The sequence below is a fragment of the Mytilus galloprovincialis genome, chromosome 2 (genome assembly GCF_965363235.1).
Source record: "Mytilus galloprovincialis chromosome 2, xbMytGall1.hap1.1, whole genome shotgun sequence".
Classification (NCBI taxonomy): Eukaryota; Metazoa; Mollusca; class Bivalvia; order Mytilida; family Mytilidae; genus Mytilus; species Mytilus galloprovincialis.
Genome location: NC_134839.1, coordinates 21,657,574 through 21,800,868, shown reverse-complemented (window position 1 = coordinate 21,800,868; position 143,295 = coordinate 21,657,574). Strand labels below are relative to the sequence as shown.

Below are 143,295 nucleotides of genomic sequence, written 5' to 3'. Positions count from 1 at the left end.
TATCTCACAATTAATACGATATTCCCGTGCTTGCATTTCCAATCATGACTATGATTCTCTTGATAGAGTGTTGCTGCTCACAAGGAAGCTTTTAAACCAAGAGTTCCAAATGGTGAAGTTGAAATCATCCCTTCGTAAATTTTACGGACGCCATCACGAGTTGGTTGACCGTTATGGAATAACCGTTTCACAAATGATATCGGATATGTTCCTTACGTCGTAACTACAATCCCCTTCCCTTTCATGAATGTGACCTACCGAATTAGACTATTTACCGGATTTGTTATCACATAAGCAACACGACTGGTGCCACATGTGGAGCAGGATCTGCTTACCCTTCCGGAGCACCTGAGGTCACCCCTAGTTTTTTTGGTGGGGTTCGTGTTGTTTATTCTTTAGTTTTCTATGTTGTGAAGTGTGCTGTTGTTTGTTTGTCTTTTTCATTTTTAGCCATGGCGTTGTCAGTTTGTTTTAGATTTATGAGTTTGACTGTCCCTTTGGTATCTTTCGTCCCTCTTTTACATTACTATTTTGTATGAAGTAGGGATCCGAGGCGTTTTAATACATTCTTAAAGGATCAGCACGATCAACGCTTTTACAACCTTTAAAATTATAAAAAGTAAAATCACAAAAATACTGAACTCCAAGGAAATTTCAAAACGGAAATTCCGTAATTAAAGAAGCAGTTAATTCTTATGATTACATTTCGATTCAGTTGTCATACTGATATTGTGCGCACGTTTAGCATTTTGACAACATATAAAATCACTAAAAGAAGGCAACTCTTATGTTAAATGTGTACAGTGGCGGATTCAGGGGGGGGGGGGGGCGTAGAGGGCGTACGCCCCCCCTTTGCTCGGACTTTTTTTTTTTTTTTTTTTGTAAAATTATTTTATCAGACTAGACTTCGTGAACTTTGCCATTTCCCGAGTATTTAATTTTTATACGACAATTCTTTACTTAATATAAAGATATTTTTCGGTGGTATTTACTGATTGTCAAAGTCATGTGATTTGCTATGGTGGAGTTGACCAGTGCGTTGAAAAAACGGCACACGACGGTCATTTTGAAATTAAAATTACAGTAATAAACATTGCTTAGGCTGAGGATGTCATGACAATCAGGAAACCTTCAAAGCAACACAGGATTGAGCAAGAACGTATTGACTTCTATTTCACTATTCCACCAAACAGAAAGTAATAGTAAATACTCTATAGACTATTGCATCCTCAAGAAAAAGAAATTCCACAATATTATTTACCTACGAAAACATGTTTAACCCCAAATGCACCAGCTTATTTTATAAATAACAAATTGAATAAAGAACCCCTGTCACCCCGCCTCATTTTTGCGCTTGTTCCAAGTCAGGAGCCTCTAGACTTTGTAAGTCTTGTATTATTTTATTTTTAGTTTTTTGTGTACAATTTGGAAATTAGTATGGCGTTCATTATCACTGAACTATATTTGTTAACGGAGCTACCATTTAATTTTTATGGGGGGGCTAGGATGAAAAATTTTGTCCTGCATTTTTTTTTTAGTTGTAATCTCTGTCCTGCCTTTTTATTTTTCACTATATTCGGTCCTGCCTTTTTTTTTATTAGTTTATCCTGACTTTTTTTACCTAAATTGTCATCCTGCCTTTTTTTTTTTGCAAAGTGTCTCATCCTGCCTTTTTTTTTACTCAAAACTCCTGTCCTGCCTATTTTTGTCAAATTTCATCCTAGCCCCCCATAAAAATCAAATGGTAGCTCCCTAAGGGACCAGCTGAAGGACGCCTCCAGGTGCGGAAATTTCTCGCTACATTGAACACCTGTTCGTGACCTTCTGCTGTTGTTTTTTTGTGGTCGGGTTGTTGTCTCTTTGACACATTCCCCATTTCCATTCTCAATTTTAGTATAAGCTCTATAAGAATTTCAAGTCTCAGGTACGAACCATTTGATTTGAGGAGACAGTCTTAGATATTTGAGAGAGAAAAATTGACTCTGATTCTTGCCTTAAACAAAAATTCTGAACCGTATCTGGATTAAAAACAATAGTCTTGTCCAGTTTTTTGCTATTAAAAACGAAAATTTCCAACAAAATTATTTAGCATGAAATGAACATGATGAAGAAAACGGGCGTAGTTTTTTTGGGGCCGGGGTTTGCGTGTCTGACTTGAATGTCTGTTTCGCCGGACTTATATATATTGAATACTTTGTAACCTGCCTACTGGGTGTGACCTTTATGTCTCCATTTGTCGACCATCAGTCTAAATTCGTTGTCATTTCAGACACTTTCGTAATCTTTGGGGGATTTGGAACCCCTCACTTCCGTTCTCTAAGTTATGTTGGGTGAAACATATATCAATCAAACATTTTGATAAAAACTGCTTGTTTGTCTTTTTTAACTCGTGTTGGTCGTATTGTAAATTTCATCGAATGTCCATGTCCATAAAAAAATGTCCAACCCTTACACTTTTAATACAGCAACTATAAAATATACATGCCCCAAGCCAGGAACCGTTTAAATTGTGCATATTACACTTATTTTATGTTTTTAGCCGAAAAAAGGTCCCAAAAATTTTTCGCCTCGCTTCGCTCGGCGACATTTATAATCTTCGCCCCCCCTTTACAAAATCCTGGATCCGCCCCTGGTGTATGCCACAACCATGAAACTATAAGAGTTATACCAACGACTCTTGTTTGTTTATATATTATTTTTTATATATAATTTTATTTGGATGTGAAAACGTTGATCCTCTAAACACTTTTCGATTTCCTCGCTTCATACTAACAATGGACGCACAATTAACGTACGAGTTATACCACGGTCATATAAAATCATAAAAAAGAAGCATGCGTGTGGAATACTTTAAGATAGTAGATCTTAGTATTAAATTGTATGCTACTGTCATGCAATTAATTAAGAGTAAATAATGAAGTTTTTTTTTTGTTTTCTATGCGTCCGTTTACAGAACTTATTATTTTATACCATTGTTCGTCCGTCCGTCCGTCCGTCCGTCCGTCTGTTCCGCGGCGTCGTCAACATTTCGGACATTAACTAAAAAACGCTGTAACCAATTTGAATGAAACTTTTGTGAATTGTTATACTTATTGACGTGAGCTCCCTTTGGTTTTTGTAGATTTTAGATTTTACGTTTCTGAGTTTTGGGATTTTATTTATTACAAAAAGGGGGATTTTCTAGTTTTCAGACATGAACGCAAAAATGCTTTCACCAATATGCAAGAAACTTTGGTCAATTGTTTATTTATATTGACATGACCTCCTTTTCAATTTTTAGAAATTTTAGATTCTACGTTTTCGAGTTATGGGTTTTATTCATTACAAATAGGGGGGTTTTCCAGTTTTCGGACAATAACTCAAAAATGCTTTGAGCAGTTCTCTAGAAACTTTGGTGAATTGTTTATATTTAAAGTTGCAAGCTCCCTTTCAATTTTTATCAATTTTAAATTTTAAGTTTCCAAGTTTTGGGGTTTTATGCATTAAAGAAGGGGGATTTTCCAGGTTAAAGTTTCGGACAATAACTCAATAATTCTTTGAGCAGTTTTCGTGAAATGTTAATGACTGATTTATATCTTTAAAGATAACTTTTCATTTTTGTTATATAAATTTCTAATGTAACATTGATAAGTTATTTAACTTTATTCTTTGATAACACGACGGGCGTATCATGCGCTTATGGCGCAACTGTATATTTCTATGCATTTATATATGCAGGGATAGCACATGCAGCCAAAGCTGTTGTATTTTATACGGAAGTGAAATGTGATATTACAGTGCATCGCAATTGTGTTCAGCCAATCAAAGTTACGGATTCAAATGAAACATACCAGGGGCGTAGCTAAGTATTCAGTCAACTGTAGGCACCAATCTGTAGAGGGTCTGGGGGCCGCTTAAGGCCCCTATCAGGTCTAGGGCAGAGCCCTGGTAGGGGGTTCAGGGAGGGGCGAAGCCCCCTGACGGAAAACGGTTTTCAGCGTTTTAGCTGCAAAATTTATGTACAAAAATATTAAAATTACTGGTTATTTAATCATGATAATTATAATATACATGATGAAAAGTTCGAAGAATTAAGAATAATGTACCAAAAACATCTGACTGGTGAATTAAATAACGCAGTACAATCCGTAATATAAAAGGGGAAAAAAATACAATATGCATTGCCCATCGTAGACCAGCGTATCCCTTTAATTAACCAGTACACCCTGTTTGGTATTATCATATCTATTCCGTTCTGATTGATATATACGTTTAACTTTATTAATAGTACATATTGACGATCCGTCATTAAAAAAAATAGGTACTACTATATAATATAACTATCCTTTTGGCTAGACATCAACCATCAATCTTTTGAATCTTAAACCTTCACCCTAGCCACACAAACACATACAGACATAGTCGATGCCTATCAAAATTCAAGAAATTCGTATTTCTTTCTATCCTCTCCTGTAAAATACCTACCTGCTTAGGCATTTTGAATAATGGTGGCCATTACACGCAGTTTTGAGAGTACTCAAAATTACTGGAAGCCAGTTGATTGATTTATTTTTTTACATCCAGTGTCAAATATTCATGGAAGTTCAGGACCGTTGATTTTTTTTTTACAATAAATACAACTTAGAGCTCGGTCCTGTAATAGGTGTCGTCCAGGACGAAGGTCTGGAAATTTAAAACTGCCATGCATTGGACAATGAGGGATAGGAGCAGAAATTTTGCCTTTCAGTAGACCAACTACGAACTCCTCAAAGAGTTGCATTCTCTCTACAACTAGGCATCGGATTTAATGTCCCCATTCTGACAAGACTTGACTGCGTATTTATACATCCTGCACAGCCAAACGGAAGACCAACATTGGCAAGTCGGTTGAAGACAAAGTGGAAAGCTAGCTGAAAACTAACAACAACTAATTAAAAAACTCATGTGTCTAAGTGAGTTTCATTCAAGTTTTTGTTCATGGAAGTGAAATGATCTGAACTAAACTTCTAGTTTATAGTTTCTATACGGTAAAATCGTAAAAACATTCAATTCTATCCAATATTCCACTCACTAAGAACCACTAAGGTCGAGAGACTAGTGTACACATGACATTCGTCTACAAATAACGTTGTTTATTTTTTTTTTCAAAAAAAAAATATTTGTGAAAAAATTATGTGTAGGCACGTGCCTAAAGTGCCTAACGGCAGCTACGCCCCTGCATACATGTAATATAGGTAATTTTATGTACTGCATTTTGAAGCAAAATCAACAAAACACAATTAAAATTATAAATTAACTTTGGGGTAATCGCCGGGTATTTCTGATTGTTTTTGTATTTCACGAATAGAGTAGCTAGAAATCTTGAAGCAAAACATTGAATTTTGTCCCCCAAAAAAATGAATCCCATTTTTGTTCCTTACAAAATATAAGGATAAACTCACCCTTTTCTCAGCTAAAAATACGAATTCCGTTATATGTATAGGTTCTCTCTAAAATAATTTAAACGCGTTTATTTGTAATTATTATTTTTTCTCATATCAAATAAAATAAAATAAAATATAATAGTATATAATAATAACTCTCTGTGTACAAGTAATTCGTCACCCCCTGTTACTGTCATAATAAACCGACATATGGATACTATAGTACCCTTACGTCAAGTTCTTTTCACATAACACAAACAGGAAACCAAACACGACACCATTTACATAATATTTTTAACTGGATTTTTCTGCTGTCAAATTATTGAAAAGTTTGCCTTTGAATAATCTATGGATGACGTGACGATTTCAGTTCTATATAAACAAGCTGTTGTGTAATATACATTGTTATGTGTCATTTTGGTGAACGTACATTTCAGAAGGTTCGATCTTAAATGATGAAGTTCTTTTGCGTTATTCTATTCCTACAAACCTTGTCATTTATAGGGGGTTACGGTTTTAATCGTATGCCCAATTTCTTTGATTACCCAAGGACAATCAGATTGAATGTTTCATATTGTCAAAATATTGCGAACAGCGTAGTTACCAGCAATGATTGTGGAGCCACAATTGATTGTAGGGGGACTGCACGCTTTGTTTCTTGTCTACACCGGTATAGTGGTTCAAAACTGAATGGTTCGACGTGTTCTAAAACTACCAGCTCAGAAGAATGTTCCAGAAAGTTACAAGGTAAGTTAAAATAACAAAAAACATGAATCATTGGAAAGTTTTTTGAAAGAGAAAAGATGGTACAGGTAGAGAACTTGAATATGCGATAGAGATAATCAAAGAATGTCAGGAAAGAGGCATCCTTGTTATCAACGTGGTTCTTATCCGAGTTATAATATCAAGAATGATCTACAAAATGTTCCCTTGATATCAAGTTTAATCATCAATGAATATATATAACATGTATAAATGATATTTTTTAATCGTAAAGCAGTGAATGAGTTTTTTTGCATCAAACAAACCTCTGATAATATAAAGGAAGACATAATACCGTTTAAAGTTATTACATGTAGTATGCTTTTTGATTTGATCATTGACGGATATTCAATGTTTGATAAATACGATTTTCAGTGGTAGAATGTCTGCATTCAACAATTGAGTACCCTTATATTAAAATAATTACACTAATGGCACAGGAATATGTTTCAGGTATTTCACATCCAATTTTTTATGGTAATATTCTTTATAAAGCACAAAGGTGTCAGTATTCACCTCAGAAACTTACAAAACCTTTGAATAGACTTATTAAGAAGGGATATAATTACGATACTGTTGTCAAGTCATTAAAGATTGCATATTTTGGCGTTAATATTGAGTCACAGCTGATAAGGTCTTTGCATCGGAACTAAACACATTTATTCTAAAAACAGTTGTTGGCATGACACGGGTTATGTTCTTCTCATATATGTTATGATGGTATGATACTAAACCCCTAACGGGAAGGATTGTGCCTGATGTTCATATGATGAAATCATAATCTTTCAGTCAGTTTAGTTGAAGTCTGGAGCTGGCATGTCAGTTAACTGCTAGTAGTCTGTTGTTATTTATGTATTATTGTCATTTTGTTTATTTTCTTTGGTTACATCTTCTGACATCAGACTCGGATTTCTCTTGAACTGAATTTTAATGTGCGTATTGTTATGCGTTTACTTTACTACATTGGTTAGAGGTATAGGGGGAGGGTTGAGATCTCACAAACATGTTTAACCCCGCCGCATTTTTGCGCCTGTCCCAAGTCAGGAGCCTCTGGCCTTTGTTAGTCTTGTATTATTTTAATTTTAGTTTCTTGTGTACAATTTGGAAATTAGTATGGCGTTCATTATCACTGGACTAGTATATATTTGTTTAGGGGCCAGCTGAAGGACGCCTCCGGGTGCGGGAATTTCTCGCTACATTGAAGACCTGTTGGTGACCCTCTGCTGTTGTTTTTTTATTTGGGCGGGTTGTTGTCTCTTTGACACATTCCCCATTTCCATTCTCAATTTTATCTTGATTTTAAACTATAATATTGTCATCTTCTAGAAAGACAACAGGCATGTTCCACGAAGAAATCGGGTTTACTTCCGGATTCTAAATTTTGTCATCTGTATTACGATTGTTCTAACCCTGCTAAATCGAAGATTTGTCAGTATCCGAAACTATTCTCAACAAAGACGAACACATGTCGAGACTTCAAGAAAGTAAAGTGTGGATCTAGGATAGAGTTTAAATCTTACTGTAAGTATGTCAAACATAGAGCTATACTCCATTTTCTTTTTCTAAAGATTTTATTTCAAGAGATATGACAAACGTACTGTATTATACAAATATTTTAAGAATTATTTCTTTCTGGTTGTTGTTTCACTTCAAGACAAGCAAACGCATGTTTAGTATTACAATTTACATAAAATATCATAAAATATCATAAAATATACAGGCATAATATGATGATAATAAGTTTGGTTTGCGAAAATCAACAATAATCTTATAGGTTGTGTATAACATACTGCAGTAATTTTGAAGACGATTTAAACACCAATACAAAGTAAACCATTTGAATTTCTACACATATTTTAAAGTACCTAGTTGAATGTCATATGCTGTCTAATGTAAAAGAGAATAAATGTTTGGACTCTCCAAATATGTCAAATAAAAGTTAAACTTTCCTTATTAATCCTATTAAAAAGGTAAATAAACAAAGTAATTTACCAAAATAATATTCGGAACTATGCTTGATTGATATTATTAGTTACATGGTGTGTTAGTGACCTAATACGAGATAATTGGGGTCAGTACATTTCATATGGGGTGAGAGCGAAGGTCTTGTTATTGCAAAACGCACTGTACGCTAAAACCTCTCTGTTCCGTATGCAAAGTAAAACATTGACCAGTAATGTATGTGCAAGCAATTATGACAAGTAGTACTAAAGATGCTAAGTTTAATATAAAGAATGGTGCGGATCTAAAATATAAAAAGCGCCGGCTTTTGAAAGGGTCGCAAACACATGTTTTACATGATGAAACCCCGGGACATTCTCTTTTTGAACCTGTTAGTGGGACATTGAGAAGGCTGACTAAATTTGTGTTAATTGTATAATGTGATTTCGTTGACTTTTTGTTTAAATTAAACGACATATTTTGTGAAAATACTATAATGATCACTTATGATTAAATTATTATTTTGCTATACTAGGTCAATACTATCCACCCCAACATGGATTTCGAGGCCCACCCTGTGAGTTATATCATCCAAATTGCGAAGGGCATCCAGACGGAGCCAATGCCCATACGGAGAAAACTGGAGCAGGATCGCCTTGGTACATGCTTTGCAAGGGCGAAAGATTTATAAAAGAAGGAATCTGCCCAAACGCCAGATATGGTTTCAACAAAAAGACATGTCAGGTTGTTGAATGTAGCCGGAAGATAAATAAGTATTACCCTACTCTAGGGTGCCGGGGATACGTCTGGTGCTACTACGGTAGACAATTTAGATACAACTGTGCTGTCGGTACTGTGTTTGATTACAGACGTCAGAGTTGCCAGCATGTTTACGATGTCTGTAAACCTTGTGGAACCAAGTCATGGTAAGCTTAGCATAACATATAGACCAAAACACATTCAGAATAGATTAATAAAAAAACAGCACCTTTTACCGCTTTTCAAGGAGAACATACCTATAACGCATGCACACAACGATGAGTAGCTCTATGATACACCAATGTTTGGAATATACGGTGAATTTTACGTACTAGATCACCACTGTATTTTGGTATGGTTCGTGTTTTCAGTCTTTAGTTTTTCTTCGGTGTGATTTGTATATTATTGTTTGTCTTTCTGTTCTTTTTCCTTTTTGCCATGACGGTGTCAGTTTATTTTCGACTAATACGTTTGAATGTTCATTTGGTATCTTTGCCTCTCCGCATTTTAATAATGAAAATGATATTCAATATGCATGTTAGTCGTATTCTCTATTATTTGGTTATTTGTTTTATCAGACAATATATAACCGTCTAGAAAAAATGAAAACAACACTTTATGAATTTCATATGTTCGGAACACTTGTCTGGATTTAACTACATTAGGAACACTTGTCTGGATTTAACTACATTAGGAACACTTGTCTGGATTTAACTACATTAGGAACACTTGTCTGGATTTAACTACATTAGGAACACTCATAGCTGTATATTCAAGAGCCAAAGATGTATAAAAACTGAAACAGTAGAATCGTTATAGGACAGAAATCGGACCTATCTAAAACATCTAAGGCAACATTGCACGAATAAGTTGAAACTTAAGTTTCTTAATAGTTCATAAATTCATAAACGGACAATTTAAGAAAGCTAACAATTAAACCAGATTCAGCCCACAATTGTTTCTTTTTTTGCCCTGTTAAAAGTGAGGAATATGGCAGTTGTTATCAAATAGTTCATTCTATGTATGTTGGCGTTTGTTTGTGATGCACTTCAGTGTTCCTGTTGTTCCTTTTGTTCCCCATCTTATAGTTGATGTGTTTCCCTCGGAATTAGTTTGTAACCCGGATTAGTTTTCTCTCAATTGATTTATGACTTTTGAACACCTGTATACTTCAGTTACCTTTATTTGATAAATCAAATCAGAACCAAAGAACTGACTACTGAGTTGATGATATCCCGGGGACTGATAATCCACCCGAATGCTGTACAAATGAAAATAAAACTAACTTATAAATTTCATGCGCTTGAGGTATTTTTTTCTTTCGGATTTACCTTTATCAGGAACGTTCAAAGCTAAATATTTGAACGCCAATGTTGTTTTAAAAATAAAACAGCTGAAGAGCTGTATAAACTAAAAGGACACAAAGAAATAACCAAATCCATCTACGGTCAACTCTGCATGAGGAAGTTGAAACCCTTTTTTTATTCTGATAATTTCTAAATTTCTAAATTTATTAGGAAAGGTTTGTTATAAATCATATCAGCACCAAAGTACTGACCACGGTCACCAGTAGTGATTTCTACCCAATGCAATAAAAATGAAAACAACACTGTATGTATTGTGTGTGTCCAAATCGCTTTTCCAGCGTTACCTTCATCAGAAAAATTATCCTTTTTATCTATTTCAATTTTTTTCTGAGTCCGTATCTGAACATAATATATGTTAAATTTACCTGCATGGTTAACATATCACACTTAAATATTTAATGAATGTTGTACTAAGCCGCTCGACATTTTCTTTTAAATTTTACAATATGAATAAATCCTTTAGAATAAGCGTCGAAGTGAATAGCAAAAGTAACATACATTTAAAAAATCTTCAAGGATACAAGGCTTATTATTTTGTACTCAATATGCTCATTCCATCTACATCAGACTCATAAGTGGCGCTCGAATCAAAGCAGTTGGAAGACAAAATTGGAAGCGAAGTTAAAACATTCCTGACAACTAGGTTTGGTGATAACCTCGAGGACGAAACCCGACACTTGTTTATCTATTGGTTTTATAAAATGAAAGCAACAATATCAGATATAATCAGATGAACAGTAAATTGTAATAACCGATACATAAAACAAAGAATGTGAGTGAATATAATTATTTTCAAACCTTTGTCTTTTGATCCGCATTGAAATTTGGCTCAATGTTTTAATATAATGAGTAACCCATGTAAACTTAATCTATTTTAAAGTCGACTTTTTCTTTCAGTTGATAGCCAGAAAGATGCAGGACGATATTTCTTAATCTAACTCTGCCGAGGAAAACGTTTTTGTGACAATCCTTTCATCTCTACTGCAAGGTTTTAGGAAATACGACAAAACTATTATCTTTAATTATACACTTATATCTTTATTGGCAAACACCTTCATAATTATACATGTGCTAAACAGAGGAATTTATGTAAAATATTTACAGTAAAAATGTTTATTCAGTATATTTTATACATTTTTAGTAATTAGCACACACACTTTTGTTGACACTCTTTATACATTAAATGGTAAGTATACTATATTTTTTTCTCTTTTCCACATTTTCCACAATATAAAATGAATCTAGTTTATCTGCCCAATTCCATCGAATATCTTCTGGCACCCCATAACTGTTGATGTTTTCAGACTCAATATTAACTAACACATTTTTTGCTGCCCATTCAGTTTTTTTTTATCAATCAGTTGCATCTACAAGAAAAACAATATAAAAATGAGATCAAGGAAAGAAAGAAAACCCCAAATGACGGAAGCCGAAATAAAACTATGCTAAAAAATTAAATAAATATATGATGAAAAAGAAATGGTTTGTTTCTTAATACATAAAGCATTCTATGATTTATTATAATAGATATAAGTTTTAAGTAACTCCTTTATATCACAAGGTTATTACTGATATCTATAGTTTAAAATGTGTGATATATATAAGAAGGTTATTATTGTTTTTGTTATTGTAATATAACTTGAATAAACACGTATACTCTATCTCTACTTTTAAACTTGTTGTCGATATAAATTAGTGGGAGATATTATGGACATAATTGTGCAAATCGTGATACAAGCATGAAATTTGGTATAAAGGTTGACTAAAAATCCGCTGCTGGTCAGAAAAAAAAACATTTTTTCAAGATGGCCACAACACATTTCGGAAATGGCGTCATTACAAATTGACAATAATTCGTTAATCCTTTAAAATGTGTGTTATATGTAAAATTCAATGTTAGATTTGATAAAAAGTAAAAGACAGTTCCTAAATTACGACTAGACAATACATAAATGAAACTAAAGGTGACTTCCGGTTTCAAAATGCCGGGAAAAAAGTCAAAAATTTCAATTCTTATACTTTCAAGCAACTTCACAAGGGATGTAAATCCTTGAAAGATGTGTTATAGATATAATCCAATGTAAAAACGTTAAAAAAAGTTCCTAAGTACGACAAAACAACACAAAAATGAAGAAAAAAAGTGACTTCCGGTTCCAAAATGGCAAATATATAGAAAATATTTTTATAATTTCCATCAACTTAACAAGTGTTTAGTTAAGTTTAAATGCCTAGTCTGGTCAGAAGGACAGGTTGCTTATTTTATAATTATCTAATAGTTGCCTTTACAACAACCCGTACAAGGAAGGCCAGAACGGTATCATCTACAGTTACAAACACAGCTGGATTATCGCCTCCGCATTTCAACATTTTCTGACACAGGATGCAACGGCAGTCAAAGAAGTCCATTTTGGTTTCCAACTGTCATTGTTTCTTTCTTTCATCCAACCCAAGTGTTCATGACTTGGAACACGTACCTGTCGAATACATGAATCAGGCTAAGCCCAAACAACTCCTCCTTGATATACATGTACTTCTCTTTTGATGTGCTCTGGAAAAGAACCTCTTGTAGGCGGAAGTGCATTACAATGCCGCTGCTTCCTGGCAAATAATTCACATCGTGAATGTCCTTTACATCTGGAAAACCTTCCATTGTTAGCCAAGCTGACCTTTTGCCTTTCTCTTGACAATTCGACAAAGTGCCATATCCACTAAATGAATGGACGAAAGAAAGAGCAGCTACACAAGTACCAAACGCATTTGATATGTCACGTGCAGGAAGCCATCAAAAGTCGTTATTCCTTCCATAACCTATCCACAATTTGTTCTACCTAATTTTGCGATTGCTGCAATTCTTGATTCTAAATTACATCTGTGTCAGTACTACCTAAAATTACATTTTACAACACTTTTCATAATCATGCCGAACATGGACAAACATTCGTGTCTCTGCTTCTTCATGATTACAAGGGGATAGATAGGAAGTATCTTTATTGAAATTGCAAAGAATATTTTCACCATGAGTAACATACACATTTTTATTAGTCTCTTAAGAAGCAATTTTGTCAGCAAAAACTTGAACAATTTCGTTTTGTTGTCATCTTCACAGAGAAAACTACTCCATACCCTTGGTGTTCTACCAGAACCAACACCATCTGGCACAAGAACCTTGCCTTTGTCTTGTCATAGCCTTTAAATTATTCATTTAGTAAACATCAAATACAATGTCTTCTTTTGAAAAAACTTATCGATGCAAGATTTTATATAAGGCAGTATTACATCATTAGCATAATCATCAAATACTTTTGCCCAACTTTGTGACCTGGAATTAACCATTGCTGCCCCACCAACGATAAATACGTCCAAATTTGGATCAGCAAATCGCAGAATGTTTCAAGTAAACCCAATTGCAGCGATTTAATACCACTATTTCAAGTGACATCCTGAGATAAAGACGGAGGAGCAGTTTGGTTTCTATGGATAAAAAAATATTCCAAGTAAAACTGTCTACTGTGACAAGAACTGAAAAGTCTAGAAAAGATATCGCAATCACTTTTAAGGTTCTCTTGCTTTGTTTTTAACAAAGACGTTTCCAGTTTCATTTTGCAGCCAAAATAGGGAGTTGTTCTTTTTTATTTTGTTATAAAAAGCAGGTTCTGCTTCGTTTTGCATTTGCTTCAACAGATCTTCGTATTGTTTGGACCAATATCTTGGAGTTTATTTACATATCTTACTTGTTTCCGAATCAACAATTTATTAAATGGAGTATTTTAATGACAAATCTGACGACTCTTCTAGAAATGAATTTCCAAACTCCTTCATCACTTTGCAAAGTCTTTAAAGCTGTTTAAAGAAATCTTTTTTTGTGTTTTCGTAGGGTCTTCATTATGTCGTTCGTCTGTTTTAGAAGGTCCCAAACCACTAGAAATTTTTATGCGTTTACATAGTGCATCTGCTGAACATAAATATAAGCAACAAAGGAACAAAGTTAATAATTTAAAAAAGCAAGCTAAAAGCATTTTTACGCGACTATAAACGAGAATTTGGATGAACTTAAAGTTGCAAACTGTAAACAGTATTGGAAGACCATCAACATGCTAATTAAAAGAAAAGTCTGAGATTTTAAATAAATATTTTTGTTCTATTTCTAATATAGATGATGCTAATAAAGATTTACCGGAATTTGATGATCGCTGTCATGATTTTCTTTCGCAGATAATTGTTAGTGAACAAGATGTACTTGATATTATTTCCACGCTTGATCCAAATAAAGCGGTAGGACCAGATATTGTTAGCAACAGAATGTTACTTGCTGTTAGAAATGAAATTTCAAAACCATTATGTTTACTTTTTAATAAATCACTTCATGAGAGAGTATTTCCCGATCAATGGAAAATTGCATATGTTATTCCATTATTCAAAAGTGGTGACAAATCACTACCTTCTAACTACAGGCCTGTCTCCTTATTGTCATGTGTGAGTAAATTATTAGAAAAAAATGTTTTCAAAAATATTTTTAACCATTTACATGAAAATAAACTGTTGTATAAGTATCAATCTGGATTTATTCCAGGATATTCCACTACGCACCAATTAATTGAACTTTACAACAAAATTTTATTGGCGCTAAATGATAAGCTAGTTACTAGCATTACATTTGCTGATATAAGTAAAGCTTTTGATACGGTTTGGATTAAGGCTTTACTATACAAACTTGAAAAATATGGTATAAAAGGAGACTTGCTGTGTTGGTTAAAAAGCTACTTATGTAGCCGATCTCAGAAAGTTGTCTTAAAAGATTCACTTTCAAAATTTGGAAAATTAAACGCCGGTGTGCCTCAGGGTTCGGTATTAGGACCGTTATTGTTTTTGATATATATTAATGATATAGCTGATGGTTTTTTCTGGATTTGGGAGGCTTTTTGCAGATGACACTTCAATAGGTCATACTGCTCCTAATGAATCCATTTTAAAAAATTTAATCAGCACAGATCTTGTTTATTTAAATGCGTGGTCAAACAGATGGCTAGTGAAGTTTAACCCAAATAAAACAGATATTATGATATTCAGTATGAAAACGATACAAAGTAATTTTTCTTTTGATTTTGATGGCACTATATTAGAGCCAGTTCATACGCATAAACATCTTGGTGTCTTTAAAAACGACCAACCAGCAAATTTACTATGTACCGCATCGTCTAGAATAGGCGATACTATGCAGATAAGGAAAAAATTATATCAGTCTAAAGATTTGCACAACGGTACTGATAAAAGACGTTATAATACGAAAATGTTGTTATTAAATCGTGTTGACAAATATTTCGGCTCAATAAATGGTCTTCTTCAAGTGTCACAAGTTTTAACAATACTGATACATAATGTATAAGGTGTAAAAATAGACCAGTAATGCAGGTAAGTTTTGGTCGATTGATTTTAATCCAAAATCCTGAATATCATAATATAAACAAAACACTATAATTCAATATACGTGACTGTGTATATTAACAATAAAAATAAGTGAAAAACAAAACCGTTAGTATTTCTTATTGATGCCGTTTGGATGATGTACATTAAGTTCCTTTATCCAAAAGCTTTCCCGAACCTGTCGCTGGGAATCACTCCAGTGAATGTTCTGTTCAATCACTAGAATTTTCATGCGGTTAAAGTCATCAGGTTTGTGACCCGACTGTCTGAAGTGCTGAGAAACTGGGAGAAGTGGCTTCTTAGAGATATCACTCCTATGGCCATTGAGGCGTTTGTGAAAAGGCTGCTTTGACTCACCAACATATTGGAGGCCACAAACCGAACATTCTAGTATGTAAATAACATTCATACTTTTGCAGGTAACATTGCAAAATATCTTATAGTTGTTTTCGGTTGCCTTACTGTGAAATGTTGATGAATGCTGCATCTGTAGGCAGCATTTGCAGCGTTTTCTTTACACGAACGACATTCTCCAGAAGTACTTCTATTATCAGACACTTCAGCCCGCACCAGCAGGTTCCGCAGACTACTAGGTTGCCTGAAAGCTATCATTGGAGGCTCAGGAAAAATCTTGGATAGTTTGGAATTTTTTTCAAGAGTTTTGTCATCGATGAAACCATCGTCATGCATTTCTACCAAACTATCAGTATTTTCTCTGCTAAAAGATGTTGTAGGATCAGAGTCTAGTTTTTGGTAGAACCTTGCATCGCCAAGTTGTCGTTCAGCCTCCTGAATATAGGCAGATTTATCCATGACAACCACTGCACTGCCTTTATCTGCAGGTTTAATAACGATATTGTTGTTAGATCGTAAGTTTTTTAGTGCAGTCCGTTCTTCATTGGTAAGATTGTCAAAAGGTTTATTGTTATTTTTAATATTTCTAATAATGTCCGACTTAAAGTTATCAATAAATGATTCCAGGGTAGTATTTTTGCTCGGTTTAGGGATCCAAGAACTCGTTTTAATAAATTTGTAGTTGTTCTCGTCTTCTGAAATTTCTGAGTCCCTATCAGGGCTTATTATGTTATCCTCCTTCGACGCGAAATATTCCTTAATACGTAGACTTCTAGCAAAATTGTCAAGGTCTTCCGACAATTTGGTGTCATTGACAGGAGCAGGTAGAGGACAAAAATTAAGGCCTTTAGAGAGAAGAGATGTTTCCGATTCCGTTAAATGGTGTTGCTAAAGATTGACCACGATGTTGGAGGGTGAATCAGTCTTTTGAGGTCTACGTTTAAAGCGTCTAATTCGTTTAGTCTTTCTCTCTGATGGTAAGGAAGGGTGGATGTATTCCATGCCATCCCAGCGGAATTTTCGTTTTTGTTTTTCACTTAAATTGTTGGATTGTATTGTAGTTAAGTCCTTGAGGCGGGTGTTGATAGCATCATAATTGTCAGATGTTAGATCTCTTTTGCAGCTATTCAAAAGGGTGTTAAATTCGCCAGTGAGAGTTTTGAGATGTCCTTCGCAGTGGTGTGTGAGGAGGACCACTAACCGCTTTGAGCAATGAAAGAGGGTTTGGTCCCATCTGCGAAGTAATGTATTGGATAAAGAGCCAGGTGCTTGTGGCTTGATCTTGATTTGTAGTCCGTTAGGAATACTTTCATTATACTCGTAGTTAATCAAATTAGATAAATGGTGTTCAGTTCTAATTTGTTTTTGTTTAATAGCTCTAAGTCAGTACCGTTGTGCAAATCTTTAGACTGATATATATAAATTCCCATACGTTTCGGTCATTACGGCCTTCTTCATACGAATAAATTATAACATTAAAACAACAATTACATTGCTTGGATACATTACGTTATAATAACTTCTATGACGTTCATTTGCCGCGTTTTTCGCTTTTTTAATATAAATATTTTTATTATCGTTCATACATTGTGTTGAGTCCTTCAGGTTCTAAAGTTTTTAATTTTTTTTTATCCAAAAGGCTTCTTTGGTTTTTCTGTAAGTTTCTGTCCCAAATACTCTTTCTATGGCGGTAACATTTAAATTTGTCATTGAATGATTGTTCTGAATGAAATGGTTGGCTACTGGATCTTCTGTTTTCTGTGTTCGTATTTTTGAAAAGTTCAATAGCATTCGTTGATATAGTGTATCACCCGTTTGTCTTACATATATAACTTTTTCACATTTTGTACAATTAATTGCATATACCACGACTACTGTTTTACAATTTATTTGTCCCTGAATGGTATATTCTTTGCCGGTGTTGTTACAAAATACCTTGGTTTCATTTATATGTGAGCATAATGCACAATGTTTATATATATATAAGTAAGTACGTCTGAGTCAGTGACAACTCTACAACATATGTATCCATCGGATCGCCATCAATGATGGTGATACATGGCTGTGTACATAATGTATATACAACTCGTCTAAACATCAACCCAACAATGTTAGATCTGTAAATTTGCTTTCGCAAAATTTTTGTTCTTCCCTCGCCGGGATTCGAGCCCATGCTACTGTGATATCGTGACAGCAAATCGCCTGCACTGCAGCCGTCCCGCTAGACCACACCACCACCTGGGCTCTACAAAAATAAACCTTTCAGTGGCCGTGTGTTACCTTTCCTCGTCAGTTTTAATCTAGCGGCGTACTACAGTACAAGATATATAAGGCATGGAGATGTTTTTGTTACAGATCAGCTCAATTATCTATAGTAAAGGACGTCTGAGCCAGTAACAACTCTACAACAGATTGATCCATCGGATCACCAGCAGTGATGGTGATACATGGCGGTGTACATTATGTATATACAACTCGTCTAAACATCAACCCAACCATGTTGGATCTTTTTGTTCTTCCCTCGCCGGAATTCGAACCCATGCTACTGAGATATCGTGACACCAAATTGCCTGCACTGTAGCCGTCCCGGTAGACCACACGACCACCTGGGCTTCATAAAAATGAAGCTTTTGGTGGCCGGGTGTTACCTTTCCACGTCAGTTTCAATCTGCGTCGTATGTCAGTTCATGATATATAAGGCATGGAGATGTTATTTTTACAAATCAGCTAAAGTATCTGTTGTCACTGGCTTAGACATACTTATAAATATAATTATTTTCTGTGACTGTATCTTACATTAATTTGAAGGATCCTTTACTTTAGATAATTTAGCTGATCTTTAACAATAACATCTTCATGCCTTATATTATGTTCTGTATTACGACGGTAGATTAAAACTGACGTGGAAAGGTAACACCCGACCATCGAAAGCTTCATTTTTATGAAGCCCAGGTGGTCGTGTGGTCTAGCGTTCCGGATATAGTGCTGGCGATTTTGTGTCACGATATCTCACTAGCATGGGTTCGAATCCCGGCGAGGGAAGAACAAAAAATTTGCAAAAGCAAATGTACAGATCTAACATTGTTGGGTTGATGTTTAGACGAGTTGAATATACATAATGTACACAGCCATGTATCACTATCATTGCTGGTAATCCGATGGATAAATCTGTTGTAGAGTTGTCACTGACTTAGACGTACTTATAAATATAATTATTTTCTGTGACTGTATCTTACATTAATTTGTAGGATCCTTTACTATAGATAATTTAGCTGATCTGTAACAATAACATCTCCATGCCTTATATATCATATACTGTAGTACAACGCTAGATTAAAACTCGCAAATTTTTTTTTTGATTCGCAAATTTTATGTTCTTCCTTCGCCGGGATTCGAACCCATGCTACTGAGATATCGTTACACCAAATCGCCTGCAATGTAGCCGTCCCGCTAGACCACACGACTACCTGGGCTTCACAAAAATAAAGCTTTCGGTGGCCGTGTGTTACCTTTCCTCGTCAGTTTTAATCTAGCGTCGTACTACAGTACATGATATATAAGGCATGACGATGTTATTCTTACAGATATATATATATATATATATATATACAACTCGTCTAAACATCAATCCAACAATGTTAGATCTGGGCTCTCAAAAAAAAGAGCTTTCGCTGGCCGTGTTTTACCTTTCCACGTCAGTTTTAATCTAGCGGCGTACTACAGTACATGATATATAAGGCATGAAGATGTTATTGTTACAGATCAGCTAAATTATCTATAGTAAAGGATCCTACAAATTAATGTAACATACAGTCACAGAAAATAATTATATTTATAAGTACGTCTGAGTCAGTGACAACTCTACAACAGATGTATCCATCGGATCGCCATCAATGATGGTGATACATGGCTGTGTACATAATGTATATACAACTCGTCTAAACATCAACCCAACAATGTTAGATCTGTAAATTTGCTTTCGCAAATTTTTGGTTCTTCCCTCGCCGGGATTCGAACCCATGCTACTGTGATATCGTGACACCAAATCGCCTGCACTGCAGCCGTCCCGCTAGACCATACGACCACCTGGGCTCTCAAAAAAAAGAGCTTTCGCTGGCCGTGTGTTACCTTTCCACGTCAGTGTTAATCTAGCGGCGTACATGATATCACAGTAGCATGGGTTCGAATCCCGGCGAGGGAAGAACCAAAAATTTGCGAAAGCAAATTAACAGATCTAACATTGTTGGGTTGATGTTTAGACGAGTTGTATATACATTATGTACACAGCCATGTATCACCATCATTGATGGCGATCCGATGGATACATCTGTTGTAGAGTTGTCACTGACTCAGACGTACTTATAAATATCATTATTTTCTGTGACTGTATATAACATTAATTTGTAGGATCCTTTACTATAGATAATTTAGCTGATCTGTAACAATAACATCTTCATGCCTTATATATCATGTACTGTAGTACGCCGCTAGATTAAAACTGACGTGGAAAGGTAACACACGGCCAGCGAAAGCTCTTTTTTTGAGAGCCCAGGTGGTCGTGTGGTCTAGCGGGACGGCTGCAGTGCAGGCGATTTGGTGTCACGATATCACAGTAGCATGGGTTCGAATCCCGGCGAGGGAAGAACCAAAAATTTGCGAAAGCAAATTTACAGATCTAACATTGTTGGGTTGATGTTTAGACGAGTTGTATATACATTATGTACACAGCCATGTATCACCATCATTGATGGCGATCCGATGGATACATCTGTTGTAGAGTTGTCACTGACTCAGACGTGCTTATAAATATAATTATTTTCTGTGACTGTATGTTACATTAATTTGTAGGATCCTTTACTATGGTTAATTTAGCTGATCTGTAACAATAACATCTTCATGCCTTATATATCATGTACTGTAGTACGCCGCTAGATTAAAACTGACGTGGAAAGGTAAAACACGGCCAGCGAAAGCTCTTTTTTTTGAGAGCCCAGGTGGTCGTGTGGTCTAGCGGGACGGCTGCAGTGCAGGCGATTTGGTGTCACGATATCACAGTAGCATGGGTTCGAATCCCGGCGAGGGAAGAACCAAAAATTTGCGAAAGCAAATTTACAGATCTAACATTGTTGGGTTGATGTTTAGACGAGTTGTATATATATAGATTCCACCACTGCATCGAGTGTAATACGATATTTATCCACTCGAGACAGTTAAATTTTCAATTTTATAGTCCGAGCCGCCTCGGCGAGGACTTTAAAATTGATAATTTAACTGTCGAGAGTGGATAAATATCGTATTACACGAGATTTGGTGGTGGAATCTGTTTCTCTAATGATTTTCTAACATTATGCAGGCAAACTTATTCCTTCTTTTCGAATGATCTGCAAAAAGATGTGTTCTTTCTATGTGACGTCGTCAGGCATGGTCGCCTTTTTTCATGTCGTCACAATAGGAAATTCAGAGGACAGCAAGAAAATTCGACGTCACAATCGGATTTTAACCAATGAAGTACTGAGATCAAACGAACCACACGTTGATTAAATTTTTTTATACAATGGGTGCAGAAAGGGATAAATTGACGAAGAATTAGAGAAACATTATGTACACAGCCATGTATCACCATCATTGATGGCGATCCGATGGATACATCTGTTGTAGAGTTGTCACTGACTCAGACGTACTTATATATATATATATATATATATAACTCGTCTAAACATCAACCCAACAATGTTAGATCTGTAAATTTGCTTTCGCAAATTTTTGGTTCTTCCCTCGCCGGGATTCGAACCCATGCTATATATATATATATATATATATATATATAGCAAAAGTAAATAAATACGGTGTACAGAATGTATATATTAAACATTTTAAATTCGCAAACTACATTTCACATAAAAAAATAACAGTTCGTTAAAATATTGTCACTAGCGCTTTCATGCCTTCTGGCAATCTTCAGGCGACGTTTTAACAATGTCCTTGACAACACTACCGTTGGTAACATTTATTACGTTACAATAACGGTAAGGGGAGATAAATCAAATGTTTCTTTGCTCAAATATAGATATACATATATGTAGGACTCTAAAGTGCGATGGGGACGCTAAAGTACGATGGTCTAGCTAAAGTGCGATGGTCTTCGCTAAAGTGCGATGCTTCAATACGCTAATAATCCGATGGTTCGCGAAAATATAGACGTTACAAACGTAGTTTGATAATGACGTTAACAGTTGTACTTACAAACCAAAAAAGAGCATGACGGAAGATAAAATTAGGAATATTTGATAAACAAATTTTACACCAAATTTTCATGACTTACTAGTAATTGATTTAAACTTTATCGTTCTCAAAGCACAATGTTTATTTTTTCGTGCTGTAAGAAGAACTTGTATCCTACAGTCGATCATTTTACTATTTAAATACATAATAGTATACTCATACTTATTCTGCTTCTATTTGAACCAAACGGAAACATTTGAATCATTGTTTATGTGGCAGTTTATTTTGCGATCACCGTTAAAATGCTGTTGACTTTAATGAAAGTAACGTCGGTATAATAGAGATACATGATTTCATGCGTGAATTGTAAATTTTCTGCTAAAACATGTATTTGTTCTGTACATTGTAGGAAAATAAAACATGTATTTGTACTTGCTACGAAAAAGGAGAAAGCTCGGCGAACATTGCCTTTCTCTCGCATTCAAATTAAAACTTATACTATTAAATGTTGCATATTCCGACAATGAACGAATTTTGTATTTGTTATTTGCAATGACGACTGTAAGGGAGGTTGTAACATAAGTGTGAACGGCAATCTGCATTAATTATCCAAATATGCAATAAAAGAGGGACGAAAGATACCAAAGGGACAGTCAAACTCATAAATCTTAAACAAACTGACAAAGCCATGGCTAAAAATGAAAAAGACAAACAAACAACAGCACACACGACACAACATAGAAAACTAAAGAATAAACAACACGAACCCCACCAAAAAACTTAGGGGTGATCTCAGGTGCTCCGGAAGAGTAAGCAGGTCCTGCTCCACATGCGGCACCAAGCTCCGAATTGTTAAAAAAATCATTTTACACGAAATATAATATTTTGCGACACATAAATTACTTTTTTAGCAATAATTACGTGGTTGGTCTTCTAAATTTAGAAACAGTTGATTAAGCCTACCGGTTAATTATGAACCTAATACATATGTTATACCTTCGCATATTAAAGCTTTTGCAAAAAGACTTTTTTTGAACCTCGATGTTTAAATCCCTCGAATCTTACCCTTTTGGTCCATCGCACTTTAGCGTGATATACCATCGTACTTTAGCGAACTAACAACCATCACACTTAAGCGCGAGACACCTCGTAGCATAGACCATCGCACTTTAGCGTGCATCGCACTTTAGAGTCCTACATATATACAACTCGTCTAAACATCAACCCAACAATGTTAGATCTGTAAATTTGCTTTCTCAAATTTTGTGTTCTTCCTTCGCCGGGATTCGAACCCATGCTACTGAGATATTGTGACACCAAATCGCAAAATGATGATGTTATTTTTACAGATCAGCTAAACTATCTATAGTAAAGGATCTTACAAATTAATGTAAGATACAGTCTCAGAAATAATTATATTTATAAGTACATATGAACCAGTTACAACTCTACAACAGAATTACCCATAGGATCACCAGCAGTGATAGTGATACATGGCTGTGTATATTCTGTATATACAACTCGTCTAAACATCAATCCAACAATGTTAGATCTGTAAATTTGCTTTCGCAAATTTTTTGTTTTCCCTCGCCGGGATTCGAACCCATGCTACTGAGATATCGTTACACCAAAACCTTATATATATAAGAAGATTGTTATTATTTGTAACTTACAAATGGTATATATCTTAAATAAATACATACTCTATCTCTACTTTTAAAGTTGTTGTCGATATGAATAGCCGACACATTAATATATAAATCGAGAAAAAAACAAATATAAAAGTGTTATATTGATGTTAGTGCGCACTGAGTAAGAGACATACTTTTTTGTTTTATGTCCTTTTATTAGTTTGGCTGTACCTAGGGTAGTTTAAATAGCTGTATGTTGAATGGGCGTTCGTTTTTAACAATATGTATAGTAGGCATGGAGTATCGTTAAATTGTTCTAAAAATGTGAAGAAATAGAACAAAACGTAAGTTGTTGAATTTTTAACGGAAGTTAAGTTCAGAATTGGTGTAATTTGTGTATATATATATTCTTCATTACAAAACCTTGTTTCTTTTGAAGGTAGGTTCAATCTCGTATTTCTATGCGGACTCATAATTTAATTTGTGGTATTATATAGAAAATTTGTAAACATCTACAAGAAACATAATCAATAGTAACTTTCGCCTATACACAAAAAATGAAGGTGATAATAGTTATCAAAGGTACCAGGGTTATAATTGAGTACGCCAGACGCGCGTTTTGTCTACATAAGACTCATAAATGACGCTCATATCAAAATATTTAAAAAGCCAAACAATTACAAAGTTGAAGAGCATTGAGGATCCCAAATTCCAAAACGTTGTGCCAAATACGGCTAAGATTATCTATGCCTGGAATAAGAAAATCCTTAATTTTTCGAAAAATTCAAAGTTTTGTAAACAGGAAATTTATAAAAATGACCACATTATTGATATTCATTTCAACACCGAAATGTTGACTACTGGGCTGGTGATACCCTCGGGGACGAAACGTCCACCAGCAGTGGCATCGACCCAGTGGTGTAAATAGTTATCAAAGGTACCAGGGTTATAATTTAGTACGCCAGACGCGCGTTTCGTCTACATAAGACTCATCAGTGACGCTTATATCAAAATATTTATAAAGCCAAACAATTACAAAGTTGAACAGCATTGAGGATCCCAAATTCCAAAACGTTGTGCCAAATACGGCTAAGATTATCTATGCCTGGAATAAGAAAATCCTTAGTTTTTCGAAAAATTCAAAGTTTTGTAAACAGGAAATTTATAAAAATGACCACATTATTGATATTCATGTCAACACCGAAATGTTGACTACTGGGCTGGTGATACCCTCGGAAACGAAACGTCCACCAGCAATGGCATCGACCCAGTGGTGTAAATAGTTATCAAAGGTACCAGGGTTATAATTTTGTACTCCAGACGCGCGTTTCGTCTACATAAAACTGTCAAAACTGCATTTTGAGTACAATCACGTCAGTAAGATGGAAAACGTCCCGCTATGAAAAAATAAAAGTATTACAAAAATACTGACTCCAAGGCAAAATCAATAAGGCGAATTCCATCAAAACTTACTAAACCAAACATTTTCATGCAATCAACGGATCAAGTGAAAAAGACAGCAATAAAAACAACATTAAATTACTTGCTTTTGACTTGAGACAGACACATTAAAAATGAATACATTTTATTTGATATAGCAAAAGTTAAGACATTTAAAGAAAAAAACGGAAGTAAAATACCAAAAGCACTCGAATTCACGAGTAAGGTAAAGAAGATAAAGTAATGAACTTGGAGTATATTTTTATTGACTACTTAATATAAAAAATGAAGATGTGTAATGATTGCCAATGAGACAACTCTCAACAAGAGACCAAAATAACACAGAAATTAACAATTATAGGTCACCGTACGGCCTTCAATAATGAGCACAGCCCATACCGCATAGTAAGCAATAAAGGGCCCCGAAATAACAATGTTAAACAATTCAAACGATTCAAACAATTCAAAAATTTAAGTCATTCAACAGAGTTGCACAATTGCAGATGCAGTTGAGCTTGGCTTAGTTGCAAAACTAACTGACTAGGTTTTAGTAGTAGTTCACACAATATAAATTCGAAAAAATATCAAATTTAAGCAAAACGTAGAACAATTCAAAACTGAAATTACCACACCAATGAACATTCTGTAACTTGCAGAATGAAGGAGCGTGTACTACTATGCTTGTAACACACCCGGGTAAGAACCAACCATCAGCAGTGAAAATTATTCAGTTGTTAAGTGTTTCACTGGAAAACACCATATTCTAAAAAAATACCAGGCTTTTAATGTTGGTACATCAGACGCGTGTTTCGAATACATTAGACTCAACAGAGGCTCTAGATTCAAAGCAGTTGGACGGCCAAATCATTTACAAACTTTAAGTTGAAGACATGAAAATCTCAAAAGGTTTTGCCAAAAGAGTAAATTGTAAACTATGCATGGGAGTAGAAAATAAAATAAATCGTATTTCCAACATGTTAGAAAAGTAAATTACACAAAACGAAAACATCAAATACATTTCATGTCAACACAAAAATGCTGAATACAGGGGTTGTATTACCATTAAGGACAAACATTCCACCAGCATTGCCATCCACGCACTAGCTGTATAAACTTATCAGCTATAGTAGACTTTACTTTGGTAAGACTTATGCGCGTTTCGTTTATATAAGTCCTATCAGTGACGCTCGAATTAGGACTAGTTAAAGGTCTAGGAGAAAAAGTTGAAAAGCATTGTAAACCGAAAGTTGTGCAAAATACGAATAAGGTCATTTATAACCTGGTTTAATCCACCATTTCCAACATGAGATAATGCCTGTACCAAGTCAGGAATATGACGGTTGTTATCCATTCGTTTGATGTGTTTGAGCTTTTGATTTTGATTTTGCCATTTGATTGGGAATTTCATATATAAATTTACTTTGAGGGACGGTCGAAAACAAAACTTTACGACAAAAGAGATGATTTCAGCTTCCCAATTGTTACCTTTTCATTTTTAAACTAAGAGTTCCAAATGATGAAGTTAAAATCATTTTTACCTTTTGTGTCTGTTTGTTTTGTTCACACATCGTTGTAAATATAATGAAATTTGATGTAACTGTCATACAATTAGTAAATGAGGGGTCGGTAAGTGGCAGTCGGGGGTAGGGACGCAAAAGATATGGAACAGAGAGGGGAATCGATAAGGAGTAGGGGAAGATGTAGAGTTAAGGATAGGAAATCGATGGAGATGTTCTTCGGCTGATTTTCTTCTTACGATAATGAAAAGATAAAAGGTAGTATGGTCTAAAAGTTCGAATGAGGGATCCCTTTTAATCCCCTCAGACAATGCTCTGAATATATCATAGTCTTGAATGGATTTTTCGCAGCTGTCAAATTAGTTTAAAGTTCGCCGTTCCTTAATCTGTGGATGACGTGACTGTTTTTGTTCTATATAAACAAACTGTTATGTAATATACAATCTTATGTGTAATTTCTGGTGAACGTAAATTTCATTAAGTTCGATCGTTAAATGATGAAGTTGTTTTGCGCTGTATTACTCCTACAAACATTGTCTTTATCATGGGGTAAACGTTATTACTGGAGTGAAACTTCAAGTAAAGCCCAATTACTTTCTACATATTGTAGGAATATAGCACCTAGTGGTGTGGATATCAGCGATGATTGTGCAACATCAATTGATTGTAGGGGGACTGCTTATGTATATTCCTGTCGACATTCGAAATTTCAGCTGTCTGGTATTGGGTGTGAAAATACCACAAGCTCTGAATGTACTAGGAAGTTACAAGGTAAGTTTAACAGTGTACTTAAAACGTGTTAAAAAAGGTGTACTTAAAATGTGTACTTAATACTTGTTAAAAAAAACGCTAGCTCTGAATGTTCGTGAAAATTACATTATACGTTTTAAAGGGGAACTATAGCTGTCAAATATATGTTCAAATTTAAACATACATATATATTTGATTCATAACACTGTAAAAAAATTATCCAAATAATAAAAAGTCCAAGATAAACATTTTAAAGGGCATGTACTCGTTAATGTGTAGCTCCGTTTCGTGTGTATTATATTAAATGAAAATTAAACACAAAAGAAAAAAGAGATCCATGACCAAGCCTCCGTTGAAGGATAGACATATTTTAGCGTATTGCCTGTTTTCAAGCGAATAGAACATTTATTGTATATAAGATGTAAAATTTAAAAAACATTTAAACAAATCTTTAAGTTTTTCCTTAGTTCAAATAAAATAAACCAGTGAACAAATCGTTCATTAATATTGATTAGTTAATTGTAGATTGTCTAATGTACCTTAGCAACTATTTTAAGAGGGAGATGGACCTTATCTGGACTCCGGGATTGGGTGTTTTTAACCTCGGGATTTCGGGATTGATTCTTTTGGGATCCGGGAATTCTTTTATCGAATTTTGGGCTGTCGGGATTTGAATTTCTTTAAATTCCGGACCTCAGGATTTCATGTTTTTAAGCTAAGGATTTCTGGATCAGAACCCCTTCGACCCCCATCTTTTAAGCAACCTCCTTTCACATATCAAGTTCTACGGGTAACTAAATAAAAATCTATAACACCAAGAGCATCCATTATAGATATCATATCCGCGATGATCAAACAGCCTCCATCCACAACAAAAGATGATAGAGAAACAGTTTTACTTGAAAATCTGAATGAGTGTCACTAGAATAATGAGAAAAGGAAGACGTAGGGACAAACAATATATATTTATCTAAAAATAAATCTAATATTGCCGGATAATGCATACATTATTTAATTTTCACAAGTACTTTCATGTTTTACAACAATCTTCAGGTCAAAGGCGAATACGTAACGTCATAAAACAATTACAAAAGGGAGATAAATGTTCTAAAGTAAATTATGGAAAGCCTATTGTAACGCTATTGAAAGCCTAATTCGCATTTAGTTTTGGCTTGCATTTGGTAATAAATTATTGTTCCTTTATGGGTCTTCTAATGTAACATTCTACACTAATTTTATAGAACGGGAAAATTTTAAAAATCCCTCCACCGCAACCAACTTAATGTTCGTTAAGAGGGATTTTCCTATAGTGCAGCTGTCGGATGTGTTTTCGATTAATGCGTGGTCTTTCCACTAAACTATTACCGGTATGTGCGATGTAAATTTCTTTGCAGTCGCAGCATTCGATGCAGTAAATTAAATTTAAACTTTTACACGTCATGTTGGTATTGGCATTTATCGTTTGTTCGCATTCTGTCTTAAGTTCGTTTCCGATACATATGTAATCACATGTACCACAACGAGAATCTGTGCATTTTGATACCTTGAATTGTTTTTCCTTACGGTTTGGTCGACCTTGGCACTGATCAATAGACGATTGAAGTGTTTAGTTTGCCGTTTGCCTTGTACCAACGTTTCTTGGTTTATAAGGGTATATCACACATATACTTGTCCAATAAATTGCGTAATTTCTCTTCGCTACAGAACATATATCCTGGTTAAGAGGATTGTTTGTGACAACAGACCGAGTCTTATCATTTTCGGTACATTTTTCAATTGTTGCCCGTGGTTGTTCAATCGGAATTTGTTTAGCCATTTCAATACCTCTTTTGATTAGGCTTAAATGATATTTTTATGCAACAAGAAATACTTCGAGTTCTTGCAATCGTTCATCCCTAAATACTTCATTCTCAACTACTGTGCATATTTTCCTGGCTAGACAGAAGGGAATTTTTTTTGTATGCGCTGGATGGCAAGAATGGAAGTTTAAATATTGGTGCATGACAGTGTTTTTAATCCACCATTTTCTACATTTGAAAATGCCTGTACCAACTCAGGAATATGACAGTTCTTGTCCATTCGTTTTTTATGTGTTTTGTCATTTCATTTTTCCATGTGATTTTGGACTTTTCGATTGGATTCTCCTCTGCTTTTTTTGTGATTTTACTTTTTATAATAAATATCCGTTTTAAGATCAGTGCCTTCTTTAAAAATCCTTCTATCCAGGAATGATAGTCTGTGAGAATTTACTTCCATGGTGAACTTTATAGATGTATGGAGACTGTTTAGAATATCAGAAAACATTTTACGCTCTTCATCGGATTTTGTCCAATTGATACAGCAGTCGTCAAGATATCGTCTCCAGGAGGTTTCAAATTGCCTGGCAATTTCTATACCAAATTTATTCTCAAACTCCTGATACATTTTCGGTTCTAAAAAACAATTTCTAGTGTAGCGTAAGTTAAGGCAAATATTAAACCCAAAGCAGTTCCTCTCGTTTATGTATAATTTTCCCCATCAAAATTAAATATATTGTTTTCCAAAATTTATTGAAATCGATGGTGAAACGACTGGATATTGCTTCTCTGTGTTTTTCTATCCAATATTCAACAGCTGCAATACCAAAATCATGAGGTATATTTGGATACAAATTTGTTACATCGAAACTTACAAGGCTGGTATTCTCCATTGTAGTCTTTGGTAGATGTGATAAAAAATCGATGTCATCTCTAATGTAACTTGATACACTGTGTATTATCGCCACCGGAAAGTGGGTACTAACGAAGCGGAGAGAAATGAAAAAAAAGTAAACAAGATAATTATTCATTCACTTTAAAGCATTTCTACTGATTTGACGAGGGTACCGCTTAAGAAATGACTTTCTGAAAAACTTGCCACTTAGTACCGAAAAATTATGAGTTCGATCGTCCTCTGTCGTTCCATTGGCAAGATATTCAACTGGTTTTCATTATTTTTCCGGACACATTTTTAGACTATTATAGTGTGGTACATATTTACTGAAATTTGTTATCAAAAAGATGTTTTTTTTTAAAGAATATAGACCATAAAAAATAAAGTCTAGGGTACGGCAACTTGCTCTTGTCAACACCTTTACTGTATGGCAACTTGTTTTTAACTGTATGGCAACTTGCTAATTTTAAAATATTTATTTACCGTCCTTTTAAAGCAAATAAAGTATTAATTTCAAATATCTAACTATGTTTCTGAAGAAAAAAAAACACAATTCGGTTGAAAGCATTTTTAAAAGATTTATACACAATATAAGGCTTGAACACAGTCCTATTACATCTTTAACATACCCGATACATACAATATGAATAAGGCATATACAAAAGCTGGCAAATGTGGTAACTTTCGGAAAAGCATGTCACTGTTTAACTGACTAGTGTTTAGGTCCCTGACGTTATATATGATTGTGTCTGTCCCTTGCCAGGAACATGTAATATAGCGGCTGTCGTAGGTTGCTGTTTTGTCATTTGTTTATGATTTTGTCATAAATCAGACAATTTTGATACGGTATGGGTTTTGTTCATTGTGAAATGTATAGTGACCAATAGTTGGTCAAATTCATTTCATTTGGACTTTGTTGGATAATCGTCTCTTTGGAAATCACTCCACGTCTCCTTATTTTAGAGGCAGATACAGCCAATATATTAGTTTAAAGAACATATAATTACATTTTCTAAAAACAGAGCTCAACTTCTTTTCTACGAAGTAATGAACAAGCTCGTTGGCTAATACTAATTAAATTTAAAAAAAATTATTTACCATATATTAATCATTTTTGGAAAGAATGAAAGAAAAATCCGATACAAGGGATACAAATCCGTCTATGGCTACGGCTTAAACTAATTATATATACTTTGTACTTGAGAATAAAGATGACCTTGTAGGACGTTTTTTTTTTGTTGTCGGCAGTTTAATGTTATATACTTATATTATTCACTTGGAAACTCAACATATACACTCACGAAACTTACCAAAGAGGAAATCCTGGATAATCATAGGTTTGTCCTATTTCCTCTGTAATTTCAACCAAAGATGAAGAACTTGAACACCACATAAGTGCCCTTACAAACAACGGTATATTGCTGGGTATTCCAAGTGCTCAACAAAACCTCTTTCTAAATTATTAACATCTTTTTCATCAGCAATCAAAGACGGGCTTCAAAGTTATTGTGAAACTGCCTATTCTAGAGGTGGCGTGAATCCAATGTTGATTCTTAAAAATTCCAAAGATCTTTAAGAGTACAAACAATCTAACTCTCTTTCATCTTGTAATAGTACTAAAACATTTGACTTTTCTACACTTTACACAAGTATTCCACATTCCAAACTAAAAGACAAATTGAAAGAGTTGGTATTGCTTTCTTTCATAAAAAAGAATGGCCAACGTAGATACAAGTATCTAGTCTTAGGGATGGATAAATCCTACTTTGTACAGGATCACTCTGATTCAAACAAAAAAATCTCTGAAACTGACATTTCTTGATTGACAAAATATTTGTTATTTGGAGGACGTGTTTTTCAACAGACTGTCAGCTTTCCAATGAGAACAAATTGTGCCCCTCTTCTTGTCTTTATTATTATGAGGCTGACTTCATACGGGAACTTCTAAGGAAAGAAGATAAGAAGTAAGCAATATTCTTTAACTCTACCTTCCACTATATAGATGATGTTCTTTCAATAAGTCGGCCTCATATCTTGACTTACATCTAGAATTGACAATGAGGGTCGGTTGAAAACAAAACTTTACGACAAAAGAGATGATTTCAGCTTTCCAATTGTGAACTTTCCATTTCTAAGTAGCAACATTCCAGCAGCACCTGCATACGCGGTATATATCTCCCAATTGATACGATATTCCCGTGCTTGCATATCATATCATGATTTTCTTGATAGAGGGTTGCTGCTCACGAGGAGGCTATTAAACCAAGAGTTCCAAATGGTGAAGTTGAAATCATCCCTTCGTGAATTTTACGGACGCCATTACGAGTTAGCTGACCGTTATGGAATAACCGTTTCACAAATGATATCGGATATGTTCATTACGTCGTAACTACAATCCCCTTCCCTTTCATGAATGTGACCTACCGCATTAGACTATTTACCGGATTTGTTATTAAATAATCAGCACGACGGGTGCCACATGTGGAGCAGAATCTGCGTACCCTTCCGGAGCACCTGAGTTTTCGATTTTGTGTCACGTGTACTCTATTGCTTGTCTGTTTGTCTTTTTTCATTTTTACCCTTGACAATGTCAGTTTATTTTCGATTTATGATTTGACTGTCCCTCTGGAATCTTTCGTCCCTCTTTCAGACTAGTGACCTATTAAAACGAGCAGGTTATCAATACTGTTAGTATTAAAAAATTACTTCCATTAGTCCTACAAAAATAGATGCCAACAATAACAATTTGTTTAAATCATCAATTTCTTTGTTGAAACCTTTAAGATTTTTCTCAGTACCGTTTCACCACTACTAACCGTGTATGACAAATTTTCATAGCGGGACGTTTTCTATCTTACTGACGTGATTGTACTCAAAATGCAGTTTTGACAGTTTTATGTAGACGAAACGCGCGTCTGGAGTACAAAATTATAATCCTGGTACCTTTGCTAACTAATTACACCACTGGGTCGATGCCACTGCTGGTGGACGTTTCGTACCCGAGGGTATCACCAGCCCAGTAGTCAACACTTCGGTGTTGACATGAATATCAATTATGTGGTCATTTTTTATTAATTTCCTGTTTACAAAACTAAGGATTTTCTTATCCCAGGCATAGATTACCTTAGCCGTATTTGGCACAACTTTTTGGAATTTTGGATCCTCAATGCTATTCAACTTTGTACTTGTTTGGCTTCATAAATATTTTGATATGAGCGTCACTGATGAGTCTTATGTAGACGAAACGCGCGTCTGGCGTACTAAATTATAATCCTTGTACCTTTGATAACTATTAGAACCCTGATGCTGCATACTCATATCATATTTGTTGTTTTTTGTAAATTGTTTTGTTATGAGTTAGGCCGTTAGTTTTCTTATTGAATCATTCCACAATTTTCAGATCGAGGCTTTTTATAGCCGCCTATAAGGTACGAGTTTTCATTGTTGAAGGCCGTACGATAGCATATAAATGCTTACATACTTTATTTGATCCTGTTAGATAGTTATCTTATTTGCAATCATACCACATCTCAACTGTTTAGATGTTTAAAAAAAACACAACACCAACAAAAGATGAATGGTCGTTTTTTGTTTGTTATTGAACTTACAAAATTTCACCCTGACAACAAATAAGACAACAGTCGTTAGTAGTATAACGATATATGAATGTTTAAGGATAATGATGCCAACGATGCCCATCCCTCAATACAATTCACATATTACATCTCTGACTTTTAGATCTCATTTTTTTTTTTTTTTTTTTTTTTTTTTTTTTTTTAAAGTGAGAATTTTATTTATGAGAGAATGTGAGAAGAGAAGAGAAAATAATAAATAATTAAAACACAAATGCAAAAAAAAAAAAAAAAAAACTAGAGAAAAAAAATCATCATTTCTTGACACTACAACGCAAGTGAGGGATGGAAACATATTTACAAATCTGTATTGCAAGCCCACAGATCATATATCAATATCTATTTCTTTGAGTTGTCATCCTAAACACTGCACCAAGAGCATTCCCTACAGCCAGGCCATACGAATAAAAAAGATTTGCTCCACTAACGATATTGCAAAAAAAAAAAACGACTGCAACAGCTTCGTGGTCACCTAAAACATCGGGGCTACAAAAGGCATTGATCAGGTTTTTTCTCGTGCTAACAACATCAGTCGAGATGTGCTTTTACAAAATGATTTTAAAGACAAAAAAGGTCAACAAGAGGGTGCCTTTTGTGTTGACTTACCATCCAAAATTTGACAACTTATCTCACCTAATCCGCGAAAATTGGAAAGAGATCGAAAAACATCCTAAACTATCCAAGATCTTTCCCGAGCAACCTGTACTGGCTTTCCGCTTTTTTGTTGGCTCTTGCAAGGGTTGATGAAACAAACGATGTCTGACTTGCAAACAAATACTGGATACCCAGACTTTTAACGGTCACTCCACTGGTTCAGAATACGCCATATTTTGCAATGTTAATTGCAAGACTTCAAATGTTGTATATCTCCTACAGTGTAAATGTGGTAAACAGTATGTTGGCGAGTTAGAACAGCCGTTTCACAAACAAATGAACGGTCATCGTAGCGACCACCAATGAAAGCCAGACCTCCCTCTCAGTCGACATTTGAAATTCCCTGGCCACACTAAGGCAGATCTCAATCGACTGACCATTAAATCATTGACCACAACTTTTCTTGGTCTAGGGAGGATAGACTCATTCGGGAAAGGTAATGGATACGAAAATGAAAACTTTGGCACCAAATGGGATAAATGAAAAGATGTAGTTCGACTCCGTGAATTGCTTCACATTTAGGTTATATTACTTATTATTACAGCCCCTGTTTCTATTTCTTAAGGTTCATGTGGACCCTATGGCTAAAATGGCCGTATTTTCACCTCAAAATTTACTATGAGTACAGGCAAACCTGTGCATCTGGAAACGTTTTAAGGCATAGCATGCCCTAGATAAATAAAATTCAAATGCATTGTATGATTTAGAAAATTCATTACATAACTGGATTTTGCCGTTCACTTTTTTTTGTCTCTGCAGAAGATGATAAAATTAACAAACAGTTGAGTTTACCTTGATATGGTCCACTCAGGTACACAGTTTAAATAACCAATTATTGTCATGTATCTATTGTCCATCTAATGTCCAGGTCAATCAATACTACTCACTTCAATTATTACCTGTGGGGAAGTTCTCAAACCTGTTTCCCAACTTAGTTTATTTTGGCACCTTCTGGAGGAATGAAAAAAAGTGCACGGCAAAATCCTGGTAAGTTTTTATTTTTCTAAAACATAAAACATATTTGAAATTATTTTATCTACGGCATGCTATGTCTGAATTGTTTTACAGATGCGCAGGTTTGCCTGTACTCAGAGTAAATTTTGAGGTGAAAATACGGCCATTTTAGCCATAGGGTCCACATGAACCTTAACCTTGCTAATCTATAAAATAAATTTGTTGAATAAGTCAATTTAAATTGCTTACTTTTTGAGGGATGTAAAAGTACCAAGTCACGTTCAACAACTAACCTTAGTCAAAACTTATTATAATAAACTTAACGGCCGTTTTTTTTTTTTTTGCGATATTTAAATACGCGGACTCGGTTGCAACTACTTTACTCTGTCAATTTGAAATATTTATAAACTTAGATCGTTCAGTACTGTTTATTTGGTTTTTTTTTTTGACGTAATCGTTCTTGTATCATCATGTCGTTACCGTTAAAGCTTTAGAATTGTGCTAGTTCATATCGCACATTATTATTTTTTATTTGAAGCACTGTTTAAACTCTCTGTTGTAATTAGCCATGTTTAACAAATTTTTAGAATGGTGCAATGCGTCTTAACTGATGTTCCGTTTGACTTTTTTATTGTCTAAATTTCAAGATTGTTATAGTTCAATCTAAGAAGACTAAACGATGATTCATTTAACATCAGAATCTTATTGAGGAAGGATATATGTTATCCGAAATATTTATAAATATTGACATTTATAGTAACTTTTTTTTTTGGTGTTGTTGTGTCGACTATTATTCAGACGTTTTACATATATAATATATTGTTTAAATATACTTTTTTACTTTTTTGGTCTTTTGGAAAATGTTGTTTATGCTGTTTTTAGACCCTTCTACACCGAAATTTGTTTTACATGCACACGTATCAAAATAAAAATTGCGGTTTTTATCCAACGCAATCATAGGTTTGAACGTAGTTTAGTATAAAATCTATATTAAGATCCATTTTGTTACATCTTGTGATCAATTTTATTTGGCAATGGCCAATGGCAGTCAGCAGGGTTAAAGAACATCAGTTGTTCGACCTGTTAGTCAAATGCGTTTTGTTTAAATATACTTTTTCACTTTTTTGGTCTTTTGGAAAATGTTGTTTGTGCTGTTTTTAGACCCTTCTACAACGAAATTTGTTTTACATGCACACGTATAAAAATTGCGGTTTTTATCCAACGCAATCATAGGTTTGAACGTAGTTTTCAATTTAGACTCGTTTATATTTTTTCGTTTGGGCTTGTATCATATTTTCCGTCCGGTTTATATGATCCATTCATCCTATATTGACTCTTAAAATTCAAGAGTTTATCTAAAAATGAGGGTACTTTTTCTAAAAATGAGGGTACATTTTATATGGCCTTCCAAATACCTTTTCGATCCCTAACATCACTGAAGAGACATTTATTGTCGAAATCCGGATCTGGTGTACTAAAAAAATATTGACACCGTATGTTTGTAGCATAACATCGTGGCCACAAGTTAAAAAAAATTTCTGTTAAGTATTAAATTTATATTAAGATCCCTTTTTTTTTACATCTTGTGATCTATTTTATTTAGCAATCGCCAATGGCAGTCAGCAGGGTTTAAGAACATCAGTTGTTCGACCTGTTAGTCAAATGCGTTTAGTTTAAATCTACTTTTTCACTTTTTTTGGTCTTTTGGAAAATGTTGTTTGTGCTGTTTTTAGACCCTTCTACAAAGAAATTTGTTTTACATGCACACGTATAAAAATTGCGGTTTTTATCCAACGCAATCATAGGTTTGAACGTAGTTTTCAATTTAGACTCGTTTATATTTTTTCGTTTGGGCTTGTATCATATTTTCCCTCTGGTTTATATGATCCGTTCATCCTATATTGACTCTTAAAATTCAAGAGTTTATCTAAAAATGAGGGTACTGTTTCTAAAAATGAGGGTACTTTTTATATGGCCTTCCAAATACCTTTTCGATCCCTAACATCACTGAAGAGACATTTATTGTCGAAATCCGGATCTGCTGTATTAAAAAATATTGACACCGTATGTTTGTGGCATAACATCGTGGCCACAAGTTAATTTTTTTTTTCTGTTTAGTATTAAATTTATATTTAGATCCATTTTGTTACATCTAGTGATCAATTTTATTTGGCAATCGCCAATGGCAGTCAGCAGGGTTAAAGAACATCAATTTTTCGACCTGTTAGTCAAATGCGTTTTGTTTAAATATACTTTTTTCACTTTTTTGGTCTTTTGAAAATGTTGTTTGTGCTGTTTTTAGACCCTTCTACAAAGAAATTTGTTTTACATGCACACGTATAAAAATTGCGGTTTTTATCCAACGCAATCATAGGTTTGAACGTAGTTTTCAATTTAGACTCGTTTATATTTTTTCGTTTGGGCTTGTATCATATTTTCCCTCTGGTTTATATGATCCGTTCATCCTATATTGACTCTTAAAATTCAAGAGTTTATCTAAAAATGAGGGTACTGTTTCTAAAAATGAGGGTACTTTTTATATGGCCTTCCAAATACCTTTTCGATCCCTAACATCACTGAAGAGACATTTATTGTCGAAATCCGGATCTGGTGTACTAAAAAAATATTGACACCGTATGTTTGTGGCATAACATCGTGGCCACAAGTTAATTTTTTTTTCTGTTTAGTATTAAATTTATATTAAGATCCATTTTGTTACATCTTGTGATCAATTTTATTCGGCAATCGCCAATGGCAGTCAGCAGGGTTAAAGAACATCAGTTTTTCGACCTGTTAGTCAAATGCGTTTTGTTTAAATATACTTTTTCACTTTTTTGGTCTTTTGGAAAATGTTGTTTGTGCTGTTTTTAGACCCTTCTACAACGAAATATGTTTTACATGCACACGTATAAAAATTGCGGTTTTTATCCATCGCAATCATAGATTTGAACGTATTTTTCAATTTAGACTTGTATATAAATTGCGGTTTTTATCCACTACAATCATAGGCTTGAACGTTTTGACTAACAGGTCGAACAACTAATGTTCTTTAAACCCTGCTCACTGCCATAGGCGATTGCCAAATAAAATTGATTACAAGAATCAACAAGATGGATCTAAATATAACTTTAATACTAAACAGAAAACAATAAACTTGTGGCCAAGATATTATGCCACAAACATAAGGTGTCAATATATTTTTAGTACACCATATCCGGATTTCGACAATAAATGTCTCTTCATTGATATTAGGGATCGAAACGGTATTTGGAAGGCCATATAATTTACCCTCAATTTAAGATTGACTCTTTAAACCTATGATTGCGTTGGTTAAAAACCGCAAGTTTTATACGTGTGCATGTAAAACAAATTTCGTCGTAGAAGGCTCTTAATACAGCACAAACAACATTTTCCAAAAGACCAAAAAAGTGAAAGTATATTTAAATAACACGCAATTGACTAACAGGTCGAACAACTGATGTTCTTTAACCCTGCGGACTGCCATTGGCGATTGCCAAATAAAATTTATATAAAACTTCTGAGTAGTAGTCAATTTTCCCCACGAGGGCGCTGGATCGTTACGAGTAACGATACATGTACACAATAAATAAATTATAAATACGCCTAAAAAATTGTACACAAAACAACACTAAATACAAAAAAAAGTTACTATAAATGTAATTATTTATAAATATTTCGGATAACAGATATCCTTCCTCAATCAGATTCTGATGTTAAATGAATCATCTTTAAGCCTTCTTACATTAAACTATTACAATATTGAAATTCATACAATTAAAAAAATCAAACCGAACATCAGTTGAGACGCTATATAGACATTAACATCACTTTGAACAAATACATGTACTCCTTTTGAAGGCAAAAACAGTTAAATGTATTAAACAAAACTAGCTGTCGCAGTAAGGGTCTGGTGGATTGGTGGTAGTCAGGTGGGGAGGGGGGTATTCTGTATTTTTTTTTTGCCATTCTTATCTATTCAGTAAGACATATGTTTATTCTAATCTTTGAATTATGTATCCCTTTTGCGACAGGAGGTACATGTAATAGTACTGAGAATTCGAAGCTGAGCATTAATTTTATAACATATACAGCAGCATTAGTTATCTGACATTAAGAGTAATCTGGAATTTGATAGAGTAAAATTTGATCACCAGACCAAAACTTTTTCATTTATTTGCACGGCTCGTGTGACTCTTTAACCCGAACTCCTACGTCGTTCGGGTCAATTAGGGTCACCCGAGCCTTGCAGGTTAAACACTATATATAGACTTGCTTGGTCAATAACTATAACGTAATAAATTCCATCGGTCATTAATTGAACAAGTCGGACCAGAAAACCGGTCTTTAACGGACTTTCACATGATAAAGACCAATGGGGTGTGGTTTTTATGTCTGTTAATGACCGTTGGGGTGTGGTTTCTCTGTTTATGACCGGTGGGGCGTGGTTTCTGTTAATGACCGGTGGGGCTTGGTTTCTCGTTTTAAACTGAGATGTTCCTTTAAGAAAACATTTATCTGTTTTCAATATTATATTTAAGTTGTTGAATTGTTTACCATAATATGTTTTTGCAAATTATAAATTATAGAGAACTTGATTTAGTATTCATATACTGAAAAAATGCACTAAAATGAATGGCAGTATTACTACGACTGATCTTCATTCTTTGCTATAGAAATCGTTCAACTACTCGAGTTGGCTTTAGACATTTTGAATTTATGAGAATTTTCAAAAACATGGTTCCTCAATGATATAAACATAATTATATATAGTTATTATTGCCCGTAGGACAGTGGTATTCGGCTCAATCATTATCACTATCTTGGTCAATACCACTGTCCTGTGGGCAGTCCATACATCACAATAATGACCAGTTTTTAAAGAACTTTTATGTAATTATTTCCAACAATAATAATTATGCTTGAAGGAAGATGGACTGAGGAGAGATGTACACCGGCACGTGTTTCTGTCTATGTATAACATATGAAAAGTCGACCTTCCCACGGATAGAAACAGTTGCATGTGCCGATGTTCCTTTATAAAAAAAACCTATTAACTAAAAGGGAAAAAAAAATGATTCACTTTTCAATCGTCAAGCTCAAATAATATCTAGCGGAGATAAATAAATCCATAAAGTCCATAAATTCAATTGAATATTGATTTTTTTCACTAATCGTGACAGTTTTTTTTCAAATTAAATTTGTTTCGAAATTTATAAATAAGAGTTAAAAACCATAATATTTACAAATGGTTAAAAACAGTTTTATTTGGATAGCCCATCTATCTCTCTGATTAGCAAATGGAAATGCAAATTTTGAAAATAATCACCACATTTTTTTGGTCAGTTCTGGTAAAAATTATTTTACAACTGTAAATAAAAACTTTTAAATTCCAAGGCCTTCAGTCGGCCTTAGAAGCGACGAAGCAGCGCATCTATTTTGGGTGGGCAAATATCCACTTTTTGATATGGGACGAGCTCTGACGTCCCACGGCCCCAGCTTGTCTGGCAAAACAGCCGTTGGACGTCAGAGTAATCTCGGACTAGTTTGGATGTCAGATGGAATTTTTGAAAATTCTTAATAAAATTGAGAATGGAAATGGGGAATGTGTCAAAGAGACAACAACCCGACCAAATAAAAAACAACAGCAGAGGGTCACCAACAGGTCTTCAATGTAGCGAGAAATTCCCGCACCCGTAGGCGTCCTTCAGCTGGCCCCTAAACAAATATATACTAGTCCAGTGATAATGAACGCCATACTAATTTCAAAATTGTACACAAGAAACTAAAATTAAAATAATACAAGACTAACAAAGGCCAGATTTTAAAAAATTCTAATTAAATATTTCGTGGAAGGGCAGACTAAACATTTTCAGTGGTTGAAGATTATAAACCCTAGTTATCACACACAAGAAAATCATATTTTTTCGAAGATATCCATTTTCATCATCCAAATTAAAAGACTGTCGTCAAGTACTTTTAGAAAAAAAATAGCGATTCGAACACACCTATATTGTTTTTGTGATTCATTAGATAGGTATCTCAATTGACCCATATATTTCATCTTTTTGTACTGTCATTTTTTTTTACGTTATAAAGTCAACCTGTAGCTTTGATATATTATAATGATAGAATCTGAAGCGAGATGCTATATAAAATACTCTTGCTTTGTACGTTTTAAAGACAAAATATACACCCCAAACATGCCCTAACATAAAAAGGTGCACTCGATTTTTCTCTTTTCGATACAATCGTTACCAGTTTTGGGGAATTTTTTCTTGATTCACATAATGGAAGGGCAGACACGAAAATTTCTGAACTAAAAGATTGATATGTTCTCCGTCCGTGATAAAAAAAAATCGGAGGTTATGCATTTTCTACATCCAACTTATACATGTAGATACTATATATAAAAAAGAAGATGTGGTATTATTGCCAATGAGACAGCTATCCAGAAAAGACCAAAATGACACAAACATTAACAACTATAGGTAACCGTAAGGCCTTCACCAATGAGCAAAGCCCATACCGCATAGTTAGCTATAAAAGGCCCCGATAAGAACCATGTCGTCGACTTGATATCTTATTGTTTTGCATTACTATGTAATAGATACATTGAAAACTTATGCAAATGGTGTTTTTAAAATAAGAAAATTGTCGTTTTATTTGTTTCTATTAACTTTTTTTGTTACTATATCAAACACTACAGTTAACTTTTATCGCTTTCTCGATAAACACAGAGCTTCGATTCTTTTGTTCTATTTCAAAAGTGTTTCCGCCTGCATATATCAAGACAAATTAAGATTTTAATCTGCTTCCTCTGGAACCATACACATGGGCTCGATTACCAAATATTCGTATGTATTATTAATGTTTTTAATGCTCCATTTATTGGCATTGTGTTTTTCTGGTCTGTGCGTACGTTCGTCCGTTCGTCTGTTTGTTTGTCCGTTTGTCCAGCTTCAAGTTAAATAAAATTGAAACTTAGTATGGTATGATCTTTTTAATTCTAATGCCAAATTACAGTTTTATCCCATTTTCATAGTCCACTAAAAATAGAAAATGATAGTGTAGATGAGGCATCCGTGTACTAGGGACACATTCATGTTTCTTCAAATTTTCGTCGTATCGCTGTCAATTTGTGTTAAAATTTTAACGTCGATATCAATAAATATTTCATTGTTATAAATCCTAAATATGGCCAATTATATTATAGTTTAAAAAAAGAAATTTATGAAACATATTTATATCCGCTAACCGAGCCCCTATTGAGATCGACAAACCCAACAAAAAAGCTTTGAATACAATACGGATATTTCTTAGATTTGATGGTCATCCTATAAAAGTTACGGTCGTCCTATATAAATTACAGTCAGTCTTTACAAATTACGGTCATCCTTTACAAGTTACGGTCATCTTTTTACCAATCACGGTCATACTTGTTTTATGTTACGGTCATCTTGAAAATATTTTGATTATGATTTACGGTCATCTTAACGATTTTTTCAAATCGAATTTCCCGTTCCATGCACATGTCTCGGAAGTAATTAGTGATTTTCGAGTGATTCTTTTATAAATTTACATCGTTTCAATGTATGATTTGTAAAGAAAATGATATAGAAACACTTTAACAGACAATACAGAAACTGACCTAATTTTTCATCCGACATCTTGGGATGACCGTGAATGCAGTTACGGTCATCAGCTTTACCCCAGTGGTGAATGTTCTGTTCATTAGCTAGGATTTCATGCGATTAAAGTCATCAAGTTTGTGACCCAACTGTCTGATATGCTGAGAAACTTGGAGCAGTGGCTTCTTAGAGATATCACTCCTATGGCCATTGAGGCGTTTGTGGAAAGGCTGCTTTGACTCACCAACATCTTCGCTAAGCCTTGACTCTTAGTGCCTGACTGTACGGGATGATCGTAGTCAGGTGAGCAGGATGGCAACTTTTAGGGGGCTGAAGTGTCTGATAATAGATGTACTTCTGGAGAATGTCTTTCGTGCGAGGAAAAACGCTATAAATAATACCTACAGATGCAGCATTCATCAACGTTCCACAGTAAGTCAACCGAAAATAACTATAAGATATTTTGCAATGTTACCTGCAAAAGTATGAATGTTATTAACATACTGTAAAGTTAAGTTTGTACCCTCCAATATGTTGGTGAAGTCAAGTTGGTCGAGTGGTCTAGCGCGTCGGATACAGTGCAGGCGATTTGGTGTCACGATATCTCAGTAGTATGAGTTCGAATCCCGGCGAGGGAAGAACAAAAAAATTGCGAAAGCAAATGTACAGATCTAACATTGGTGGGCTGATGTTTAGTCGAGTTTTGTATATAACATCACCGAATAGATTTTTATTGTCGAAATCCGGATCTGGTGTACAAAATGTTTGCACCTCATGTTTGTGGTATAACATCTTTGCAGCAAGTTTTTGTTTTCTGTTTAGTATTAAATTAATATCAAGATCCATTTTGTTACATCTTGTGATCAGTTTATTTGGCAATCGCCAATGGCAGTCAGCAGGGTTTAAGAACATCAGTTGTTCGACCTGTTAGTCAAATGCGTTTTGTTAAGACATACTTTTTCACTTTTTTTGGTCTTTTGGAAAATGTTGTTCGTGCTGTATTTAGACCCTTCTACAACGAAATTTGTTATACATGCACACGTATAAAAATTGCGGTTTTTATCCATCGCAATCATAGATTTGAACGTATTTTTCAATTTAGACTTGTATATATATATGTATATAGAAGTCAATAAGAAAGACCAACCAGCAAATGTATGTATCGGCTAGACTAGAATAGACGATACTATGCAGATAAGGAAAACAAATATATTATATATAAATTTGAACAACGGGGACCTTATTCACAAAGCATCCGTAAAGTTATCGCACCCGTAAACGTTGCGGAATGGCTACGAAATTTGAATTTTCGTATTCACAAAAGTTGCGGAGATTTCGCATCCGTAAACGTTGCGGAATATGTCCGGGAATACCTGAAAATATTTACGGGACGTCCTGACTATCCGTAAACGTTGCGGAATCGGGCACTTGTGTTTATTTTAAATCATTTTATATTAGTTTTACTTCAAAAAAAAAATCATTACAATTTTAAACGAGTTTTACTTTACTCCAGTATATTTCTTTGCAATCAATGGTATGGAAGTGAATACTTTGTGATATTCTCTAGTAAGTCTCTATTACCACTGGGGTAAAGCTGATGACCGTAACTGCATTCACGGTCATCCCAAGATGTCGGACGAAAAATTAGGTCAGTATTTTTATTGTCTGTTAAGTTGTTTCTACATCCTTTTCTTTACAAAGCATACATTGGTACGATGTAAATTTATAAAAGATTCACACGGAAGTCACAAATCTCTACCGAGAAACGTGTATAGAACGGGAAATTGGCTTTGAAAAATTCGCTAAGATGACCGTAAATCATCTTTAAAATATTTTCAAGTTGACCGTAACATATAATAAGGATGACCGTGATTGGTAAAATGATGACCGTAATTTCGAAAGGATGACCGTAATTTATAAAGGATGACCGTACCCTTTCATAGTATAGCCGTCATTTCTAAGAAATATCCGTATTTGTATTACCTTTTTTGTATCAAATAATTAATCGTGTTGGTGTAAGACGTATTTATAAGACAACATTAGTTTAAACAATATTTATTCAGATAATTCATCATGATACGATATTATTCAAAGGAAATAATATTCAGGATTCAGAAACAAGCAATTTGCTTTTACAAATCTGTCTCCTTTACAAAAATAATACACTTATTGAACAATACATAAATATAAATACTGGCAGAAAAAGGGAGAAGGTTTGGATCCATTAAAACGTTTAATCCCGCTGCAAATGTTTGCACCTGTCCTAAGTCAGGAATCTGGTGTACAGTAGTTGTCGTTTGTTTATGTAATATATACGTGTTTCTCGTTTCTCGTTTTGTTTATATAGATTAGACCGTTGGTTATCCCGTTTGAATGGTTTTACACTAGTAATTTTGGGGCCCTTTATAGCTTGTTGTTCGGTGTGAGCCAAGGCTCCGTGTTGAAGGCCGTACTTTAACCTATAATGGTTTACTTTTTAAATTGTTACTTGGATGGAGAGTTGTCTCATTGGCACTCACACCACATCTTCCTATATCTATGTTATAAATATAAGCATATGAAAAAGGTGAAAGAAAAAGAAGAAAAATTTAATGAAAAAAAAATAAAAAAAATAAACATGAATTATTGTAATGTATACAGTGTGAAATGCTTTGGTTCCTATTGAGTGATGAAGCATTAACATCAAGGATTAAACGTTTACTTTTAATAATATATTTCTGCACCAAACTAAATAAAAGACTATTTTGCTCATCTGAGAGTACCGTTGATCCAAAAAGCAAAGTTTTTGTGTTAACTTGGACAGGAAGAACTGAAACAGAATCCAATAGTTCTTATCTTAAATTAGTATATATAGGAAAAGATAACAGGAAGTGAGAATTTGTTTCTACATCACCACAAATACAATTTGGAGAGGCTACTAAGTTACGAAGGAAAAGGTGAGAATTCAATGAGCTTGAATCCACTCTTAAGCGAGCATGAAGAATTTGACCAAAACGATGTCCTATATAATAATACGCTGGGATCTTACTATTTTGTGTACTAATTTGTTTTTTGAATAATGATAAAGATTCACATTTTCTTATGTTTAAGTTAAGAGTGTTCCCTAGTTTTGTTGTTGCAGGGATGAAATATTCAGAATATAAACGGGTCCGTGTGTTGACTTGTGAAATATTATTTTTCTGTCTTGTATGATACTGCCTACTGAATCAGGCAATAATTCTCTTAAATACTCTTGAGTTTTATTATTCAAAATTTTGTGATAATGAGTTAGTCTGTGATTACGTCTTCTTTCAGATAATTTTTCCCATCGAGTTTCAACATATAAATTGTTTATACTGGTAAGTTTAGTACCCCTCGTGAAGAAACGCGCTGCGTCAAGCTGAATACTTTCAAGTTTAGCAATCAAATTCTGATTTTGAGAGTCCCAAACGACATCGGCATATTCAAGAATTGGGCGAACAAATGATATGTAATTTTTTTCAAGTCAAAATCTATCAAGAACATTTTTCATTTTTCTCATTATATTTATTCTTTTGTAAGATTTAGAAACTATATATTAAATATGGTCGTTCCAGGATCCGTTGTTAGAAAAAAGACACCCAGATGTTTGTGTTTACTTACTGTTTGTAGCTCTTGGGTGTTCATATTTAATGGAGGATGAAAGGGTCTATTTATTTTTATGGAAATTATCATACTTTCAGTTTTTTGGGCATTAAAATTAACAAGCCATTTTTTTACCAATATTATGACAAATCTTATCTAGATCGTCATTAAAATTTTAGCTGTTTCTGTTGGATTGTCAACCATAATATATAATGAAGTTACATCTGCGAATAGCTTAATTTTAGCTCGAATGTCTTCTACAATATTGTTTATAAATATAAAAAAGGAGAGGGCCTAGAATGGATCCTTGTGGGACGCCTGCATTTACAGGTAAGCATTGGGAACTTGAACCGTTAATAACCAGTCCCTTATGCCAGACTCGATCAAACGCTTTACTTTTATCACAGAATACTATCCTTATTTCTTTACCGCTATCTAAAGCCTTCCAAAAATCATTCGAAATGTTAATTAATTGATTAACTGCTGAATCCCCCCGTGTTAAGCCCGACTGATTTTTCGTTAAAATATTATTGCGCATAAAGTGATTGTAAACATGTTTATACACATCGTTCCATACACTTTGATATTACACTCAACAAGGAAATAGGTCTATAGTTTTTAACGTCATTCGGTTTACTATTTTAATAAACTGGGGTAACATTTGCTCTTATCCGTTGATCTGGAAAAGTAGACGTACTTAACCTTGTTAACGATAAGTTAAATAGTTTACATAGTGGATACTTTAAAACAGAAGATGCTTCTTTTAAGATCTTTTAACAATTTGGGACTTATGAGGTCTGGGCCAGAAGCTTTTGTGGTATTAACAATTTTCAATACATCTTCAACTTCAGTAACAGTAAGTTCTATATAACTTATGTCATCACTAATATTATGAAGTTCTTCAGGTAACACAGCACTTGGATCATCAATATTTGACTGGGAAGAAAAAAATCGATTAAATTCATTTGCCTTTTTCGATTTCATCAAATATTAAGTTGTTATTAACCATTAATGGGGGTACACTTGTGTCGGTTTTTTTTAATCCGGATATTTGTTTAACCGTTTTCCACCAGTTAGTAGTTGACGGGTTACTGTTCATGATTTTTTTAATTAAATTGTTGTTATAATCATCCTGCGATTTTCTTATTAAACTAGTAACTTCATTTCGTATTTTCTTAAATTTTGACCACTACCTATGGGTTATTATATTTTTTAGCCTTTCTGTGGATTCTATTTTTTTTCCTTATCTTTTTTTAACATCATTTGTTAGCCATGGAGGTTCATTTTTGCGAACAGTTATTATTTTATTTGGAATACATTTTTCAGCAGCTTCTATGATAGTTTTTGTTATTTCGGTTGTAAATTGTTCAACATTATTTAAGTTAATTACAGAATTCCAATTTTTTTCAGATAAAATGTTACGATATCTGTCATAGTCTCCTCGATCATATAGCCAAATTTTCCGCTTAAAATTTTTTTGACGACATTTTGGAAAGTTCAAAAGACTGATTATAGGACAGTGAAAACGTATTTGGTCTAATAAAGGGGGCCCGACTCCACAGTAATTTATTATGCGAGCATCATTTGTTATAAAAAGGTCTAACAATGATGACGACGATTCAGTAAAAAGAGTAGGTTGATCTATCATTTGAGTAAGACTAAATTGGCCTAACAAAGGTGTAATTTTTGAAGACAATATTATCCTAATGGTAGACAAAAATAAGACGTGCTTCAAATACATGGTTCGTCATATGTAGCATCCAACTAAAAGCCAAATAGTTAAAAAGAACTAACCGAGCCCCTATTGCGACAAAATCAACAAAAAACAATGCATACAAATATGGATAGTTCTTTCAATTGACGGTCATCCTTTTAAATTTAGTCATTCTTTATAAATTACGGTCATCCTTAACAATTTACGGTCATCTTTTAACCAATTACGGTCAGCCTTGTTATGAATCGCTTATCCTGTTACGGTCATCTCGATTTCGATTTACGGTCATCCTCGCGAATTTTTCAAATCCAAATTCCCGTTGTATACACGTTCCTCGGTAGAGATTTGTGACTTCTGTGTGAATCTTTTATATATTTACATCGTATCAAAGTATGCTTTGGAAAGAAAATGATGTAGAAACACCTTAACAGACAATAAAAATACTGACCTAATTTTTTATCCGACATCTTGGGATGACCGTAAATGCAGTTACGGTCATCAGCTTTACCCCAGTGATTACAGAAACCAATTGAGGAAGTCAATAAAATAAATCAAAATTACATAAATATAACGAATAAAAATTGTACAATAGAAAATTAAATAAAATTATACTTAAGTACGTTTGCTGATTGATTGATAGATAGTATTCACCATTCCAATGTTGCAATTCATTTTGAACCCGCCTTTTTACGTTCCTGAACAATGATGTGTTTTGTATCATTAAAAAACACTTTTATCATTTTATGATATAGAGCCTACAGGTACCAACATTTATTCAAATTAAATGTGGAACTATATTTGTCACTTACCTTCTGAAACAAGAAAAAAAGGTTTTCTTAAGAATTTTAGTTGCGGGAACACTATCAGAACGCATAACCTGTGGCTCTAAATTATCTCTATTTTACAGATTATTCGTTCTGTCAGGAGATATTCCTGTACTTTGTAGTTCATTATTACATAAATTACGCATATTTGAAGGTTGTCAAAGCATATTGTTACCACGAGATAACATTGTCAGCAGTGTTATTACAAAACAAAAAGGGAAGCAAGATGGTTTCTAAAGTAAAAGTCTATGATAAAGGTCTGAGAACGAAACTGTATGACATGAACATTGTCTTTTGAATTATTGGTGTAAATTCAAATAATGGTCATTTAAGTTAATAGTTTTTATAAAATTAACACAGTAACAAGAATGTTGCCATAGTATAAGGATGCCCTACTCGCACTATCATTTTCTTTGTTCAGTGAACCGTGAAAATCTAATTTGGCATTAAAATCATAAAGATTATATTATAAGGAACATGTGTACTAAGTTTCAATTTGATTGGACTTCAACTTCAACAAAAACTACCTTGACCAAAAACTTTAACCTGAAGCGGGACAGAATAGCGAACGAACGAAAGAACGAACGAACGAACGCAAGGACAAACGAACGGGCGCACAGACCAGACAGCTAAATACCCCTCTACTATCGTAGATGGGACATTATTAACAACTATGGGTTACCGTACGGCCTTCAACAATGAGCAAAGCCCATACCGCATAGTCAGCTGTCAGATCTACTTGTACGTGTTGAGCGCTGCAAAGAACGGACGAACGAACGACTATATTTGTGATGTTTCCCTCATCATTGTGGCGGGAACACCTCACGTAGGAAAGGTATGACGTCATTGAATATGTATGACCTCATATATCTAAAATGGCGTTCCAACTGATGTTCCAACAACAAAACAATAACGCAATGAGAAGAGAAAGAATATTTCGTGACAGAACGCATCCCTTAGATGTATATGACGATTTTGATTTAATTAGAAGGTACCGAATGCCAAGAGAAGCTATTCTCAATATTGTTGACATGTTAACAGATGATTTAGAGCCAAAGACTATGCGTTCACATAGTGTTCCTGCAAGTCTCCAGGTTTTGACTGCCCTAAGATATTGCGCTACTGGATCATTCCAGCAGGTTGTAGGTGATTTAGTTGGTCTAAGTCAACCCACAATATCAAGAATTGTAACCAAAACTTCAAGAGCATTAGCAGCTAAAGTCGCTGATTTCATTAAATTCCCGTTATCTCCACGGGAACAGCTTGCTGTCAAGCAAGGCTTTTCAAATGAATTTAATATGCCAAATACAGTTGGTTGTGTCGATGGTACACTAATAGCCATCAAGAGACCTTCTGAAAGAGAAGATGCGTATGTTTGCAGGAAAATGTTCCATGCATTAAATGTGCAAGGTGTATGTGATAATAAAAAAAGGTTGACAAATCTTGTTGTCAAATGGCCTGGATGCACGCATGATGCGTACATTTGGAACAATTGTGAACTAATGAACTATATGGAAAATCATCAAAACATTGGTCATCTTCTTGGAGATTCAGCATATCCTCTTCGCCATTACCTATTGACACCACTAAGGAACCCCATTGCACCTGGTGAAAGAGCTTTCAATTCAGCCCATAAAAGAGCAAGACAAAGAATTGAAGACACATTTGGTCGATGGAAGAGCAGATGGATGTGTATACATAAGTATGGTAGGTTCAAAAATTTAAAAAAAGTATTATTTATCAGAGTTAACAACTTTTTTTCAAATATACAATAATTTATAGATTTATCGATTTACAAAGAACGATATAGCAGTTTCTCTATGTAAAAAAAAATAAGCCATTGTAACAAAAACCAAATATTCTGCTTTTTTTTCTAATCAATATTTCAACTTTTGATTTCTTCCTTGTAGCGAGATCATCATTACTTTTTATTTTTATTTTCTCAACTCTTTTTATGAAACTTGTCTTCTCATATTTTATTTCAAAATTCTATGTCATATTTTCTTAATATAAACATTTGTTTTGATTAATAGTTTTGATTTCCCTGTAGGTGGACCATTAACAGTTCAACTTGAAACAGCAATAGATGTTATTGTGTCAACTGGCATTCTGCACAATATATGTGAAGATCTAGGATTACCAGTAGACCTTCTGGATCCGGAGGAACAGGAAAATGAGGACGAGAACGATGACATCCAAGACATTGATGGGCGTCATTTAAGAAACAGGCTAATAGCTGATAGATTTTAAGGTAACGCTTAATAAATTGACTCTAAAATCTAATATTTAATTTCACAAATAATAATATTCTGAATTTTAGACAGACACACAGACACAAATAATGTTAGTTTCGTGAATTCGAATCAAGAGACATAAACGCCCCACGAAAACGATGTTGGCTCATGTATTCCGTCATTATCTGTCTCTTGTCTTTTTGCTGATTCGAATCTCTTTTCCTCAATCAAAAGGCGTCTTTTTTCGACTGCTAACCGTTCCCTCTCAATAATTAAACGTTGTCCCTCTATTTCGACAAGTTGTCTTTGCAAGATTAAACTGAAAATCGAAAGACTTTATAATTATAACAGTTGGTTAGGTAAAAACTGATTAAAGGTTAATGAATATGCTTTTGGCCACACTGGTGTTCAGTTTCATTCTAATGAATAAAGTACTATAAGAAATGAAGGCCGTGTGTTTCTTTGAGACTGGAGACATATAATGCAATCGAATGTCAATACAACAATATTGTATTATATGCAAGTGTGAAGGTCGTATGCTAATATCTATATGTTTTATCACTCTTTTGTTAAAGGATTGCTGTCTGATGATTTATTATATACAAAATCTTCTTTTTTACATCGATTTTACATATATTATTAGTAATAACTTTTTCAAATTGATATTTCTAAATCAAAAATATACATATGTGTAGTGCTGTGTTATTCTATAATATTTTTATTGTATCTTTTCAGATTTGAAATAGCCTTCCTGTAAAGGAAAAAGATTAATTTAGCCTTCATCAAAACAAAGACGCTGACCGTGCATGCTTTGAAAAGACAGTTATTTCAGAAATCATTAAATTTCAACATAAACAGTCTATTTTGTTGTGATAGTTTCATGATAATGTTCAGTTCAAGTGTTATTTACCTTTCACTATCCGTTTTCTTCTGCTTTACTGGTAGGTAGTTTTCTGATTCTGTTGGCCTTTTGGGAGTTTGTCTTGTATGATCTACGTGCAGCACTTGTGTGATATTCCCAGTAGTATTTTCAAATGGAGGCATAATGGCAGATACAACAGTCTCAGCACATGACGCTTTTATTGGTGTCTAAAAGAAAAATATTATATTGATCCGATGAAATAAAAACACGCATAAACTCTTTATTTGCATTAAGGGCATACGATACAGTTACAGGGGAGGTAATGACGTTGCTAACGTAAATTGTTATTTTCGCGACGTCAAACGGTGACTTATCGGGAAAAGATGCAGTTTTCGGCTAATTTCTAACATTCAAACTGATTTAACTTGAAAACGAGTTCATGGACCCCCATTTTTTAAATTGACATTTGGTTTGATTACGTAAGAAGATTATGTGTACCAATTTTCATGAAAACGTAAATAGTGCAATTTTTTTTAATTTGATAAATATAAAGCCAAAAATTACGGTTTTTTCCTACATTCATGATCATTTGATAAATTTGAGTTATTTGTAAAAATGAAATGTACAAATTTATGCAATATTTATATAACACACAAATTACAAATAATTTTACAAAAAACAGATCGTGTTTATGTTTTAAAACAAAAAAGTTATGTATTTCTATCGAAAGGAAAAATATGTCCACAAATCCGCATTTTGAGGAAATATCTGAAATTTTAACCTCAATTTACTTAAAAAGTAGCTCATGAAGGTATATTTTTTATAACAAATTTGATTTGATCAGGTTTAAAATAGCCTATATGCAAATTTTCATCAACTTGTAAATACAGGATCAAAACAGTCTGTATCGTATGCCCTTAAATTGAGATACAAGTATTCCTTTATTCTTTTATTAACATACTATATAGTAAAATATCATTTCTATCGATCATCCCGGTGGGAAGTCGTCAAGAACACAGTATTATTTTATTTAGGGGGTTCACTCGATAGACGCAAATTTTTATTAGTCTTAACTTCAAGGTTAATCGAGCAAATTTATTTAATAATTGATTTTTACTTATCTTTACTTTACACGAGCTCATGAAGGTCATTATATCTGATTTTATTGCTGTGTCCACAATTATTATTCTACGTATATCACCTGTATCGGTGTGGACAATTCCATGTTTATATCACATGACATTTCCGCGGGAAATTCTTCTATTGAGACCGTACGAAGAGATGTAAATTTGGATTAATGCATATATGTATTGTGAAATATATTGTTCTCTGTGTATATATTTTTGATGAATTGATGATCACATTTTCTACAACATAGTTAGATGTCAGGTTTGTACACATTTAGTCTCTACTCTAGTCTATATTCAAACCTGAAGCCAGTGGTTCAGTGAAGGGATACATGTGCTGCACATTTCAGGACATTTCAACCAACAAAAAACTATTGAATATTTTATCAGCTGACATTTCTATTTTTAAAGGCAGTGCTTTAAGGCCTGACTTTCAAGTCATGAGGTTCATCTTTTCATACGCAATCTATGCAGGGGGTCTTTTGGCCAGGAATAGATCCGGAAATGTTCGAATTTCTCCTCTTCTTTTTATGGTATGATATGGTTTTTGTTTCTTTCATTTACATTGTGGACTAAAGAAACGATCAGTGTGTATTGTTCGTTTTATAGAACTTGTTATTAATGTGTATTTTGCATTATAAGCAGTCAACCTGACTACAAACTATCATTATTTGTATTCCGTGTGGAAAGAGGTCGGGTCAATTTCGAGTGTTATCTGACATCTAAAGATTTTTTAATTAGTTCAGACGTTGATATAACAATGAAAAGTCGACTGAACATGATTAATATTGCATCTTCTATAATTCAAAGCGGAATTCGGTTTATAAACGAGAAACCGTAAAGCGTTTTCAATTTCGGTATTAGTTATGTATGTTGTCTACGTATTATCCTGGTTCCCGGTACTACGTTCCGGGTATTAGCTATTTGATATATCTGATGTGTAACATTACGATCAGGTACCAGCCAATCTACGTGTGTATGTGTACATGATTTCCCGCCAAAATGACCGACTTACAGCTATGGAAAAATAGTCCATAAACGTTCCGTATAATGATATGCAAATTCATAATTAATCGTAACTTTTTTTTATCTTTATATAATAAATATAACAAAATGGATTCCACAAAATTGAAAATAGCATTATTTTACGAGGATTTCTAATATTTTTTTCACTTCCGGGCGCAGTAATACGTATGTTTTGAAGAAGCTCTAAGAAATTGACAAAGTGAATTGAGAAGGAAACGGATAGATATACGTCCTTGCTATCAGGTAAAACAATTTAAATGTACAGAAAAAACACATTTACTTCACACAAATAGTACAGGCTTAAGCATTTTATTGTCTTATACACGACTGTAGTCTGGTGTTTAAACGACGGCGGTGACCTACAAGGTACGGGTCATACTGGGTCAAGTCTAAATATGTAAACATATCCACGTGCTATTAGGTAGAAAGCATCGTAATGCAATATCTACAATTTTTTCCTCCTTTATACATCGTTTAACCAGATATATTTCTCTTTCAAATACACTTAAACACGGGTTGTATGTACGTATCTTTTCTAGTGTTTTCTTGTCCTCATTAAAGTTCATTTGTTGATGTTTAAATATTTTTGAACGACTGAACACAGGAGTGAATGAATGCAACAATTATATATACTGAAGACTTGGGCTGTACAATGATAGTGTACGTATATACTGATAATTATTCTAGCAGTAATTATGTTAATTTAGGATATAATGACAGGAATTCATGAGCTATGCCTCAGGCTTTCTGAAAAAAATATCAATGACAATGTAAACAGGAACAAAACATTGACACGAATGATGCTCTCTTCTATGTTATAGTTATTTAGGTATGTGTGTTGCACAAGTTTCAAAAAAACTTAAGTTATAAAACTTTTTTTCAGGGCACAAACCCACTTTAAAGAGACTTGTCTACTGCCATACCCATCCTATGTTCATGCACCATTTGCAAGCAAGAGACTGAATGGTTTGCAAAATTAAAAATCAGGACGGTTTCCAATTAAACCAAAAGAACTAAACTGGATGAATATTGTAGGAGAAATCTAGAGGAAAGTTTTGATTTGTGAAATTGGTTTTCCTGAAAAGTCATTCATCCTAGCCTGCAGAAAGGAACTATAACTGTCCACCACCAACTGACGAGCTAATGTTGAGCTTCACATATGGAATTACTCAAATACCATCAATGTCTATGTTTTCAGCACAGATTTCACAAGTTATGACACAGCTGTGCTTTTTTTTATACCTGTTAAAGAGTTGTATACTAAATTTTATTTTTTTATCAATAAATATATCTTGTGTCATTTAAGAACTTGTATTTTGCCAAAAGATGCATACTAGTGAATGAAAGTGGTGCAGTTCATTTTGCTTGGTATATAGAATTGAATTACAATTGTTCATGTTATTGGAATGCATATAAAAATAAGGAGATGTGGTACAATGTATATACATGAAATTTAGTGAGTTTATCAAGCAAAAGTGAATAAGAAATAGGTATAAGCAGTTACAGGTACTACTGTACAATCTCAAACAATGAGAAAAACTCATACCGTAAAGAGAATTTCATATTTACAAGTAAGTTTTGTTTTTGCGCTGAATAATTTTCTTCTATTGTTTTAATTGCAAATATGGGAAGTGGTTAAAATGCTAATGAGACAGCTGTTATGGCCACAGAGCCTTAATTGAAAACTTCTTTTTCATTCATACCGGTAGATTTTGCCTGGAGGTAGAAACATATCTGCCAACTTTTCAAAATGCACATGGGGGTTTTACATGAAAGATGGTTCATATAGTCATACAAAACCTTCAAGGGGGCCTTCAAATGGAAGCAGGACAATTTGCCCCACTGGCTAATCGCCTACTTTTAAAAAAACCGCCACAAACTGATTTATCAAATCGCCCCACATGTGAAATTGGTTAAATCATGTTAAATATTACTCCTGCCAACCCGCCCTACTTATAAAAAAAACGGTAATATTTAGATTAATATATATATATATATATATATATATATATATATATATATATATATATAATTAAAAATAAAAACTCGCACCACTTTAATGAAAACTAATCTACACAGAATACAAACAAACCGAAAATTTATTTAATTACTATTATTGATATACTGAAATTATAATTCTAAAAAAAAATGTATTGTTGAAGAATAACTAAGTTTTGAAGCTTAGTTATTTGCATAACAATTGAAAAGAAACCTGTTAATTGTATCATAATGCAATATAAGGAATTTAACTTGTATTCAACGGGATAACATCTTTTTCCATAAGTGGGGAGAGTTGGCATTACTAAATTCATCCTGGTTAATAATATATTTATCTAGATTTCACCGATTTCCATTAGGTGGGACCAGTTAGCAGGAGTAATATTAACGGAATTTAACTTATATACAACGGGATAACATCTTTTTACATGAGTGGGGCGAGTTGGCATTAGTAAATTCTTCCTGGTTAATAATATATTTATCTAGATATTATCGTTTTCTATTAGGTGGGGCAAGTTGGCAGGAGTAATATTAAGGGATATAACACATTTCACAAGTGGGGCGATTTGGTTATCCAGGTTGGGGCAGTTTTTTTTTAAAGTGGGGCGAGTTCGTGAAAAAGTGGGGCTATTTGCTAATGGGGCGATTTGTCATGGATTCCCTTCAAATATATTCTAATGTTGTTTTTGGCTTCTTCGTGCATAAACAAGCTCATTGCCATTGTTGAATTAATTGTTTTCTTTAAAATAGTCGACAAAATTGCTCTTACAAAATTTCCATTTGGGAGCCTCGAGCTCGATGGGGGAAATACTCTGCAAATACTGACAGTTGGCAGGTATGGTTATCAAAAAAGTTGATGTGTTACTATGTACATTTACCATTATGTTACTTGATGTTCTTGCTATACACACAGTACAGAGACTAGTCAATCTTTGTGAACTATTTTTTATGGGAGTCATAGAATATGCGTATACAATCAATAATTAAAAATAGTCTATTTATATTGAAAAGGAAAAGTTCTTATATGTCTAAAGAAGAGGGACGAAAGACCCCAAAGGGACAGTCAAACTCATAAATTAAAAAGCAAACTGACAAGGCCATGGCTAAAAATGCATTTCATGGCGAGGCACAGAAAATATACTGTAAACAGTAGACTATAGATATAGGTGAACTAGGTACAAAAGAACTCTAAATTCTACAAACCACCTCTGTTCTATGGAAGATAATGATATAACTGAACTAGAAATACACACAACCTGTAATTAACTGCCTTTACAGCGCTTTCGCGCTTTGATTATTTCACCTGCTATGGACGATTCTCTATAACAATTAACATTGTATTTTAGGGGTTGTTTACATTTTGAGTCGTATGATAATTGTATGTTGGACGATTCAATATAACATTGTATTTTAGGGGTTATTTTAGTCCAAATAATTATGACGCCTTTGACGGCTATTTTATAATTTTTTTTGGACGCCCTCCTGCGATGGCATGCTTATCTGGACTAGGGTTATTTACATTTTGAGTTGTATGATAAACGTATATATATGTTTGTGTGTGTTTCTAAATGAAAACAGCTCAATTTTATGATACTTTATTGATGGTCATTGATTTTAAAATTTATTATACAGAAACGTGACACGCAGTTTATTTACTCTTTGAGTCTGTCTAAATGACCTACATGTACATTACAGCCATGAAAATGGTATATCCCAATTTACTCGTGGCATTCACGTGAGAATTCCGCAGATACCATACTGCCATATCGAATTTACCAATAACAAAACAAATATATACATGTACATGTATAGTCACAGAAGTTTGAAATTCTAGCAATGACGGTGTAAAGATATGACAAACTCACTATCACAGTAGAATAAAAAAATAGGGAGGTAAACCCGAAGGTACACCCCCACCCCATCCTTATTTTTATCTAGAAAAGGATGTGGTGGGGTGGGGGGGCTTAAGGCCGTTCTACGTTGACGAATTTCATTCATATTCACATTGATAAATTACATGCAAGTATACGTCAATGAGGACCCAACATGCCCAATGTCAGACAAAGAAAACAAAACGACATATAGGACATATAGAGGGCAAAAATCAGTCTTCAACAATGGACAAAATAAAGACGTAAAGCTAACTGTTTTGAGAGTATTATAATTTGGACTTTGTTAGATATTTTTCAACAAATTTATAGTTGTTTTTTTTGTTGTGAAAATATTGACCTAGAACTGTCTTTACATCTCTCTCAGACAATCGAAGTTTCAGTTGGTATAACATGTATAAATCTTTTCGGTCCCAATTTGTATATAAGTATCAATTATAATATTTTTGATTTGTGATTTATGTATATATTGCAACCGGATTTTACTGGCAGATGGACAGTAAATTCAGATACAAAAATGTATATTCAAAACACTGCTTTAAAATTATTTCATTTAAACATAAAATGTCCATTCAATACAGTGTTTGATAATGATGTACAGTGGAGTTTTCGGTGTCCGCGCGGTCGTTGATACCGCGCATTAGCTAATTTGAAGTTCAGATTTCGTTATATCAACAACGTAACGCAAATAAAATTGTTCTTGTTATTGTTTTAGCATTCCGACGAGATAAAAAAGAACAAAATTGATAAGTTCCAGATTGAAATAATAACTGCAATCACGTGATTTACAATATTGGGCCAATGTCCATTAAAAAAATACAGCATCAGATAATATTTGTTTTACGTAAGTCAAATTTCTATCAGATTTCAATAATTTTTGCTCTGTATCCTTGGCAGTGTGCTTGGTTTGAATTTAGCTACCTTTCGTAGAAGTAACTGCAATGATATGAGTGAATGATTGGAGAGTAAGTTATTTTTGGAAGGTATGCGCGAAATCAACGGACATTGGAGGAACTCTCAGAACAAGGGTTTCCCCAATTTTGGAAACACATTACACAAAATCTTGAGGGTGAAACCGTACAAGCTGATAATTTTATGAAATAAAAGTTTGTTATGAATGTATTCACACAATATTATCCAATGATTGGTTTTGTCAGTTGAATGTATTCACACAATATTATCCAATGATTGGTTTTGTCAGTTGAATGAAGTGAAGTTAAAAGTCTTAGGTGTGCGGATACACCGGACTGCAACGTATTAAAATCTTAATGAATGATAAACGACTCACTCTCTCTGTAAAAAAAAGATATTTTATAATCATGATTATAATTATTATACTATAATGAATAAAATTCAAAACTTTGCGTTATTTCAAAAAGGTTTGCATTATAACGGAAGCATAGAAAAAATATATATAAAACAATTGTGTGGCGCTAATACGCTCTATAGTAAATTTTCAATCCGAAAAAAAACATACCTTCATGGTATCACAACCAGTTGAGATACCAAATACTCTTTCTTCCCCAACAACTGCTACAACGTCTTCTTCCATTTTACTTAAGGCTATAAAACTAGAAACTCCGCCTCCTGTTTTCTTCCGCTCATTTGTAATAGATGTAGCCTTCTTTTTGGTCCCTCTCTTGATGTCATCCCATTTCTTTTTTATTTTCTCTGTGGTTCTGCTTGTAAAGGATACTGCGTTTACCGCGTTTTGTACTTTTTTCAATGCTTCTTTCTTTCTTGTATTAGAAACAACATCAGAAAACTTGCTAAACAACATGACAGAATTTTCTTTGACATTGTCCACGATGGCATCTATTTCTTTTTCTGTAAATCTTGGCTTCTTTGTTTTTTCTTCTGTTCCTCCACAGTTGGAAAGCAGGTCACGGTTTGACCCCAAGTTTATCAGCAACAATAGAGTCACGTGACCGTGAAAATTCAGTAAAAAAACGGATGAGACAAACCTCATTTTAACTCACTGAATACTATTGTCGTAATAAAAACTTATTGACCTAACTAATCTTGAGTATCCATAGTTTATTCTCGTCAAAGCTCACACATCAAATTAAAGTCCTTTATTCTTTATTTTATCTGCAAACTTGGAGTTTGGGTGAAAATTGTCAAGTCTCCTGAACGAAAAATCTAAATATTTACGAGGAAACTAAAAATGATGGGCTGAATTTATATTTAATAAAGCATCTCATTAAGACAAACACTCGATATGAATATCTCGGCAATAGAATGTTGGATACGCAAACGTCAAATTGATTTCAAACCGAAGCGGTGGTTTTTACGCCGATTTGTGCAAGTGGTTATCTCCCCTTAATATCACCAGTCAAAAATAAAAACCCAGCAAAATGCATAAAAATTAAAAAAGGAGTTTACTTTACAAAAATTAGAAAGAAAATAAACGAAACTCGATTTATAACTATGTTATGATAATATAAAGAAGAGATACTTCCCCCTATTTTTCAGAGAAGGACTTAATTAAATGTAAATATTAAAAGACAAAATAATATGAGACAGGCATTACCTGTAAATGGGGACGAAGTCTGTATGAATTATTTTTTTGTAACTTAAATATTTGTTTAAAAAAAAAGAAACGGAAATACCGTAACGTTTCCGATTTTGGTTCTATTGTTAGGGATTTAGTTGTGACGTTATTTAAATTATGACGTCATATGCAATGTAAACAATGAACGCTATCATCAGGTAACGTTTTTTCATATCAAGGAATGATTTAAAATGAAATTGGTATTGCGCGTTCCTTCCTATTTTATACTAGACTGATAAATATATATTTTACTCTAAGTTTCATACAAACGAGACCGGAAAAAGGAAGTACATTGTACATTTCTGCGCAGGTCCGGGATTTCAAAACACGACAAAAAAAATTTGAACGATTTTGAGTTCATTAGTACAATGAAAAATTCGGGAAATTTTCCCGTATTTTTTTTTTATTGAATTTTCTACTGTTATTGGGGACTCCGTCCCCATAATATGAGGCAGGCATTACCTGTGAAATGGGGACGAAGTCTATGATTTTTTTTTAAATCAACAATGTTAAAAAGAGAAACGGAAATACCGTAACGTTTCCGATTTTGGATCTGTTGTTAGGGATTTTAATTGTGACGTTATTTAAGTTATGACGTCATATTCAATGTAAATAAAGAAACGCTGTCATCAGGTAACGTTTTTTTTTATAACAAACATTTTTTTTAAAATGAATTAGTATTAGTTCCTTTGTTAGACTGATAAATAAACATTTTATTCAAAGTCTCATGTAGACAAGACCGGAAACGGAAGTAGATTTCTGCGCAGAACCGGAAATTCAAAACCGCGACAAAAAAAATTAACGATTTTGAGTTCATTAGTACAATGAAAAATTCGGGAAATTTTCCCGATTTTTTTTTTTTTTTTTTTTTTTTTTTTAATTTTCTACTTTTATTGGGGACTCCGTCCCCATATTACTGCAGTAAAAAAAAACAATTCAGTAATGTGGATAAAGACACCTACATGTAAAATTAAAAACCTAGCTATATTGAAAGAAATTAGATCTGGCACGTGAGATCTGGCGGATGAAATATACTACACGCAGAATTTTTTTTAAACACTTCTGATTATATTTAATGCAATAAAACATAGTTTATACAATTTCAATAATCTTTCTGAAAATTGATATAATTATTAAATAAATAGTACTGATCATATATATTTTATATTCTATAAAGTGTGACCAAGAGTCTCAACAAATTTCTTCAAATTAAGAGAGCCTTTAAACTCAAGCCTATGTTTCTTAGTTGAACAGTAAATTACAAAAAAGGGATCTATAAGTTTTATACCAAAAATATTGACAGAAATTCTGTAAAAAAAATATATGCTTTAAAATTATAAGTGAAAGTGACACAATTTTGAATTTCAGAATCATAATTTATTATTGTAAAATTAAACTCTGAGATTAGCTTGCACAGTAGCCCTTTGTCTTATTTCTCAGGGTATAATTTTATAGATTATGAAAGTAAACTTTTTGGAAAAAATGGGGCTTCTTCTCTTGAACAGGTTGCTCAATGCTGTATCAGCTTCTTTAAATAATTACATATTTATAAACAAAGTATTGTATATATACTTTACCTGAATACTAGTAATAGGAAATGAAATGAAACTGGTGGGACAAATTTTGTGCATTTTACTTCAATAATGATCAAAGATGCTTAAATTTGACAAGAATTTGCCATTTGAATAAATTCAATTTTGTAAGAACACATCTCTATGAATAAACTTCTTGTTTGGCTGACTTGGCTTGATAAGCTAATTTTTGCTCTTATTACTATAAAATTGAGAATGGAAATATAGCTTACTAAGTAAAGAGATAATAATATAAGCAAGAATTTATTAACTGACCTTCATTTTCTTTTTTCATATGTTTTTTTCCTACAGAATTTTCTTTGCAATGCATTTTCTTTTGCTATTTTTGTGCTTTTGTCCATCCATACAGTAGGCTATCAATAGTTTGTCAGATCTGTCAGAATTTTCAAAGACGTTTAGCTTTAAACGCAAGAAAGAAGATGTTTGTTTGTTGTTTCACTTTTCCAATGTGTAAATTTTTACTATGCACATGACCCTGACACATATTTTGTTATAAACGTTACATGACGTATGTTGAAAAAAGAAAACAATGTAACCGTCAATTTGTGTAGGGGATCAAAATGGGTTTTAGTTACTTTAAAATACAAGTATCGTATGGAATTGTGAAAATCCACAACTTTTAATCAAAATTTCATTCATGTCTTCAATAAAATCAGTATTTTAGAGCACTTTGAAACAGTTACAATGAAAAGAAGCTAAACTTTACTGTTTTGAAGTAAAAACGTAGCTAAAACCAGATAAAAATTGACATGGCTGGTGGACACTAAAATTGATGTATAAAAGTAAAAAATGATGGCTTCAAAACAGGTATAAATTTTAAATAGGTTTCTCGGTTTCATTTAAGATTATAACCGTTCTTTTCTGTATTTGGATACGCAAACGTCAAATTAGGAAAAATCGATTTTTTTGGCGAACAAAAAAGATGGCTATTTTTTTTTAGAACTGACAGGATAAAGGAATAGCAATAACAAGCTATTTTTTGTAATGTTTGTATGTCGTAAAGAAATTATATTGGTCACAAAACCTACAAATTTTAAGATTTAATTGTAATAAAAGCATGACAAGTTGCAAAAAATACTTTAAACGTCAATCTTTTAGCCGATTGATTTGGCGGACTTTTTGACGTTACGGACGACTGTAGCGCCACCTAATTAATTCCCCCTGCTATTGTTGCTGATAAAGCTTGACGACAACGGACGTTTCCAAGAACTTGCTTTCCAACTGCATGGCTGACGTTTCTTTAAAAATGACGTCATATTAATGACTTCATCAGTTCCATTAGAAAATAGATGATTGATTAATGGATTGATTGATTGATTGATTGATTGTTTGCTTGAATTTTGAATTAATTGATGAAATTACGATATGATTGAGTGTTTAAATGTATAAATTGTGTAAGTAATAGACTAATAGATTCAAAGTACGGGTTTCTGGGGTTCAGTTTAACAGCTAAAAACTGACTTCTAATTGACGTATGTACATCGCCTCGCTGTTCTTGTGGCACCGTCTTTACCTCGAGTATGGGTAGTTCTTACATTAAATCCAAGCAGAGTCAAATCAAACACGCCACGGTTAAGATTGACAATTGCAGCTTCTCCGCTAAACATGCCACACTAAGGAGTAGAGCAAAGACTCGTCGGCATAGAGTAAAACTTATGTGTCCAGAAGACCGACATGCCTTTAGGCTGGTTATTACCTCATGAAATAAAAAAAATCTGCTGAGCTTGTCGGTCTAGTACAAAGCAGGGTATATAATCATTTAACATTAATATGTTATCGTTCGGAATATAAATATTAATTCGCCGCTGGACGCTCAACCGTCATCCATCCATCCATCCATATTGTTCATTGACTTACATGTTTTAAATCGACATGAGGAAGAATTTTTTGGAAAACGAAATGTACAGACGACACATGACTCTTTTAAAAATGGTTATATGTTTATATATTGTATTGTTGGATACATGTATACCTTACTCTCAAAAAACATAGTATTATTTATTTTAAAAAGAATTAATTAAGCTAATGAATTTCGAAGTGATGTTTCAAGTCATCATAGAAAAAAGTAACGACGACTGAAAACGAGGTTCATTATGAAGAAAAATTTATTTCTTAGAAAAAAAATCAAAGAAAACAACAGCGTAGACTATGATAATCAAACAAAAGTTTTAAGAGACATTTCAGCATACAATAATGGCATGTCATAGGAATTTTTCGTATATTTAATCCTTTATGTAGATTTGGGTCTGAACAAATTATCAGAGAAAATAGAATTGACAATATTAGAAATAAATGCCAATTTTGCAGAATTTATTGATATATTACCTCCGACTTAAACTCACCAAGTATACATATATTTAGACAATATACGTATAGTGTCTTGAAATATGAAATTTATTTGTATGAGGCTTAGAAACGGGAAAATGCGAGGTTTCAATACCCTATACGTATATTTTTTTTATACTGAAATCGATAAAAAAAAATTAAAAAATGTAACAAATATTGTTAAAAAATAAAGTGTTTGGAATTTCCCTCTTGGGGTACCATTTTGGGGTATTTCCCTATGAGCGTAGTCCAGGCGGTAAGACATTGATATTTTAAGGAATTAGAAAGGGAAAATTATTAATAAACTTATTAATAACATTTGATAAACATGGTATATATAAATGACCAATTTGAAGACATAACAAGTTACATAAAAGTTTGACCATTGTTACGACACGTTGTCATGGTTGTGACGTGACGTTGTTGATGAAATACGGTAGTTCCGAGAAGTAGGCGGGGCTATTAGGTTAGTTGGGGTCATTGACGTATAAAGCTAACGTTTATACGTATAGCTTTATAAAGCTAACGTTTATACGTATAGCTTTATCTGTATAGTAAAATAGCTGATTGCAGTATATAATCAATCCTTTTGACTTTATAATTTTTGTTATTTAAAACGTCGGCTAAGTTACGACTTTATATGATGAAAATTAATTAAATTAAATATTCTTTTGTGAAAATGCAGCGCATATCCATACATGTAATTAATGAATCGCTCTACAGTGAAAATGAAAGTCTAGTATCATTATTCGACTGTTAACATGAATCGCATCGTTGTTAGTGGAATTTGATTCATTATTAACAAGCTGATCAACAAAACTAGTTTTAAGTTATACAACATTATTAGTCATGTGAAAATGTACATTTTTCTGCAAATGAAACTTAACTGCTACTTTTGAATCTCTAGCACGCTCTGTTCGTGAACTATTCTTAATATTTATCTACTTGTGTATCAATTTTAAACCTGGATGGCTGTAGGCGCAATACCTTTATCGTGAATTTATAAAAACAGTACACATTGTATATTATTTCTTATTTCATTAAAAATCATGAACTTGTCGTCTTTTTAGCTCACCTGGCCGCAAGGCCAAGTGAGCTTTTCTCATCACTTGGCGTCCGGCGTCCGGCGTCCGTCGGCGTCCGTCGGCGTCCGTCGTCGTCCGTCGTCGTCCTGCGTTAACTTTTACAAAAATCTTCTCTGAAACTACTGGGCCAAATTTAACTAAACTTGGCCACAATCATCATTGGGGTATCTAGTTTAAAAAATGTGTCCGGTGCCCCGCTCAACCAACCAAGATGGCCGCCATGGCTAAAAATAGAACATAGGGGTAAAATGCAGTTTTTGGCTTATAACTCAAAAACCAAAGCATTTAGAGCAAATCTGACAGAGGTAATATTGTTCATCAGGTCAAGATCTATCTGCCCTGAAATTTTCAGATGAATCGGACATTTCGTTGTTGGGTTTCTGCCCCTGAAATGGTAATTTTAAGGAAATTTTGCTGTTTTTGGTTATTATCTTGAATATTATTATAGATAGTGATAAACTGTAAACAGCAATAATGTTCAGCAAAGTAAGATCTACAAATAAGTCAAAATTGTCAGTTGATCACTTTAGGAGTTATTGCCCTTATAGTCAATTTTTAACCATTTTTCGTAAATCTTAGTAATCTTTTAGAAAAATCTTCTCCTCTGAAACTACGGGCTAAATTTAACCAAACTTGGCCATAATCATCATTGGGGTATCTAGTTTAAAAAATGTGTCCGGTGACCCGGCCAACCAACCAAGATGGCCACCATGGCTAAAAATAGAACATAGGGGTAAAATGCAGTTTTTGGCTTATAACTCAAAAGCCAAAGCATTTAGAGCAAATCTGACAGGAAGTAAAATTGTTGATCAGGTCAAGATCTATCTGCCCTGGAATTTTCAGATGAATCGGATAATCGGTTGTTAGGTTGCTGCCCCTGAAATGGTAATTTTAAGGAAATTTTGCTGTTTTTGGTTATTATCTTGAATATTATTATAGATAGAGATAAACTGTAAACAGCAATAATGGTCAGCAAAGTAAGATCTACAAATAAGTCAACATGACCAAAATGATCAGTTGACCACTTTAGCAGTTATTGCCCTTTATAGTCAATTTTTAACTATTTTTCGTAAATCTTAGTAATCTTTTAGAAAAATCGTCTCCTCTGAAACTACTGGGCCAAATTTAACCAAACTTGACCATAATCATCATTGGGGTATCTAGTTTAAAAAATGTGTCCGGTGACCCGGCCAACCAACCAAGATGGCCGCCATGGCTAAAAATAGAACATAGGGGTAAAATGCAGTTTTTGGCTTATAACTCAAAAACCAAAGTATTTAGAGCAATCTGACATGGGATAATATTGTTCATCAGGTCAAGATCTATCTGCCCTGAAATTTTCAGATGAATCAGACATTTCGTTGTTGGGTTGCTGCCCCTGAAATGGTAATTTTAAGGAAATTTTGCTGTTTTTGGTTATTATCTGGAATATAATTATACGACCGCAAAAATTATAATTTTTTGGTCGTATATTGCTATCACGTTGGCGTCGTCGTCTGCGTTGTCGTCGTCGTCGTCGTCGTCGTCCGAATACTTTTAGTTTTCGCACTCTAACTTTAGTAAAAGTGAATAGAAATCAATGAAATTTTAACACAAGGTTTATGACCACAAAAGGAAGGTTGGGATTGATTTAAGGAGTTTTAGTCCCAACATTTTAGGAATTAGGGGCCAAAAAGGGCCCAAATAAGCATTTTCTTGGTTTTCGCACTATAACTTTAGTTTAAGTGAATAGAAATCTATGAAATTTTGACACAAGGTTTATGACCACAAAAGGAAGGTTGGGATTGATTTGGGAGTTTTGGTTCCAACAGTTTAGGAATTAAGGGCCAAAAAAGGGCCCAAATAAGCATTATTCTTGGTTTTCGCACAATAACTTTAGTATAAGTAAATAGAAATCAATGAAATTTTAACACAAGGTTTATGACCACAAAAGGAAGGTTGGGATTGATTTTTGGAGTTGAGGTCACAACAGTTTATGAATTAGGGGCCAAAAAGGGGCCCAAATAAGCTATATTTTTGGTTTTTGCACCTTAACTTTAGTATAAGTAAATAGAAATCTATGAAATTTAAACACAAGGTTTATGACCATAAAAGGAAGGTTGTGTTTGATTTTGGGAGTTTTGGTCCTAACAGTTTAGGAATAAGGGGCCCAAAGGGTCCAAAATTGAATAAATGGGTTCTTTGATATGCCAAATCTAACTGTGTATGTAGATTCTTAATTTTTGGTCCAGTTTTCAAATTGGTCTACATTAAGGTCCAAAGGGTCCAAAATTAAACTAAGTTTGATTTTAACAAAAATTAAATTCTTGGGCTTATTTGATATGCTTTATCTAAATATGTACTTTGATTTTTGATTATGGGCCCAGTTTTCAAGTTGGTCCAAATCAGGATTCCATATCAAGTATTGTGCAATAGCAAGAAATTTTCAATTGCACAGTATTGCACAATAGCAAGAAATATCTAATTGCACAATATTGTGCAATAGCAATTAATTTTCAATTGGAGTTATCTTTCTGTGTATAGAATAGTAGTTGATAATATATGTTGGAAATTTGCCAGACATGACTATGATGTCATTTTCTATTTTTATTTGCCAATAACTTTATGTAAATAACTTCATTGGAAATTTGCCAATATAAAATGTTGCTGATGAAGCTTTTTTTCCTTATCTTATCTAAAATGTTTTTAGATAATGTATGTTGGACATTTGCCAGACATGACTATGATGTCATTTTCTATTTTTATTTGCCAATAACTTTATGTAAATAACTTCATTGGAAATTTGCCAATATAAAATGTTGCTGATGAAGTTTTTTTTATTGTTTTATACAATAAACAATGTATATTCACTTTTACTACCAACCAATCTTTACCATTCAGTGATAACAAGCACTTTATTTTACATTTTAATATTTTATGATGTATTTAAAAGAGTAGTTATTGTTGCAAACTCCATTAGAAATTTGAATTGATATCAGTTTTGGAAAAAGGGAAACAGGGATGTGAAAAAAAAGGGGGGGTTAAATTTTTCTCATTTCAGATTTCATAAATAAAAAGAAAATTACTTCAAACATTTTTTTGAGAGGATTAATATTCAACAGCATAGTGAAGTGCTCAAAGGCAAAAAAAAAAGTTCATTAGACCACATTCATTCTGTGTCAGAAACCTATGCTGTGTCAACTATTTAATTTTAGATTTAAAAAGTTTGAAGACGAAATCTTTAATTGATTTGTAAAATCTTGACATTTGTTTTGTGTAAAAAAAAAACCATGTAATGTCAAAAATTTGATCACAATCCAAATTCAGAGCTGTATCACGCTTGAATGTTTTGTCCATACTTGCCCCAACTGTTCAGGGTTCGACCTCTGCGGTCGTATAAAGCTGCGCCCTGCGGAGCACCTGGTTATAGATAGAGATAAACTGTAAACAGCAATAAAGTTCAGCAAAGTAAGATCTACAAATAAGTCAACATGACCAAAATGGTCAGTTGACCACTTTAGGAGTTATTGCCCTTTATAGTCAATTCTTAACCATTTTTCGTAAATATTAGTAATCATGGTAATCTTTTAGAAAAATCTTCTCCTCTGAAACTACTGGGCCAAATTTAACCAAACTTAGCCATAATCATCATTGGGGTATCTAGTTAAATAAATAACTCGGCCAACAAACCAAGATGGCCGCCATGGCTAAAAATAGAACATGGGGGTAAAATGCAGTTTTTGGCTTATAACTCAAAAACCAAAGCATTAAGAGCAAATCTGACAGGAAGTAAAATTGTTGATCAGGTCACGATCTATCTGCCCTGGAATTTTCAGATGAATCGGATAATCGGTTGTTAGGTTGCTGCCCCTGAATTGGTAATTTTGAGGAAATTTTGCTGTTTTTTTTGTTATTATCTTGAATATTATTATAGATAGAGATAAACTGTAAACAGCAATAATGTACAGCAAAGTAAAAACTAAAAATAAGTCAGTATGACCAAAATAGTCAATTGACCCCCCTATAAGGAGTTATTGCCCTTCATAGTCAATTTTTAACAATTTTCTTAAAATTTGAAGATTTTCAATAACATTTTCCACAGAAAGTACTGTTATAGATAGAGATAATTGTAAGCAGCAAGAATGTTTAGTAAAGTAAGATCTACAAACACATCACCATCACCAAAACACAGTTTTGTCATGAATCCATCTGTGTCCATTGTTTAATATTCACATAGACCAAGGTGAGCGACACAGGCTCTTTAGAGCCTCTAGTTATTAATCATTCTACATAAGAAATTCATCACGGATACAGTGAAAATGACATTTCAGGATTCGCACATTACATACACTGAGTCACTGTGGTGCATTCTATTAGGTTTTTTTTTATAATTTTCTATTCACATTCAGATATATTGATGATTCTTTAAATTAACAATCCAAACTTTTCTGATTCGGTTCCATTCATATATCCACCAGAATTAGAAATTAAAGACACAGCAGACACGGCTTTCTCGTTCTTGTTTTTAGACTTATACCTCGAATTTGACATAAGCGGTCATCTCAGTACCAGAATTTATGACAAACGAGACGATTTGAATTAAACAAATTACCAATTTCTCTGACCTTAATAGCAATATACCAACTTCACCTTTATATGGGATGTACATTTTCCAACTTATTCGATATTCAAGGGCTTGCAGCTCCTACTCATACTTTGTCAAACGTCACCAATTTCTGAGCAGAGAGTTAAGGAACCAGGGGTTCATTAAAGAACGTCTCGTCGTTTTTCTAAAAAAAAAGGTCATCGGAAGATACAAATAACTTGTTATAAATATTCCGTATCAACTTCACAAGTGCTTCGATGGTCTTGAAGTATAGACTTTGAGTATTGACGGTATTTATCATCTTAATAACGTGTTATAGTATTCTTTTATTTGTCTTTGTAAATAATTACTTTTACTGTTAAGTCTCTTTATGGTAATATCTAATATGACGTAGCTCGGTACTTACACATCTCGTGTTTGTGTTATTGTGCTTTTGTAAAATTGTGTATTCTTGTCTTTCGTTTTTGCTAATGTGGTTTGTCTATATGCATTTGCTGTTCTTTGTTGATACATTTGTTTTATTTTTGTCGAGCCTGCAACTTTTGTTGCAGAAAGCTCAACATAGGGACAGTGATCCGGCGGCGGCGGTGTTAGTTCACTTCTTAAAAAACTTTATATTTTAGAAGGTGGAAGACCTGGATGCTTCATACTTTGTATATGGATGCCTCATGTTACGAAGTTTCCGTCAGTCACATGTCCAATGTCCTTGACCTCATTTTCATGGTTCATAGACTACTTGAAAAAAAGTTGAGATTTTTTGCAATGTTAAATTTTCTCTTATAAGTAATAGGATAACTATATTTGGTATGTGCTTTCCTTGCAAGGTCCTCATGCCCTTCAGAGAGTTTTCACTTGACATCATTTCATAGATTAGTGAACAAGGTTAAGTGTTGGTGGTCAAGTCCATATCTCAGATACTATAAGCAATAGGTCTATGGAAGGACTGTAAGGTGGACATGTCCAAATGGCAGGTGTCATCTGATCTTGACCTCATTTTCATGGTTTAGTGGTTATAGTTAAGTTTTTGTGTTTTGGTCTGTTTTTCGTATACTGTATGCAATAGGTCTACTTTATTTGGTGTATGGAAAGATTGTAAGGTGTACATGTCAAGCTGGCAGGTGTCATCTGACCTTGACCTCATTTTCATTGTTCACTGGTCAAAGTTAAGCTTCTGAGTTTTGGTCTTTTTTTAATACTTTATTGAATAGGTCAACTAAATTTAGTGTATGGAAATATTTTATGATCTATTTGTCAGTCGTTCAGGTTTTATTTGACCTTGACCTGATTTTCACGGTTCATTGCTCAGTGTTAAGGTTTTATGTTTGGGTCTGTTTTTCTTGAACTATAACCAATAGGTCAACTATATTTGTTATATGGAAGAACTTTTAGCTGTACATGCCTGCCTAGCATGGTTCATTTGACCTTGACCTCATTTTATGGATCATTGGTTAATGTTTAGTTTTCTTGGTTAATGTTAAGTTTATGTGACCGTTGAAATTAAGCTTTATATTTAGGACTATCAACATAATATCAATGATAAGTAAAGAAGGCGAGACATTTCACCGTGTGCAGTCTTGTTATTTATAGTGAGAAGCATTATTACACAATGTTGTCTGCTGTTCACTATTTTTTTTTTAAAGATTCTTACCTCTTTCGTCTGTTTATGGAATTTTATGTGACTGTTATACACGTGAGAGGTTGACTAGTACTTGCTATAAAAACAAGTTTATTCCACCATGTTCTATGTAAGTCAGGAAAATTCATTTGATGTGTTTGATCGTTTTTGATTTTGCCATTTGCTTAGGGACTTTCCTCTTTAGAATTTTCCCTAGAGTTCGGTTCATTTTTTATTTTATATTTTACTTGTTATTATTAAGATCAATAAAATTGAGAATGGAAATGGGGAATGTGTCAAAGAGACAATAACCCGACCATAGAACAGACAACAGCAGAAGGTCACCAACATGTCTTCAATGTAGCGAGACATTCCAGCACCCGGAGGCATCCTTCAGCTGGCCCCTAAACAAATATATATACTAGTTCAGTGATAATGAACGCCATACTAAACTCCAAATTGTACACAAGAAACTAAAATTAAAAATAATACAAGACTAACAAAGGCCAGATGCTCCTGACTTGGCACAGGCGCAAAAATGCGGCGGGGTTAAACATGTGTATGAGATCTCAACTCTCCCATATACCTCTAGCCAATGTAGAAACGTAAACGCATAACAATACGCACATAAAAATTCAGTTCAAGAGAAGTCCGAGTCTGATGTCAGAAGATGTAACCAAAGAAAATAAACAAAATGACAATAATACATAAATAACAACAGACTACTAGCAGTTAACTGAAATGCCAGGTCCAGACTTCAATTAAACTGATTGAAATACATATACAATACATATATTACGCCATTCATGGAATATATATCATAGCACTTTTTTTTTATGTGTAACTGATCCTTAAATTAATACGTTTTACCTTCCAGAAAGACAACAGGCATGTTCCACGAGGAAATCAAGTTTTCTTCCCGATTCTAAATTTTGTCATCTGTATTACGATTGTTCTAACCCTACTAATTCGAAGATTTGTCAGTATCCAAAACTTTTCTCAACAATGACGAACTCATGTCAAGACTTCAGGAATGTCAAATGTGGATCCAGAATAGAGTTTAAATCTTACTGTAAGTAGGTTCAAATGACTTTTCTTTATTTTTTTATAATTTCGTTCATAAAATGTCATATTATTCTTCTTCTTCTTCTTCCAGGTAAGGAACCGGATTCAATACTGAATGTTCATGGTTCCGCGCGAAAACTACGCAGTGTCGGGCAACACAGAAAGCTTTCTCTTGGCTATTTACAAATACATTTAAAACGTTCGCAAAAATATACACTTAAAATTATTTACAACTGGGTTTTCCTACCTCTGTTCAGAGCATGCCTTCAGGGCAGCTCTGAATCCCTCAACGGTGTTGGTCGCTGTAACTGTTGTTAGTAGGTTGTTCAAATCCCTGATTGTCCTCGGGAAGAAAGATTGGCCGTAGGTGTCTGTACTTGTTCTTTCTTGGAAGAAACCTTTGATGTTTCTACGTATAAATCCCAACGTTCTGTTTCCTTTGCCTACTGTATTATCTATGTGTTTATCCCATGTTAGGTTGTTGCTGATGGTTACTCCAAGATATTTACTTGCTTCCTCTGTGTCTAGACTATGACCGTGTAGCTGGTACAATTTGTATCACTGGTCTATTTTTTGGGGATATTCTGATGACAAGGCATTTTTTGGCATTAAAACTCATCTGCCATTTGTTTTCCCAGTCTTCCAATGCTGTTAAGTCCTTTTGAAGTTGTTCTCTTTCAGCTTGGTTGGTGATGGTACGAAAGAGTAGGCTGTCATCCGCTAACAAATTGGTCTCTGATGTAGATGCTGTTTCTGGCATGTCGTTAATGTAGGCCAGGAACATTAATGGACCAAGGACTTTGCCTTGGGGTACACCAGAGAGTACTGGTACTTGTGAGGAGACAGCACCCTCTAATATCACGCTCTGCTTTCTGTTATGTAGGAAGGAGCGAATCCATTTATTGTGTAAGATAAATCCCTTACATAACTTTTGATTATGCATAAACGCATTTGTTTTGGGTAGAAACATTACCCGGATCATTACAGAAAAAAGTCACATTTTATATTATTATACTTCAAGTTAAAATGCCATATTTTGATTGGCTGATACGAGGGTGTTAATTTACTCTATCACATGGCTGAGAAGGTGACAATTTTTTTTAATGTTACCCTCTCGTCTAGACCAATCAAAAATTGATAGTTTTAAGGACAATGAACTTAAGTAACATCAAGTAATTAAATACAATGCTAATGTTTTACGTTTTGGCTCAGATTTAATTATTTGACTGTAAAAAAAAAACTTTGTTGTTTTTTCTAATACCTGTAACGTTGTTTTTGTTCGTGACGTCATAGAAAATTGTTTTGAAATAAAATAAATATGTAAAAGGCTATAATGAAATGACATTCAGTATAATAAATTAAATAACACATAGCTGAGAGGGTGATAGAGCAGATGGTTTCCCCTCGAAAAAGCATCGTCAACCTTGGCTTCGCCGCGGTTGACAATATTTTTTCGGGGTAACAATCTGCTCTGTCACCCTCTCAGCTATGTGTTATTTATATAATATGCAATATCCTTAGAAATAAGAATAGGTCCTGAACTCTTCATAGATAAAGACACAAGACACAAAATCATCAGATTCATTTGACAAAAAGAGTAGTGCCACAACATTTCAATTTCTATTCTTCATTAGAATATCAACACAACCTTTGCCATGGAACGACAGTGCATACCTAACAACAAGTTTTAACGTGCAAAGTAACAACACAATGTCTAGTGGACTTTGGCTCATTTCTAATGCAAATCATAATACTTTCCCCCTTGGAAATAGTTTCAGCGACCCTCCTCCCCAATCATACACAAACACGTTATATATTGCAAAATGCAGAAATTTAACCCTTAAAACCCTGGTAGATCATATGTATAGGAATTTGTATGACATTAGTTAATATTTCACTTTAATTGGATCAACATGGTGCGTAAAAATCAGAAATAATATTAAAAAAAACTTTAAAATTGATGATTTGGATAGTGCTGCTAACTACAGCAACAAAAAATTTGTTTTGTTTAGATTTATTCTATAGGGCATCTATTAAAAGGAAATATATAATAAAAGTTTGTAATCCACCGTTTTTTTTTATATATAAAAATGCTTGTACTCTTCGTCTTAAATTTTCCTCGGCGTTCTGTATTTTTTTTAATTTAATTTTTGCCAATTGTGTTTTATCATTATTGGTATGTGAAAATTGGTAAGGTCAAATTTTAAATTACTTCCAAGAAAAACCGAATGTAATATGCTCTGTAAAAATCAATAAACAATGTGTTGCTTGTCTCCACAAAATTCCTTAGTCGAAAAGAAACCAGTTACCACAACACCATAGCAAAAATTAAAAATCAAACATAACAAAGATAACTATATATAAGAATGGAAGACGTGGTATAATTGTCAATGAGAAACTCTTCACAAGTGAACAAACGACACAGACATTACCACTATAGGTCACCGTACGTCATGCAAAGCCCATACCGCATAGTCAGCTACAAAAGGCCCTGACTGAGTAACAGACACTTGAACAAAATTCTCGAATGAACCCAGGTACTTATATGAGTGTTCAGGTCCTACTAAACCCATCGGAAATTAACTTGAATTATATTTTCATTGAATCTTTATAATATATAGATCTGTTTTAAAAACACGTGTAACTTTTTTTTAATTATTTGACTATATCAGGTCAATATCATTCAACTCCTGGCTCTGGAAATTGGGCCCCACCCTGTGAGTTTTATAATCCAAATTGTGAAGGGTTTCCAGATGGTGCCAATCCTCACACAGGGAAAACTGGAGATGGATCACCTTTTTACATGCTTTGCAAGGACGGGAGATTGGTAAAAACCGGAATCTGTCCAAACTCTAGCAATGGTTTCGACAGAAAGACATGTCAGATCGTCGAGTGTAACCAGATGATCGATAAGTATTACCCTACTCTAGGGTGTAGGGGATATATCTGGTGTCACTATGGTATACAATTCCCTTACAACTGTGCTGTCGGTACTGTGTTCGATTACAGACGGCAGAATTGTCAGCATGTCTACGATGTGTATAAACCTTGCGGAACTCGAGCATATAGTCAGGTTAGTATTACTTAAATGTTGACAATCCCGATTTAGACTAAAACACAGAATGGATTTAAAAAAAGCCGCATCTTTTATCGCTGTCTATGAAGATCATAACCATTATACTACTCCAAAACGATGAGTAGCTATGATTCACCAATGTTAAGGAATATACAGGGAATACTCGTACGGGATCACAATCAGTTTATTGTGGGGTCTGTGCTATCAGTTTTTAGTTTTCTAATGTGTGCTTTGTATACTGTTTTTCGCTTTAGGTCAATTTCTACTTTTTTGCCATGACGATGTCAGTTAATTTTTCAACTTCTGCGTTTGAATGTTCATTTGGTATCTTTGCCTAGTATCTTTAAGTTGCATTTCAATAATGAAAATGATATTCAGTATGCATGTTAGTCGTATTCTCAATTTTTCCCATAGCCATACTATTTGGTTATTTGTTTTATCAGACGATATATAACCGTCTAGAAAAAATGAAAACAACACTTTATGAATTTCATGTGTTCGGAACACTTTTCTGGATTAACCTACATCAGGGACACTCATAGCTGTATATTCAAAAGCCAAAGATGTATAACAACTGAAACCGTAGAAGCGTTATATGACAGAAATCTAAAACATCTAAGGGCAACATTGCACGAATAAGTTGAAACTTAAGTTTCTTAATAGTTCATAAATTCATAAACGGACAATTTAAGAAAGGTTTGTTTGGCTAACCAAAAAACCAGATTCAGCCCACAATTGTTTCTTTTTTTGCCCTGTTAAAAGTGAGGAATATGGCAGTTGTTATCCAATAGTTCATTCTATGTATGTTGGCGTTTGTTTGTGATGCACTTCCGTGTTCTTGTTGTTCCTTTCCCCCCATCTTATAGTTGATGTGTTTCCCTCGGAATTAGTTTGTAACCCGGATTAGTTTTCTTTGAATTGATTTATGGCTTTTGAACACCTGTATACTTCTGTTGACTTTATTTGATAAATCAAACCAGAACCAAAGAACTGACTACTGAGTTGATGATATCCCGGGGACTGATAATCTACCCGAATGCTGTACAAATGAAAATAAAACTAAGTTATAAATTTCATGCGCTTGAGGTATTTTTTTCTTTCGGATTTACCTTCACCAGGAACGTTCAAAGCTAAATATTTGAAAGCCAATGTTGTTTAAAAACAAGAATGTGTCCATAGTACACGGATGCCCCACTCGCACTATCATTTTACATGTTCACTGGACCGTGAAATTGGGGTCAATTTGGCATTAAAATTAGAAAGATCATATCATAGTTAACATGTGTACTAAGTTTCAAGTTGATTGGACTTCAACTTCATCAAAAACTACCTTGACCAAAAACTTTAACCTGAGCTTCACACTATCTTCTTCTTTGTTCAGTGGACCATGAAAAATTGGGGTCAATACTTTAATTTGACATTAAAATAAGAAAGATCATATCATAGGGAACATGTGTACTAAGTTTCAAATTGATTGGACTTCAACTTCATAAAAAAATACCTCGACCAAAAACTTTAACCTGAAGCGGGACGAACGAACGAACGAACGAACGGACGAACAGACGAATGGAGGCACAGACCAAAAAACATAATGCCCCTCTTCTATCGTAGGTGGGGCATAAAAAACAGCTGAAGAGATGTATAACCTAAAAGGAAACAAATAAATATTCAAATCTATCTAACGTCAACTCTGCATGAGGAAGTTGAAACCTTTTTTTAACCTGATAATTTCTAAATTTATAAACATATAATTTAGGAAAGGTTTGTTATAAATCATATCAGCACCAAAGTACTGACCACGGTGATTGACAGTCCACCAGCAGCGATTTCGACTCAATGCAATAAAAATGAAAATAACACTGTATGTATTGTGTGTGTCCAAATCGCTTTTTCAGCGTTACCTTCATCAGAAAAATTATCCTTTTGATTTATTTCAATTTTGCTGATTCCGTATCTGAACAGAAAACATGTTTAATTTACCTGGTTAACATATCACACTTAAATATTTAATGAATTTTGTACTAAGCCGCTTGACAGTTCTTTTAAATTTTACAATATGAATAAATCCTTTAGAATAAGCGTCGGAGTGAATAGCAAAAGAAACATACATTTAAAAAATCTTCAAGGATACCAGGCTTATTATTTTGTACTCAATATGCCCATTCCATCTAATCAGTCTCATCAGTGGCGCTCGAATCAAAGCAGTTGGAAGACAAAATTGGAAGCCAAGTTAAAAAAATCCTGACAACTAGGTTTGGGGATAACTCGAGGACGAAACCTTAGCATATAACATCTTTATTACACGATGCTTGGTTATCATTACATGTGTTAACAACGACAATTGTTCATCTATTGGTTTTATAAAATGAAAGCAACAATATCAGATATAATCAGATGAACAGTAAATTGTAAAGACCGATACATAAAACAAAGAATGTGAGTGAATATAATTATTTTCAAACCTTTGTCCTTTGATCCGCATTGAAATTTGACTCAATGAAAGTTATAACATGTTTTAATATAATGAGTAACCCATGTAAACTTAACCTATTTTAAAGTCGACTTCTTCTTTCAGTTGATAGGCAGAAAGACGCAGGACGATATTTTTTAATCTAACTCTGCCGAGGAAAACGTTTTTGTGACAATCCTTTCATCTCCACTGCAAGATTTTAGGAAATACGACAAAACTGTCATCTTTAATTTTACACTAATTTAAATAAATATATATCTTTATTGGCAAACACCTTCAGAATTATACATATGCTAAACAAAGAAATTTATGTAAAATTCTTACAATAAAAATCGAAACAAAGTCAAACATTATTATGATGTTAGTGCACACCACTGAGTAAGAAACACACTTATTGGTTTTGTGTCCTTTTATCAGTTTGGCTGTACCAATGTTGATTTATGTCTCGGTTATTATATAGAAAGGTATATACTATGAAAATTAGAGCGAGGGGCTTTGCCCCAAGCTCTTATTTTCATAGTATATACCTTTCTATACAATATCCAATTTAGCACATATTTACAACTTGAGTAATTCTGTAATTAGTCTATTGATATGTTTTGGCTGACTGGATGTAGCTCATTTACGTAGTTTTGTTAATCTAATCACAATAACATCATTGTAAAAATGGGATTTCAAAAGGCCCTTGACTTTAGAATGTAAAGAAGGTAGCTGCTGGTGTAAGTATGTTTATTGATATGAACGAAGCGTTGTTTTAATATACATGTACTTATTTACATGGTAAGATGACAAAATGAATTGACCAAGAGCAGACAATTCTTAAATTGCAGTGAAAGCTTTACATTCTTGAAAACATTTTTTTTATTTCACATAAAACCTAAAACTATTACAAACAGTCGGATCCCCCTCCCACATCTTTGGTTGAAACACCTTTTAAAAATGGCCGGATCTACCCTTGGGATGTACCCATAGGTAGTCTAGTGGATAGTTTATATGCATGAAATATTTGTCACTGGACATTAGGCAACCAATTATCGACCAATTTATGACTAAATATATCAAATTGCTTTATTAATAATTTCCCTTCAAAAGATTCATGGTTGACTCTTTTTGTGTACAAAGTAATTGCATGGAAGATAAAGGATTACACATTTTAGATTGAGTTGTACTTTAATCAAGGTATAAAGCACAATTATTATTACTCTTTATTTAAATGAAAGAAACTTTTTAATTGTCAAAACAAAATTTAGATCAAAACATTGATTAGTAGGATGATAAAAATCTGTTTGAAAACTAATTACAAACTATTTAGTTAAATTTGGAACACATCATTTATTTCAAAATAGCCAGTAGCAATATTTGTTCTAATATCTTGATTACAATTCAATGAAATCGTACCCTTGTGGTCATTCATGCGTAGTTACTTAGTACACGGAAAAAGTATGTACTATGAAAATTAGAAGGCAAATTCAAGCAATTTGATTGGACGAGAAGTTGTTAGTATGTGCTAAATATCCGTATGTCGAATGGGCTTTCGTTTTTTTAACAATATGCATAGTATGTATGTAGTTTTGTGCAGTTGTTCCTAAAATGTGGAGAAATAGAGCAAAACATCAGTTGTTCTATTTGTATGGAAGTGAAGTTAAGAATTGGTGATATTAAGGTATATGTATTCCTCATTACAAAATCTGGGTTGTTTTAGGTAGGTTCAAACCTATTTTACTATGACTCAGTATGGACTCAAAATTAAATATGTCAGTGGTATAATTTAGAAAATAAAAATTCACCTGTAAAACAGACACTGAATGGACTTTTCGTCTATAAAAAAACGAAGGTAAAAACCTGTTTAAATATGTGCAATGTGGGTACCCTCACGTTAGTAAGATTTAAAAGTTCCTGGTATGACAAAAAGTATAACGACAATACTGAACTCCATGGCAAATTCAAAAAGTCCATAAAACGGACAAAATCAAACGATATCAATAAACGGAACAACTTAAAAAGAACTGCTATATTTCTGCCGGGGTTCAGACATTTTACACAAAAAATCAAATTAATCTACTATAAGAGAAAACTAACTGCCCGATTTACACCTAAACAATTTATTAAAAAATAAGGCAGACAACAACCAACAAAAACAACTTAATACATGCTTTTGACAGACACATAAAGAATGAATAGAGATATTGAAATAAAAAAATGAGAGTAAACTCATTAAAAGCCAATGGAATTCAAAATAAGTATAGTCAGTCAACAGAGTCGCACAATTCCAGGGCCATTTTAGGTTGGCTCTGATGCAAAAAATAATTAACAAGATTTTAGTAGTTAAAAAAATATTAAAACGTATCTTTTCGACTTCAACAGCAAAAATTAAATCTAACAAAAATTAAACAAATCCTAGTTGTGCACCCTTCATTTGAATAGCCCCTCATTCCCAGATAAAAATAGCAAATCCAATATGTGCACGTTTTTATATTTTATTTGTCCAAAAAGAGATTTATTCATTTTCTATAGAAAATCAAATAAATGTGAGGAGTTGGATTGGGTTATTAGTAAATGAGGGTTTGGTAAGTTACAGTCAGCGGGAGGGAGACAAAAAGATATGGGACAGGAAGAAAAATCGATAAGACATCGAGAGAAGAGGTAAAAATAGGGAAATAATGTAAAGTTCCTTTCATTGATTTTTTTATAACAATAATAAAAAGGTAATAGGACTAAGGTAGTAGGGTCAGGAATTTAGAATGACAGATCCCTGTTTATCCCCTCAGACAATGCGCTGTTTGTAAATTGTTTTTTTTTATGGATTTGTCGATGCTGTAAAATTCGTTGAAAGTTTGTAATTCCTTAATCTATGGATGACGTGACTATTTCAGTTCTATATAAACAAGCTGTTGTGAAATATACATTGTAATGTATCATTTTTGGTGAACGTACATTTCAGACGGTTCGATCGTTAAAAGATGAATTTGTGTTGCGCTGTATTACTCCTACAAACATTTTCTTTGTTATGGGGGTATAGTTTAACCTATATGTTCTTGAATCCAAGTGTTGCTAAATTAGATTCTTCATATTGTAAACATATAGCAAAAAATGGTGTGGTCACGAGCGATGATTGTGCAACATCGGTTGATTGTAGAGGGACTGCTCGTGTCTATTCCTGTCGACATAGGAATGATTTACAGCTTTCTGGTTCGTCGTGTGTAATGACCACTAGCTATGAATGTTTACGGAAATTACAAAGTAAGTTTTAAAGTATAAATAGTCTAGTAAACTGGAAAACAAGTTCACACAACACGTCATTGGCAATTTGACGTATTCAATGAAAATTAGATTTTTAAAAAAATGGATCCAAACCTCCGATGAAAGGATAGCTGAACCATCTTTTTTTCGATAGACATACATATTTGATTGCCTATTTCCAAGCCAATAGGAATTTCAGTGTATGTTAAATATAAAATGTAAAAATTTAAAAAAAATCTTGGTATAACCTCATTAGTTAAAATGAAATAAACCAGAGAAACAATCTGTTTCTAGTAATTGATTAATTTATTGCCTATTCAGTTTACAGAGTAAGTCCCAATGTTAAGCAAATAAACATCAAGATCGCCTAGAAAATCCATTGTATATACTTAGTTATCATGTACACAGTCATAAAACAGCCTCCACTAACAAAAAAAAATGGGACAGAATCAGTTTTTATGTTAAAATTTTGAATGAGGGTCACTAGAATAAGGAGAGAAAAAGATGAATGGACAAAAAAGAACATACTCTTCTTTATACCATTGTATGGCTTCTTTGTATATATATTTATTTATCCTATGGCTTCCCTTGATTTTTTTGTTAACTTGTGTCAACGTCTACATTGTTTTATTTGTACGAAAATCAAACTGTCTTTGACATTAAAGATTAATCACATCCCTTAAACTAGAAATTGTCATAACTTGTCATCAAACAAGTTTCCAGATATATTTACTCTCTACAAGATGTTAAAGGTCACGCCCCTAATCTAAAATCATGTGTCCGCCCTTAATTTTGTTTTAATATTTCTTTATTTCGAAGAGACTATGCCACAACATCTTCTAAGATCAAATTAAATGTGTTTGTCCCAACTTCCTCATCATCAACTTTCCTACCACATTGCGCTCTTGCTAAATAACATCATTCGATAAACTCACTCGAAAATCAAATTAAAAAAAAACATTCACAATACGATCGAATACATTAAAATATCAACTTAAATAGCCTTGATAATATGCTCGGTAACATAATTATATCGATAAAAATATCTGTAGTATATTGAGGTACATGAATACAAATAAAGGCATACAAATTATTAACTATTAAATTAATCTTTGATTCAGCTAAGCTATGTTTAGATTTGTTCTTTCACAACAGCATACTGTATTTTTATAATTGATCGCACATTATTGGGAAGTGGATTTATGTGTTGATATGGTAAAGAGTCATTAATGTTAATTTATAAGAATAAAAATAAGAAAAAAGAAACAAAAGGGATTCCGATAACTATTATATATTATATACAAACAGTCACTTTGATGCATTTGATTTTTTTTAATTGACTATTTATAATTTAAATGAATGCATATATATATAACGCCATATATGGATTTTTATAGCAGATGTTGTATACGTGATCTGAAAACTTATTTCCTTCCAGGAAGACAGCAGGCATGTTCCAAGAGGACATCGGGTTTACTTCCGGATTCTAAATTTTGTCATCTGTATTACGATTGTTCTAACCCTGCTAAATCGAAGATTTGTCAGTATCCGAAACTATTCTCAACAAAGACGAACACATGTCGAGACTTCAGGAAAGTCAAATGTGGTTCTAGGATAGAGTTTAAATCTTACTGTAAGTATGGTTAACTTCTTTATATATACATTATTCATTAAAGCTTCAATTTATTCATAAAATGTCAAATAATTGTGTTATATAAATCCCCAAAATGAATATCGATTGTGCACAAACACACTTGTTTGGGTAGGAACATTACCCAAATCATTACATATTAACACAAGATGTTCTTGGCAGAATTTTTTTTTATGATTTGCCCCTTCCTCAGATATAAAAATAAAGATTCTGAACTATTGATAGATAAGAATACAACGAAAAAGAAAGGATTAAGAGATTAACGAACGATATATAATCATAACATTCATTTGACAAAAAAGTAGTGACAACTCTTTTAATACTGATTTTATTAAATTGCCAAAAAAGCCTTCTTTGCATATAACACTGTATCCCGGAAATAGATATGTATAATATATCAAAATCATATACCCTATTTCCAAAAAAAAAAATCCTCCTGCCGGGCCTGTACGGCAGTGGTACCTCAGATTGATTGATAAAAAGAGTCAGGAGAGACAGAATAATCAAAATTCATTAGTCGAAAAGAAACCACAACAGTATAGCAAAAATCGAAAAATTAAACATTACAAAGATAGCTATATACATTATATAAAAAAAAGAAGTTGTGGAGTGATTGCCAATGAGAAAACTCATCATAAGAGACCAAACGACACAGAAATTAACAATTATAGGCCACTGTACGGCCTTCAACAATGAGCAAAGCCCATACTACCTAGTCAGTTATAAAAGGACCCAACAGAGTAATAGAGACTAATTCTGGCGTGAACCCATCTACTAAGAAGGGTCAACAGATCCTATTAAATATGATACACTCATCTGAAATGATCATGTATGACATTTTCATTTAATCTTTATATTCATAGACTTGTCTCAAAATCACGTGTAATTATTTTTTTTATCATTTGATTATATCAGGTCAATATCATTCACATCCTGGCGCTGGAAATCGTGGCCCACCTTGTGAGTTGCAGCATCCAAATTGTGAAGGGTACCCAGATGGTGCCAACCCTCACACAGAGAAAACCGGAGCAGGCTCTCCTTGGTACATGCTTTGCAAGGGCGAACGATTTGTAAAGGACGGAATCTGTCCAAACGCCAGATATGGTTTCAACAAAAAGACATGTCAGGTCGTTGAATGTAGCCGGAAGATAAATAAGTATTACCCTACTCTAGGGTGCCGGGGATATATCTGGTGTTACTATGGGAGACAATTTAGATACAACTGTGCTGTCGGTACTGTGTTTGATTACAGACGTCAGAGTTGCCAGCATGTCTACGATGTTTGTAAACCTTGCGGAACGAAATCATGGTAAGCTTCACATAGCTAAATGTTACATGATTATATTAGGAACATACAAGGAATTTTTACGCTCGCATATCAGCCATAAAAAAAAAATGAAATACAAGATCCAATTCAGTGGGGCTTTCCACTTGTTTCACTATAATTACTTTAAATTAAGTTTCTTTTAGCATGAATATTTTCAAACAGTTTTTTGGAAGGTTTGTTCGTGAAAGAGAATTTCAAGTTATAAGAAATAAAAGCAGTCTTAATGCGTTCTCTAAATTCAACCTTGCGTCTGTTAGACAGCCTAACTTGTCAAACCCACTGGACGTTAAGCAACCAACAATCAATTATTTGTCAAACTTGCTCGATTTTAAGTCTACAAGGTTAAAATTGTTAGCACGAACAAATTGTTTACCCATAAATCAAGTTTTGTATCAAATGAATATGTCTAAGACTACCATTTGTCAAATGTGTTCATGCAAATCTGAGGAGTCCGTGGAACATTTCGTTCTCTAATGTTCTGAATAGTCTCCTATTCGAAATAAGTATTTTGCCGATATAAAAGTACTAACTTCCCCGACTTTTGCTTCACGGAGTTACCGTCCTACGAAAAAAATAAACATACTGCTAGGTGAATATGTTTATCAGGTTGATCATAATGTTTGTAAACACGTTGACACTTTTAGTAAAAAGATGTTGAGTGAAATGTACACTTACAGATCTTCAATTTTAGAAAGTTAAGCTAACTGTGATTTACATGTGCAACTTCATTGATGCGATCTCTAAATGTTGAGATTGTATATTAATATATAATGCTGTTATGTTTTACATGAATGTTGACTTGTTTTAAAAAGAGAATTCATTTTTAAGTTTGATATTGTCCTATGTGTATTTTATTTAATTGTACATTATTCATTGTATATGCTCTTAGACGCATTTGTGGGTACCCTGCATAAAGTGCCCCCGTTGTAAAGGGATAGTTTCTTAATAAATATATATAATCCGGATCTGGTGTACAAAAATATTAATACCTAATGTTTGTGGCATAACATCGTGGCCACAAGTCAATTGTTTCCTGTTTAGAATTAAATTTATATTAAGATTCATTTTGTTACATCTTGTGATCAATTTTATTTGGCAATCGCCAATGGCAGTCAGCAGGGTTAAAGAACATCAGTTGTTCGACCTGTAAGTCAAATGCGTTTTGTTTAAATATACTTCTTCACTTTTTTGGTCTTTTGGAAAAATGTTGTTTGTGCTGGATTTAGACCCTTCTACAACGAAATTTGTTTTACATGCACACGTATAAAAATTGCGGTTTTTATCCAACGCAATCATAGCTTTGAACGTAGTTTTCAATTTAGACTCGTATATATATTTCCCCTCTGGTTTATATGATTTGTTCATCCTATATTGATTCTTTAAATTCAAGAGTCTATCTTAAAATGAGGGTAAGTTTTATATGGCCTTCCAAATACCGTTTCGATCCCTAACATCACTGAAGAGACATTTATTGTCGAAATCCAGATCTGGTGTACAAAAAAAATATTAACACCTTAGGTTTGTGGCATAATATCGTGGCCACAAGTTAATTGTTTTCTGTTTAGTATTACATTTATATTAAGATCCATTTTGTTACATCTTGTGATCAATTTTATTTGGCAATCGCCAATGGCAGTCAGCAGGGTTAAAGAACATCAGTTGTTCGACCTGTTAGTCAAATGCGTTTTTTTAAATATACTTCTTCACTTTTTTGGTCTTTTGGAAAAATGTTGTTTGTGCTGTATTTAGACCCTTCTACAACGAAATTTGTTTTACATGAACACGTATAAAAATTGCGGTTTTTATCCAACGCAATCATAGCTTTGAACGTGGTTTTCAATTTAGACTCGTATATATATTTCCCCTCCGGTTTATATGATCTGTTCATCTTATATTGATTCTTTAAATTCAAGAGTCTATCTAAAAATGAGGGTAAGTTTTATATGGCCTTCCAAATACCGTTTCGATCCCTAACATCACTGAAGAGACATTTATTGTCGAAATCCAAATCTGGTGTACAAAAAAAATATTAACACCTTATGTTTGTGGCATAATATCGTGGCCACACGTTAATTGTTTTCTGTTTAGTATTACATTTATATTAAGATCCATTTTGTTACATCTTGTGATCAATTTTATTTGGCAATCGCCAATGGCAGTCAGCAGGGTTAAAGAACATCAGTTGTTCGACCTGTTAGTCAAATGCGTTTAGTTTAAATATACTTCTTCACTTTTTTGGTCTTTTGGAAAAATGTTGTTTGTGCTGTATTTAGACCCTTCTACAGCGAAATTTGTTTTACATGCACACGTAGTTTTCAATTTAGACTTTATTTGGAAGCCCAGGTGGTCAGGTGGTCGTGTGGTCTAGCCGGACGGCTACAGTGCAGGCGATTTGGTGTCACGATATCTCAGTAGCATAGGTTCGAATCCCGGCGAGGGAAGAACAATATTTGCGAAAACAAATTTACAGATCAAACATTGTTGGGTTGATGTTTAGACGAGTTGTATATATATATATTTAGCATTACCAATGACAATCCCCCGTTTAAATTTTTGGCTGATATTGTTTCAGAAGTTGTAGAACAAGTGTTAGATAAATGTGGTTTGCATGGCATACTTTTACTTCGTACTTTATTTGGCCTTTAAAACTTTTTTGGATTCGAGCGTCACTGATGAGTCTTTTGTGGACGAAACGCGCGTCTGGCGTATATACAAAATTTAGTCCTGGTATCTATGATGAGTTTATTTATGTTTGGTGAATGTAGTACCATATCTCTTTTGACCTTTCTCAGATGTACTATGTGATTGATCCGTAAGAAATAATTTTCTGAGAAGTAACATACCATGTTATATATGATATCATAGAATGTTTTAGTAATTATATACATGCATATATATTCAATCTTGAATGTCGATATTTATAAAATTGTTTTAATCCATACATGTCGTTGTAGAATCCATTTACCCCTTTTATCTTTTGGACAGCTTTACTGAACTGAAATTAGATTTATGGCATTGCACCTGAGAAATGATTTCGCATTACATACTTGTATATGGTATTCAATATTTGAACCTACTCACTTTATATTATTATGTCGTTAAAATATCATAATGTTACTGTATCAACATAAACATTCCGATATAATATCAACATGCAAATTCACTTCAAAAAGGCCGATGAAAAGAATGAAGAATGTGAATATAATATTTTACCAGAACTTTTTCCTTTGACCTTCTTTTGAAAGTTGATTCGTTGGCAATCATACCTTATCTTATCATTTTTAAATACTACGTGATCATAACCAAACGCTTAGTCTATATCATTCTTTTTTTTTTATTATTTCAGTTGATATACACAAGAAGAAGCATGGCGATACTTTGATCAAACTTTGCTGACGTTTACATTTCTACGACAAGATATTGACAAATACGACAAAAACAGTCTACTCTAAATTTAAATATCTTTTATTATCTTATCTTAGATAGTATATAATTATACATAGGTAACATGAAACCAACATATATGTACAATATTTACAAAAAAAAAATGCTTATTCAATGTTTGAAAAATCTTTAATGTACAATGGTTGCTATTAAATAAATTAAATATGATATTCATTTGGTTTTTTTTAAAGTTCTGATATTCCTGTGGTTAAATATATGTGCATTTTGAAAATAAAAAATTGACATACCAAGTTTTTTGTTTTCATCGAAGTATTTACATTCTAAAAAGTGATACAACAAGATATAACGTTCATGCGTCTGAAGTGATTCTAGATTTACCTTAACCAGAAACGCTCAAAGCCGAATATTTGAAAGCTAAAGATTATAGGGGCCGAAAACTTAAAGAGCTATAAACCAAAAAGTAGATTAAATTATGCAAATCCATCGAAGACCAGATCGCCTGGGGTAGTTGAAACCTTAATTTCTGTATAATTTCAAAATTTATAATCGGTTAATTTTTAGATAATTTGTTATGAATCTTGTGATGTCCTGACTACCGAGCTGATGATACCCTTGGGGACTGGTAGTCCACCAGTTAGCAGAGGTATCCACTCAGTGCTGAAAAAAATAAAACAACACGATATAAATTCCATGTGTTCGAAGCGCATTTCTGAATTTCCCTTCATCAGGAACGCTCAAAGTCGAATATTTGAAAGCCAAGGATGTATAAGAATCAAAAACGTTGAAGAACTTTTAACCAAAAAAGGACCTAAAAATAGCTAGATCAATATATGGCCAACTTTGCCTGATGGAGGTGAAACCTTATGTACGATGGCATTCATTGCAATATTTGGTTTTGATTTATATAACACAAAACGTATTCATTTTTCTATCTTCCCTGTCCAGGAGAAAGCCTTTGATTTGTGATTCTTAATCTAACAAATCAACAAAAAGTTTGTTCCAATTAACAAAGTTAGTTAAAGTAAACTCCTTTCAAAGAGCATGCAAAAGTTTATAGTTCTATATACTAGTATACAACTGTCATATTCCTGAATTGGTACAATTTCTGTGTGCTTTTAAGAACTAATTTCAATCCTTCATTATCAATTTCATCGTCTGTTGAAACCTTTGGGATTGTTTTGTGTGTATAAAGGAACATAACACCACTACTAACCGTGTATGGAAAAAGCACCGACTACTAACCTAATATGGAACCCCTCTAACCTAATATGGAATATACACGGTCTCCACGCGGTTGCTTTTAACCAATCATATTCCCTAGAAATGTATAGGAAGTAAGATAACAGCATTTCGTTATGTTGAAAACTGTGGATAAAACCCGATTAAATAGCTAGCTAATTTCAGCATGACAGTCGAGACACTATATACCTGCAAAATGTGATTTTTATCACTTGTGGCCAACATTAGAATAACTACCGAATACAGGAAGTGAAACTACAATTCAAAACATAAAGTCCGCATGCACATAAAAGACAAATAAGATTTTTTTTTACAAAGGGTGGCGGGGACCTTTCTGTGATACATGAAATATTTGCCACTGCACCTTGTCTGTTTTAAGAATTCTAACCATGAGTTAACTCAGTTTTCTATCTGTTACCCGGTATAATATGTAAAAATGTAAAATATAGCTATAGAGGCACAGCATTCAACATTGTGTTGTAATCTTAATTACTATTAAAAATGGCCTATACACAAAGCACATACAAAGATAGAGTTTATTTTTTGTGCATAAACTCATCATTTATATTTCATACAAATATGATTATGTGAATACATATCTTTTTGTGTTTTGCTACTGTTCCTATTCAATTTTTCCATCAACTATATGAAAAAGTGAAATATTATGTTTATTGCCAAGTGGTTTGGTCATCATAGTGACACCCGAATGACGTTTGTACCTTAATGAACAGAGCAGTACACATTTAACCTTTCCGAGAAGATATCGAGTGTCTTGCATTTTCATAAATTATTGTCAATAATTTTTCTTAGAGAAACCAATAGTTTATCTTTTCAAAATCGTGTTATACAGATTAAAGCATAACAATATGAAATAATAAATATATCTATGTTGACCTTATAGTAACATATTAAATCGGGTCTTGAATGCCCATACTATCAGACCATCCATTTATAATTTCTTATCCCCTTCGTGCCATATTCCCAGGTCAAAAACTCGTCCTAGTCAATAAGCAACGAATCAGAACTAAATGTTGTTTAGTAATAATTTCAAGATGGTGTGAACTTCGACTGAAACTTATAGCTTCACACTGTTTTGCGACGATTCAATTTTAAAATCGCTCTTTATCAATTGTAGTTATTTCATTTGAATAGAATGATAAAAGAGACTTTAACGAGTTTATTATTATCATTATTGAAATAAGATAAAGGATTGTAAACCCTATTTTTGATATGACAACAAGAACATGATGGTTACATACTTTAGATTGATAATATATTCATATACAATTCCGTTAACGGTACTGTGAATATTGTGTTAGTGACCGTGAAATTTTCAAGTTTCCTAACACCATTGAAATGAATCAATTTTGTAGAAAAAAATATTTACAGGAAAAACATTAGGGAAATTGTGCATCAATAGTTTACATCTAATGATTATCAAAGATAATTTAAATAGTTTTAATTTGAAAGGTCAAGTCCTGTCCTTTACTTCTTGATTTTCTGTAATTATTGTTTGTTCTGATTAAACCGTCTTTTATAATGTAAGCTGTTGCACGTTGAGTGAAGTACGTCTCCCGTGAAAAAAAAAGTAACGATCTTTTTGCAGTGATTCTTCAAATTATATGAAACATTTAAAGTAATATGATATATAATCATTGCTGTTCCGTTTCGTAAGATAATTCCTAAAAAGACAATATTCATTAGATGATTTTGTATTATGAAAATTAAGGTTTTATGATATAACGATCTATGATCTTTTATTGGCAGAAAATCTCTATTTGTCTGTTGTTTCACTGCCTTTCATCAATGTTTTATTGTCTTTAATTCTTTGCATGATCATTTTAACAAAACAAACATTTTTATTTCTTATCTGGTTGCAAGGCTACGTGAGAATATATCAGACTATAGTACAATTCTGATAATGTTTTATGATTTGAAAAGACCTGAGACTATACCACAAAAAGCATTATACTGTAATTGGAAAATAAATGATAAAAGATGAAAATGAAATGAATTAATCATGATGCCAATTTCAATACTCAAAAACATTCTGCTAGTACGAAAATGAGTGACCATTTTGTTTTAATGTTAAGAAAAAAAAGAACATTTGAAAACAAAACTTGACAAAAAAATGGAGAGTTCCAGCTTCCAAATTGTGTAAATTGAAGCATTTTGTCAACTCTAAACAATTATCTGATCGGTCAGGGAGAATTTTCGAAAAATGAATAAAAATATTAAAAATTATGTCGATGAAATCTTTTCACAAGTTGAAAATCAATAACCCTCGAGAATAAAAACACATACATTGATTTTGTTTTTAAAGTTATGCATACAAATGATCCACAGGAAAGTATGTCGTCGCTTGCTTTCAGAAAGAAAGAAAATAAGGAGTGTCAGAAAACGATGTAACCGTTCGATTTTTTTTTTTAAAAGTACATTTCATGTATAAAATAACTTGTATGCACCATGATGAAGATACATGTGACTCATTAGAAAGGTATTGCACTGACCCAAACACTTCATTTCTTAGTTAAGTGGATTCTTAATGTTATCATATTAACATATAGTGTAAAGATATAAAAAATAATGTGCAGCGAGCTGAAGCCAAATATTACATTTTTCAAGTCCATATAAGTCAGTCATAGATTTGACACTCCCTGTTAGTTCACTGTTATTTCAATTTTGAGTGTTCACATTTGTTACACATTCTTAGAACATGCGTTAAGTGACACATTTGCAGCTTATGGTTAAACTAAGGTCGCCTGAATACGAAATCAGACGAGACTGAATTGTTGACTTGAAAGCTTGTATTGGCCAAATTAAACAAAACCAACTGCTTATAGCGAGATGATATTTCAATATTCCGCTTTTGAAACAAAAATGATAATAGTATAATTTTCTGTAACTAATAAATACCCTTTATGGTTTTGAATAAGTACAAGTGTTATCCCCTATATTTTCCCCTAGTGGTAGGTGTCTAAAATCGAAATAATTGTGTACTCGTTATAAAACATTTTTAACGAAGCCTCGTGTTTTCTTTCTGGTTCTAAAGCTGGTCCAATTAAGTCTCTTAACGACTGTGAGGTGAAAAAAAGGATTCAATAACAATACAAACACATAATCAATTGCTTCAATCCACGTCATTAGACTCCGTTGAATAGTTCTATCATTAGCAATCATATTAAACCTCCATATTCGTAATGTAGGTAAAGGATTCTAATCATTTGTTGAACGATTGTTATCACATTGTGTTATACTATATGTTATGATATATGTTATATTCCCGATACTCGTCACTTTCTGTTTTATATGTGAACAACTAATCATGTTGGTAAATTTGAATACTTCAGAAAACAGTTCTTGGATCTTTCCTTACAATGATATTTCTGTTATTAACTGGATAAATTTTCCATTTTCAATAATTTCATTGTTAGAAAACGTCGCTACTTTCTGTATCTTCATAAAAACCAAAGAACTCTATGGCAGTTTGTATTATAGATTTGTATTCACTATTAGCGGTCTTCATGCAATATTGGTAGCAACCTTTGCTTCGGATTTCATAACCGCTTTGGCCAAAACAAATGGATCAAAATATCACTGTATTATACTTGACACTATTGCAGCCTTCACATACGCTGCCTCGTCGTTCCAACTTGCAGTAATAGCCGCCGATAGATTTCAAGCCTCGTTTCCAATGACCACAAGTTTATTACAGAAACGTCGTGTGATAATGGGATATTTTGTGTTAACCTTTGATATAGGCCTTGTGATAAGTGTATGTTCGTCAGCCGTTTACTTTGGAAACACGGATAATACAAACTGTCTTGTAACGAGCATTCAAATATCTTTCGCACAACTACAAGGAGTATGGACACTTTCGTGTATATTCATTGCGGCAATTCCATTTTGTTTTGCTACACTTTATAGGATAAAAAAGACTCTAAAAACAATTGGATTGGAGACTAATGTTTTAAACGTTCGACCACTCAACGGGTTGTCATGTCCTGCAACTTCTGTTCAGCGTGCTTTCAAGAAAAAATTACAGGCATACAAGGCGATATGTCTTCTTGTTTCTGTTCACGTTGGATCACATCTTCCATTGTTTATTTTCATGCTTATCAATTGTGGCAGACCAGACTACTTTGAAACATTATATCAGATCAGTTGGACAACAATATTAATTCAGACAATTTTAGACCCGGTTATAATTTTCTACACTAGTCATCTTTTTAGGCAACAGGTATGTTGCTGTTAAAAAAAGAAGACAAATGCATGGAAAGAAGACTTGGGAAAAATTGACTTATTCATGTAGTCAGTAAGGCTATTTATTTTATATTTGTTATTATGGTACCATTATGTACGCAATTGTTGATATTAAATATTCAGTTTGTAATAACCCAATTTGTTTCTAAATCCCCAGTCACACTGTCATGTTTAACTATGCTACGTTTTAACTACATTTTGAATAAAAAATGTCCCGTTATTTTGAAAGCTAGTGTTTACTTGGTTTGTGCAACGTTCTTATCACGTTTTGCTACGTATTAGTCCGTGAAGCTCCATGTTTACACCACGCATTGATACGTTTCGATACGTAGTAAGGACGTTTTGTTCCGTTTCGCTAAGCGTTGAAACGTATTTACTAGTTTTCTACTTCGTTTCAATTTTCGTTTGTTGTTAGATTCTCAAAACAAACGGAGCAGGTCCCGTTTTGAACAGAGGGTCACTACGTTTCGATATGCTTCGTTACGTATTTTCCCGTTTCGTCACCCTTTCAAAACGTAGTAAAACGTAGTTCTTGAAACGTGACAGTGTGACTTGGGCTTTAGAAAATCCCTTTTGAATAAACTGATAAGTTTCATTGTTGTCTTTTTATTTAGCAGTTGAGTCTTTGTATTACATTAACCTAAATTATCGTTTGACATTTTCTCTGTAGACGGTGACTAATTTGTCATTATCGATAATTGTTTATTCAAACAATTTGTTTGAATTTTGGATTGATTTTTTTAAAATTGATATGTTGCTGTGATTTTGATATAAATCGAATACAATACAAATATACATCTACTGATTGTTAAGCATAAATTTAAGGGCATGCGATACAGTTTTGATCCCATCGTGATTTATTACAAAAATTAAATTTCATCTTTTCAATTCAAATATGTAATAAAATATATGTCTATTACTGCTTTTAAAGATCAATAGTTTTGGACATTCGATATGGGGGCTCTGTGTACTCGATTTCGAGCAAATATAAGAAAAAGAAAAATCATGATCAAATTACAATACAAAAACATTAATAGTTTCAATCCACACCATGGTTTCTTTGAATAGTTGTCTCATTAACACTCATGCTACACCTCATTATATAACATCGTACATATACATGATATATGCTGGTTGAAAATAGTTATTACATTAGTTTTTATGTTATGATATTTTTCCAAAAATTGTTGGCGTTTTTTTGTGTAATATAAAGTTGAGAATAGAAACGGAGAATTCTCAAAGAGCCAACACCCCGACCAAAGAAAAGAAAACAGCCCTATGCCATCCATGGGTCTTCAATAAGGGGGAACATACACAGAGGCGGGTGTCCGCAGGCCCATAATCAATAATGTTTAAGCGTTTAGCAAAAATGAATGTTACTCTCTACTACGAAATAAAGGCAACAGTAGTATACCTCTGTTCGAAACTCATAAATCGATAAAAAAAAATCCGGGTTACAAACTAAAACTGAGGGAAACGCATTAAATATAAGAGGAGAACAACGACACAACAGAAACATAACATTTAAATGTAACACACACAGAAACGAACTACTAAGCTTTAGACAAAATCCGATGAGAATAACAAATATAACATAAAATTAAATACATGAATTTGGGATAGAAAAGTAGCGTGACACGTCTTATAGCAATGACAATTCACACTCAAATATAAGAGGAAACAAACGACACCCGATTGACAAAAAAAAACACAAGACTAACAAACCCTGAGTTATTATGATGTGATAAATCTTATTTAATCAGAAAAAAGGCAAAAAAAGCACACAAAGGAAATCCTTTATTCAATCGCGTAGTGGAATGAACTATTTGTGGATTCTTATAAGTTCTATATAACAATATGGACTATTTTAAATCTCGGTCTATTTCTGAAATTAATTCTTACATACTTTGAATTTTTAAACCTGTATGCTAACATTGCACATGTGAAATTTTTAAATTGATTGTATATACATTGAACGACAAATTTATGTGACATATAAGATTTTCTGACGTCAGACACGCGAATCAATGAATGTGTTTGTAGATAGATGTGTTTTGTGTTCTGTTAAATTGTTCCTTTTAAAATTGTTACACGATAATGACTGCTGTACCTATATTTTGACTATTTATTTTATTATGTCTGTTTAGTTCACGCATCATTGTAAATATAACGGAAGTTGATGAAACTGTCATCAAAGTGAGAGGTTTAACGCTTTAAAACATGGTTTAATCCACCATTTTCTACATTTGAAAATGCCTGTACCAAGTCAGGAATATGACAGTTCTTGTCCATTAGTTTTTGGTGTGTTTTGTCATTTGATTTTGCCATATGATTATGGACTTTCCGATTGGATTCTCCTCTGAGCTCAGTATTTTTGAGATTTTACTTTTTAGTGTTGGCAACGAAATTCAATCCATGCATTTATGATTTAAAACAATGCATTAGTAAACATTGGGATCTACTAAAACAGGATGCAGTATGTAACGAAATATTTTCAATCAAACCAATAATAGCTTTTAAAAAGCATAAGCATATAGCAGATCTATTGACAACGACAAAATTAAAATAAACTGATAGGTAAATATCTGATGATGGCGAACCTTCAATGCTTAAACCCATTCATAAACGTTATACATTTATCATTAGCATATAATACAAAAACCGCCAAAACACTAAATTAGTGTCGGATTGATGTAAAGCAATTGCTAGTCTTGTGATACTAGCATCGTGTGATCAATATTTTGTAATATAACTTCAATGAATATATATATATATGTATACGAAGTCTTCCGAATAACATTTAATTGTTATCGGAATTCAGATTGATGTTGGAATACAGTATACAATTATAATTAAATTATTTTACTAAAATCATGAAATTAAAAGTTATATTAAGATTTTAGTTTGTTTTTCTATACATTGTTTTTACATTGTCACGAATATCACGTGTAGTCATACCTGTTGTATGCTGTTGATAGTAATCCTAGTTATAACTTATATGTTTTTTTATGAAGCATAATTTGATGTTATGATCGAATGGTAATGCATCCATTAAAAGGAAGGAGAAATAGTTTTGATTCTAAGGCGATATTATTAAACAAAATTTTACATACAAACTATTTTCACCTAGGCAGATCGGATATGTAATAACACATATACCCTTGTTTTTGTTTTTTATGTTTTTTATTTAACTTTTAGAGATAAATGGGTTCACTGGAAGAAATAAACTTAAAATGTCGGTTTCTATTATATTTCTTCCTTGGACAAACATACCTAGCTAGCGTTTATGTTAAACAGATTAACACAAGCATATTATTGTTAAAGAAGTTCGCTTGTCATGTTTTGGGATTTTTGTCAGAATTTCGAAATCCTCTGGATTTATCCATTGTGAATGCCTTTAAAAAAATGCCCATTGACCCCCATTTTTCTTTTTATAAATTTGTTACATGTATAATGGTAAGCCATCTGTAAATGTCTTATAAAATTTTTATTATTTCTTAATAGTGTTATAGAACTTGAACTTGTAAATGAAAAAGCTATGAAAGTCAAGAGATAATATTTTCCCGCCAAAGTTTCAATGGCTAATATCTCAAAAAGGTAAACGTAAGGAAATGCCTGTTCATAGCGAGCTTCTTCTTCTTCTTCTTCTTCTTCTTCTTCTTCTTCTTTTTATGTGTATGTGTATTTTGACGTGTCAAACAATTTTAAAACTTATTTTGACCAATAATTTAAAATACTTAGAGGACACTTTAATTTTATGCAGTAACAATATGGGAATAAAAATAATTTTAAAATTTATATAGATCTATATACGCCTATAAATTTAAAAACTAAGAGAATACTTTATACAGTAAAAGTTTAATGAGTGCGAATGAGCTTACACAATCTAAAAGTGTACTTTATACATAACAAGATTAGTGGGAATATGCTAAAAATCGAAAAGAATATTTTATACAATGCAAGTTAAGCAGGGTTAAGCTTAAAATCTAAAGGGTTACTTTATACAGTACGAGTTAAGCAGGGGGACCTTTCTCTCCTTGTTTATCAGTATATACATACATACATAGAAAAAAATTCTTGTCAAAGCACTGTTCACTAGACACTTTATATACACAGTTTATAATCGTCTCATTGAATGACACATATCCTAGCTAGAGCTTTAATAGTCTGATTCTATGTGTGTGAAGTTTATTACATAGTCTAGCCTATAGATTATGCATATTGAATCTAAGGGTTCAACTCCCTTAGGCAAAGATGACTTTAGATGAAATTGGCTATTTATTATAGTTGTTTTTTCCATATAGCTCTTCAACGGTTTCGGTACTTATACATCTTCGGATTTCAAATGTTTGGATTTGAGCGTTCCTGATGAAGGTAAATAAAAAAAAAAGCGCTTCGGACGCACAAAATTATTAAACGTGCTGTTTTCAATTTTTTGACAATGTCCTCCTTCTTGAACAATGGATATTTGCACACTACAAATGTACTAGCAGCACATATTTACTAGCCTGACGTAAAAGGTAAAAAGTACAATAAAATTGAGAATGGAAATGGGGAACGGTCAAAGAGACAACAACCCGACCAAATAAAAAACAAAAGCAGAAGGTCGCCAACAGGTCTTCAATGAAGCGAGAAATTCCCGCACCCGGAGGCGTCCTTCAGCTGGCCCCTAAACAAATATATACTAGTCCAGTGATAATGAACGCCATACTAATTTCCAAATTGTACACAAGAAACTAAAATTAAAATAATACAAGACTAACAAAGGCCAGAGCATTTTTAAAACACTACCAGTTATACATGTTAGTTCAAAATATCCGTCGGAAAAAAAAAATCATAAACAATATTTTATATGATTTACTTGTATCACTATAATCTACGGAAACGTATTAGCGCCACACATTTTTTTTTTGTTTTTCTTCCTATGTTTGCGTTGTAACGCAAACCTTTGCGTTACAACGCAAACATCTTTATTTCAATTATTCATTAAGTTTTGTATATATGTCCGTCTGTCATTCATTTCGGATGTGATTTACTAGTAGATAAAAAAAGAAACATACATACAAGGCCAAATCATTATAATAAATATGCATAGGAATAATGGAATAATTAAAGTGCAATTATACATAAATTAAGACTGATTTGTGCATCAGAAAAGTATATAATTTAACAAGAAAATAGATATAGTATATAGTCATATTAAAAAATAGATATAGTATATAGTCATATTAAAATTGAAAGATCAAAAATAATGTCATACAATTGTGAAACCTCCAAGTAAAATAGACCAAATGATCTTTCTGCTTTAAAATGAATTATTAATAAGGAAACATTTTTTTTAAATCTCAGAATATGATCAAGATTCTTTGATAGAAAGTCACTGAATTTTCATTTCAATATAATGAAGTATTTTTAAGATGCTTGGGTAGCAATTTGAATAGAGAGAACATAATTTTATTAATAAAACATCTTCATTCTATACATTTATTGCAAAAGGGTAGCTTGTTTGAATGTAACCTACTTTACACAGTTCTCAAACGAGAGCTTACTTTGGAAGTACAGTAAAACCTGTATAAACCGGCCGGCTACGGGACTATGAAAAAGGGCCGGTTTGGACAGTGAGCCGGTTTATTCAGGTTTCCGTTTTGACCGGTAGTTAATGACTTGTGACGTCCGACATTTTGTATGTAAAAGTTCTCTCTGATTGTAAATTATATCCTATAAATTAAAATACTTTCACTTCATTGTTTGCATTTGCATCATAATGCTCGCGTTGTTTGGATTGTAAGACGAGAGTTTCGATTTACTCCCATGATCAATAATTTGAAATGTTGGAATGGCCGATTTAAAAGCCAGAATATTATCAAAAGTAATTTCATCACTTTCGAAACGTTGTCGTACAGTGTACAATATCCATTGATTGTTGTCATCCGGGTGTTTTTCATTATCAAGGTCATTTGTTTAGGGGTTCACAACAGGGAACCCAGGATTTCGAAATCACGATGTGAATTTCTAACTCCGCGATTTTAATTTGTTTATCCAAGTTAAAACGTAAGTTCAATCCGATATATATTAGGTGTGTCTTTTTGTTTAATTGACCCGTTTATAATGTTTTAATAAATAATACAGCACACTACTGTACGATTGTAGGTTCACAGTTTGACACCTGACTGATTGATTATCACGAAAAAGCCATATTGTATAAACAAATATGTTTTGATTGCATATCGATCATTGAAATTAATTAGACAAACCGGTTTTGACAGGTAATAATTAATGTAATTAAGAGTATTGGGACTTCATAATTAGACCGGAATTCGGAATACACAGGGCCCGGTTTACAAAGGGTATTTTAACAAAGATTTTGAATGGAAAAATAAGGGACTTTCATTTTAGGCCGGAATGGACAGGAAACCGGTTTATTCAGGGTCCGGTTTAATCAGGTTTGACTGTATATTTATATTCGGTTATAGCTATATTAGCAGAGTTGATTTTTTTCTTAGGTATAACCTCAATTTACTCAATTTTCTTTGTAATATATATACTAATAATAACTTGGATATCGTTTTTGGGGACCTTTATAGTTTGTTGTTTAGTGTGAGCCAATGCTCCGTGTTGAAGACTGTAATTCGGCCTATGATGGTTTACTTTTACGAATAGTGACTTAGATGGAGAGTTTTCTTATTGGCACTCATACCACATCTTCTTATATTATTCTGCTCATTATTAGTCATTGATATGATCTAATTATTCAAGCAGTTTACTTTGCAATTACTACAAAGGTGATAAATTTTATTATATCCAGCCTCCTCCATTAATAACTACGGTTTCCTTTGAATCTTAAATAAGAAATAAGATAAAACAAATGTTTGAGTTATAACGCAAAGGTTTGTGTTGTATATCGCAAATGTTTGCGTTATAACGCAAAGGTTTGCGATATAACAAGCTACCCTTTTGCAATAAATGTATAGAATGAAGATGTTTTATTAATAAAATTATGTTCTCTCTATTCAAATTGCTACCCAAGCATCTTAAAAATACTTCATTATATTGAAATGAAAATTCAGTGACTTTCTATCAAAGAATCTTGATCATATTCTGAGATTTAAAAAAAATGTTTCCTTATTAATAATTCATTTTAAAGCAGAAAGATCATTTGGTCTATTTTACTTGGAGGTTTCACAATTGTATGACATTATTTTTGATCTTTCAATTTTAATATGACTATATACTATATCTATTTTCTTGTTAAATTATATACTTTTCTGATGCACAAATCAGTCTTAATTTATGTATAGTTGCACTTTAATTATTCCATTATTCCTATGCATATTTATTATAATGATTTGGCCTTGTATGTATGTTTCTTTTTTTATCTACTAGTAAATCACATCCGAAATGAATGACAGACGGACATATATACAAAACTTAATGAATAATTGAAATAAAGATGTTTGCGTTACAACGCAAATGTTTGCGTTATAACGCATAGGTTTGCGTTATATCGCAAAGGTTTGCGTTGTAACACAAAGGTTTGCGTTGTACATAACGCAAAGGTTTGCGTTATATCGCAAAGGTTTGCGTTATACAAAGGTTTGCGTTACAACGCAAACATAGGAAGAAAAATAAAAAAAAAAATGTGTGGCGCTAATACGCCTCCGTAGATTATTGTGATACAAGTAAATCATATAAAATATTTGTTGATGATTTTTTTTTTCCGACGGATATTTTGAACTAACATGTATAACTGGTAGTGTTTTAAAAATGCATGTTTGTACTTTTTACCTTTTACGTCAGGCTAGTAAATATGTGCTGCTAGTACATTTGTAGTGTGCAAATACGGCCCCGCAAATACAATGTGTATTGTACTTTGACACATAGTGACTACCTGTTGAATGCGTGGTTAAATTCAAGTTAATTAAAAGATTAGCATTTTGTATCTTTTGATCTTTACTCAGTGAATTTAAGCCGTCGCGGTTCACTTTTCTAGGTGTGAACAACATTTCGTATGAATGATAAACGGGGGAATCTTAATATTTTCCATGAGCTCAGTTTAATTAAATATATTATTGACGCTGAATATTTTTTGTTAAAAAAAGAAAATACTGAATTAATTTAATTGAATAAATTTATGAATAATGAAGTCCTTATAAACACGAGTAAATGAATTAAAAATCTAAGAATTCTGAATTTTTGAAATAGATAGTAATTACCAATTGCAGTTATATAAGTGGGTCGTTCAAAGCGATCTTTTTTTTTTTTTTTTTTTTAAATATTCAGGAAGTAATGTTCTTATCAAAATAATTTAATTTTCACCACGTACTAATTCTTCAGCTATTTGAACGAAAATATCAAAAATGTTGACAGAAAATTTAAAGGTCAACTTTGTCTTACTGGAAGGGAGGGAGAGCTCCAGACGTACTTATTTACAGACAAAGCAGGCTTATGGCTTATCGTCAGTTTGTGTGCTGGGTCAGGAAAAGTCAACCACTTGGCAAGAAACACAGAATAATACTACCGGCTTGTGTAGTAAACATAATTAGAAAAGAGTTTCCATCGTTGGATGTGGTATACGAATGATTCAAAGAATGTGAAAGTGACACTTCAGACTGAATAGTTCTAAAATCCTTTAAACGATTTACCAATACAATTTTTCACCGAATGTTTCAGATTCATTTCATTATTTGTGTATTAATAAACCTATTTATGAATTATTTCACTTTGAGGTCTAATTTTATAGATTGCATGAAGGTTTGGTCTACCACAGTACCACGGAGCGTTGATATGATTTGACCCGAGATCCTCCCGAGATGTTGTTGGGTTCTTGTTGTGCGACCTAAACCAGTTTTCTATGATGTGTTTTTTATCTCTTTTTTTGTCTTTCGATCGTTTAATGGTTATTTTTTGCTATGACGTTGTCAGTGTGTTTTTTAATACTGAATATGACTATCCGTATTGGTACCTTCTGTTTTTTTTACAAACAAGACCATGAAACTGAATATTGGAAATGTATCATGCTACTACAAAAGAAAAAGCACTGATGGATTGTCCTAGAAGCATATTTTATGAGAATAATAATGGTCTATAAGCAGTTACATTTATTTCATGTTTGAAGCGGTGCATTTTTTTAAATTTAATTTGACTTTTACCAAGAAATGCATTGTAGCAAAGGGGTAGAGTAATTGTGGTCTAGTATCAGATACTCTAAAATAATGGAATTTAGCAGAAAAGGAAACAAATAACGGACTTTGGCAAAAATGTAGAGAGCTTTTGATACCTTTTCTCCAGACATAAAATCTTTTACAATAAATCATCCTACAACAGCTTAAAAGCTTGAAATGCCAGCGATTTCGCGGGAGTGTTTTAGTGTTCTCAAAATCTTATATTGATAAAAATGACACTCCTTTAAATAATTGAATGTACATGTACAGGAAGACAAACGATAACCGCACGTTCTAGAGACATGCCACGAACTAAGTATCATCTTCGTGTCATAATTGCGCATGCTTGTCTCTTCACATACAAGTAAACGCAAATTTTCTAATATGCAAAATATTTCGTAAATGCGCCCGCTCATATCGGAAATAGGACAAGAAAGTATGAAAGATAGTCATCCGTAATCTCTCGGTTAAATTCTCTAGGATTTACTCCAAACAATGTTGTAAAATGATGCAGTATGTTTTTTCTTTCTTAAATTATTCACCACAACTCTAGACCGCATAACGTAAATTAAACATTTGCTAAGCAAATAAAACAAGCTGACAAAACATTATGTAAGCTATTGTGTACAAAAGCATTGGCGGATCCAGGGGGAGTGGTTCCCGGGTGTTGGAACCCCGTTTTTTTGCCGATCAATGCATTTGAAGTGGGACATATAGTTGGAACCCCCCCCCCTTTTTTTAATATGGCTGGATCCTCCCCCGAAAAGTAAAATTGAAATTTGAAAAAAAAATCATTTTACATGCTACAGTACCAGATAATCTTCTACACATGAATTTTGAAACAGAAGTCAAAATTAATAATTTACGGTCTTATTATTTCTGTCTTTGCACATGTCAGAATTAATCAGCCCGGAGATATAAATTTTAAACTCTTAATTTCATGTTTGGACGGCTTTGTGTATTTCAATCAGGTTAGGGACATACATTGTTAACAGGATGTATAATACACCTGACAGCATTTTCGATGGCACTTTTACCTGTGCACACCTGGGTCAAACAGCTGGGAAGCGATGCATGTACCTGAATTGCGTAATGTCACCAGTTTATTAGCCCGCAGGAAGTCACTAGAATACCTGAATGTGACACTATTACATGACCTCTGGCAATAAATCAAAAGATCGTCGGTTTTCATATTAGAAGTACCCGAAATGAATAAAATCTATTACATATAAAAGGGTTTTTTTTTTGGCAAGCATTTCGAAAAGTCAAAAGCCGCTACAGATACCTTTTAATCTCATTAAGAATATATTTATGCTTTATTAGTGAGGGCCCTCATGGGGTTTTTGATTATGTGATTACTTGGCCGTTTTTTTAATGATTATTTGATTATTAAGCCAAATATTTCATGATTATTTGATTACCTAGGACTGTATTTTTGATTAAATGATTACCAAGTTTAAAAAAAATAAAATGATCTAAAAGGTTTTTTAAATTATCTAAAATATAACTGATAACTTTATTTGATCAACTGAAGAAAGCAGACTTGCAACAAAAGTTACAAAAATGGATTAAAGATAATCAAGTCAGCACAGAGAGTTCAGGAAATGTAATTGGATCAGGACAAAAAGCCAAAAAACTTGAAATCATGGATCATGAAATAGATGCCCCTGCAGGACTTTGTACTATAGGAGCAGATAAATTGATTGTTTCAGACTTAAAATCAGGAAATATAAGTATGCTCACTTTGACAAGCAATGGACTTACTGTAACAGCAAGTACTATACAGATAGTTTACACTTGCGTACCACTCATTTACAACATGGTTTTGAAAGACAATTATGTATATTTTGCATCATCTGATTTGGCAAAAGGAGGTATTTTTAGTATCGAAAGAAACGGGGAAAAATTAGCTGAAAATGTAACGAAATTAGTCTCAAATGGATCAGATTTAAAACAAGCTTTTGGAATTGCAGTTTATCATGATGGTCTTGTTTTGACTGACATACAGGATAAGAAAATAAAACTTTTATCTGGTATGCATAGGAGTAATACCTTAACTGATTATGCAGGAGTGGGAAAAACGGGGCACAGAGATGGTGTAGAAGCTGAGTTTCAAAAACCAGCAGGATTATGCACAGAACAGGGTACAATCTTCGTGACAGACATTGCTGCAGGATCTGTGAGAATGGTCATTAGTTCTTCCCCTCTTGTCAAATTTCTTGAGTTCCTTAAGATGTTCCACAAAGCAATTGGTGTCGCTTTGCCAAATGTTAGTAATGAAGATAGTTTTGAAGACAGGATTGCTGTTTTACAGAAAGTATATGAGTTTCTCATTCAATGCAATGAACGTATTAGAGATTTTACAGGAATTAACAAAACTTTACAGGGTCCAGAGGGTGCATGTTCTGCTCAGTCAGTTTCAGACCTGAAGATGATGATAGACAGCTTACAACAAGTACTTGATCTTGTAATGCCCGCGTCACACTGTCCCGATTTTTACGCCGATGGCAACACGATTATGGAAATTATCAAAATCGGGACTGATCGTATCCAGATCGGGCTATTCGTAGTGCCATCTTTAACCATCGTAGAACCATCGGCCACTTTTTCTAGCTTTCGGGGACAACTTCGGGAAGGGTTCTAAATTTTTTAACATGTTAAAAAATCCCCGAATGTGCGTCCGATGTTGAGGGTTCGTATTGAGTTCGTATCACCATCCTCATCATCGTAATGTCATCTGGAATGCATCTTTGAACATCGTATTGCATTCGTGTTTCCATCGTTTCCATCAGGCAGTTTTGACATTACGATGTCTACACGAATGAATCACGAAGCTACCCGAAGGTCTTACGATGGCAACACGACTTCGTAAAGACCTTGTAATCCCGTCGTGTTGCCATCGAATAAAAGTACGAAGGCTATAAGATGGAACTACGACGGCAATAAATCCACCTACAGTAAGTTAGTTTTCGCGCTAAAATACATTTAAAGTGCCATGCGCGATATGCACTGGTCAGTTTAGTACGACAGTTAAGAAATAAAATTGAGAATGGAAATGGGGAATGTACCAAAGAGGCAACAACCCGACCATAGAAAAAAAAAACAACAGCAGAAGGTTACAAACAGGTCTTCAATGTAGCGAGAAATTTCGGCACCCGGAGGCGTCCTTCAACTGGCCCCTAAACAAATATATACTAGTTCAGTGATAATGAACGCCATACTAATTTCCAAATTGTACACAAGAAACTAAAATTAAAATAATACAAGACTAACAAAGGCCAGAGGCTCCTGACTTGGGACAGGCGCAAAAATGCGGCGGGGTTAAACATGTTTGTGAGATTTCAACCCTCCCCCTATACCTATAGTCAATGTAGAAAAGTAAACGCACGTTCACAAAACATGGAGCTCATATCATATGATTCTATGAGAACAAGAAAGGCGACAGCGTTGTTTCTATTAATTCAAATGGAACAAGAAGAGCAGCTATTACAGGCTCAGGATTTACTTTTACAAGTAAAATATTATTTTTTGTCAATTTTCCATATCTAGTAACATAATGGAAATCATAAACGCGCCTCGTACACCAACACTGCAGGTACACGTATATAGGGAAACCAACTTTTTCTTCATTATTCTGATTTTTTATGTATCGTCTAAGTTGTTGTCACACGAATGTTTACTCCAGAACCATTTTGTTTTCTTTATGTCATATTTTGCCGTATTTGTTGCTTTCTCCACATCCTTCCTTTTGTCTATATTATTATGAGATCAGTAAACATCGGCATAATTATGGTTGATTATTCAGACTAGACAAGTGCACACATTTTACAGTTCAAACAAGGCAATGACGAGCGTGTCATCCCCTCGTATGTAACATATTGGGGACAAATATAGACACTATATTTGTATATGACACATGCAGAAAATGGTAAATTGAATATGCATATTTGATACATAAACTATTTTTTTTATAAATCAACCAAAACATTCAGTAACTGGAAATACCTTTAATATTGTCTTTAGAACCAGCAGGTAAAAAAATGAGCAACCAATTTCCTGTGTATTATGCTATTTCAAGGAGAAAAAAACAAGTCCATCTGCAAGACCTTGACCTTTGGCCTTGAACGTAAAAAATGTCAGATCATTTAACAAGGAGGAACAATATACCAAATGTGGTTAAAACCTTTTGAAGCATATTGGTTTTAGAGTGTCCACAAGGGTAATATTGCCTTGTATTACAACTGCCACTGTGACCTTGACCTTTGAACTTTAAAGTCAATAGCGCTTAAGATATTCTTAACGAGTAACACCATACCAAGTTTTGAGCATTTTGGTTCTAGAGTGTCCATAACAATTTTATCTACACGCAACTCACATGTAGTAGGCGAGGGGATAATAAACTAAGTTTTATAAGAATTAGACAAAAAGATACATCGTATGGCCATCGCGCCATCACCGTAATCCATCGTGTAGCCTTCGTAATCAATCGTGCAGCCTTCGTGATCCATCGTGAAGGCTTCGGCTGAGATATGAAGCTTAAATACTCGTCTTCGGTTAACCTTCGTATGTCCATCTTTTGCTATCGTATATAATTTCGGCACCATCGTATAGACTTCGTTATTCATCGTACTTGCTTCGGTCACTTTTTGGTATTTTAACGAGATCGGGACCAACTTCGTACGAACTTACAATTTTCGCATTCGGGTGTCCATCGTATATAAAAATCGGGACAGTGTGACGCGGGCATAAGGAAAGTCAAACCAACATTTGAGGAGAGATTGAATATCAAGTCTTGTCTAACATTAGTTGTTGAAAATCTCTTTGCAGAAATGAGGCAAGAAAATGACATGCCTCTTGTTCTTCAGTTTAGTCAAAGATTTCACTCTTGCACACGAGAACTTCTGAAAAGAGTAACTAAATCCAGTTTTGTTTATTTCACTGGTGAAAACTCATATTATCATCGAACAGACAACTCATATGTCTCATTTCAAGAAATACCAAGAATGGACTTGCCTGTGAAAAAGAAATTGAGTGCAGATCAAATGTCAAAATTAAGATGTTGGCGTTCAGAGTTTGGTCAGAGTGTCAGACAAAACACAGTCAGGGGTTTAACAACTAAAGATAAGCCCGGAACATTACCATTAACATGTTATGAAAAAGATGATACAGCAGTTAAAGAGATAGATGTTGGTAATCTTGACAACTGTCTTCAAAAAGACACCAGAAAATCTAATGAATCAAGCCAGAAAATAATACTTAGTAATAAAACATTAATATATCTGAAATTGAATCAGAAATTGGTTGTTGCCAAATTGTTAGAACACTTGGTTGAACTGCAAGAAGAGGTAAAATGTATAATGTACCATCAGGCCAATCTTCTTCCTCTTCAGTTTGTCAGTGGAATGAACACTAAGGTCAAAAGTAGTGGCATATTAGAAACAATAGAGCTTGAGGATGTTGAGGTGGAAGATGATACTATTATTCTCTCAGTAGAATTGTATACATCTATTCTTCCAGCAAAAGATGCGGGTGATACTATTTCACCAGAGGAGATGGATGAGGAAGAGGAAGAGCTTCCCAAAGAAAACCAAAGAAAGAGTAAAAGAGATAGACATTTCAGAGTAGACCCAGATTTTATTTACAACTGTTGAAGCTTTTTTGTTATTAAATATTTAACATTTAAACTGTTATTTAATGATTACAAAGATTTTAGTTTATGATTATTTGATTACTAAAGATAATCAATTTTTGATTACCAAGGCAAATATTTAATGATTATGTGATTATATTGGCAAAAAAATGGTGATTATGTGATTACTAGGACCCCCCCATGAGGGGCCTCATTAGTGTCCGCCCCACTAGATGTATTCCTATCTATTATCTTGTTATCATAAATTTAGAAAGAAAAAATACTGCGACTACGATTGACCATAAATCATTTCAAACTTCGCTAGCCTAGCTGTCGACATTTTATATCCCGAAACTGCTCAGCCTTACCTTGTAGGACTACGCAACTGCGTTGACCTAGTAGACAGCTATAAAGCATAACAAGGGGGCGGTAAGATCTATAAAGTTACCACACGAATCGGGGAAGACATATGCTCCCATCTACCTATCACCTCTTCAACCTTTTATATGGCACAATATGGAAAAGGAGGGGAGGGGGGGGGGTTAAACAGCATCTGTAATTATACTACATTTTAATAAATAAAGTCTTATTTTTAAACCATTATTATATTAAACAAATGACCCTTTAAATGTTTTACGTAATTTTTTATATATACATGAGTTTTTTGGCACCTAAAAAATATATACTTCATTGAACTTGTGAATTTACGACAGAAAGACACAGAACAAAACGTCATAATTCAGTTTCGAGTTTAAACGAGAAAACGTAAATTAATTAATTCTTTTTTGGTTTGTTCTTGAAATATTATTTTTAAAGCAAGTTTTAAACAGAATTTATTAAATAAATATCAATGACATCAAATAATTGTTATAAAATCAAAATGCCAAAGTGGCTAGGTACCTTAAATGGCTTTATTGTCCCTAGAAATATATATCCTTTGCATGATTGAAATCAAATATCTTTTTATTGTTAATGCTTGTAAACAAGTTCATAAACTTAAAATGTAATAAATGTAATAAATAATATAATATTTGAAGATGTTTTTCCTTATATATTCAACAATTTTTTTGTCTGTGACTTTTTATCCGTGTACTGAACTTCTACTTGTAAACAACAAAATCTGTTACTAATGCATGAATGCAGAAATACTGAACTATATTAATCTGACAATTTCCTTTCAACCAGGCTTGGAACGAAATAGCAATAAAAACATTCATGAGAAAAAAATCATAATTACTATCAAATTTCCATCGAAAGAAGATGCTTCAAAATGGTCTGCACACACTTTCTTGAACTTGTTGTGAGTTGGTTGGTGTTATGTTGAGGTTAATCATCCACGTCTGGTGCAACTCTTTCTTTTTTGCAGGATCTTGGAAAGTGTGTAAGCTTATGCCATGTGAACTTCGAGTTGAACATCTGTACGCTTGACAAGTCATTTTGATACGGAATATACGATATGCTATGCTTGTTTTTTTTATCTTTGTGGTATTCAGATATTTTATTCAAATATACTCATCACGTGACAATTTGTATCGGAGATGCCGTCAAAATGGCGAAAAGTCGAGAAGTGATAGTGGGATTTTAATTTTTATTTTAATCACTTATCTAGAAGAATTGAACAATAATTTTAATGAATAGATGATGATTTATATCAAATAAACATAATATAAAATTTTCATTTTTTTGCGAAGTTTCCCTATGACTGTAATAATTTACTGTCTATGAAGAAATGACATTAAAAATTTTTTTTAATGTTATTTCGAATAGACAGAAAAAATATTACAGTAATTTCTTATAATTTAATTCAAAATTCCATTTTAAACCCGAGTAAACCACGAAAAAACGTTGATGACGTCACAATCACACGACAAAATTATGTCTATGAGCAGATAAACTAAACAACGTCAGCAAATCAGAAGACAGGTTACATTCAAAATTAAATTATTCATATATAATGAAGCCAGATGCACATTTGCTACGTGAACTTGTTTTCTAAAAAAAAAAAAACGCGGAGAAGAAATAAAAGCGTGATTTAGTAACAATACAAATACATTCATAGTTCTTCAATTCACACTTTCGGACTAGCAATCTCATTAGCAGTCTTAACACCTCGTTATTTTACAATGCAGGTATACGAATACGAATTCTTTATTACACCAATTATCGACCCATAAAGGGAACGTTACATATAATCAGTACAACTAGTCATATAAGTAAAAAAAAAAATATTGATCTTGCTTACGACAATATATATTTAAAGGGGCACTAGCTATCAAATTCGTGTTCACCAATTTTAATCAGATGCTCATATATTATTTATAACAATGTATAACATTTATCCAAACTATTAAAAGTCTAAAATAAACAATAAACAGGGCACGAGCATGAATACGTAGCTTCGTTTCGTGTGAATTTTAGTCCAGACGCCATCTAATTAATTATCGAGTTGACCTCTAAAATAATGCGATGATCATATAAGCGATGTAAACATTAATATAGATATAAATAGATTAAGCAAACTCGTGCTGTTGGATTATTTTAGGTCTATTTAATTTCATATTATAGATGAAAAATATATGTTTATTATCGTTTTTACCTTTTTCACTTTCAATGTTGACATCCGTTTCCTTTAAATATCTTTATACATACAATTCACGTGTTATACATCTCAAGCTAAGGTGTTAAATTGAAGTTCACATGAATACGGATTCAATAAGGTCGAATTATTCACTTGCAAGTTAATAATTCATAATAAATGTTTTTTTTAGCTTATTTTGAAAAAAATGAACCATTCTGGCTGCTAAAAGCGAATTATTATTTCACTATTTGCATTTCATTATTGATTGAGCAAACAAACAGATGTTAGATTTTTTTTTAACATCTCGTAGCTAGGGCCCCTTTAACTGTTAATTTCTTATTGTAACATTTGAAGTCTCAGAATTGCATATTTCTTTATAATCACAAGAGGGAATATGTTAGTTATCTGCATAAAGATTTTTGAATAAATTACATATTTTCAAAGCAGATTTTAGCAATGCTTGTCGTTATTGTTTGAATGCTGGATATTCCATCAGAAAATCATTTTCATCTTCAATTAAATTCGGGTAGCAAACGCAACAAATTCTTTTATCTTGAACAACCTTTCTATGACAACCCTCCAATACCTATTTTATTGACCCTAATTCTCATGTTTTTTTAGATATATGATTGGTTGAAAAAAATGTAACATGGCATTTTCCCAAGAATCGTTATCTTCCAGTATATGTATATCAATTTGACTATAAAACATAACGACTATTTCTGAAAATATGTATGGAAAATTGTCTATGGAAAATATGTATGGAAAAATGTCTATGGAAAATATGTATGGAAAATTGTCTATGGAAAATATTCCTGTTATATGTTAACTGGAAAATAATTCATTTGTCAATATTTTTTTTGTTAGAAAACTATCTCCATCTTCATAAAAACGAAAGAACTCTATGACAGTTTTTAATGTAGATTTTTATTAACTATAAGCGGATTTCATGCAATATTGGTAGCAACCATTTCTTCGGACTTCATAACCGCTTTGGCAAATATTAATGGATCAAAATATATAACTATATTATACTGGACATCTAACTAATTCAGACAATTATAGACCCGGTTATAATTTTCTACACGAGTCATCTGTTTATGCAATAAGTATGTTGCTGTTAAATAAAAGCATAGACGAACAGGTTATAATGTACCAAATAAAATTACATGAACATGACAGAGAGATACAAATAGACGACTCTCTGTGATTGGTTGTTATATCATTTATATTTTTTTCTTCTAGAAAGCATAATGAATAACGTTTCATGCAAGCACAAATTTGTCCGTAAATGTATATGATGAAGGTCCGGAATTTTTTTTTGTTGACGTGAGGTATCGTAAAAAAAACGCAAAATTCACCAAGAAAAGCCATGGGACCATATATATTTGAGTGCGGTGAAATCACAAATAGATATCGAGCTCCAATTAGACAACAGTAAGTAATTTATTAAAAACGCCTTTTAAGTAGATAATAGCTAAAAACAGCATTGCCAGTAATGGGGCCACCTTTTAGTACTTTATATTCAACACATTGACAGAAACCTTGGCGGCATTACCTTACTCGTGTATCCAGTTAGATTATTCATATTTTGATTATTTACCATTAATTACACAGTTGCTAGTATGGTATATTTAGTGTGAAATAGCCCTTGACATAATGTATTTATGTCTTCGAAACTAAATGTCATATTTATTGATTATCTTCATACCGTTTTACTTATTGCTGACGACTTTTTGCAAAACATTTACCAGATTTATCACTGAATACTCTCTGTGTCTTGATTTATTTGTAGACTACGGCGACCAGTTTGTCATTATCATAGGTTTTTTTTCAATTAAGATAAGTTAAAAAAAATAAAATTGATAAAAATGACATGTTGATGTGATGATAGTCATGATATTAATCGCTTACAATTCGAAATATCTGTTGATTGTATAGTATCAATTTAAGGGCATATGATACATTATGATCCTACGGTGATTTTTACAAATGTTTGCATACAAGTTATTTTTCACCCAGTCATTTCAAATATGCAATAAGCATATACATAGAGAAGATTTGGTCCGAAAATTGTACAATTAATCTTCATATATACAAATTGATAAATGTCATTATTACACAGTGAGTCTGTTGTACTCGTTTTTAAGTTAACATGACTGAAGTCATAACTGAATAACAATACATGAACATTTTTAGTTGTTTCAACCCCCACCACTCTGTTGAATAGTTGTCTCGCACTTTTCGTAGACAAACTATTGACCCATAAAGAACATGTCACATATAAGGAGACCAAAAAACATGAGTAAAAAACAAACTATAATGCTTTTGATGGATTTCACTGAAGATGTTGATTATTGATTAATCATTGTGGTTTCTTGTTTTAAATTTAAGATGTTAATATTACCGTATTTCGAGTACTGAGTATATTTCTATCTCCAATTCAGTTAAAATTGCTACAAAAAGTTTGTAAACCACCCATTGTATTTTGTTTGTTGTCCTTGTTTGTTGTTTATTCTTCTTCAAATGACGTCTAGACACACCAGTTAGTACTGCCATTTTCTTTATCAAGAATATGACAGTTTTTATCCTTTCGTTTGATGTATTGAGCTTTTTATTTTGTCATTTGAGAAGGGACATTCCTTATTAAATTTTTCTCGGAGTTCAGTATTTTTGTTATATTACTTTTTCCGTGGAATTTCAAAGAAAACTTTGTGAACTGGGATGTATACCGTTAAACAAAACATAATGATGTTGCTTACTTGTGTCACTGCCCATCCTGATTGATAAGTCAGATGTTAACATTTTTTCTAAGCCATTTTCTGTTTAGATTTTTTTTCAAATCTAATATCTCTTCTCTTCGCCCTGACTGGGTGCTATAAACCCAGGTTTCTACATTTGAGAATGCCTGTCAGAAATATGACGGTTGTTGTCCATTCGTTTGATGTGTTTTATCATCTGATTTTGACATTTGATTAGGGACTTTCCGTTTTGAATTTTCTTCGGAGTTCAGTACTTTTGTGATTTAACTTTTTAACCATTTGTAAATCATTACTTTTCCTTCAGACAGATAATATAATAACGTCTTCAGTCGGGAATCTGATGCTCAGTGGTTGTCGTCTATTTATGTGGTTCCTAAGTGTTTCTCATTTCTCGTTTATCATATAGATCAGACCGTTGGTAAAACCGTTTTCCCGTTTGAATGGTTTTACACTAGTAATTGTTGCGGCCTTTTATGCATTGTTGTTCGGTGTGAGCCTAGGCTTCATGTTGAAGACCGTACCTTGACCTATAATGGCTCACTTTTATAATTGTGACTTGGATGGAGAGTTGTCTGATTGGCACTCAAACCACATCTTTCTATATCTAATTATTCGTTATCCTTTGAAAAGCCAAGAAGTTAATGAAGGTCACCACATAAATAAAACTTAATTAAACTTTGCCACTAACTTGTTCCCACAAGAATAAAGAAAGCTTTTAAATCACAACATAATACAACGTATTTTTATTGAAAAAAATAAATTCGCCTCCAGAGGAAAAACATATTTACATAAAGTTGTCCTGTACTGGAGAACAATATTTCTTCTTGTAAAAGAGTATAACAGAACACCAAATTAGTTTTGTATTCATAATTTTAATCTCCTTAATATAGTAAATATATATATTTATATATATTTGTATATAGTTGTTGAATTAGTCTCATGTATAGTATAAACAAGTTTGTTTCAAGGTTAAAATGTGTCTACATTTGAGTTATTCGTATCATGTGTTGTAAGTTTTTCAGTTTCCATTTTGAGCAATTTCACCAATCACGCGATAAAGAATGCAATATTACACAATCACTTGGAATGAATTAAATAAGTACATGTAAATTTTGTCATAGTTTATCGCCTTCTTGTAGAGGTGTAAAATGTTGAGAATTCCGGAACTGCGTGTTCATTACATTCTTTGGTGACGCAACAGAAACTACACGTCATTGCTTGGTTTGGTAATCCAGTAGGTCCATCATCCATGTTAAGAAGACAATCAGGGTTAGGTGCAGTAGCTAACCACCATTTATTCTTACACACGCTCTCTGTTACACATCTTGGAAATACAAAAGATAATACCAAATACACTAATAGCAAATATAAAAAATGAAAACAACACTTTTATAAATTTCATGCAGAACTTGTGTAGATGTACCTTCACCAGGAACGCTCAAAGCCGACTATTTGAAAGCAAAGCATATAGATATTAATTTCAATAATTAACATAATTTAGTATAGAAATGTTTTTCTCGTAAAATATTTTATTCAGAGGCAGGTACATTGTACATAGAATGTAAGAGCACTCCGTCCTGTCACCTTATGTTCGCCTTAAAGGGGCACTAGCTGCCAAATTCATGTTCACCGATTTTAATCAAATTCTCATATTTTATTTATAACAATGTATTTTAACATTTATCCAAACTATCTAAAAGTCTAAAATAAATAATAAACAGGGCACGAGCATGAACATACATAGCTTTGTTTCGTATGTATTTTAGTCCAGACGCCATCTGATTAATTATCGAGTTGACCTCTCTAAAATAAATAATAAACAGGGCACGAACATGAACATACGTAGCTTCGTTTCGTATGTATTTTAGTCCAGACGCCATCTGAATAATTATCGAGTTGACCTCTAAAGTCATGCGATGACTATATGAGCGATGTAAACATAAATAGATATAAACGATTAAGCAAACTCGTGCTGTTGGATTATTCTAGGTCTATTTAATTTCATATCATAGATGAAAAAACAAATGTTTATCATCGTTTTTACCTGTATAAGAACGATTTTTTTGTGGATCGAATCAGTCAATCAAATTATTTATCTTTGTTTCACTTTCAATGTTGACATTCTTTTCCTTTAAATAATTTCACACATACAATTCACGTGTTATCCATCTCAATCTAAGGGGTTAAATTGAAGTTCACATGAATACGGATTCAATGAGGTCAAATTATTCACTTGCAAGTGAATAACTCATAATCAATGTTTTTTTTATAAGTCACCGCGTGACCTTTAATAATGAGTTTTAAAAATTCATACCATATAGCTATAAAATGCCCCGAAATGACAAATGTAAAACATTTCTAACAAGAAAACTAACGGCCCGATTTATTTTCAAAATAGTGAACGAAAAACAAAAAAGTTATATAAAACAACAAACGACAACCACTGAAGTACAGGCTCTTGACTTGAGATGGCACATAAGGAATGTTTTTTGTATGTAACAAAATGTACCAGCGGTGAATTTTCTTGGAAACTGGTATTTTTGTTATTTTACCCTGTATACATTAATCTATAATTTAAAAGTATTATGATTAAGCCTTACTGCTTGATATACATACCCTTTTGTAAATATTCTTTTACCATCTTTATCTTGCTGAATGGTTGTCATGCAATATTCAGAGCCAGAGGAACAACTTGTGGGTTTTTGGTCTTGACATTCTTGATCTTTACATGTGTAGCAAGTAAAACCTAGTAAAAAGGAAAAATATTATACGATCTTTACATGTGTAGCAAGTAAAACCTAGTAAAAAGGAAAAATATTATACGATCTTTACATGTGTAGCAAGTAAAACCTAGTAAAAAGGAAAAATATTATACATTTCCATATTCAATCAGGTTATTTTTTCATCATTTTTTTTTTAATTTGATCACTTTTGATGTTTATTATTTAGTAGGTGAATTTTATCAAAATTCAAAAGGGATAACAATAAGGGTAAACGTTGCATTAAATTTACGAGTAAGCAGCATTTCATTTGAGCTCATTTTATAGGTAAACGTAAGTAAATCATATTTTTTTTTATATAAAACTAAAAACCCATCAAATATGAAATACCTTTTAAAGCATAGGAAATCGCAAGTGCAGAAAATACTGGTTTAACATGACCGTTTGTGCTAAATATTTGATGCCCTTATCTTTATACTCACTTCAGCTTAAAATAGCTTGTTTTTCAAGTCCTACGTTTTTGGTTTATGTGGTTGTTTGAAATTTCAAGATAATATAAATTGATCCACACCAATGTATTGATATGTTTTGATGCAAAGTTTCAAAATGATTTTTCCGCTTCTTTATTTTATATCCTTTCAAAGAATATTGTTCACTTTTTAATATTCGAAATTCATGTAAATTCACACTTGACGGAATTTATATATTTGATGCATAACAGTTTTGTTTGGCATGCTTGCCTTGTTTGATAAGTATTATAGTTAAGACTGACACCTGCAATCCACAGATAAACAGGGTTTCAGCTTGTATACAGTGTACTGCGTTATACTGAACATAATATAACATTAAAGTATAATGTAAGCCACGCCTATTTATTGATTTCAAATGTCAAACTTAATAAAAATGCTTGAACAAAAAGTTAAACAAACAACTGAAGCATGCCAACCAAACCTTTATATGACAATCATTAGAAAAAATAGCGCTCAACCCACACAAACATATCTTTTATACAACATGCTTATGGATTAAAGATAAGTTTATAAGAAAGAGAACTACCAAATATCCAGAGAGATTATAATTTCTAAGCACTTACGAAATATCTACATTTGAAGTATAACACTGCAGTAAGATAATAACATTGGAAAATGAAAACACGAAATGCCTTACAGTAGATCGACAGTTACTGAATCATACAAAAGCGCGAGCATTTTTAATTTATTGAACTTTGTTAATTTGTTATTGTTTATCATTGCTAAAATATGGAATAAATCATAATTATTTCAAATCAATAAATTTTTGATAGTTCTTGTCATGATTAACAGTAAAGATAAAGTTCTATTTAAATTTAGAAAAAAAAGAAAAAAAATACAAACTTGGTTTTGGAGAAGTTGGGACGGTAGTTGGTTGAACACTTTTTGGTTGAGCAGTTGTTGGTTTAGCTGTGGTTGGTTGGACAGTTGTTGGTTGGACAGTTGTTGGTTTAGCTGTAGTTGGTTGGACAGTTGTTGGTTTAGCTGTCGTTGGTTGAACAGTTGTGGGTTTAGCTGTTGTTGGTTGGACAGTTGTTGGTTTGGCTGTGGTTGGTTGGACAGTTGTTGGTTTGGCTGTGGTTGGTTGGACAGTTGTTGGTTTTGCTGTCGTAGGTTGGACAGTTGTTGGTTTAGCTGTAGTTGGTTGGATAGTTGTTGGTTTAGCTGTGGTTGGTTGCATAGTTGTTGGTTTATCTGTAGTTGGTTGGAAAGTTGTTGGTTTAGCTGTAGTTGGTTGAACTGTGGTTGGTTGTTCAGTTGTAGGTTTGTCAGTTGTTGGCTTGTCAGTAGTTGGTTGACCTGTAGAAGTATGAATATTTGTAGATAAGATAGTTGTTTGAATAAAAGTCGCTGGTGCAGATGTTGTTGGTTTATCAGTAGTTGGTGGAAGCTTTGTCGTTGTTGGTTGGTCTGTAGTGGGTGCCACTTTTGTTGTTGTTGGTTGATCTGTAGTCGGTGGTACTTTTGTGGTTGTTGGTTGCTCTGTAGTTTGTGGCATCTTTGTCGTTGTTGGTTGATCTGTAGTCGGTGGCATCTTTGTAGTTGTTGGTTGCTCTGTAGTAGGTGGAACTTTTGTCGTTAATGGTTGATCTGTAGTTGGTGGCGTCTTTATTGTTGTAGGTTGTTCTGTCGTTAATGTAGCATTCGTTGATGGTGCTTTTGATGTCGTTGGTTGGTCTGTAGTTTGTAGAACTGTTGTTGTTGTAGTCGGTGGATTTTTTATTGTTGTTGGTTTTTCTGTCGTTGGGTTTACAGTTGTTGGAGGTGTTTTAACAGTCGTCGGCTTTTCAGTCGTTGGTTTTTTAGTTGCTGGTGGTGTTTTAACAGTTGTTGGTTTTTCGGTTGTTGGTTTTTCAGTTGTTACTAATGCTTTCAACTTAGTGGGCGTTGTTGCAACTGACAACAAAGACAAAGTCCTATTAGCGTTTATATTTGATAGTTTCAATTTTATTGATGCAAATGAATGATGTCAAAAACTTTCGTTTTGTTTTAAAAAAAAAACTTCACGTAAACAACCAGTACATTCATTATTCAAATTCTCTATTTTAATAATGTGAACATTTTGAAAGCAAAATGTGAAAACTTGCAAAAATTAGGCAGTTCTCAGAAATATTAATCGTTCATAGCTAACTTATATATATTTCAATACATTTTTAAACAATGCTGATGATATTGTCGTTGGTTTTCTATTTTTGAAAACCTTTAATCTTAAAAAATATTAAGGTATAAAGTCTGCTAAAACTGATCGTCATATTCAGAAATATACTATTAACTTTCAACATACTTATAAAATGAACTTGAAGTATTCAAGCTAAAAACAAATTTGAAGTTGTTTCAATAAAAGCATAATAGCATGTTATAAAATACAAATTTAAGGTCACGACAAAAATTCATTCCAACGAAATTACGTTTAAAAGAAAAAGTCATAAATAAACTTCCCAGAAAAAAACCTATAGAAAGGTGTTTTTTGTAGCATAGGGTATAAAACTAGGAAAATCTCATGACCAATAGAACTAAATGAAAAAGGTAGACCAACAAAAATAACAGCTAAACAGACAACCATGTGAAAAGATACAACAATCACTCTTTTATCGTCTGGTGACATAGAAAGTCTTTTTCAGGTAAACATTGACATTCATATTAATGCAAAAGGTCTAGGGTAGTAAATTAAATAACATATATGGTATGATGTGAATAGAAGGAGATATGTATGATTATCAATGACATAGATATGAGAAGGTTTCAAACAACATCAATTCTCTGTTGTCAGTGGCAACAACATTCACAATAAATGGCATTAAAATATCTTACTTATTAAAGCCGACCGATATTTGCAAGTTCGTATTTTGTAATATTAAATGTTCTGGCAAAGTATTTCAACTTTTGATGACTAAGTTTGTCATCATCGTTTGGGTTAGATATATACTATTAATATTCCGTTCACAATTTTTAACAGCTAATATTTTAAAAGAGTCATGATATTTTATCAAATAATCCATGTGACTTTTATAATAATTTTGGCAAAAAAATTTCTTAGGTGCGTATTAACAGGAAAAAAAAACGTTCAAAAATTCTTTTATATTGCACATGAAAATAATGTTAATTTCTTACATTTATCAAACAATTTTTTTCTTTTTCCGAATAAAAGGGGGGTTGCAAAATATTCATGAAATCGTTATTGTCACTGACAACTTGATAGATAATTCATAAGTAAAGTTCTTCATTAAGACAGAGGAAATTCAGTTATATGAAGATTATGATTAAAAAAAAACATAAATATTGATGTGTAGATTCCAATCTAGACGATGACACGCTTGCAAAACTTATATTTCACCGTTGTTCAAATATATAACATTCCTCCAACTACTGATAAATCAACGAGTCCATAAAAGAAAACACATTAAATATTTGATCCTGCAAATAAAACTACATCAACAAAATCATTATCGTCCTTTAAATTAAAGACAAAGCAATGTTCGGAAATGTAAAAAGAGGTCATTATGTCGATAAATATAATTTACAAAAAACTAAATAGATCTGTAAAATTGAAAAGACAAAAACATATTTCATGCATCTATATTTTTTATCTAAAAAAATATTCGCATGATTTTTAAAACACTTTATCGACATCTTTTTTTTTTTATATCTGATATAATCGGTATTCGAATTAGTTATCAAACTACTGCTGCAATACTATCAATGAGTTTAATTTGAGCATTAAAATATCTATTCACATTACCTGTTTTTTGCATATTGACTATTGGTTGTTTCGTAGATTTACCACCATTGTTATTGCAAGCTGGACAATTGCCAAACCCATAACTGCCACCATCTATATGGACATGGACGTCAACATTTATAGCAGGTCCACCATGACTTTTACAACATGGACGCCCATTGTGTGAATGGCATGATGGACGATTACCACCATGTTCTATGCTTGAAGAATCTCCGTTCCATGAAGAACCTCCGCTCCCTTGAGGTGCCGGGGGTTTGGTTTGAGGCGCATTTGTTGCCGGTGGTTTGGTTTGTGGCGCGTTAGTTGCAGGTGGTTTGGTTTGTGGCGCGTTAGTTGCAGGTGGTTTGGTTTGTGGCGCGATAGTTGCAGGTGGTTTGGTTTGTGGCGCATTAGTTGCAGGTGGTTGAGTTTGTGGTGCGTTTGTTGCTTGTGGTCTTGTTTGTGGAGCTTGAGTTACAGATGGTGTCTTAGAAGGTGTTGAACGCAGAGGTTTTGTAGGTCTACCATTTGAGTTTGGCTTTGATGGTTTCCCATTTGAGTTTGGCTTAGTTCCTTTTGAGTTTGGCTTTGATGGTTTCCCATTTGAGTTTGGCTTTGTTGGTTTCCCATTTGAGTTTGGCTTTGTTGGTTTCCCATTTGAGTTTGGCTTTGTTGGTTTCCCATTTGAGTTTGGCTTAGTTCCCTTTGAGTTTGGCTTAGTTCCTTTTGAGTTTGGCTTAGTTCCTTTTGAGTTTGGCTTATTTCCTTTTGAGTTTGGCTTAGTTCCTTTTGAATTTGGTTTTGTGGGTTTTGAGTCTGGCTTTGCACCTTTCGAATTTGGTTTATCAGCAGGTACATTTTTCATACAGTTTTTCTTGTCGTCAAGGTCGTCTGAAAAACAAGTGTGAGATTATCATGATTTAATAGTTCTTATTTTCCCATCTTAAGTTAATAAATATTGTCCATTTATCTTCTTCGAAAACAGTTGTTATCTAGCATTGGATTAGCTTAACACAATTATTTCAAACTAAAGGAGTATTTATATTATCTTAATCTGAACTCATCGCTGTACCCTTTTTGTGCTTGTGCGTAGCCAACCGAAGAGTAAACATGCTTGATAATCTTATTATTTTATTCTTATCAATAAATAATTTTATCGCTATTTTACAAATTTTCCGTTGATCTTGCAAACTGATCATTTCCTTTCTCATCGGAGTCGAGTGATATAAAAAAATTATCGCTAGAAACTAAGGGTGCACGTGGCGTTGTCAATGAAATTGACATGAAATTGAAAACGTCGTCATATGTAAAATAGCGATAAACAGATTATCATTAGTCATGTCAACTCGATTGCTTTTCTCACTTTCGCCGTACCGGCTCAAGCGAGAAAATCAATCTTGTTGAGATGCTCAAAGATAATCTATCAAAGATAATCTTTAAGTAGATGCGCGTTGATTGCGTTAATATCACATTAGTTTAAAAGCGCTTGACAACAACATTAAATACACACTACTAAAGTAGATTTTAAATATGTGTATTTAAAATAACTTTAAATAAGTATTAATATCGTATGATAATCTGTTCAAATGGTCATTAGAAAAGGCTCTATAATCTCAAACGATTCACATTTGGTGAAATTAACAGATGTATATTTTTCAAAAGGGGTATTTGTTAAAATACCAATCTTGATAACAAACTTCTTTCGTCTAGAGACTTGGGTAATCCTATTTCCTATTGGTAATATTTATCGCAAATACCTCAATCTGAACAAGATATATATAAACTGTTCAATGCATAGTGATTGTCTAGCATACATTTCAATTATACGAGGTGCTGTTCAAATAGAGTTTCGATGAACTTTGACTTGTAATTACTCACCACAGTCATCGTGAGGGGAGACTACTGTGTTACATAAACTGTCTTCACAACAATAGGTACAAGATCCTTCAAAGTCCCCACTCTCATCCCAATAACACTCTTCGGCATTATTTTCTTCTTTGTTCATACAAATCTGTAAATTTAACAAAAAAGGTCAGAAGAATCAAAAGGTCAATTACATCGTCAGTCATAATTGATTCATTAGATAAACATCCGATTAAAGTATCAATTGAACATATTTTAGACAAAAATTCTAATATGACGTCCTTATTACGCTTTGTAAACAAAGCCGTGTTCTAATGAGCACAACACATGTTTGACACATGCGCACGAACTTTCTGTTTATATTAACGTTATTCCCATCGTTATCCTTTAAAATATATACATTTAAGCAGCTAACATAAACTTTTATTATATTTTTTTATGAAACAACATATATTTAAATTTTACCCTGCTCGTAGTTTTTAAACTTATCAAATTTGAAATGCAATGCACAGACTCCTCGAGGAGGAAACGGGAACAGCCAAACATTTTACGGTAATTTCCTACACTTCGACCTATAAAAATACTGTATTTGTCCTATTAGAATCGAAATAATTCCTGCATGTCATGCTCTATGCTCATTTTAACATGGGTAGGCATTATCTTTGACCACATTTTACACCTCGCTAACGCTCAGTGTAAAATATCGACAAATATAATGCATACCCATGTTAAAATGAGCATAGAGCATGACATGAAGGAATTATTTCTTAATTATGGCATACATGACGACACCCGATAAAAGAACGTAATTTTACTGCATATTTTATCAAATATATCTAACGCAATGGTAAGCTTATTTTAATTAGTTTTTTTTAATATTTTTAATGTCGGGGCGTTTTATATCCGAATATACGGTATAAGTTTTTCTCATTGTCGAAGGTCGTTCGGTTGATAACATTCACTTCATTTGAACTTTTGTGTATAGTATTGTCTCATTGGCAATCCTACAAGATATCGTTATTTGAAAAATATATTGTAGTTGGCGAAACGGTTGAGTTTTTATCACTGATATCGAAAACCATCAAGCATGTAGTCTAGGAATTACTGAATTGCTTTCTAGTGAAAATGCTCCGAAAATTTTGTCAGGTATGAAAAAAATATAACAATCGAGAGCTCAATGGAAATTCCTACCAATTAGTAGAAAAAAAAATAACCAAATGCAATAGAGAGAAAATCAATCTCCGAACAATGAACAAAAGTATGAATACTTGCATGCATGTGACTACACCCAGTTGTTATTAACTTGGTACCATCTTCTTCATAGTGATGCTGGGTCATACAATGTTCCTGAAATTATATAAAGCCCTAATAGAGAAAACATACTTGATTGCTTATGTCTGTTTCTCCATATGTCTTTTGTTTTTTATGTGTTGTTTGGCTGCTGTCTCAGTTGAACATATCAACTGTGCAGAAATCAGGAGTATTGTAGTATGTTTACTGTTTGTGTCAGGTCAAACTTATGTTTACTGTTTGTGTCAGGTCAAACTTATGTTTAATGGTATGAAGAATGCTAAAGTGTTGTAAGATAAAAAAAAAAATAGATTTTTCGATCATTTATTTACTTGTGAAACTTGATGTTTGCTTTTAACTGCTTTATGATCTTTAAAATGGTCAAAACCAATTCCTAGTTTGTCAATATCTTCCTATAAATAAATTTGGTGTATTTACTGTCTTCTGATTAGTTAAAATTATTAGTTTTATTTTCAATGTTGTCAATTTTTATGGCGACACGCCCACTCTGACGTTGTGTATTCATACGCCAACATGTGTGTACGTTGTTATTGTTAATATAAATAATAAAATGTTCTTTGAGCTTTATTGTTGATAAAAATTTATTTATAATGAATGGTTTTTTTTACTCTTCACATTGAATAATCCGCAAAGCGGATTATGTAAAATATGAAGAGTCAAAAATTAATTTTATGGTTCAATAAATTCAAAATAAATGATAGCATTCATTAAATAGAAGAGATTTGTTGATTGATTGTTGTTTGCTTATATTCCAGTGACACATATTGCATTAATATTCAGAACAAATATATACATAAAGGAGTAGGTCCGGTAAGGGACGATTTTGGTCTCAAATTTCAGGTTCATCTAACGAAAGATTTTGGACATTTTTTAAACACTTAAGAGTGTCTATTTCAATTGATTCAATTAGTTTATGTGAAAGATTTTAACTGATTTAGTCATTAAAAACGCTCCGATTCAAGCTTAAATATGAAAAATCTATCAAATATGCAAAAAAAGTCATTTTTTCAGATGGTTTTTGTCAAAATTGAAAGTGGCCGCATGCGTGTTTATCCTCAATCTTTATATATGTTATGTAATATCATCAAATACAACTTACATTTCAATATTATGAATGAGCACGAATGCGGCCACTTTCATTTAAGACGGAAACCGTCTAAAATTTAACGAAAATGCTAAAATTGTGAAGATTTTAGTAATTTAGCATGACTTAATGATGCTAGTACCCGATATATGTGCATTGTATTGTCAAAAACAGCCCATATTTGTGTAGCAGAAGCATTCTACTTTCCAGTAAATAGCTAAAAGATTACATTTTCACAATTTTGTAAAACAGCTATATTTTGGGGCCAAAAAGGGGTCTTACTGAACCTACTCCTTTAAAAAAAGGACCAACCAGATAAAAGATTATCAATAAAAATAATAAACGACTCAAACCTTTAAAATAATAAGAGTTTTTTTAAGAGTCTAATCGTATTCATATGGTCATAGTTTGAATTTACGTGATTTATAAATGGTAAAATGCCTTTATTTGTTTAATAAGTAAATTACCGTCAATAACAAAGTTTATGACGGGAAGAATTTAAAAATTTGCATGAAAGATTGATGCAATCTAGTGATAAAATTACGTTTAAAAAAGCGTTGCTGTTTCTTGGTTTGATATTTTTATGTTGAACAGCGATTTTGGTCATTGATACCTGGATCGTTAGATCCCACTTTAATGTCTTTTTTCAATAATAAACAAAAATAAACACTTACATGGCCAGGCTGACAGACAGTGGTCTGGTCACATGTCTCTCCCTCGGGTAAATCAACACAAGAGTAGCAGCTGAATTCTTGAGCTTTTATTGCTTTAGTTAGTCTGTCAGTAGGGGATCCAAATACCAATCCTACAGCTAAAGCTATTGGAACAAAAAAAAAAATCATTGGTACCGTTTCCAAAAATTGTTTGACAGCATGTTACTCTGTGGATTCATTTGTTTTCATGGGTAATTTTCGTGGATTGAAGAAATATTGCATTGTTGTGGATATTTGAGTTCGTGGATTGAAGAAATATTGCATTGTTGTGGATATTTGAGTTCGTGGATTGAAGAAATATTGCATTGTTGTGGATATTTGAGTTCGTGGTTTTTCCAAAGTCTGAATACAAGACTATAGAACATTTGTACAACCCGTAACAGAGAAGTGATCGAATTGATGTTTCTTTACCGTCAAAATTAGCTACGTTATCGACAAACTTAATTGAGTAGTGACCGAACTATTGGTACTTTAACGTTAAAAAGATTGACAATGCTGACAAACTTTCATCTGTCGATAATCAAGTTTAATACCGATAATATTGAAAATAATTCTAATAATATGAAACAAAATATGTCCATGCACCATTTCGATTGGGTGAAAAGTAGTCATTTCTTCTAAGTCAGAACAGAAAAAAAAGATTTATGGAAGGACGTCTTGATAGTATTATTTCCTTTACAATTTTACCCAAAACTAAAAGAAATATAATGGTAAACAATTAAAAAAGTGTTTGATAGGAACGAAGTCCTTTATTTTTTCGGACTACAATGTGTACCGTATGTGTGATGGATTTGAATTCAATCAATAACTTTGAAATTTTTCTCATATGTATACACAAAAAGGAGGACTGGTATTTGTACTTCTGTTAGAATATGTCTTCGTCCGTTTCACATGCCAAACTTTTTTCTAGTACAGTTTAAACGGGAAACTTTTGTTGAGAATTTTTTTTAATATGACAAAATAACGAGCAAAACTATTTCTTGCAATGGCACACACAGAGAATATTTTTTTAGTAAAAATCAGCAAAATAAATTGTCTCCAAAATATACCATGGCCAGGACCTGACAGTTTTTAGCAGTGTACAAATGATTGTATTTCGTTGAACAATTCGTGGGTCACCTTTATTCATGATATCTACGAAAGTTGATATCCCACATAAAATAAAGTATCCACAGTGAATAGAATGCAGTTTACAATTATAAATTATGTTAATTGGAAATCTATTACAAAAAAAATTAGAAAGAAAATAAACCCTCTAAATGTCTTTTCATTATTTGTGCTGTAATGTTGATGTCCCATTGACGCAAGCCAAACATTTACATTTTTTAGATATGCGTTTTGATCATTTTAAAATGTTATATATTTTTTGTTAATTTTTCATTTTGCCCCCTTTTTTTTTACCAAACAAGAAAAAATCAAAAAGAAAACGAACGATAAGACAGGTTGAGACACCTTTTAATGTATCTGAAGGGGCGCACTACGTTTGCGCGCATTTGGGGATTAAAATGTTTTACGTTTGCGCGCAGCTTTTGATTACATTTGCGCGCATTCGTTTTACAGATAAACTCAGGTAAAAATATAAATAAAAATTAAATTAATTTATAATTGACTATATATTTTTCGGCGTTTTACGTTTCAGCAATTTGGCACTACTTTTCATAATAAATATGACTATCAATTATTTATTTTGAAAATATTTCTTAATTCAAATTATATTTTGTTCATATTGAATTCTAGAACCAATTATAAAGTATCATTATAAACTCCGTAGTATAGCTTAATGCATACATAATTAACTTCATTGCGAATATTTCATAGTGAAAAGTGTTTCAACGAATAGTGATCGTTTTTAAAATTAGTAAATACTTTAAGTTAGTTTGTAAAGTTACACTAAGGCACACGCACGCACCGACATGTAAAGTAATGAATTTATCAATACTTTTACCTTTAAGATTAGCTTTGTTTTAACATTTGTTTTAATATTTTTGTAATTATTTTTATTACTACTTTTAATTTACCTGAGTTTACCTGTCAAAAAAATGCGCGCAATTGTAATTAAAAGCTGCGCGCAAACGTAACGATTTAGCGCGCAAATGTAATGGTAATTCGCGGAAACGTAATGCACCGATTTGACTAATCCCCATCTAAAATGGATATCTAGTAATATGATATCTTATGAGAATATACGCCTGCTTCTGATAGATTCAATGGATGCCAAACTCAGGATTGTGTCTACATTTGCTTTATATTTTTTTTACCGTTGATTGTAAGGATGGAAATAATTTCTTCCATTTTTTTTTTAAGTCAAATTATTAGAGCAAGAAATTACACTTCTGATTTTATCATTCGCTTATAATCTTTTTAAACGTACGAAAAATATTAAATACAGTGTTTTCTCTTCGAGATTCGGAAGTTTTCAATGTTAAAAAGGTTAAAAAAAAACAAAAAACAATACTAATAACAAAAAAGATAGCAAATAGTTGTAAATATTCTTTACCTGTGACAAGAACTGTTGCAAACATTGTTTCCGAAATTATGAATGATGTTAACAGTTAGTACAGCATCTCTTCTTTGGTATAAATATCTGTCGTGGGTGTGTATCACTTCAAATCCACTTTGTTTACTTAAGGGAACACTTTCTATAAACTACCAAAATATGAGCATTACGCGGTTTACAAATATAGTAATATACATCATTGTACTATTTACCCTTTTCAAGCAATTTTAGTACGTTATAATTTGTCAGGAAATTGAAAGAAAAATGATTTTCTACTTAAAATGAAAGTTTGAGGCATTAGAAATATTTATTAGTTTTAACTATCACACTGTTGTAAAATACATCATTTTCTGCCTAGTTATCTAAGAATTTGTATGTATTTTTTTTTTTTTAGAGTTTAATTTGAATTGCGTTGTCGATACTTTATATACCATCCTGTCATGAAAAGGAATGTTAAAATGGGGTGCTTATGTCCTAAATCCCGCTTTCGGAAAGGAGGTGGGGGGGATACCGGACTATCCAAATTTTCTCTCCTTTTCCCCCAGATCTTTTTATTACACTTTATCCCACAGCCACACTTTTTAAATCCCCAATGTATATATTTGCCTTTTCGTACGCCAGTAAAACAACTCATGATGTGGTAGTTTTCCTTCTTGATTGATAGTTCTAGGAAGAAATAAAATAATCTGAATCCAAGTCGTCTTATTCCTCAATTGGTAGAGTCACTGAAGAAATTTGGCGGGAAATTAAGATATGGATAGAGAATTGGACTAACACGAAGAAGTCTATAGACATGAGACAAGGTGCAGAGGTGAAGCGTATCTTTGAATTATTAAGACAGATAAAAATATTTTACTCATATTGTTTCGCCTTCCTTTGTTGTTCTAATATTTGAAATTTAAATGATATCATAACATTTATCAACTGAATTTCAACATTCTATTACCTGCCATCAATTAAATAACATAAATGCAATAATTAAATCGAAACAGAAAAAGTCGTGCGCACAAATAAATGAAACATAACAGAACAAAAAAAGTCATGAGCACAAATATTCATACTTAAACAGAATAAGTCATGAACGCAAATGATTTTAAATATAAGCAGAAAAGAAATGAACACAAATAATAAAACCAGAAAAAAGACACGAATGCATATTATCAAACAAAAAACAGAATAAGTCATGAGCACAAATGATTTTAAATATAAGCAGAAAAGAAATGAACACAAATAATAAAACCAGAAAAAAAGACACGATAAATATAATTTAACAAAAAACAGAATAAGTCATGAGCACAAATAACCAAACAAAAACGGAATAAGTCATTTGTACAAATATATAAACCACAACAGAAGAAGTCACGAGCAGAAATAATCAAACCAAAACAGAATGTGACCAGAATTCAATTCTAAACTAAAACAGAAGTAAGTCATGGGCGCAAATAACTGAACAAAAACAAAATAGATCATGATGATGGACACAACTAACAAAACCAAAATTAGAATAAGTCATGAGCACAAAAAAAGACCAACAGAATAAGATATTAGCATAAATGAATAAAACCATAAACAGAAAAGAAATAAACACAAATAATAAAAACAAAACAGAAAAAGAAATTAGCACATATAACTTAATCAACACAAAATAAGACATGACCCACTTTGTAGTATAACGTAATCAGAGATCAATATTTTAATTAGATTGCACTTCGGTTGCACCTCTTCATCAGGAACCTGATGTTCAGTTTTTGTCGTTTGTTGACGTGGTTCATAAGTGTTTCTCGTTTCTCGTTTTTTATATAGATTCGACCGTTTGTGGGTTTTTTTTTAATGGTTTAATACTAGTCATTATTTTGGGCCCTTTGTAGCTTGCTGGGGAAAGCTATATGGTTCCGTGTTGAAGACCGTACTTTGACCTATAATGGTTTACTTTTACAAATGGTGACTTAGGTGGTGATTTGTCTCATTGGCACTCACTTATCACATCTTGACTTCTTATATCTATGAGCATATTTAATTAAAACCAAAAACAGAATAAGACATGGGCATATTTAATTTAACCAAAACAAAAAAAGAAATGAACCCATATAATCCAAACAACACAAATAGATAAACCAAAACAAAATAAAACATTTTGAACACAAATTATTAAAAAAATCAAATCAGGCAAAATGCGCAGTCAGAAGTCACCAATAATAAATCAAACCAGAGCAAGTCATAGGAACAATCAAAGTAAAACAGAATAACCCAGGACACACAAATAATTAAAATAAAGCCAAATAAGACAACACACACGCATAATATATCAAAACAGATGAAGACATAAGCACAATTAACCAAAACAGTATAAGTCATGAGCACAAATAAAAGAATAAGACAAAAACAAAAATAGTTTAACTAAATAAGAACAAGGGGAATCCTACAACTCGGAAAAAGACAAGAAATCAAATAAACCATTCCAACCAAAACTGGACGATAAGAACACAAATATCAAAACAAAACAAAATAAGACAAGAATAAAAAAAAAAGACCCAAACAAAAAAGCATAAGGCTAGAAGCCCAAATAAACAAACAGAAATGGAATAAGGAAAAAGGCACAAATAAACAAACCAACTAAAATGGAATGAGACTAGAAGCACAAACCAACAAGCTAGCATAGAATTTTATATGAGGACGAATAAATTAGCAAGTATACAGAACAAGGCTTAATCACAAAAAAGCACGAACAAACAAAATAAGACATGAGCGCAAGTAGCCAACATATCATACGATGTAAGAACAAATAAAACGACTAATACAGAATACAACATGAACACACAAAAAAAAAACATCCAATGAAATGCACAATAAAACAAGAACACACATAAAACATCGAAAACAAAATACAAAAATACAAGAGCTGAAAAAATATATAAATAACAATTTAAAAGCAAAAAAAAATAAATCAAAAAATCAAAAATTAAACAACAGAATACGACATGAGAATAAAAAATGAAATAATAAAAAAAAATATAAATTAAAACTGTTGCAAATCGGACTTCATTATAAATCTAGTGATAAGTAATTGATGTGTCTGTCTTTTTTAAAATAATTGATTTCAACCATTTTATTAAATAGAAATAGCATAGTTTGTATGGTGTGATGTCAAATAAACAAACAATACTCTGTTGTCATATTGATGTTGGCAAGGTAAATGCATCCTACACTCTCTAATGGAATACGTCACTATCAATATAACCTTTTTATTTATACATATTTTATTCAACTTAAGATGGTTTACAATTATGAGTATGGACACTAAGTATTAAGAATGATAATTTGAGTATTTACTTATCATGAAAGTATTTACAAAGTAGAACACTGCCTGTTTACCAAATAATGCATTGGAAGTTAAAATATTTCAATAGTTATGATACCTCCATATTTTATTAGGTCAACATTGTATGAGGTTAATATCATTATTGTTGCTAACCAAAATCAAACCAGAATGTTCAGCCTTGTTTAGTAAATGACGTCCTTTTTGATAGGCAACAAACAAAAAGAAGGAAAAGCCTTTTTTGATATTGAATATCCGCATTATTAGTGTGCTACAAGCTTACTTTGTGGCATGGGTTTCGCTAATTGTTGAAGGCCGTAAAAGCAAACTTCTACGTCATTTGGTTTTTTGTGGAGAGTTATCTCGTTGTCATCTATACCACATCTTCTTATTTCTATTATATCAACCAGATTAAGTTTTCCGAATTCTTCCTGTATTGTGTCTGAACATTCTTTCTGATGACAGTTGCTGTCCATTTTATTATATTTTAAGGAAACCTGCCACTTTTGGAGCAAGCTGTAAGTTGTGCGTTTTGAAAAAAAACGTATCTTTAGTAATATAAAATTGAGAATTGAATGGAGAATGATTCCAATGGACAACAACCCGACAAAACAACAGAAGACAACAGAAAGAAACTTTTGAATTTTTGAAATACTAAGGATTTTCGACCTAAGGAATAGATTACTTTAGCTGTATTTGGCAATGTTGGTCCTCAATGCTCTTCAACTTCGTTCTTTATTTGGTCTTTTTAACTTTTTTGGATTCGAGATTCACTGATGAGTCTTGTGAAGACGAAACGCGCGTTTGGCGTAAATACAAAATTTAACCCTGGGATCTATGATGAGTTTATTTATCCACCAAAAACTATTATGTTTGTATTATCATTAAGTTTGATATTTTCCCGTTCGTTTAATTTTGACCTAGTAGGACTGTTCCAATTGCTGACCATAGTTAAAGGTCGATTGCGGTTAAACTTCATTCACTTCTTTAGTCTCAAAATCGGTCAAAACAAACTACATTTTGGATCAAATATGTCCATTAAACGGGTTTTCAGCGAAAGTAAAAGCTTTTATAAACATTCTGTCGTACCTCAGAAACTGTTATGCCTTGTTCATAAGTTCATTTAATTCAAATTGAATTCGAATGAAATTCGCTAATCGCGTTCACACACTCTTCTTTTATTGATTCGAATTGGCTAAATCGCATTATACAATTTGCATTAGAAATGCGTTTTTGTTATTACGAATTATAAGTTAACGTCGTTCGGACAGTATTAGAATTTACGTTTGGACGTATTTACGTTTCGAATTATCCCCATGTACTAGTACTTGAATTGGCGATATACAATTTAATTTGATTTAAAACATTACTTTTTCATGGATTCCTCTCAATAAAAATCATTTTCTTAATGTTTGACTTGATAGATTCCCAAGTTAAGGAAACACTTTCAAATGGTAAAATTCCAAAAAAGTGATTTACATTAGGTTAACTTTTCTCTGAAAAATAAATGCAATGGTTGGAAAAAGTTTAAATCGACAATTGCAGAAAAACTATAAAACATCGTAAATCGACTTTTATGTATCTATAAAAAAAATCCAGTGAGATTGGTATTGTTTGCTAGTCTGTCTGGCATGTGGGTACATCATTTGAAACAGTTGGCTAGTGTGGGAGGTCTGACTTATGAGGTGTTATTTAATTTGCTCATCTCGTTGTCCCATAAAGGGTAGAGTGAGTAGTCTCCCTTCTCCCTAGTGCAAAATTACAAATTGATCTAACAAATGCACAAATAGACATCAAAAATTGTATAATAGGTCAATAAAATAAACCTAAAGTACAAATAGAAAGCATAAAAAATTGAGAAAGATCCCTAAGTAACACTCAGTTGTGATGTTTGTAAAAAGGTGTTCTCTTGTAGAACAATGATTTATAACTGAAAGTCAGTTTCAAATAGTATCAATCCTCAACAGAGTTCAAAATAAGGAGATGTGGTTGTATATAACGATCGAGATAAACTTTTACAGACTGGAGATAAGCAATCTCCATTTATAAACTCATAAGAGTAATGTAAATATGGGGTATCTGTTATACTTGCCAATGGAACGCCAAAGCTACCTGTTGACATCATGCACCTCTAGTTATTTATTTTTCTATTATCATTTTGCGGTTTTAAAGTTGCAAACTAGAGTGTGTAGAGGGTTTAGATCCACATTTTGAGTTTAAAAAAATGTAAAAAAATGTCGCTTCGCTGCTCTTATAACTATTTCTATATTGAAGGAAAACTTCGCTTCTTTACATAAATCCTGGGTCAGCCCTTGTTTACGTTTATGTAACTATACTATATAGGATGTGTTTTTTTAATTTTCCTACGAGAGAACTATGTATAACCTAATGAAGGTGTAATCTGTGTAAAATACTTTTTTAAGAATATCAAAAGGTATTTTATGCACATGGTTTACAGTTCGTTTTAAGGGCATACGATACAGTTACAGGGAAGGTAATGACGTTGCTAACGTAAAATGTTATTTTCGCGACGTCAAACTATGACATTTTGGGAAAAGATGCATTTTTCGACTGATTTTTATCATTCAAACTGATTTAATTTGAAAACGAATGCATGGACCACTATTTTTTAAAACAGCAATTTGTTTCATTTTGCAAGGAGATTATGTGACCCAAATTTTATAAAACTGTAAATAGCGCAATTTTTTTAATTTTGATAAACATGCAGCAAAAAAATGACGTTTTTTCCTCTATTCATGAACATTTGATAAATATAGAGTTATTTCGGATAAAAATTGAATACTTTTTAATGATACTTATAAAATACAGAAAATACCGATTATTTAACAAAAAACAATTTGTGTTTATCTTTTAAATCAAAAAAGTTATGTCTTTCTTTCGAAAAAGAAAATACGGACACAAATCTGAATTTTGAGCAAATATACAAAATTTCTACCTCATTTTACTCAAAAAGTAGCACATGAAGGTATATTTTTTATTACATATTTGATTTGATCAGGTAAAAAATAGCCTATATGCAAATTTTCACCAACTTGTAAATACAGGTTCAAAACTGTATCGTATGCCCTTAAAAGAGTCATACTTTGAACTATATGCGACTGTCTAGAAATGAGAGGTTTGTCTAGCTATAAAACCAGGTTACATACACTATTTTCTACATAAGAAAATGCATGTACCAAGTCAGGAATATGACAGTTATTGTCCGTTCATTTGATGTAATTGAGCTCCTGCTTAGGGACTTTCGGTTTAAAATTTTCCTCGGAGTTCTGTATTTTTGCTATTTTACTTTTTATGTGTTCATACCATAGTTGGTAAATATAGAATGCATGCACATTATAGGGTCTTTGCATCGGAACTTACAATGTATCTCACTTATAGGGTCTTTGCATCGGAACTAAACACATTTATTCAAAAACCAGTTGTTGGCATGACACGGGTTATGTTCTTCTCATATATGTTATGATGGTATTATACTAAACCCCTAACGGGAAGGATTGTGCCTGATGTTCATATGATGAAATCATAATCTTTCAGTCAGTTTAATTGAAGTCTGGAGCTGGCATGTCAGTTAACTGCTAGTAGTCTGTTGTTATTTATGTATTATTGTCATTTTGTTTTTTTTCTTTGGTTACATCTTCTGACATCAGACTCGGACTTCTCTTGGACTGAATTTTAATGTGAGTATTGTTATGCGTTTACTTTTCTACATTGGCTAGAGGTATAGGGGGAGGGTTGAGATCTCACAAACATGTTTAACCCTGCCGCATTTTTGCGCCTGTCCCAAGTCAGGAGCCTCTGGCCTTTGTTAGTCTTGTACTATTTTTATTTTAGTTTCTTGTGTACAATTTGGAAATTAGTATGGCGTTCATTATCACTGAACTAGTATATATTTGTTTAGGGGCCAGCTGAAGGACGCCTCCGGGTGCGGGAATTTCTCGCTACATTGAAGACCTGTTGGTGACCTTCTGCTGTTGTTTTTTTCTATGGTCGAGTTGTTGTCTCTTTGGCACATTCCCCATTTCCATTCTCAATTTTACATTAACACGTGCATTTATAATGTAAACATAACATATTGTACATTGTGGAACGATAGGTTGATTGAAGACAAATACCATTTAACTTCGATATGTAGAAAAGGTAAAATATATATAGAAATAACTATATCGTGTCTAAAAAAAAAAAGTCCGAAAACTCAAGCTGTTTTTTTGGTTTGTTTTTTTTTAAATATGTGGTAAAAATGTAAATTATGTCTCATGATGGTATTAAGAATAAACTTTTTGATAAGGATTATTTAGTTTGTTAATCTCGCATCCGGCGGCGGGCTTTAGCTAGGCCCGAAACAAAATGTGTACTAGTTCAGCGAAATGGACGTCACACTAAACCCCGAAACATAAACGAACCAAAATTAAATCAAACACACAAGGCTAACGAAGGCCAGTGGTTCATGACTTGGGACTGACGAAACATCATGACTTGGGACTGACGAAACATTCATGACTTGGGACTGACGAAACATCATGATTTAGGACTGACGAAACATTCATAACTTGGGACTGACGAAACAAATGCGGCGGTGTTAAACATGTTTTGTACATCCTCTAGAAATACAAAAACTTAAAAATCAAGGTCAATAAACGTTAACGGTGGTTTTTTGACATATTCTAATATATATCCGTACATTCTTCATTTTTTAATTTTCTATTAGTATTCACCATTATATTTTAGTTAAAGGGGTGCACGATTTTTAAAAAGTTACTACTTTACCTTTTATTTTATTTTTAATTATGATATTAATGTATTGTACTTATGGTCAAATCAAATTAACAAAATAAAGAATGTTTACACTAAAATCTGTTTTGAGAATAATGGAGATGATAATTGACTTGGCCTACTGACCAACAGCTTGTATAAATAAAATAAAACAATGTCTACCTTATAAGTAATATTGACTAGGGTAATTGACTCCGAAGTGTCTGTTTCATTACATACATTTTATGGTAAGTAGTCATACAAATATGACAAAGACAAGTCAACGGTGTCGTTCAATGTTTTCATTGGAATTCTACGGAAGCCGATAAGGGCCATTAAAAAAAAATATATGTCGTAATTACGACATAGCATGTCGTAATTTCGACATATCATGTCGTTATTTCGACATAACATGTCGTTACAACGACATCGCTATGTCGTAATTTCGACATAACATGTCGTAATAACGACATCACTATGTCGTAATAACGACATCACTATGTCGTAATAACGACATCACTATATCGTAATAACGACATCGCCATATATATATAAAATAATATGTATTATGATTGCCAAGACACTAAATGACACAGAAATTAACAGCTATAGGTCATAATAATGCCCCAATAATTAGAAAAGCCCCCGCATAGTCAGCTATAAAAGAGGGACGAAAGATACCAGAGGGAGAGTCCCCGAAATGCTGTGTGGCAGACAGTGTTATTTATAAATTAATTTAGCTCCCTTGGTTAAACTCCAAATTTCATATTTAATGTATTTCATTGTTAAATAATTTACATGAAGCTTAATAAGTATATATTTGTTAATTGCATAGCTTTTGCTATTTGAATCCATTGGTTAAAGATATTTATTTATATTGTAAAATTTAATATTTGCATCGTCGCAAAATCTTTGATTACTTTCTTTGGTTTCCTTCTGTGAGAAACTTATATATTTTACAGAACCCATTAAAGTTCATTCAACTACCGACGTATCGTGAAAGGCTATTGCTATAAAAAGTGGACGGAAGTTTTTGAGATTGAAGAGAATGATCTTTGTAAAGTATGGAAAGACGTTAATTTTTATTGGAAACCATCTATATTAATGGATCTAGATTTCAAAATAGCACATTATTGTATTTTCACAAATTCTAAACTTATGACTATGAATCTTATAAATTACAATGTATGTGATTTATGTGAAAAGGAAGTAGAAAATATCACTCATTTATTTCTATTATGTTCTGAATTAGTAGAATTTCATCTGTTTATGCAACAAAAGTTGTCAGTTTTATTTGATAATGTTGATTCTGACAAAATTGATAATTTAGTGTATGAAGAGGTATTTATGTTTGGTTAATTTGGATCTATCAAAGGCGTAACAATGTAAGTTTTGTCAATTTCATGTTATCTGTAGCAAGATATTGTATCTTCAGAAGAAGGAATTTACTTAAAAATTTAAACAGTAATGTTGATCTTATTAGACTATTTAAATACACTGTAAAAGATTATATAACTTACCTGTATGAATATTTGTGTGATGCAAGATGTATGAGAAATGTTTTTGAGAAACACTTTTTAAAGAATAATATTTTGGTACAAGAAACCGAAGGTGTCATAACATTTAATTTCTAATTATTGTGCTGATTTTATATGTGATTATACTTAAAAACATTGCCTTGTGATATTTTTGTGTAATATGTAATATATCTGTTGTATATATATGTTGAAGAATTGAATAAAGATAAAAAAAAAAAAAAAAAAGGGCTACATAGCCAGTCAAAGACACTTCAATTTATTGGAAGAATAATATGTGGAACTATAGGTGGACTGACAATCAGTCCTACCAAGGCAAACTAAGCTTTCCACATCCCAATCAATAAGCGCAAACTACATGGCTTCTTGTAATAAGGGTGAATTGAAGTATTGATTGCTCTATTTCTACTTTCAAACGTTGGGCACGATGTTCCTACAACACCACATTACACTTAAAATGCGGCATCGAAGAGGGTTTTTGACTTCGATTAATTTTTGCAAGTTTTATTCGGTTTTTTATATGTCGGTTGATTCTGGTTCTGTTCGTTTTGTTATGTCATTTTATCATAAGTTACCTAAAGTTGTGGAAATGATTCGATTCAATAATGTTTATCCTTTAAGTTATTTCAACAAAAAATGCAGAACTGTCGCAAGTAATGTAGGAAGGAAAGATGGGAGGAAGTACATGTAAAGGGTAAAGTACGTGCCTGTATTATTGACACAAATGAAATAGGGTTTGTGGCGCAAATGAAAGATTATGTTGGCACAAATGAAATGCCCATTGTTGCAAAATCATAGCACCGACAGAATAGTCATATATAGTTCAAAAGATAGAAAAGCTATTATTATTTTTTTGCATCTGATACTCATTTTGACAATTGGTGTTTATTCAGTTATGTTACTTTCATTTATAGAAAATAAGCAATCAAAGTTATCTTACGATGTTAATTAATATGTAAACTCGGCGTTTTACTCACAAAAACAAAAACAAAATCTTTCGGATTTTATTCAGTTGGTGGATGAGTTGGTCAATAATACATCAATAACTTTCCACTCACAATCTTGGGGGCTTTATTCAGTTTTTGAGTAAGCGAGCGAATTTTCCTCATCAATTAATTTCTTCAAAATGACATTTTTTTCACTAATTATATGTCAATCCTTTAAGATTTTTTCTTACACAATTAGACGCTCAACAACAAAACAACGTAGATGTACACAAATATATATTGTGAACACCTCTGAAGATGATAGCTGTCGAGCTTGACTTCCTATAAATGTAATGTTTCTTAGTTCGAGTCAATATAGTACATGTAAATAAAAGTGTTTTTTTTTTCAAAATACAACATTTACCTATCTTTACACCATGTCAATATATTTAACCTTGTACCATTGAAGTTGGCGTAAAAACTGGAGTACATACAGGTTTGAATAGTTCAAGTTTATAAATGATAATGATAAGCCTACTGTGTTAAAAAAAAACAATCTCCCAATTTTTTTAATTGTTTAAAAAATGATATTCGTATTCACCTTTATTTCAATCTGTTATAACAGAAAAGACAGGAATTTGCTTATCTGCCTAGTTTGTGGCACATCATTTGAAAGATTTGGCTAGTGTGGGAGGCCTGACTTATGAGGTGTCATTTAATTGGCTCATCTCGTTGTCCCATAAAGCGTAGAGTGAGTAGTCTTCCTTCTCCTTAGTGCAAAATTACAAATTGATCTAACAAATGCACAAATAGACATCAAAAATTGTATAATAGGTCAATAAAATAAACCTAAAGTACAAATAGAAAACATAAAAAATTGAGAAAGATCCCTAAGTAACACTCAGTTGTGATGTTTGTAAAAAGGTGTTCTCTTGTAGAACAATGATTTATAACTGAAAGTCAATTATAAATAACATTACTACAAAATAATGTTTTCAAATAAGGAGATGTGGTTGCATAGAACGATCATTAAATACTTGTGCAGTTTAGAGGTAAGCAACCTTCATTTCTGAACTAGAAATGTAGTGTGAATTTGAATTTGGGATATATTTGCCGATGCAGAGTCAAAACTACATTTTGACATCGTACACGTTAACTTTTTTTTTATCGCCTTGCACTTTAAAAGTGAAATGTGACAAAATCAGAGTGTGAAGAGGGTATAGATCCACATTTTGATTGAAAAAAAAAAAAAAAAGTTGAAAAATGTCGCCTCGTTGCGCTATCTTTAAAGAAAATAAACCCTGGGTCAGCCCTTGTTTTTGTTCTGAGGTTATACCATATAGGTAGTGTCATTATCATTTTTTAACTTTCCTTACGAAAGAACTGTGTATAACCTTATGAATGTGTAAACCGTTTAAACATCTTTTTTTAAGACTCATCAAAAAGTATTTTATGCAAATGGCTTGCAGTTTCATTTTAAAAGAGTCACACTTTGAATTTTATGCGACTGTCATTTTTACAAGTTAGTGGTTTAGATAGCTACAAAGTCAGGTTTAATCCACCATTTTCAATTAATAAAAATTCCTGTACCAAGTTAGGGATATGAAAGTTGTTATCCATTCATTTGATGTGTTTGAGATTTTTATTTTGCCATTTGATTATATTGACTTTCCGTTTAGAATTTTCTTCGGAGTTCGTTTTTTGTTTGTTATTTTACTATTATGTGATTTAAGCCATTAAATAGTAAATTTAGAATGCATGGCCATTAATAACCGGTCATTAATAGGTGCATTTATAATGTAAATATAAATGAAATATTTTGTACATTATGGAATTATGGAATGATCTGATAATTGCAAACGAATTCCATTTTACTCTGATATACAAGACGAAGTATAGAAGATGGTAAAGGTAAAACATATATAAAAGGGGAGAAGGTTTGGTACCATTAAAACGTTTAATCCCGCTGCAAATGTTTGCACCTGTCCTAAGTCAAGAATCTGATGTACAGTAGTTGTCGTTTGTTTATGTAATTTATACGTGTTTTTCGTTTCTCGTTTCTGGTTTTTTATATAGATTTGACCGTTGGTTTTCCTGTTTGAATGGTTTTACACTAGTAATTTTGGGGCCCTTTATAGCTTATTGTTCGTTGTGAGCCAAGGCTCCGTGTTGAAGGCCGTACATTGACCTATAATGGTTTACTTTTATAAATTGTTATTTAGATGGAGAGTTGTCTCATTGGCACTCACACCACATCTTCCTTTATCTATAAATACAAATATTTAATGACTAGTCTGAACACTCACGCTGTTTTTTGAAAGATGCGGGAAAATTTTAGTCATGTCTCGAGATGGTTTTAAAACATAACTCGTTGTTAAGAGTTATCTAGTTGTTTCAGAAAAGAAATGATCAATTCTATGTTTTACATTATGTTATATAAGAAGCTATGTTATACTTACTAACATCGGTTTTGTTTTAAAGATGAAAACATTATTAATATATTTAGTCCTTAAATCTAGAATAGAACAAATTTAACATGTGTGTATCGCACTATTCATCATCAGAACGAGCTACAAATATACAATAAAATTGAGAATGGCAATTGGGAATATATCAAAGAGACAACTACCCGACCAAAGGGCAGAAAACAGCTCAAGGTCACCAAAGGGTCTTCAAAACACCGGAAAAGTCCGGCACCCGGAGACAGGCTTTCAGCTGGCCCCGTAACAAAATATGTACTAGTTCAGCGAACATGGACGTCACTCTTAACTCAGAGACATAGAAATGAACCAAAACCAAATAAATCACAAAAGCCTAACAAAGGTTCCTGACTGGGGACAGGCAAAAAAAATAACGTTATCAGGTTTCTTTATTTCTTTAATGCCATATTCTTATATTCAGCCGCGCATTCTTTATTTTCTAATAGTATTCATCATTATATTTTTGTTACAGGAAGACAAAATTTTTAAGAGTTTCTACTTTACTAATTCTCCCCTCCCCCCTTAATATATGATATTGATGCATTGAACATGTACTTAAGATGGTCACATCAAATTCACAAAATAATGAAATAATTACGCTAAAATCCTTTTCAAGTGCAATAAAGATGGTAATGGACTTGACCTACTGACCAGCAGACTGTACAAATAAAACAAAACAATGTCTATCTTATAAGTAATTCATTATATATATATATATATATATATATATATATATATATATATATATATATATATATATATATATATATATATAGCAAGAGTAATTGACTCCGAAGTGTCTGTTTCATTATATACATTTTATGGTAAGTAGTCAAACAAATATGACAAAGACAACGGTGTCGTTCAATGTTATCATTGGAATTCTACTTAAAAAGAAGGAAAAATAAAACAATTTATTATTTCTCTGATAATTTTCATGTAGATAAATAAGAAAAAACTGCATAACACGATCTGCAGTGTATAAAGTAACACACAAACACGTGCCTGTATTATAGGCGCAAATGAAATATGGTTTGTGGTGCAAATGAAAGTTTATTTTGGCACAAATGAAATGCCAATTGACGCAAATTAAAAGCACCGACATAAAAGTCATACTTAGTTTAAAAGATAGAAAACGCTGTTATTTTTTTTTACGTCTGATACTCATTTTGACAATTACTGTTAATTCAGTAATGAAACTTTTAGTGAATTTTATAGAAAATAAGCAATTAAAGTCATGTTACGATGTTTGTTTATATGCAACCTCGGTCTTTTACTCACAAAAGTATAATAAAGTTTTTTGGGATTATTTTCAGTTCGTGGGTGAGTTGGCCGAATGATACATCAATAACATTTCACTCACAAAATAAACATAAAACTTTTGGGGCTTTATTCAGTTTTTGAGTGAGTTAGCGAATTTAACTTATTATAATTAATTTTTTTTCTTCAAAAAACAGTTTTAACTCTAATTATATGTTAATCTACTTTTTTAAAGATTTTTCTTACACAATTAGACGCTCAACTACAAAACATCGTAGATGTTAACAAATATATAATGTGAACACCTCTGAAGATGATAGCTGTCGAGCCTGACTTCCTATAAATGGAATGTCTCCTAGTACGAGTAAATATGATACATGTAAATAAAAGTATTTTTTTTCAAAACATAACATTGGCCTATTTTTACACCAAGTAAATATATTTAACCTTGTACCATTGAAGTTTGGTAAAGACTGGAGCAGATACAGGTTTGAAAAGTGCAAGTTTTTAAAAGATAAGCCTATTGT

The 143,295-nt window shown here is 32.9% G+C and overlaps 3 protein-coding genes and 3 long non-coding RNA genes across 7 annotated transcripts; 4 read left to right on the top strand and 2 right to left on the bottom strand.

The window, feature by feature from the left end:
• Positions 1-5,806: 5,806 nt before the first annotated feature.
• LOC143063115 (uncharacterized) lies at positions 5,807-11,259 on the top strand. The gene is made up of 4 exons (XR_012974941.1): positions 5,807-6,149; positions 7,491-7,685; positions 8,641-9,031; positions 11,129-11,259. It is a non-coding gene; the product is annotated as an uncharacterized LOC143063115 (long non-coding RNA).
• A 15,999-nt stretch (positions 11,260-27,258) lies between these two features.
• LOC143063113 (uncharacterized) lies at positions 27,259-79,138 on the top strand. The gene is made up of 4 exons (XM_076235081.1): positions 27,259-27,587; positions 73,057-73,251; positions 75,917-76,317; positions 78,896-79,138. The coding sequence occupies exons 1-4, from the start codon at positions 27,311-27,313 to the stop codon at positions 78,929-78,931; spliced, it is 909 nt and encodes a 302-aa protein (XP_076091196.1). The 5' UTR covers positions 27,259-27,310; the 3' UTR covers positions 78,932-79,138.
• On the bottom strand, positions 51,651-60,273 carry LOC143061929 (uncharacterized). Its single transcript, XM_076233794.1, has 3 exons — positions 59,901-60,273; positions 52,432-52,610; positions 51,651-51,840 (listed from the first exon to the last, which is right to left on the bottom strand). The coding sequence occupies exons 1-3, from the start codon at positions 60,201-60,203 to the stop codon at positions 51,651-51,653; spliced, it is 672 nt and encodes a 223-aa protein (XP_076089909.1). The 5' UTR covers positions 60,204-60,273.
• On the top strand, positions 53,912-55,836 carry LOC143063107 (uncharacterized). Its single transcript, XR_012974939.1, has 2 exons — positions 53,912-54,779; positions 55,420-55,836. It is a non-coding gene; the product is annotated as an uncharacterized LOC143063107 (long non-coding RNA).
• A 2,584-nt stretch (positions 79,139-81,722) lies between the features above and the next one.
• LOC143063114 (uncharacterized) lies at positions 81,723-88,704 on the top strand. The gene is made up of 4 exons (XR_012974940.1): positions 81,723-82,030; positions 83,469-83,663; positions 84,597-84,990; positions 88,355-88,704. It is a non-coding gene; the product is annotated as an uncharacterized LOC143063114 (long non-coding RNA).
• Positions 88,705-114,897: 26,193 nt separating this feature from the next.
• LOC143063106 (uncharacterized) lies at positions 114,898-128,632 on the bottom strand. Of its 2 annotated transcripts, XM_076235076.1 has the most exons (9): positions 128,482-128,632; positions 125,946-126,088; positions 124,149-124,223; positions 122,892-123,024; positions 121,035-121,904; positions 118,397-119,191; positions 118,139-118,231; positions 116,662-116,791; positions 114,898-115,369 (listed from the first exon to the last, which is right to left on the bottom strand). In XM_076235076.1, exons 1-9 carry the CDS (start codon positions 128,504-128,506, stop codon positions 115,168-115,170), a joined length of 2,466 nt encoding a protein of 821 aa, XP_076091191.1. In that variant the 5' UTR covers positions 128,507-128,632; the 3' UTR covers positions 114,898-115,167. The 2 variants fall into 2 exon arrangements, with proteins under 2 accessions (XP_076091191.1, XP_076091190.1); XM_076235075.1 differs by having other exon boundaries at positions 118,139-119,191.
• Positions 128,633-143,295: the final 14,663 nt, after the last annotated feature.

What these genes read in the sequence shown, in the direction of transcription:
- LOC143063113 (XM_076235081.1), top strand. Translation starts at nt 27,311, where the DNA reads ATGATGAAGTTGTTTTGCGCTGTATTACTCCTACAAACATTGTCTTTA. An exon ending in ATGTACTAGGAAGTTACAAG is followed by an intron (nt 27,588 to 73,056) that starts GTAAGTTTAACA and finishes TTTACCTTCCAG; the next exon opens with AAAGACAACAGGCATGTTCC. An exon ending in GAACTCGAGCATATAGTCAG is followed by an intron (nt 76,318 to 78,895) that starts GTTAGTATTACT and finishes TTCTTCTTTCAG; the next exon opens with TTGATAGGCAGAAAGACGCA.
- LOC143061929 (XM_076233794.1), bottom strand. Translation starts at nt 60,203, where the DNA reads ATGTTGTTTAGCAAGTTTTCTGATGTTGTTTCTAATACAAGAAAGAAA. An exon ending in CTGGTTGTGATACCATGAAG is followed by an intron (nt 52,611 to 59,900) that starts GTATGTTTTTTT and finishes TTTTTCTTTTAG; the next exon opens with ACACCAATAAAAGCGTCATG. An exon ending in AAGAAAACGGATAGTGAAAG is followed by an intron (nt 51,841 to 52,431) that starts GTAAATAACACT and finishes TTCGATTTTCAG; the next exon opens with TTTAATCTTGCAAAGACAAC.
- LOC143063106 (XM_076235075.1), bottom strand. Translation starts at nt 128,506, where the DNA reads ATGTTTGCAACAGTTCTTGTCACAG. An exon ending in CTCCCCTCACGATGACTGTG is followed by an intron (nt 121,905 to 122,891) that starts GTGAGTAATTAC and finishes CTTGTTTTTCAG; the next exon opens with ACGACCTTGACGACAAGAAA. An exon ending in CCCAACTTCTCCAAAACCAA is followed by an intron (nt 116,792 to 118,138) that starts GTTTGTATTTTT and finishes CCTTTTTACTAG; the next exon opens with GTTTTACTTGCTACACATGT.